Here is a 144,179-nt window from a genome sequence, read left to right as displayed (position 1 = left end):
TATTCTCTGTCTGTGAGTCCATTTCTGTCCTGTATTTATGCTTTGTTTTTGTTTGTTTGTTTGTTTTTGTTTTTGTTTTTTAGATTCCACATATGAGCGATCTCATATGGTATTTTTCTTTCTCTTTCTGGCTTACTTCACTTAGAATGACATTCTCCAGGAGCATCCATGTTGCTGCAAATGGTGTTATGTTGTCAGTTTTTATGGCTGAGTAGTATTCCATTGTATAAATATACCACCTCTTCTTTATCCAGTCACCTGTTGATGGACATTTAGGCTGTTTCCATGTTTTGGCTATTGTAACTAGTGCTGCTATGAACATTGGGGTGCAGGTGTCATCCTGAAGTAGATTTCCTTCTGGATACAAGCCCAGGAGTGGGATTCCTGGGTCATATGGTAAGTCTATTCCTAGTCTTTTGAGGAATCTCCACACTGTTTTCCATAGTGGCTGCACCAAACTGCATTCCCATCAGCAGTGTAGGAGGGTTCCCCTTTCTCCACAGCCTCTCCAGCATTTGTCATTTGTGGATTTTTGAATGACGGCCAATCTGACTGGTGTGAGGTGAAACCTCATTGTAGTTTTGATTTGCATTTCTCTGATAATTAGTGATATTGAGCATTTTTTCATGTGCTTTTTGATCATTTGTATGTCTTCCTTGGAGAATTGCTTGTTTAGGTCTTCTGCCCATTTTTGGATTGGGTTGTTTATTTTTTTGTTATTGAGTCGTATGAGCTGCTTATATATTCTGGAGATCGAGCCTTTGTCGGTTTCACTTGCAAAAATTTTCTCCCATTCCGTAGGTTTTCTTCTTGTTTTATTTCTGGTTTCCTTTGCTGTGCAGAAGCTTGTAAGTTTCATTAGGTCCCATTTGTTTATTCTTGCTTTTACAACTTTTAATTTTTAAAGAGCCTTTATAGACTAGTGATGGCTGACCTCCACTTCCAGCATAGATGGAGTAACAGGGACCAGATTCACTCTCCCACATGAAACGACTAAAAACCGGGACAGATACATGACACAGCAGTTTTCAAGACACTGGACATCAGGACAGTGACCCCCAGGAGACAAGAAACAACAAAGGTAAGCTCTAAAGTTGCCCAGATCACTCTTTTGATAGAGTTTCCAGGCTGCAGCAAGGTGGCGGGAAACCCAGGGGAACCCAGCAGATATCCTGGGTGAAGGAGACAGAGATGGGAGACCAGGAAGACCAAGGAAGCTAGACTTCACAGGGCAGGGGACCTGAGAAAAGAAAGGTACACAGAGGAGCCCAGAGATATGTGGAACTTCCCCCTCAAGTATTCAGCAGAGTACTGATCGGCGTATGTGTTTGAGGAAAGCACCTCTAAGGCGACCCGAAAGGATTCAAGGGAACAGTATCCAGCCTCACAGAGGCAAGTAGTAGCTAGACTGGAAAATTCTCATAATTCATGGAGCACTGGGTGGAGTTATCCAAAGGGTCTTGCCTCCATAGTGATAAATAATGAACCTAGAATAAAGGATGCTTTTGTTCCTCCTAACAAATCTTATAAGTAAGACCAAAAGGATCGAACTGTTTCCAATTACCTGAACTGTCCCTCAAAAGAGTTCACAGGACTATAAAAATATCCAGCACTGAATGAGTTAAAATCTACACTGGCATCTAGTAAAATGGCTAAATATGCAAAGAAGCAGAAAAACATTACCCATGGTGATGAAAAAGAAATCAATCACTCAAAACTGACTCAGAACTGACTACAGATGTACAAATTAGCAGGCACATACATTAAAACAATTATTAGAACTGTATTCTATATGTTCAAAAGCCCGAGGAAAGACAGAGTGTGTTAAGTGGTGATATGGAAGATAATTTTATAAAATCAATATTCTAGAGATGAAAACTAAAATGTCTGAGACAGAAAATACACTGGTTGGGATTAATGGCACATTAAACATTGCAGAAGAAAATATTAGCAACCGTGGAGACGCTACCCAAAATGAAAACTTTAAACCCACCAATCCAAAGCTCAATGACCATCAAGCACAATAAACAAGACTATGGGGGGAAGGTGTAACTCGGGGTAGAGTGCATGCCTAGCATGCATGAGGTCCTGGGTTCAATCCACAATATCTCCATCAAAAAATAAGTAAACAAACTTAATTACCTACCACCCCAACAACAACAAAAAAAAGGTTTTAATTAAAAAGGGATACAACTTTTTAAAAATCAAAAGGAAGCAACAAAAATCATTATGAAAAAGAAAGAAAACTATACCAAGACATATCATAATAAAATTACTTAAGACCAATGGCAAAGAGAAAATCTAAAAAATTAAGAAAATCTCAGCAGACCTGATCCTTCAGTGCGGCACCCAAAGGCATCTGGTTCTCAGCCTGGCAGACTTAAAAAGCTGACTCTGCTTGTGCCTCACGTGCTGGGAACCAGAGAGCATGAATGACATTAGCTAAGCTTCCGTGAGACCTTTACATACTAAATGCTCAGAGCAGAGCATCTTGTGTGGTTCATTCTGAATAAGCATTGATAGATGCATGCTCATTAGGAGCAAGTCTTTAATGTGGGCTGATCTTGAGTTTATATTTTTTCATAATCTAGATCCAGTTTTATATTTAGATACAGGAATGCTTTAGTCACTTTTTAGATAATATTTCTTTCACTTGCAGTTCCTGAAGAGTCACTCGGAAGAGCCAGTGGCAAGGATAGCAAATATGGACTTGATACAGACGTGTGACATGTGTCTCCATCCCTTTAATGTAATAAGCCCCTCCAAAGCCCCTCCTTTCCCCTTTAGGAAGGATGATGGGTTTCAGCAGTATCTGGAGTGGAAGAGTTTTCTTTTCTTCCAGCGATGCCAAAAGAAATACATGGCAGATGCCCCCAGAGGCTCAGGTGTTGCCATAAGAACCTCTCTCCGTGCCCGAGGCAGCAGCTCAATTGACTTTGGCCTGAACATGGGCTCTGGATGTGGGTCAGGGATCCAGGAGAGAGCCCACACCCTCTGGCTGCAAGCAACTTCACCAGGCCCAGAAGAGGCGACCTGCCAGTTCTCTCCTACTGGGGGCCACACTGCTACTCTACCCCTTGCTGAGGCTCTCCTTCCTCAGCCTCCAGCCAAGGTGGAGAAAGGAAAAGAAAAACAAAGAAAGCGGCCCAGAAGGGCCTCCCCAGGAGTAAGAACCACATGAACTCCTGTTCACATGAGTTGGAAAGATGCTCTCCTTTCTCCCTTGTTAACCACAGAGTCCAAGAACAACCTACGAACACATTTACAAATATTTTCCTTTGGCTTCCAGTCTCTCATAGGCTCTGTTGATTTCTGGTTAAGAGTAGAGCCCCAAATCCAACCACTAGCTGCTTCACTTCAATTTTTCATTCATTCAACAAATATTTATTTAGCCCTTAATTTGAGCCAAGAACTCTGTTGGGAATTCAAGGTGTGCAACATCAGGTATGCTCCCTTCCTTCATGGAGCTTATAGTCCAGTGCAGGAGTACACATGAATCAAACTATTGCACAGGATGATGGAAAATGGCAACAGTGATGGGTGCACTGTGAATGTGTGTGACAGCATGAGAAGGGCTGACCAAGCGTGGGTGGGGAGAGGACCAGTTATGTGCTATCATGTGCTTATTACACAGATGAGTACTTTATAATACATGGTTATTTTATTTATGTCAGAATCGTGGCGCATGTGGTTCATCTAAAACCTTGCAGTTTATAGTGATGTGTTAACAGGATAGCATCATAAAAGAGATGTGTAGTTAGAAGGGCTGAGTTTGGGTTCCAGTTCTCTATTAGATGTGCCCACACACAAGCTTGGAGTACCATTTCCCTGTGTATAAAATTGTACACTATCCGTTCCACCTAACTTACAGATTTGTTAAAGAAATTAATAATATGGCATGTGTAAAATCACCTACAAACTCTACCTAGTTACAGAAAGATTCATTTCACCTTTATTCAGGATCCATATATCCCTTGACCCTGTTATTATCTAAAGACAACATGTTGATGTGATAAATTAGGGCTCTACTCTTCCAGTTTATAGGATACCAATACCTGCCCAGCATCTTTTAAAATGAATTTGCTTTTCCTTCATTTGGCCCATAAAATCTGGATCCCTCAGGGAGGACCTGACTGTGATTGGAAACCAAAAGAGGGGGAGGATGGGGCCAAATGCAGCCAAGGGAGCTTTGAGACTCGGTGTCCCTTTGCAGCCTCACCACCTGCCAAGAGGGCAGGTGTGGGGCCCTCTGGGGCCCCAGAGAGCACCTGAGACTCCAGGAGAGGAGGTGCAGGAGTAGAGGGGAACATGAACCTTGGGCAAGTCCCAGCTGGGAAATAAAATGGGTCAAACCAAGACCACTGCTCACTCACAAATTACAAGGAAACTCTCCATGGGCAAGTCACCAGGAGCATGCTGGACGCCTGCCGAAGGGAAAACAGAGAGGCTTATAGACTTCCATGAAAACACATCCCCAGAAGTGAGCAGAGCCGTTTTCCCTGCAGAGAAGATGGGGGTGGGGGCAAGCGCTGCCTTTGTCCACTCAGGAGCATCTCACTCATTCTAGCACATTCTGCAGGGCAACGGTGTCTCCTCACGTACACCTTGAAGCTGCAAGCATAACAACTGTTGTGTGACTTTAATTGAATCAAACTACTCAAGGTCGACCAAGAGAAATCAGTTTATAACTATTTTCTGAGCACACGCTGGGCGCAGTGAGCTCTGCCATGTGTGTACAAGGTGAGACTATAAAGGAGGGAGAATTAAACAGATTTTATTTAATATATTGTTCATTTGATTGATAACTCATTTATAATTTTTAAATATTTACATAGCAAGAAACTTGCCACAATCTAGCAGGCTTACTAATTGCTTCCTTAATTTGTTTCGGTAAATTAAACATTTAGAAGCCAATATTTATGATAGCCTGTAATATCCATGAACAGAGTAGGAATTTATAGAAAATACTTTTTCTTTTAAAATATTTAGATATACGATAAAGGTTTGTTGATCTCCCCATTTAAAAAAAAAGTCTTGGCCTTTGGTGCCAGAAGCGGAGCAGCAGGCAAGTCCTCACCAGGTCATTTAATTCTCTGCCTACTAATTGCCTCTGCTGCCCAGCTTCTAAGCCTCATTTTCTCTCACCTTGCCAGCAGTTGCCTTTCAGCAATGTTCTTTCTCTCTCTCTCTCTCTCTTTATACTGAAGTCTAGTCAGTTTACAATGTTGTGTTGGTTTCTGGTGTACAGCAGTGATTCATTAATACATATGTATGTATATTCCTTTTCATATTGTTTTTCATTATAGGCTATTAAAAGATATTGAATATGGTTCCCTTTGCTATGTAGTAGGACCTTGTTGTTTATCTATTGTATATATAGTACTTCTTTTTTTCTCTCTCTTTTTTGCTTAAATCAGTCAGAGTTAATTTCAGTTGCATGCAACTAAGGACACAAAACAGGAAAAAGACTCTCCAATGGCCTGTGAGTTCGCTGAATGACATGAAACCATCAAATAAAGTAAAGCCCCCTCTTCTGCTGGCAGCTTCTCCTCAGGACCCTCATTCTCAGTTTAGGGAAAGTCTAGCCTTTCCAGCACTCATCTGATCCTAGGAGAGTAATCTGCTCTCTGTAATTAGAGCCACAGTTGGAGGGCCTCTGGGGATCGGAACCTGCACAGCTGTGGGTCTGGGAAATATTGTTCTAACTGTTTCCAGCTAAGGCCTTAAGCCTGAGTCACCTTTGGGACTTATAGTCAAAGGATCACTCTCCAATCACAGGTTCAGGCATCTCATCTCTGGCATGTCTCAAAGGTGAAAAGTTGGAGGGACTGAGATCCAGAAGAAAAAAACAATTTATAAGAGCATACAATGCCTTGGCAGGGCCCACCCCCCACCCCCCCGATTTCAACTAAGGTGTTATGTCTTCCCCATCTTGTGCCATGATCCCCAATAAGTTAGGAATCCGTACCTTGGGCTTTATAAACTATTACAGAACTGTACATAATAAATACACATACATGTTTTATTTATACAGGGGAAAAGCAAAAGCCGTCAGGATATATTCATTGTGATTATTAATTAGTGGTAAGATTTTTTCCCTCTCTGCTTATGTGTATTTCCTACTTTTTCAACAATAAACAGATTGTATTTGTGGAATTAACATTCCATAAGCATGAAAAAGAGAAAAGGGAAACTGGCCGAAAAAAGTTTCTGATTTGTACATGAGCACTGGATTAACACTCATGAGTCCCCTCTGCTGACAAATCTCAGCCAAAATCATATTAGTTTCATTTGTTGAGAAATTCAGAATTATAAGAGACTCATAGTTGCCCTGGAATCACCCCCTTACATATGTGAACATTCCCCTCAAAAACATACTTAATAAGCTTGTCTCTACTTTTGTGCCCATTTTGTTGGCTTGAGTATGTTTCCATTCTGTAGTTTCATGGGGATTCTTGGAACCATTATAAACACACATCACTAGATCTCCCACAGAGAAGCCTTTTCTTCCTTTCTCACTCTCCATTAATCTGAAGACAACTATGAATTACTGATCATGTCACAGAGCAAGCAGCCAGTCCTCACTCGGCCAGTTCTCACCTAAAGGCTGGAAGCTGACTTGAAATTCAGGCCTAAAAGTAAGGCCTAACTTCCTTCCATTCAAACTTTAGAGACATCGTCATAGCTCTCTGAGAGATTCTTTCCCCTTATTTCAAAGAAGTTGTAATCATTTGCCAGAGCTGATATGTTTATGGTGGAAACACAGTATAATATATATATATTATATATTATATAATGATATATTATGTGTGTGTGTGTATATATATACACACACATAGTATATTATAAATTCTCAACTTAAATTTGCATCATTGTTTGCAGGGACAGAAAGTCATGATGCCAGATAAACTGGTGTTCTGCTAAAGGAAAATCTGAAATCAGTCTCTACTATCAGCCTGTAGACTTCTCCACGTGGTAGTCAGAGTCCAGAGTCCAGAAGAATAAGTATCTGCTGAAGGTGAGCACAAGAAAAGGCAAATCATTTTCACAGTTTCTTTTAAACAGCAAAAGCTATGTGGGGGGTATAGGAAAGACTGGTTATAAGCATGCTCTTGGCAATCAAACAGATCTCAATGCAAATCCCAACCCCACCATATATTGGCCTTGAGTAGATCTTGAAGAAACTATTTAATCTCTCTGTGTCCTGATTTCCTCATCTATAAAAAGGGAATTCTAATGGTATCTATTCCATAGGTCTTTTCCTTTTTTCTGTTTGCTTTTACATTTTTTTTATTGACTTACAGTCAGTTTACAATGTTGTGTCAATTTCTGGTTGCTTTTACATTTTTAGTTTGTTCTATTTTATTTTGAAGGACTAATTCAGAAATGCTACATTGGGCACCAAGCACCATGTCCAGAACATAGTTCTCAATAAACATTGGTCTTTCAAAGTCTATCTGGGGGCTACTTCCAGCCATCATGGAGTAACAGGAACCAGGTTTATCCTCCTGCCCAGACAACTTAAAAACCAGACGAAGTCTATGAAGCAAAAAATGTCAAGACATTGGACATAAGGCAACAATGGACAATGATTCCTAGGAGATGAGAAGCAGATGAATGAAGCCCTTTAATTTCCCGAGCTTACTACCTGAAAAGAGTTTCCAGACCACAGAGCGGGCATGGAGAGCCCAGGTACAACCTGGAAATCTCCATGTTAGATTTGAGAGCATAGGGAGGCCAAGGAGTCTAGATTTTCCAGGGCAGAGTACTAGAGATGGGGGCACTACACAGTGAGAACTCTGAAGGTCTGCAATGGGTCCCCCAGGATCCCCAGGTAAATGCTGATTAGGACATGCATGTGAGGAATCTGCCCAGAAAAGAACCACCTGGAAGGATTAGAGTGAACAAAACCCCAAAGGTCACAGCAGACCAGGACTAGCTCTTGATCCCAGCAGCCAGAGTGGAAAACCTCACAATTTACGGGCATTAGGTAGGGTACCAGGAAGAGTTTTGCCTCAATAATGGGGTAAAATTAGCCCTACACTAACACGGCTTTGATATCACCTAATAAAACTTAAATTTAAAGCAAGTCTCAGGAGGACCAAAGTGTTTACCAAGTAACTTAATTAACACATTAATTTTCTAGTGCTGCATTAAAAAATTGCCCCTAAAACTTAGTGGCTTAAACAAAAACAAACGTTATTATCTCACATAGTTTCTACGGGTCAGGAATCCAGGAGCAGCTTAGCTGGGTGGTTCCAGGTCAGGTTTGCTCAAGAAGCTGTAGTCAAGCTGTCAGCTAGGGCTGCCGTATCTGAAGACCTGGATAGACATGGAAGATCCACCTCTAAGATGACTCCTTCATGTGCCTCTTGGCTGGAGGCCTATATTTTTTGCTGGTTGTTAGCAAGAGGACTCAGTTCCTCACTACATGAACCTCTTCATAAGTTTGCTTGAGTGCCCTAGTGACATGAAAAACTTATAGGCAGACTGATCAGGAATACAGAAGAAGACACAGCTTTTCAGTATGAGGAATGAAAGAGGTGACATTACTAAGGATCCTACAGCTACTCAAAGAACAATAAGGAAATACTATGAAAAATACTATGCCAACCAATTCAACAACTTAGATGTAATAGTCAAATTCCTTGGAACAAGCTACTCATGCTCCCCAAAAAGAGACAGATAAACTGAATACTACTGTGTCTATTTAAAAATTTGTCCCAGAGTTCTCTTAAACTATCTTCGTTTCTTTTCATTCTTTTTTCTGTTCTGTGGTAGTGATTTCCACTAATCTGTTCTTCAGCCTCATTTGGTCTATTCTTTGTTCCTCCTAGAGTATTATTCATTTCAGTAATTGTATTCTTCAACCAAGTATGGTAAGCCAGAAAGAGAAAGAAAAATACCATGTGCTATCACTTATATGTGGAATCTAAAGAAAAAAGTACACAAATGAACTTATTTATAAAACAGAGATAGACTCACAGACATAGAAAACAAACTTATGGTTACAGGGGGAGAGGGGAAGAAGTGGGAAAGAACAAATTGGGAGTTTGGGATTTGCAGATACTAACTCCTACATATAAAATAGATAAACAACAAGGACCTACTGTGTAGCACAGGGAACTATATTCAGTATCTTCTAGTTAATTCTAATGAGAAAGAATATGAAAAGGAATGTGTATATATGTATAAGTGAATCACGTTGCTGTACACCAGAAACTAACACAACATTGTAAATCAACTAGTCTTCAATTAAATAAATAAATTTTTAAACAAAGAAATTGAATTTTTAGTTTAAAAAAATCTTTTATGAAGAAAATTCTAGGGCCAGATAATAATTCCACCAAACATTTAAAGAATAAATAATTTCCAATTTCACTATGAAGTAGTTTTTTAAAAAGATACTAGCACTAATAAGTGAATTTTGCATAGTTGTAAGATTCAAGGTCAATACTCAAAAATCAATTGTATATCCATATACTATAGCAAACAATTGGGAATAGGTATTTTAAAAAGCTGTATTTACAGTAGCATCAGTGACTATAAAATGCATACGGATAATTCTGAAAAAATATGTATAAGATCTGTGCATAGAAAACTGTAACATTGCTGAGGTAAATTTAATAAAGATCTGAATAGATGGAGAGATACATCATCTTCACTGAATCAGACGTACATTATTAAGATGTGAATTAACCAACATAACCCCAAATCAACATTCACAGCAGCATTATTTGTAAGAGCCCAAGACTGGAAACAATCCAAACGTCCATCAATAAATAAATGCGTAAATAAATTGTGGTATATTCATATAATGGAACACTACTCAGCAATAAAAAGGAATGTGCTGTTGAAACACCCAATAGATGAATCTCAAAATAATTAACCTGAGTAAATGAAGCTTGACAAGAAGATAGAGAGAGAGAGAGAGAGATGCAGTATAATTCCATTTATATAAAATTCTAGAAATGCACATGATTTTATGACAGAAAGCAGGTAAGTGGTTCCTGGGGACATGGAGAAGGGTGTGATTATAAAGGAGCACAAAGAAACTGTGGGGATTTGCAGACATGTTTATTACCTTGATTGTGATGACAGTCTCATGGGGAGGTACATATGTCAAAAACTCATCAAATGGTACCCTTTAACTATCAGTTTAATAAAAACAGTTATAGTAATGGGTTAATAGATTTACAAAAAAGGGTAACCACAAGCCAAAAATTTACAAGGGAGTCACAAAAATTAAATAAAATCCATAATACAAAGGAAAATTACCAAACCACAAAAGGAAGAAGAAAGGAACAAAGAGGATATACCAATTCAAATTCAAAGGTAAATTCAAAATGGCAATAAACACACATCTATCATTAATTACTGTAAATGTTAATGGACTAAATGCTCCAGTCAAAAGACATAGAGTGGCAGACTGGATAATAAAGCAAGAACCTTCAATATGCTGCATACAAGAGACCCACTTTAGGGAGAAGGACACATATAGATTGAGAGTGAAAGGATGGAAAAGGATATTCCATGCAAATGGAAAAGCCTAAAGAGCAGGTGTGGCAGTACTGATTTCAGACAAAATAGACTTTAAAACAAAGGCCATAAAGAAAGATAAAGAAGGACATTTTATAATGATTAAAGGAGTGATACAAGATGAGGATATTACACTTGTTAATATATATGCACCCAATATAGGAGCACCTAAGTACATACAAGAATTACTAACAGAGATAAAGGGGGATATTGATGGGAATACAATCATAGTTGGAGATTTTAACACTGCATTAACATCACTAGACAGATCTTCCAGACAGAAAATAAACAAGGCAACAGAGAAATTAAATACTACAATAGAAAAACTAGATTTGGTGGATATTTTCAGAGCATTACACCCCCAAAAAATAGGATATACATTCTTTTCAAGTGCACATGGAACATTTTCCAGGATCGATCATGTATTTGGGCACAAAAGAAACCTCAACAATTTTAAGAAGATAGAAATTATCTCAAGCATCTTTACTGACCACAATGCCATGAAACTGGAAATTAACAACAGAGAAACAAAGGAGAAAAAAAGGAAAGCATGGAGATTAAACAATATGTTATTGAAAAAACAATGGGTCAATGAGGAAATCAAAGCTGAAATTAAAAAATACCTTGAGACAAATGAAAGTGAAAGCACAACCACTCAAAACCTATGGGACACAGCAAAGGCAGTGCTAAGAGGGAAGTTTATAGCGATACAGGCCTTCCTCAAAAAAGAAGAACAATCTCAAATAAACAATTTAACCCACCACCTGAATGAATTAGAAAAAGAAGAACAAAAAGCCCCAAAAAGCAGCAGAAGGAAGGAAATAATAAAGATCATAGAGGAATTAAATACAATAGAGATTAACAAGACCATAGAAAAAATCAACCAAACCAAAAGCTGGTTTTTTGAAAAAGTAAATAAAATCGACAAACCTCTGGCCAAACTCACAAAGAAGAAAAAAGAGAGAGCACAAATTAGCAAAATAAGAAAGGAAAATGGAGAAATTACAACAAACAAAATAGAAATACAGAATATCATATGAGAATATTATGAAAAACTATATGGAACCAAACTGGATAACCTAGAGGAGATGGACAAGTTTCTGGAAACATACTGTCCACCAAAACTGAATCAAGAAGAATCTGAACACTTGAACAATCTGATCACTAGAAAGGAAATAGAAATAGCAACTAAAAACCTCCCTACAAATAAAAGTCCAGGACCGGACGGCTTCACCGGGGAATTCTACCAAACATACAAAGAAGAACTCATACCAGTCCTTCTCAAACTCTTCCAGACGATTGAAAAGGAGGGAATACTCCCAAACTCACTCTATGAAGCCACCATCACCCTGATACCAAAACCAGGCAAAGACACTACAAAAAAAGAGAATTATAGGCCAATATCACTGATGAACATAGACACCAAAATCCTCACCAAAATTTTAGCAAATAGAATCCAACAACACATAAAAAAGATTATACATCATGACCAAGTGGGGTTCATCCCAGGGACACAAGGCTGGTTCAACATACGCAAATCAATCAATGTAATACATCACATCAACAAGAGAAAGGACAAAAACCACATGATCATCTCAATCGATGCAGAAAAAGCATTTGATAAAATTCAACACCCATTTATGATAAAAACTCTCGCCAAAGTGGGTATAGAGGGGACATATCTCAACATAATAAAAGCTATATATGACAAACCTACAGCCAGCATAGTACTCAACAGTGAAAAACTCAAAAGCTTCCCACTAAAATCTGGGACAAGACAAGGATGCCCACTATCACCACTCCAATTCAACATAGTCCTGGAAGTCCTAGCCACAGCAGTCAGGCAAGAGAAAGAAATAAAAGGGATTCAAACTGGAAAAGAAGAGGTAAAAGTGTCATTATGATGACATGTTACTATATATAGAAAACCCTAAAAGGTCCACACAAAAACTACTAGAGCTGATTGAAGAATTCAGCAAGGTAGCAGGTTATAAAATTAATGTTCAAAAATCAGTTGCATTTCTTTACACTAACAATAAATCAACAGAAGAAGAAAGTAAAGAAACAATCCCCTTTAAAATAGCACCCAAAGTAATAAAATATCTGGGAATAAATCTAACCAAGGAGGTGAAAGAATTGTACACAGAAAACTATAAACCATTGATGAAGGAAATTAAAGAAGACTTTAAAAAATGGAAAGATATTCCATGCTCTTGGATTGGAAGAATCAATATTGTTAAAATGGTCACACTGCCCAAGGCAATCTACAGATTTAATGCAATCCCTATCCAATTACCCAGGACATATTTCACAGAACTAGAAAAAATCATAATAAAATTCATATGGAACCATCAAAGACCTAGAATTGCCAAAGCATTACTGAAGAGAAAGAAAGAGGCTGGAGGAATAACTCTCCCAGACTTCAGACAATACTATAGAGCTACAGTCATCAAGACAGCATGGTATTGGTACCAAAACAGACATATAGACCAATGGAACAGAAAAGAGAGCCCAGAAATGAACCCACAAACTTTTGGTCAACTCATCTTTGACAAAGGAGGCAAGAATATACATTGGAATAAAGACAGTCTCTTCAGCAAATGGTGTTGGGAAAACTGGACAGCAGCATGTAAAACAATGAAGCTAGAACACTCCCTTACACCATATACAAAAATCAACTCAAAATGGATTAAAGACTTAAACATAAGACAAGATACAATAAACCTCCTAGAGGAAAACATAGGCAAAACATTATCTGACATACATTTAAAAATTTTTCTCCTAGAAGAAATAAAAGCAAGAATAAACAAATGGGACCTAATGAAACTTACAAGCTTCTGCACAGCAAAGGAAACCAGAAATAAAACAAGAAGAAAACCTACGGAATGGGAGAAAATTTTTGCAAGTGAAACCGACAAAGGCTCGATCTCCAGAATATATAAGCAGCTCATACGACTCAATAACAAAAAAATAAACAACCCAATCCAAAAATGGGCAGAAGACCTAAACAAGCAATTCTCCAAGGAAGACATACAAATGATCAAAAAGCACATGAAAAAATGCTCAATATCACTAATTATCAGAGAAATGCAAATCAAAACTACAATGAGGTTTCACCTCACACCAGTCAGAATGGCCGTCATTCAAAAATCCACAAATGACAAATGCTGGAGAGGCTGTGGAGAAAGGGGAACCCTCCTACACTGCTGGTGGGAATGCAGTTTGGTGCAGCCACTATGGAAAACAGTGTGGAGATTCCTCAAAAGACTAGGAATAGACTTACCATATGACCCAGGAATCCCACTCCTGGGCTTGTATCCAGAAGGAAATCTACTTCGGGATGACACCTGCACCCCAATGTTCATAGCAGCACTAGTTACAATAGCCAAAACATGGAAACAGCCTAAATGTCCATCAACAGGTGACTGGATAAAGAAGAGGTGGTATATTTATACAATGGAATACTACTCAGCCATAAAAACTGACAACATAATGCCATTTGCAGCAACATGGATGCTCCTGGAGAATGTCATTCTAAGTGAAGTAAGCCAGAAAGAGAAAGAAAAATACCATATGAGATCGCTCATATGTGGAATCTAAAAAACAAAAACAAAAACAAACAAACAAACAAAAGCAAAGCATAAATACAGGACAGAAATGGACTCACAGACAGAGAATACAGACTTGTGGTTACCAGGCGAGTGGAGGGTGGGAAGGGATAGATTGGGATTTCAAAATTGTAGAATAGATAAACAGGATTACACTGTATAGCACAGGGAAATATACACAAAATGTTATGATAACTCACAGAGAAAAAAATGCGACAATGAGTGTGTATATGTCCATGAATGACTGAAAAATTGTGCTGAACACTGGAATTTGACACAACATTGTAAAATGATTATAAATCAATAAAAAATGTTTAAAAAAAATGGTACCCTTTAAATAACTGTTCATAGTTAAATATAGCTCAATGAAGATGTTTTTAAAAACTCAGGTCAAATCTTTTCTTAGAAGTCTCTTTATGAAATGATGACTGTGCACTTAATTCACTGAGCATTATTTCTAATCGCAGAAAATTGAAAACAATCCATACCATTAATAAAGTTCTGGATAAATGGGCTGTGGTGCATCTATACAATAAAATACATGCAGTTTTTAAAAAAGACTGAAGACCATTTCTATGTACTGATATGGAAAGATCTCCAAGATGCTCTGATAAGGGGAAAAAGGCAAGGTGCAGAATATTCTTCTACAGCTGGGATCTTGAGCAGACATTCGCACTCCTTTCCATGAGGACTAAATGGGGGAGTCTGGAGGCTCTGGGACACTGGGGAACTATATTCAAGTGTTTATTTAAAGATGTCAGTTGATTTGATATCCTGACTTTTGTGTTCTGCAATTTAAATTAAAACTGTATATTTGCATGTGTGTATTTCAATGGTGGAGATAAGAATGTCTCTTCCTTACCAATCTATCCAATATATTATATATGTGCTCATATATACATGAAGACATTCTAGAAGGATTCCAAAAAATGGAAATCATGGAAGAGAAATGGGCAGATGAAAGAAGAAGTTCAGTAGGGAATTTTTAAAAATTAAATTGAAAATCTAAGTCAAAATCTTTCTGAATCTTTTTTAAAAATTGAGATATCTGCATGGGGACTAAAGGAAAGGAAAATTTCTAGTGATAACTCTGAAAAGGTATATTTATTCAGGAATCTGAATTCAGACCTCAGGCTTACTCAACCAAAAGCAAAAAGTAAGTAAAATAACTAACCTTCAAAGATGCAGACTCTTTCTTGAGACTTTTTCCTCTAGTTTCTTAGACCTCTTACTGAATTTCACCAAGCTCATTTCAGTTCCAGTTTTCTGATATATTCTGCTGAATTTTGGGTCTTCTAGTACCTACATAATATGGGTTAAAACTGTTAACAACTTCATAGTGTGTATTAAAATTCTTTTTATTGGTGTATCCTTAACAGATAACGACTCAAATATTCAAGACATGTATCTGGTTTTCTCATTTTCTGTTTTTTTCCCTCTTGCCAGCCCCTGGCCTCTTGTCCTTTAGGTCAAATAGTAAACAGTGAATGTCAAAAGTCACTGGCAGGCAAATCAAGAAATAAAAGAGCGGTTATTTTTTCAAACAATTACTGTTTATTTTTTGAACTAAATCCGTATGAAAATGAGTGGTTAACTGTGCTTAATCTTATTAAATGAAAAAAGAAAGGCTATTGAAAGCCTCATACACACAAAAATAGAGGAATTATTAAAGCTCATTCATACTACAAAGAAATCTACACAACTCATATGAAAAACATTTGCCCAGGGATGGCTGCCTCATTGTCAGCAGATGCGGCCTTCAGAGAATCTTAGACAATGGGTGGAGAGCTTTCCAAATATAATTTAAATATATATATTTACATTTACTCGCTACCCAATGGTCCCATGACATAGATCCACTTTTTAGCTGAGATTCAATTTCTTCTTGATTGCCTTGATCTGTCTAATAAGTTTCAAGTAATTGTGACCTTCACCATATCCCAAAACTGGATGGGTTTGGCAAGAAATTTATAAAACTTTGATTTTTCTCTTCATTCACTCATCACGGTTATTGTTTGCTGTTTGTTTGGTTCTTTATTTCTTTGGCTCAAAATCTGTTTTATTGGAAAGACATGTGTGATGTAGAGAAATTTAAGCCAGGATTATTTCCTGGCACTCAACAACCAAAAGCAGATACTAAATTTGTCAGTTGTTGAAGCTTTAGAGAGTATTTGTGGGGAAAAGCATTTCTTTGTCTTACTTAATCTGCAGAACCCAAAAAGTGGATTCTGGAAAAAATATGTCCTATTGACACTTGTGTTTTTATTTTCTCTGTGACTCAAGTGGAGATTGCTACATTTCAGAGGAGGTGAGTTTTGCAAAGGGAAAATTCTGAGTTTATTTTCTTAAATAGTTTATAGTTCATAAATTGTCCTCCGTTTTCTTTTAACAAAACAAATTTCATTGGTTTTGCCAGATGTAAGAAATTGTATCAATTTGTTTTGTATACGGGTTTTTCCTAAAACCTTCTAGTTTCTATAACGTGTTTCCACAGCCAGCTTCATGGGTGTGTGATCTATCCAATTACTGAGTTAATGCTCTGCTATCAGCATCTCAGAATTCTTAATAATTAGAACAAGGGACCTCAAATTTTTGTTTTGTACCAGGGCCCCCAAATTAGGTAGCAGAGCAGCACAGTTCACGTAAGCAATCATCAAAGCTCTAGTGAAAGAGGACCATGAGGCGTATAGACATAACAGTAGTAGAGAGTATTTATTGAGCATTATGTGCTGTTCTAAGAACTTCATGGGTATTAACTCATTTGAGCCCTAAGAAAACCACTACAAAGTAAGTGTTAGCACTGGCTTCAGTTTACAGATGGAGACATTGAAACATAAAGGTTAATGAAATTAATCACTCAGTAAATTCAGGGACCAGAATGAGATCCCAGACAGCCTGGCTCCACAGCCTGCTCTATTAAAAGGAGTGAGAGCAGTTAAAGATCACTTCAGAATCACGTGGCTTCCATAACACAGTGCTGCCCCTCAGAAACCTATAAAGCCAATCTTGATTTGTGCCTCTATTTCCCATTCCCCGCCCCCCCCCACCCTGGTTTCAGACTTTATCTGGGTAACCGCATACTGTAGATGTTTGATTTGGCACAATTTATAGCTACCCTCCATTGCTTTGATTCATGATGTATCCCACCTGCAAGTACATCACAGACCAAAGGGTCGCATTCTAATTCTTCCGGGCGCATCCATGTTACCATCAAGGCATCTGGTGGCTGTTTAAGGCTAACTTCCTGATTCACATATTCACTAATCCAGAAGACACTCTTACTTTTTACTTCTTATTTAAGATGGACTCAATTCTTTGGCTGAATTAAAAGTTCATTTTGCCCCATAAAACTTGCTTCAGACTTCTGATTAGTTTGCCTTCTGTCAGCAATGGGGAAACCAACTTCTGGACAGTAATATTTTTCAGTAAAGGGTGGTAATAAAATCTGGCAGTCAGCATCTATGAATAAAAACAAAGAAAACAGAAAGGAATTCCCATTTTGTGAGACATGGCAACTCAAGGCCAAAACATCTGTGTGGTAAGTGATTTATTTAAATGTATGTTTAAACAAAGAAAAGAAGGTATAGCATAAACACCTTATTGGAGGCAACATGACTGAAGGTGATAAAAAGGACTGCCAACATATGCCCTGTGAAGACAGTGGGGAAAGTTTAGCCTGGTGGCTGTGAGCACCATAGCCCGAAGACCTGGCCTTAACTCCTGGCTCCACCACCTACTGAAAAGTGAAATCTTAGGCAAAGTTTTCTCATGTGTAAAATGAACAACTACTAAATGCCAAGTGTTGTGCTATATTCCGGATACATAAGAGTGTCAGAAAAAAACAATATGGTGCCTGCCTCTAAGGCACTTGTGATCTAGAGTGATCCTATAGTAGAATCCAGCTATTGCACGCATACACAGTAAGTGGAGAAGACATTGAGTTCCAGCATCACTCAATTGTCCCCCTCTCTGAGGAACTGGTTATAACCCTACCAAGGGCTAACAGAACCATCTGCACTGGGATGTCCATTTCTGGCTTCCAAGACCTTACTTCCAATGACAGATAGAGCTCACTCTTCGCTTAGGCAATCCTCAGGAAGATCTTGTTGTTAATTTCCAATATCCTCTGCAGAATATTGACTATGGCTTTATGATGCTGCAACTCCATGTGCCTCTAACCTGGGTTCCCCCTTAGGGAACATCCTGTAGAAATGGGAAGGTGCATCCTTTGTTGGCAAGAGTCACTTTCCACTGAGAGTCCAAGCTAAAGACAATGCTGCATTGTGAAAACATGTATCACTTTTGGTCAATGCCATAAAACATCTCCCCATATCTACACACTGCCCCTTAGCAACTGTATATTTGATACCCAATATCAGGTAGATGCATACTCCCCAGGAATTTAAGATGCACCATGAGTACACAAAGCCTCAGGAAGACATCTCCCTGAAGCATCAATTCACTCAAAAATCTATAGGGAAATACATATTTGGTATTTTTATATTCTTATGTACACAAATCTGGGTTATCAAAATCTGACATCAAAAGAGTAGAGAAACTACCAGACACCAACCTGATGTTCAGCATTGGTTCTCTTCCATTCAATCCAGTTCCCCCAATTTATAGACTTACATAATATGCACTGATCAGGAGGACAAGTAAGAACTGCTTTGTGCCCCTTAAGATAAACTTGGAGCTCTCAAAGTTTCATGCGTTCGGCTACCTTTCCAGACTGAACAGGCATGATATGTGAGGATAGCATGTGAATTCTTTCTTATGCTCTTAAATGTTTCCATGAAAAATATGAGGAAAACACTGATGCAAGTTACCCTATGCACTTTGGACATTACTGATTCTCACGATACCAAAGAAGTTAAAAGCTAGCATTTTCAATCTGCTGGAAACCTCAGGAACCATCTCATCTGGGGGGTCTTCAAACTGTACTTGAGGGTCACAGCAGAAGGTGAAGTGAGGCCAAGAAGGAGCAGCTCAGCCTCTCCACACCTCAGCCCCTCTGCCCAAACCCTTTTTGCCCATCAGCTGCATCAATAGGATTCATTTTGATCCTATTTCTATTTGTCTAGGATTTTTAAGTAGGATTTCATTTGAGGAAGATATTCTTAGGACAAAAGAGTTGAAAGCAACTGATCTGATTCAAGTATCTTATTATTTATATACATATATATAACCAAAATCACATTATGCCCCAATTCAGTCCCACCCTCCCTAACCTGAAACCATTGAGCACCTACCTACAGGGACCCGGAGCAAGCCCCACTTTGGAGTGGCTGGGTGGGAATCTCTGGTCTCATTTGTCTTTTATATTTATATTTATTTATATGTTTATATTTTATTATGCATTTATTTATTTTATATTTTAGCTGTCACCAGGATTCTTTGACCAAGCATTATGGTTTATCAGCAAACTGAGTGAATTTAAGAAAGTATTACTTCCTGTTTGTTTCAATTGGAGTGTGATTTTCCAGCCTTAAGGGAAAGTAAGTGTGGCCCTTCTCTCCCACAGGCAGCGATCCTTACCCTCTCCCATGCTCCGTCCCCTTTCAGAGCCTTGGCTCACAGAGGATGCAATAAACTTAGTGTTTCCTTAAACTCCAGTCATTCATATACTAGTTTTGCGATTTTCATTATATCTGCCTACCAACCGCCCTTCCATTTGCTTAATGTTTTTCTTTAAATCAGCTCGTGTTTTCACATGAGCCATGCTCTGAGCAATAACATTTGTTAAATCATTAAAAAAAAAAAGTGTCTTTTTACCAATACACATTAAAACGAGCACAAAATCATTAAAATACAAAATCCTGCAACTGGGCCAAATCACCTCATGGAACGCTTTTGGAAAACACTGATCTAATTCAGTCATTCAGCAAGTAGTCACTGAATCCCTGCTCCCTGCCAGATGCTGTGCTAAGTGTTAGAAAACATGTGCCCTTGAGGGAACCCACGGAACCCTTTCTTGAGAATCATTTCATCCAACTGTGTTCCACGGAATACACTTTGGGAAACATTATTCTAGAAACATCCAAGGTTGAAAGACATGGAAAGAGAGAGGCAGCAACTTTGGCACTTTGCCTTGGCCTCTGGCTGGCAGAAAACCTTCCCACAATTGCCTCCTGAGTGTTGGAGAAATAAGACTGCTTTGAGAATTACTGCCTCCCTGGCAGAATTTAAGAGGAGGGATAAGATAAAGAGAGAGGTGTGGGACTGTTCAGCACAACCAGACCCCCTAGGAGATAGGAAGAGCTTCCGTTCATTCAAAGGAGTCTCCCACATCCTGGGGTCAAGAGAGGACAAGACAGAGCACGGCTGTCAGTGACACACTAGGGCAGGGGTAAACTCAACACTTGCCTTCAGCAGTTAATGGTGTTTAGGGTTCTCCCCTTGGTGCATCTGAAGTACTGAGTCAATGAAGATGATTTTAAATATTTTCTTAGGGCTAAGACTATAAATTCAACCACAAAACTGGAAAATGTTCAACTCTATTTCTCCATAATGTGGTGGTTTGGGGGTTTTCTAAAATAGTTTTCCAGTAAATTGCGCACTGCTTGTCCACAGAAGTAAACAACAGCCCAAGGGCAGATGGTGAGCCCCACGGCCCTTGGTGCATAAGTTGTAAGAACATTTCTCCCTCAAATGTCACTGAATTTCTCCAGCCAAGTTAAGCACAGTATAAGCGCCATATTTTTTCCCAGGGCAGCTCTTATGCTTATCCTCCCAGCAAAGGTTATGAGTCATGTTTGGGTGTCTCAGGGCTTCATAAATTGTGGTAAATGGAGTTGAATTTTCTTTTTCCAATGTAACTGAGCAACAAAAATCATTGCTTTTGATAAAAATTAGAGTTGTTGACACACGTTCACGAGGACTGTGACAGGTTTATAGGCCCCTTTCACAACATCTCCCATATTTTAAGGTCCAGATTTTTCCAGTGCAGATTTGGGTAGCAGACATGAGTGATTTTTGTATTCCCTTAGTCTCTCCGCATTAAAATTTTAGGCTCTTGTCAAGTTCAGCTTTCCAATCCAAACCTGCAGATAGGAAAAAGAAAATGTGACAGAGATATAGCCAATTAAATCTGGAAAAAGAATCTTAAGAGCAGGTTGAGGGGTGATAAGAAGAAATCTCCATTATCCTCAGTTTGGTAGATTGTCTGGATAATGAAACAGCTGCATTATCCCTCTTCCTTCTTTGCATCCATGCCCTTTGCAATGCAGTATTGCAGTTCCTACCATCAAGAGATGCAGCCTGAGTCCCCAGTTCTTGGATCTGGGCTGCCCTTGTAACTTGCTCTGGCCAATAGTATGTGGAAGAAGTAACAGCATTCAAGGCATTGCACTCTCCCCTCTCCCTGACCCTTTCCTCCACCACGTGAACAGACCTGAGCAAGCCTGATGGAGAATGAAAGAACACACGGCCCATGGTCAGTTGACCTGATTGTACAAGCTGTGACCCCCACTGGTACCTACGGTACACGTGGTACCTGGTCCAAGGGCCCTGCGTGACAGAGTCTAGCCAAGACGAGCTTGTTGGTCTGCAGCTGATTGCAGAGGGATGAGCAAATCCAGCTGACGTCAGCCAACCCTGGCCCAAGTCCTCAGAACCACACAGCTGCCCCATGGGCTTGTGGCCAATAATACGTAGTTATTGTCTTAAACCATGAAGATTTGCAGTGGCTTGGTCTACAGAAGTAACTGCTTGATACAAGGATAATCACTATAATCATCTTCATCATCAATAACCATCATTCATTTTAACATGTTTTTCCCATCTATCTTCTCATCCCACCCCCAGTTTCCCTTATTATTAACATCTGGCATTAGTGTGACATATTTGTTATAGCTGATGAGATAATATTAATTCATTATTATTATTAAAACCCATAGTTACATTAGGGTTCCCTGTATTGTACATTCTACAAGTTTTGAAAAATGTATGATGATGTGTATTTACCATTATAGTATCATACAGAATAGGTTCACTGCCCTAAAAATCCCCTGTGCTCCACCTATTCATTTCTCCTTCCCTCCGCTAACCTTTTTACAGTCTCCATAGTTTTGTCTTTTCCAGAATGTCATGGAGTTGGAATCATACAGTATGTAGCCTTTTCAGATTAGCTCACTTTAACATTTTCTTTTTGTCCAGCACCATGCTACTTTTCCTAAATGATCTCATTTAACTCCATAGGGTGCTATTATTATGCTTACTTTACAGATGAGAGAACTAACCTCAGAGAAGATAAATGAATTGGCCCAAGGACACACAGCTAATAAGTGCTCCGCCTTGAGAAGCTCCGGCCTTTCTGATGTTAGAGCCCGAACTCTTAATCATCACAGGAGAAGCTGCAAAGTGGTGACCCAGAGGCCGCCTTCAGCTTACGATTTTGTTTCATTTGGCTCACTTGTTGTTTTAAATACCAAAAAATGTCAGCTTTTCTTGTAAAAATTGTAGGGTGTGGCCATTTTAGGCCTGCATTCACAGACTGCAATTGTCTTAGTCAGCTTGGCTGCTGTAACAAAATATTATGGACTGGGTGGTTTAAATAACATTTATTTCTCACATTTCTGGAGGCCGGAAGTCTGAGATCAAGGTGCCAGTGGACTAAGAAGTGAGAGCTCTCTTCCTTGTAGGGAGGATGGTTTAACCAAAGAAATGACAGTTTTCACTCAACCAAACACCTTGATGGATTCTGGTCCTGAAAAAATGGGCCTGAGAGTGCAGGGGGAATAAGGGCTGCAGGAAACTGAGCTAGAGGAGTGTGGAATTTCTAGCAGTAATTCAGGCCATACGTGGGTGAAGGAGAAAGAAAGGAAATTAAGAGAGAAGAAGAGCGAGCAAAGCAGCAAGAGGCCTGGGCAGTGTACGGTGTGGCAGAACTAGGGAGAGATGCTGGTGGTGACAGATGTCTTAAAACAACATCCAAGACCATTTTTGGGTTGGGTTGTTTGGGGGCAGAAGACCTAAACAAGCAATTCTCCAGTGAAGACATACGAATGGCCAATAGGCACATGGGGAAAATACTCAATATCATTAATTATCAGAGAAATGCAAATCAAAACTACAATGAGATACCACCTCACACCAGTCAGAATAGCCATCATTCAAAAAGAATATGAAAATGAATATATGTGTATCCATGTATGACTGAAGCACTGTGCTGTACACCAGAAATGGCACAACATAGTAAACTGACTACATCTCAATTAAAAAAAAAAAAAAAAAGAAAACCAACATCCAAGACCAAGTGTTGGCAAGGATGTGGAGAAACTGAAACCCTTGTACACTTTAGTGGGAACACAGAATGATGCAGTCACTATGGGAAACAATATGGAAGCTCTCAAAAATGTAAAAAATAGAACTACCACATGACCCAGCAATTCCACTTCTGGGTACATATCCAAAGGAACTGAAATCAAGAACTCAAAGAAATATCTATACCCCCATGTTCATTGTGGCATGACTGACAATAACCAAGACTAGGTTGGAGACAACCCAAATGGACAGATGAATGGATAAAGAAAATGTGGTATATGCATAGAGTGGAATATTATTCAGCCTTTAAAAAGGAAATCCCACCATTTGTGACAACATGGATGAAACTAGAGGATATTATGCCAAGTGAAATAAGCCAATCAATCACAGGACAAATGTGCATGATACTACCTGTATGAGGTATCTAAAAATAGTCAAACTCATAGAAGCTAAGAATAGAATGGTATCTGCCGGAGGCTGGGGGAGAGGGGGATGCAGAATTGTTTTTCAACAGGTGTAAAGTTTCTGTTCTGCAAGATGAATAAATTCTAGAGATCTGCTGTACAATCCAGTACCTATATCTAACAACATGGCACTGTGCACTTTGAAATATGTTAATAGGATAGATCTCAATTGTTCTTACAAGAAAAAATAAAATGCAAGAGAACACAGGAAATTTTTAGAGGTGATGCCTAGGTTTTGTACGTTGGTTGTGGTGATGATATCACAGATGTATGCATATGTCCAAACTCTTCAAGATATATACATTACATGTGTGCAATTTTTTCTGTATCAGTTATACCTCAATAAAGTCTAAAAAGAATAAAACTATTTAATATGTAATTTTACACTGATTACTGTGCAGTGTGGTGTTGTGAAGCTTCCTCATAATCCATGGACCTTTAGTAAAAGTTCTACTATAATCCAGAGCTGTGTATTCACAATTGTTTTGGGGACAGAGATCAGGAGGAAAATTCTAAATTTGGAGTAGTATGGGGCAGAGAAAACTGAAACAGCACTGATACAGAATGTAAAACAAGACTTCAGAGGACACAGGAAATCAGAGCCAGGAGTAACAATGAATTTCAGAATCTTGGGTGGACTTTGAACTTCATTTGAGATCTTTATCTGGGGGGTTAGGCCACTCCTGTCTAGATCACAAGGGCGCAGGAGACCTCAGATGATATCTGAGTTACACAACCATTGTATTTAATCAAGAATTTCCCACTGAAATCTCCCAGCTGGTTGCACTTGCCCTGCCCCAGGCAAATGCAAACCACAGGTATTTGAGCCCAGTTGGAGAACAGGGTGTCCAGACAGAATGAACGTGTAGGCCATGAGATGTGTATTTTCCCAGCAACCTCTGCCATGAAAGACGTTTGTAATTCAAGGTTTGAAAAAGTATGAGAGAAAATGGAATCTGTTTGAAGTTGCCATGTGACATCTCAATAACATAAATCCTTAAATTGTACAGAGATTTTTATTTTTAAAAGTATATCTTCAGAGTACAGGACACTTTGCCATCTTGATCTGGTGGAAATTTTGATCTCAAGCTCTTGATACTAAGGACTATTTCTCTATATGTTTCAATCAGAATTGAATGATATAAATATTGATGAATTTCCAAAAACCATCTTTCAGAAAACATAATAAAGCCAACATGTCAGCTAGAAATTATATTCAGCTGTGTGTAAACTGAGACCTGGAAAAAAATAATATATTGATCACACAAGAATGTACTCTCTTGTGTGAAAGAAGTCTGGAGACAGGCCCTCCAAGGGTGATATTGTGATTCCATGAAGTCACTAGGACCCATGCCTCTCTGATTCTCCCATTCCTCTCTCCTCAGCCTGTGGTTTTCACCTCTAAGGGCCCCATTCTGGTCTGAAGACTGCTGGAAATCAGTTACAACAGAAGGAAAAAGGAAGAGGAAAGGTTCATTTCCTCTTCTTAAAAAGCCTTTTCAGAAATCCCACCCACCAGATCTCCTTACACGTCATTGGCCAGAACACAGGCACGTGGCTACACTTAACAACAAGGAATGCTGGGGGATGTAGTTTTCAGCAGGTACCTTGCCCAGGACGCTGCTGAGAAAGTGGGGAAAACGGATATGGAAGGCAGTCTACAACCTAACAAGCCACTCTAATTTCTCGGTTAATTTTCTACTTGGTAATTTTCTATTTAAAAGCTTCCTCCCCCACCTCTGTTTTTCATTTTACTAAAATTGTGTAATTAGTATTGATTCCTTTTTATTTCAAACTTACAATGGAGATTTGATTTATTCCTACATTTTATTTCATACCAAATTTTACCAGCATCTAGTTTACGGCACCAAGATTTCTTCTGTGCCCATCATTTCTACCAAAGTTAAATATTCTAAGATTAAATATTGCATCTTTAAGTTATCTCAAGAAAGTTGTATTCCACCCTTTTTGATATTACAGAAAGAGTAAAAATAATACTTCACATGATTTGGAAATTCAAACATCCCAGAGTGTATAAAATTAAAACAAAAATGCTCACCCCTGTTGGCTTTCCTCAGAGGTAACTGCTATTAAACATTTCTTGTGTGTCCTTCCATAAAAAACTTAATGGCTATTATATGTATTTCTTCCCTAATTTGGGAGAAAATAGAGAATAATTTGGTAAAAAAGAGAGCCTTAAAAAGCAGAGAGAAAACTGCAGGAGACCCACAGAAGGAGTTTGATGCAGGAAACCCAAGTAGACAGGAGGGTGGGTAAAAAAGAAGCCTGCCCCATCAGCCTAGAAGGATAACGAAGTGAGGCAGAGGCAGAGATGGGATCTGTGCCCAGCTCCCTACTCCTGAGTGGGAAGAAGGCTCAGCGGCTTAGTTAGGAGGATCTCCTGCCCTGCAGGCTGCTGGGGACCAGCTGGAGACCGCTGGGCAGGAGAACCCTGAACTGACAGTGTCTTGGAATGTGACAGAGAGCATTCAGCTTGCCCTCCTGGGGCCCCCAGTCTCCTGTGTTTCATGAATGCTGGGTTGAAACCAGCGACCTGCATGGTGCCCACTTTGAGTGAAACAAGCACCCCCGAAGCCTCTACTGCCAGCTAGACAGCCTGGACCAGGAGTTGTATGGACCCATGGCAGGGCCTTCCAAAAGAGGTGGGAGTCAGGGGACAGGGAAGAGCAACTAGATCCTGACCTGCCTGAGAAAGACCAGACCACACATGTAGAACCTGCTGCATCAGCAGAGATGCCAGCAGAACGTTAAAGGGTGGGACCGGGCCAGCCGTCGTTCAGGGGGACACACGCTGTGCATGTGGAAAGTCCAGCACTACGTCCCAAGACCCCTTTCCTACAAGACTGTGGAAACCCATCTCCTGCACGCTTGGGCACCATCTCGGAAAAGAGTAGGGGAAAGAAGGAAGAAATCTGAAACACTGGGAACTATATTCCCCGAGACACTGGATTAAACATGAAAAAATTCATTTTTTTCTTTTTCAATACTGATTTTAATTTTTACGTAAAAAATCAAAGGTACACATTGGGAGTTAAACTACCATTTTTTCCATCTATCTACAGGGGTGACATACAAAACATGAATAACTTTAAATCATGGAATCAGACCAAGTTTTAAACCAGGTCGTACTAAATCGGTTCCCACTCCTCTAAGGAATTAAGATAAGAGGAGTTCTTGAGGCAGTTTATCCCTTACATATAAACACAGTTCTCTTTTCATATCCGATTCAGGAGAAGCCATTGTGACTTCACCAGAACTGCTAGACACTTTAATAATCTGCTTCCTTCCATAACTGTTGTCTCACACAAGTCTCACGAGGTAGGTCTAGAGACATTATCGCCTTTCTTGCACAAATAGTGAAAGATAAAAGATGTGAGTCATAAACCAGGAAGTGGCAGAGCAGGAGAAGGGATTCAATTTCTCCAGCTAGCTCTCTTTCCGTGGAGCAAATGAGGATGGAAAACTCCAGATTTGCCACCAAAGACTGGTAAGGTTTTCTGGGACAATGGACACATCACAGGCACTGAGGTTTCTCACTTCAACCAGAGTAAGTCTTTGGGCAGAGAAGACCCCACACCCCAAGCAAAGCCTGGGAGAAACAAGCCAGCTGTCCTCTGTCTCAGGGTTCTGTTCTCCCTAAGTATCCACAAAACCCTGTAACAGCTCCAGACCCCAATTCTCATTTCATTTTGTGCCAAGGACAATGTATTTGCAGTTTTCTCAACTCCCACAAGGCCTCCTTGTGGCTCTGTTGATCTGCTTTAATTAAATCAAGTCTTCAAGAAAAAAAACCTCATACACAAGACTTGACCTATAACAATATTCATTGGTTTTTTTTGCTAATTTGCAAGGGGAAAAAAAAACCCTACATAAACCCGTTGATCCCAACAGATGGCAGATCCAACTATATGATCATCCAAAAAATTATTTCTCACTTCCGAAATTAGGTCTACAACCAAGTTCAGGTTCACAGGAAGCCCTGGGATCACATGCAATTTTTCCGGGGTCCAAGATTTGAGCTGTTGTTCCCTTTAAGAGAGACTGGAAACCTAGCATGGAAATGACGTTTCCAAATCAGATTCTCTCAGTCTGTGGGCTCCAGCAGCTCAGATTTCATGAGGATGACTTCTAGGGGCCTTCAGATCTTATTTCACATCAAGCGAAGTCTGGTCTTGATTAAAGTTGCAGTGAGGGAAGCACATGGCAGTCAGAGACGCAGCGGCTGGGTAATCAGCCCCTGCAGGTTCACACTGAAGAAAGTAAGAGCCCATAAACTGCCGTTCATTGAAGCTGGGCTCCAAATGAAACACGAGCTTACACGTTCCCTGTGTTTATATATTGGAATTAATTGGGTTTTTAATTATTAAAAGTGAGTCCAACCAGGCAAGGGATTTGGTGAGCTCAAGATTAAAATAACACATCGCCGAGGCAAATTTTCTCCGACTCCAACATGATGAGTGTGGAGACTCCTTGCTGTCATATATTTTAATAGGAAGGGAGGGGTTGGAGTTGAGACCACTGGCGTGTTACGAAGCTCTTGCATCTGCAGAGCAGAAGGGATAATGCCTTTAGCCGTTGAATTCCATTAGGACCAGACAAAACACAGCTTCTAGGAAACACTTCTACTGGCTACAAGAGCTAGTCATACAGAGAGGAAATGGAGCCTCTCTTCCTGTCATCAGAGCTCCAGGCCAGACCAGACCAGACCAGAAATCACACTGGTTACTTCTACAGACACAGCATAGGGAGAGTCTTTGCAGAGAAGTCTCATTACAAAAGGAATTGGTTCCCAGGTTTTGTCCCAAACGCTCAGAGTTCTTTATGCTGTAGGACATACGCTTTAGCAGTGAAGTTCCCCAGCTTCATGAGTGGTTTGCTTTTTTATTACAGTGGTGTTGAATATTTCAGAATAATTATGGTAGTAATGCAGCGGGGTGCCCCTGGTATTTAAGATGTCTGCTTCCCTTCCTATTAAAACAATGTGTTATTCAGTCCTCTCTCTTCTGCACAATCCTTAACTACTACTTCTCAAAAATATTTATTCTTTCTCAAGAAATAGCAGTGATGTGTTTTCACCAAAGCCCTTGGGACAACCAGGTTGGATCTGGCAACCTGTACACCCTACAGCAGGTTTTCCTTGGCTAACATAGCATCCTGCCTTCACTGGCAACTTCTCACGAGTCAAATTGCAGGATTTCTAGAAGTGCCCACGCCGGCCCCTGCCTGGGAACTGAAAACCAGAAAATTGAGAGCCTGGGAATCAGGGAAAGGAACCACAGCACTAGGGGAACAGGGGTGGGACTGGAGCGGGTATGCAGAGAAATGAGATGCTAAGTTTGTTGAGCAAGAGACAGTTTAACTATTCTGGCTGCTTCTTTGATGTTCTGTGGAGACCTGGGTCCTCAGCTCAGCTCTCTAGTGCCTGTTCTGCCTTGTTTCAAGTTCAGTTCTCAAAAATATCTCATGTTATCCAAGGAGAAAGTGAGTCTCTAGGAGGTTAAGTGAATTGCTCACATTCACGGGGGAAACCACAGGTAGAGGAGAGATGTGCCCCCACAGTGCTGAAGCCAAGGCCTGGGCACCAGTCCCACAGGCCAAGCAGCCTGATACTGCTGCCCAGAGGCTACAGGGGTCGGTTCTCATTGACTGATGGAGCTGCACAGGGCTGGGCAGTTCTGGGGGCAGGGGGTGGGGAGGAGACAAGAGGGAGGGGACAGCTTGGTGCCACCTCAGAGGGGAAGCAAACGGTGAGACCCCCAGGCCTATCCAGCTATCTGCCCCCTCCTCTTAGCTACGATTTTCACTCCTACCAATTGTCTCTCTCTCTCTCTCTCTGTCCCCTTTCAAAAACATCTTTTTCATTCACCGAATCACTCTCTCCCTCCTCCTGGTGCCCAAAGGGCACTAACTCCCAGCTCTGACAGGAAAGCCTTGTCACAGGGATTCTTCTTGGGTCAGGTAAAATCCCGAGACAGAGAGAGAAAGGGAGAAGGAAGAGCACAGAAGATAAGGAACCCAGACTGACACCATATTTCTTCAGGAAGGTGCCCCAACAGCGGCCTGCCATCAGGAGGTCACCTCCCGTCTTCCTTCTGCACCCGCTTGTTCCTGACATGCATCCTGCCGAGGCCTCACGCTCCTCTATAGAAACCAGGCCCTGCAGACTCTGTGCTAGTGATCATCCTCCAGCCCGGACACACACGGGGCAGCCGTCCAGTGGGGGAGGCTCCTGCTCTCACCCAGGGACACTCCCTGTGGGGCAACGGTGGAAGCTCTCATCCACTGAATAACTCAGGGGTGAAGACTCAAGGCCTTGGGGTGACGTCTCCCACATTTCTGAGATGGGGGTCAGCCTGAGACCTGTCAGAAACCTCCCAAGCTCTACACAGGGCTGCCTGAGCACAAAATGGCCCCGAGCAAACTTGTCCTTGCAGGGGCGGGAGGCCCAGTGCCACTGCTTGCATCAGCCTGGGAGGCAGAGAACCACCAAGTCAGCCCTCAGAAAGCTGGAACACCCCCAAACACTTCATGTGACTTCAATGGGGGAAAAACCCCTGGGAAGATTTTTTTTCCCTCACAGGACTCATTGCACTCCGTTTCTGAAGTTTCTGGACTGAGAATTAGTTATTTTAAAATTGGCATCAACTTAATTCTCATGCTACTCTAAGTCAGGCAAATATTTTACTTCATGGGGCATGAGTGATTTTTTTGTTTATTTGTTTTGGTGGGGTTTTTTATTTTGGCAGGGGTGGTAATTAGGTTTACTTACATATTTATTTTTAATGGAGGTACTGGGGATTGAACCCACTTAGCTGTACCCTCCCGCTCCGTGAGTGACTTTTTTTCAAACACTGGGTAGAATCTCCCTGGACTCGTCCTCTCTGAGGCAGGGTCCTGGCAAACAGACTTTACATATTTAGGAATAAAATTGCCCACAGCTGGTTCTCGAGCCTTCATCAGCACATCTTTGGATGCAGTACAGAATGTGTGTCCACAGGCTTGTATGCAGTTGACAGACTCGCTCACTCCAGCTGGTCTGGAAGTTCTGTCCATTGGTCATAAACCAGAAGGGGAAGCAGCACAGGGAAAAAGTTGTGTCCTCGTTGTCAGCCATACCTGCCAACCTCCCTCGATAACGCTGGCCCTGCGTTTCACACAGAGCATCAGCAGTCCACTGCGCACGAAGCTGAGCCAGAGGAAAAGTGATGAAGTAGATAACCCAGCTCTCTTCTCTCAATAAAACCTAGAGAAGTATTCTATTCATGGAAACAATACCACGCTGTTCCCTGTTCGTTGCCACATTGGTTGGCGTGGCTTCCTTGTGGCTCTGAGACACCATGTGCAAATCTACCTCTGTGGCTGGAATTCCCTCATCAGACAAATGCCGTGAAGCTGGGGCCCGTACTGAAGTTAGGACACTGCTGGGGGTACTGTGGACAGGGCTTCCACGGGCAGCCTTAACCCATCATCATGAGGGCAATAAGAACAGGAGCAAAGGGAATTCTCTAGACACCAGGGACCTCTTTTCTAGTCAGATTCTGGTCAGCAGTCCCCCGCCCCGTGGGAAATTGTGAAGGGAGGCGAGCACAGACCTCTGGGGACCATGGAGGCTGACTGTCTTCTCTGAAAGCCTCAGGTGACAGACTGGCTTCATGTTTTGCCCCTGTTATTTGCATGAGTTATTTTGTCCTCAAAGACCTTAAACTTTGAAGAAATTATGATGCCTCCCCTCCACCCCCACTTATAATTCAACTTTTTGTCACAGTTGAAAACTGAAGGAAGCCCTACAAAGTTCTGATTATTTCCTAAAGCTACTTATAGTACTTTTTTGAAAATAACAAACACTAGAATTGTTTTATTGGCTGGGGTGACCTGGCTTTGCTGATACCCATGTTAATTCTGACCAGCAGCAGCCGCAAATTGTCCTGGTCCTCTCTCCCTAAGTTCAAAGTCAAAACATTTGGGTCATTTTTTTAGATTCCACATATAAGTGATATCGTATGATATTTTTCTTTCTCTTTCTGGCTTACTTCACTTAGTGTGACTATACACACTTCAATAAAAAAAAAATCAAAACAGAGCATTGTTGCTGGTCCTCTGGGTTATAAACCTACATAGATCTGCAAGTTCATGGAAAGACAGGGAAAAAGATAAGCTTTCATTTGATTCCTCTATTACCACAACTAAGAATATTTAGAAATTAACAAGTTCATTTAAATGTATTTGTGGCTCTTGGGAAAGGGGTGTTCCAAGAGAGGAGGTATAGTGGACATCAGTATTATCTCCAAATGGAATGACTTTCTGAAGTTTCTTTATAGAGTTCTCACTGTTCTCCAAAACAGAGATCAATCAAGTGTCGGTTTTCACTGCACCATCCTGCAGTTGCTGGAAAGCTAACTCTTCCTAAGGCAACTCTCCAATACACAGAGACTAAAGCCAAACAAGACATGTTTCAGAAAGTCCCATCAAAGAATGAACAATGGAATCGCATCCAGTAATTAATAAACCCCTTATCTTAGGCTTTCCCAAGGAAATGTCTCTCTTCCTGATGCAAGATGTTTTCTTCCAGTGTGAATGTCAGAGATCATATTTTGCTCAAATAAAACAGTTCCTGTGTTGCTGAATCTCTTTAAACGTTTATCCACTGTACCCTGGATTAGAAATGCCCTTTAGGTCCACCAGTACAGGTGTCCACACATCAGACTGGCACTTCCCTCCCATAGTCCAGGTTGGTCTGAAACACTCCTAGGAATTAAAAGGAGGTGTATTGATCAGACCTGTGCAACACAGTTCGTGTGATCAGAAACTGAAATTGGGCAAGTCCTCATTGCTTCTTGGATCAAGCATTTTTCATTTTTGTGGCTACAGAGAAAAGTTGCTGATAAGTGCAGTTTCATCTGATACAAGAAACTTGCTACATTTGGTCTTTTTTTTTTTTTTTTTCCAATCTGATTTACTGTAAAGATACAGGTCACAATGAGATTCTCTCATCAAAGCCCAGTGATACTAGGCATATTGGGCTAATTTGCAGACAATTCAGAGCATGCATTCAGATTCTGAAAGAACGTATTCTCAGTATAATCCTCTCTTTATTTAAAATGCAGACACTTTGTTCATCATGGATTTTTTTCATTAACTTTGACTTTTAAAAATATTGCATTAAAATATTAGTTTATTACTGAGTTTTTTGTTTTTTGTTTTTATCCAATGCAACTGCATTACCTGCCTCACCTTGGTACAGATCCTGGTGCATACTTGATTTCTGAAAGAATCTCAGAAGAAAGGCAGGAGTCCTGTTTGTAGGGTTTATATCCCCTCAGTGGGGGAACAGCAGAAATGGTTCTGATGATCTCTTCTTACATGAGACCTTCCAAGAACTTTAAAGAAGCCACTTAACCAACAGTAAAGCCACCTTCTCTTATGCAAGTTTATTGCATAAAGTTCACTGTTGGGCAAAGCACAATTCTAAGGGACACTGTTCTCATCATAGTCTAATCTGAGCTACTCAGGACTACAGTCAGTCCACAGGCTATTGATTTTAGGTCCACCATTAAATTAGGAGCTTGCATCAAAATTTAAATCTACTGTGTCCCTAAGCATGCTGTTTAGTGCAGCCTTTTTTTTTTTTTTTTTTTTCCATAGCAAGATTTTCTCAGTGAAGGAAGCAGTGCATTGATTTGCATTCTCGTCCCAATTCCTTGTTGACTAGCACTGTAAGTAGCAGTGACCCAAATGAGAGGTGCTCCCTGGGGTTGTGAAAAGCAAAATCTACACAACTGAATGTGGACATCCAGTTTTCCCCTCTCCTTGCCTTGCTGATAGACAGCTCCAGCAGCAAACAGCCCACCTTCAAAGTCTTCTTTAATCCTCGCCTCTTTTCCTTACATCTTTAATCAAAACTTTTTCCTTTCCCAGTTTGACTCTGAGGCAAATGTTCTATTACACTATTCTTGTTTAAGAGAGAGATACCTACCCACAATGACTTCTGTCTTCCTGAGACCTCGCACAATGTCTATTTATTGAAAATAAATACAAAGTAGGTAGACGCTCTATTTGTTTAAACTACATACAAATAAGCTCTAGGCTAGTTGAGGGTTTGTAACGTCAGTTAACAGTGTCCTTGTTATTGATAATAAACCCACACCAAGGAAGTTTCCTTTCCTTCAGCCATCAGCGACAATACCCTAAAACTGTTATGTCTCTGATGATGCCATAAAAATTGAGAATTGAGCCCCTTCTCCATAAGTCTGACCCAGATGATGCAGAGCATAAAGACCTGGGTTAAAGTTTCAGTGATGGAGTGGGGAGTAGAAAAGTCTTTTGTAAAATTTTATTTGGAAACTATCATTTTAACTTAGGCTTAGGTGTGCGGTCATTGGCAGAAGGAATATTTAACTGATAAATTCACTGACTGTAATGGCATAAATTTTAAGATCAATGTTCTCTGAGAAACTATGTTTAAAAATAAAATGATAAAAAATACCAGTGCAGGTGTAGAGAAGCCAAAATGGAAATCTACATTTTTGACAAGACACATTTCTGCTTCTGCATAGATATATTTTTTTTAGATAAATAGTTTTTAACTAATGCTATAAATTTTTTCCTTTCATTTATGACTTTTCAAACACTCCAGCAGTATTATTCTAGTGAGCCCCTATGATTTCTTAGGGAGTTTTTTGACAATATTATTCCACTTTTCAGGTGAACTCTGAAATATTTGGTTAGAATAACCCTAAGCGTTTCTGAAACTGACCTCCCTGCCCAGGACAGACCTGGGGAGTTTGACCATGGGAAACGGTAACAATTTGAAAAATCATAGAAATATTAAAGGATCATTAAGGAAACCACCAGTTTCTCCTATTCCATGCTTAAGAGCAAAGCTCTATATTCAAAATATTTATTAACAAATTGAATTATGTCTCAATAAGAACTCCAAGTTAACAAGATGGTGGTGTTAGGTTGCATAAGGAAATTTAAAAATTAGCACACAGAAAGCTTCATTCTAGCAGAGAAATTGCTTCCTGAGTCTTGGGGATCAAATGCATAAATCCTTTATTAGGTATAAAGATAGTTATTTAACACTTCATATTTTCTATCACACTCTTTGTATTTTATTTCTGGCCATCTTCCATCAATTTAAGTTATTCTCCAAATTTATGGAGAGCAGTAAAACTAGTAATTAAGTTACAGAACTGACTTAAGGAATTGTTATTTCCCAGTTTGAGTCAGTACTGACGCTTCGTGGCCTCTTATTTCTTACACAACATTGCCATCTCATGGCCAAGTCCACAAATTTCCTAGCCAAACTCCAGGCCTAAATGAACTAGAGACCTCAACAGCGCCAGACTGGAAGTGATTTATATCCCAGAATTTCCTTTCATTGTGGATCAAATTGGTTAAGGAGGAAGGGGTCACCCCCCTCCAAAAACTTTACAACTTTGATTTCCAATAATCAAGGTGGTTTTCTCTTGCATGGCCACTTTTGGCTATTCAAGGAAGAAAAGCTAAATCAAACAAGGAAAACACTGAGAAAAAAAAATCTTATGATTTCCACCAAAGCACCATGTATTTCAAATACTGGCACATTCAATTTGAAGTTACATTTGGCCTCTCTGCAACAATATTTCTTCCCTAGAATTTTATAGAACATACTTTTCAACACTAAGACACCGTAGGGATGAGAGATTACATTGGGCTCTGGAAAAAAAAAGAAAAGAAAAAAAACTTCCATTTCCATGAATAGAAATTGAAACAGGTTCATTTCTAATCTTCTCTTTGGGACATTTGGTGAATAAACAGAAAAAGTCAAATTTCTCTCCTCTAGTCAATGTTTGGGAAAATTCCAGTGGAGGTGGGCCACCTGTGAGGTCTAATATTTGGATGTCAGTTTCAGTCTATTTTTGATGTTCTCTGGAGACTCATATGAATAATCGTAAAGCTGTTCCTAAGTCTGAATTGCCCAGGTGACTAGCTCCATTTGGCGGACAACCACGGCCAGTCAGACAGTGGTCGACGGGAACTCATTATCTTCACTGTGACTCTGGCTCTGAATAACACATAGTAAACATGGGATGGAAGGAATGACCTATGAAATACATATTCTGACAGCTCGACAAAGAAGCTATCCAAATATGAAACGCAAGAAAAGACATTTTTACGTTCTGGGGAAGAAAACTAAAATTTCTATTTTTTTGTCCTTTTATTGAAAAAGCTAATGGAATAGCAACATCTTTATATGTATGGATACAGATCAAGAATACTAAATTTTCAGTAATTTACCTATTACTGGAGTATGGCAAATAATTTAATATTCTCAGAGGCTTTTAAATTAATATGTTATTGTCCATTTAGAAAGTTAGGAAGACAGCATATTACATGCAATAAATCCTTTCTGCAATATTCTGCTTGTGAGTCATTAAAGCCAGATCCAGGCCAGTGGTTTTCAAACTGGAAGGCTGATGTTAAAAATACAGATGCCCCTGGAGATTCTGATTCAGTGTGCTTGGAGTGGAGTCCAAGAATCTGTCTCTAATAAGCATGCCAAGTGATTTTCCTCATCAAATCAGTTTGGCAAATATTAGTCAACATTTTTATCACAGTGACTTAAGATGTAAGTATACTCACAACTCAGACCTACTGGAAGTATAATTTAAGAATTGTCATTTTTAATAACCCAAATATTCAAACATTTGGAAAATAATTATTTAAAAATTGCATAAAATGCATGCATTGTATGAATCAGGATACAAATTCATTTCCATATGGAGTGCTATTCAGTGTGTTCTAATTTTGAATAATAGACATTTGTCTCTTCCATTGATTCATAATTACATTAAAATTTAAGTGCCTGTTCTTAAGAAGTGTAAACGGATTTGCGATCGAGAGATTAACTAGGAAAACAAAACTCTGACAAAGGAAGTAGAAGAGAAAACAGAAGTGAACGTGCAAAAATATAACCTGTAAGGGGCTGAAGGGAAAACATGAATGCTGCGAAAGCAGCACTGACATCAACACTGGGCTCAAGGGAACTTTATTTTATGATACAATTGATAGAAGGGTGAAGAAAATAAGACAAAAGGAAAAGATAATAGAAGTATAAAGAATAGAGATAAATATGAGATTTCCATTTGGAGCCTTTTATTCTGTAATGATTTTACTGGGTGAAAATTGTTTATCAGGTGATAGGGTCAGAACTCTTCCCTTATAAAAGCTGATAAAACTTAACTCCCAATGCTCATGAACATCTGTAATTCTAAAGAACAAATAAAGTCTTAGGAAGCACTTCCTGAAAAAGTTCTTTTAGAACAGTCCCTCTACAAGAACTCCATGGAAAAAAAGTGTTCCATGGTGAAATAAATTTGGAAAGTCTGCACAAAAACTTCTCCCTGAAGTTCCCCACAAACAGTAGGTTAAAGGCTCTGAAGAGTCCTGCAGAGAAGACTTGTTCAAATCACTTTTAAGTCATTATTTTCCCAACTTAATTGACCACAGGACATTTTTTTTTCAATCCATATCTTATTAAACTTCTGTAGTATCAGTGGGAAGAGGGTAGGGCTCAACTTCAGAAAACCAGGGCTTGAACTTATGCTCCAACGTGTACCTGCTTCACGACCTGGGTCAGGTTACTTAATAATGCCTTACCCTCAGTTTCTCCATCTGTAAAATGGGTTTAATAATGTAAAGCACTTAGCACAATGTCTGGCATGTAATAATGTTGAATTAAGTACTAGTTATTTGTATTTACAGAAGCTATTCTGGGAAACATAGGGTCATCTTAAGCTTTCTGCCAAATTATCCGTAGGAAGTATACATATTAAATTATGTCATCACTCTTCTTAACATCCAGAAGAAATTTATTTTTCCAAAGTAAATCTGAATGTTTTTCTTTGATTTTCCCTCGAGGCCTCCATCCCCGGCCCTTTTTATTTTCAGTTGGGCAGTTTCAAATCAAACCAAGAAAGGTCAGAAGTCAGTCACATCACATCCAGGCCAGTGATTTGCAGCAGAAAGCTGTCATAAACAACAGAATATAACATGGCTACAAATGGGTCTTGGAGCAAAGATAACCATTATCTTAGTCTGTTCAGGCTGCCATAACGTAAACAGCATACAGTGGGAGCTTAGCCAACAAACATTTATTTCTCACAGTTCTGGAGCCTGGATGGATGAAGTCAAGGTGCCAGCCACTTTGATGTCTAGTGAGAACCTACTTCGGGGTTCGCAGATGGCCATCTTCTTGCCGAGTCCTGACGTGGCAGAAGGGCTGCGGGAGCTCGCTGGGATCTCTTTTATAAGGATGCTAATCATATGCATGGGTGGGCGCTCCACCCTCATGACCTGATCACCTCCCAAAGGCCCCATCTCCAAATACCATCACATAGGGGTTTAGGTTCCAATATGTGAATTTTGGAGGGACACAACTATCCAGTCCATAGTGACCATTTCTAAGGTGAAGCTGCCTTTTGGGAAGACAGAACTCTCACTAGCTAGTAAAATCATGCTGGTGCCAAACACAACAGTGGAATAGGTGAAACCTGGTTTTCATGCCTTTGACCATCCCATTCAAAGGGGAAAAACTTTTCCATTATATATCCTGCCAAACCTAATCACATATTAAGGGCCCTAATAATCCTTCATCTCCCTCTCCAACCAAATGACTTTCTGGAAATACTACAAAACCTCCTTCGTACCTTGAGATTACTGCTCCAAATTATTTGCATTTGCTTTCTAACATCCTTCCAAGTCTCAAGTCTGAGTAAAACACTATATGTGAAATGTCAAGAATTTGCTAATGAAGTGTGGGAGGGGAGACCTTCCAGGGAGGGAAATTGCTTCTGTGGAAAGTGGATTCTCCAAACTTGATGATGTGTCTTCTCTTGTTTTAATTAATGCCTCCCTTCTAAGGTTGAGTACAAAGTCCTTTGTGGCTTACTCGCCTGTTCCCAGCACATTGTCATTATTAGGCCACACTTGTTTCTTCTTAGATCATTCTCATCACAAGTTACAGTAAGCTGGGAAACTTCCCTGAATGAGTTATCACAAAGTCAAGGTTTCCAGATGACAGTACCACGGAAGACACTGATTCAACCCACTATCAACATCATGGATTTAAGATACAAGAGATTCCTTACCTATAACCAGTCAGTGCAGCATCTTTCAGAGATCAGAACTCACCCTGTAAGTACACACTGCCCAGGACTGCTGAATGCATTCTCCTCACAACTGAAAGTCTTGTTCACCTTTGCGTCCCAGGGCCTGATGCAATGCCTAGAGCATCATTCAACAAGCATCGACAGACAAATGCTTCTTAAATGAATCAATGATGAATGAACAAATAACTACTTCCATTCTCATTTCAACTTTGTGACCCCCAGAGCCAGGCCAATTCCGAAATCTGTTTTTCTGAAGACACCGCCCTGAAATTTGTTCCCTCTTCTAAGAAGTAAGTAGAAGGGGAATATAATGCCCTGTCAGCAGCATCCCAACACCAGAAATCAACTGCAAAAGTGTCCAATGCATCAAACGGCATTCTGACAATTGTCCAGTTACTAACGACCTTTTCCAAAATACATTTCACATCATATTTCAAGATACTGTTTTGGTTGTATCACTTAAATTATGACTTAAACTGTATTGAAATAAAGCCATAACATACCATTTGTCATATTTTTTGTTGCTCACCCACTAGGAAAGAGAGTTAGCTGCCTGGTTTTGATATACTAATTGCCAATAATACTATGGAAAGTATGATGTTCACGCTGGCACCCAGGGGGGCAATTTTTAGTTGTGAAATTATCCCATCATATTCCATTTAAAATAAGAAAATTAGTTCTTGCTTCATTTTCAAGGCCCCTATTCACTCACTGCCTTAAGACCAAGAAGCTTCACCACTTTGGTATTTAAATGGCATATACTGAATGTCATTTACCCATATGGTTCCTGGGCTCACATTCCAATGACCTAATGCAGTTTGTAATACTGGTTTCTTAAAAATCTCCATAACACATTACTCATAATTATAGGTATGATATTATTCAACGGCATGCTACTGAGAAGTCTTCCACTGAACCCAAATTTATAGAACTCTCCTGGCAGCAGTCTGCCTAGTGAAGGATTTGCAGGGTGCCTGAAAGTGAAGTTTAATGGCCTACAACTCGCCCTGTTACTTAGGAACACAGTAGGTGGGGCACACAGCTGTCATGGGACATATTAGAATGGATCTAGACTCAATTCTAAAAAAAAGAAAAAGAAAAACTGTATAGCACAGGGAACTATATTCAATATCTTGTAGTCACCTATAATGAAAAAGAATATGAAAACGAATATATGTATGTATATGCATGAAACATTATGCTGTACACCAGAAACTGACACATTGTAAACTGACTATACTTCAATTAAAAAAAAGAAAGAAAGAAAGAGAAAAAAACAGACAAAAAAGAATGAATTAGAGCTCATCTCCCTGCACTCATTTTATTGTCAATAATGATCCTAGGATCCCAGTTTCAGTAGATACTCGTTAAAAGACTGAGCAGTGCACCTGGGGATGACATCACTGAGTAACATTCGCTTGTGGAGTTCACCACACTTCTCCCACTGTCACGCACAACTTTCTTATGTATAGGTATTGACCCTCAAAATTAATTCAATTGAGGTGTGGCATTCTCTCTTTTAAATTTGCAGTATTGACTTTTTTTTCTTTCTTCCTTCCTATACACTCTCTTTGACAGGAAAAACACGAAGGAATGAAACTGGACAGGACATTAAGCTCCAGAAGAACCAGGACCTTGTCCATCACTGTGTCCCTAGCAGTACGTACTGTATCCAGCACATAGCGGGTACTCATTGAACTCATGAGTGTACAAATGAATGAATGAACAAGTGAGTGAATAAACAAACCAATAAGCAGAAGAACGAACTCTATAGGCCATAGAGGAACAAAAGACAACTGGATAGAATGTTATTTTGAAATAAAAAGCCTCGGAAGAAGACTACACGATGTACTGGATGAACAGGTTCCTTACTTATTGCACTGAAGACACCTGGATTCCTTGTGGGGAGCATGGGAAATAATGTACAAACAGTATTGAACTCCTCAGAGAGAATGTCTTGAATGTAATGACTATGAATTGTGAATAAAATAAGCTGAAGCTGATAATTAAGCTTCAGCACGGAATCCCAGCATCACGGGCTCAAACCCCAGAGCAAAGGTGGCATTGATATTTATTGAAGGAATTTGTGGCCCTGATTCAGGCTTCCCAGAACGGAGGTGGGTGAAGGGAATCTGCAAGGAAAGCATTTCCTTGCAAAGAACATACAGGTAACAGAAGCACACTTTTTCTTGATTTTATTATTAGATGTTAAACCGATAGGACAAAAACTAACATTTACCAGATTACAAAGAAAGAGTTTATCATTTTTCAAAGTCACCAAGGTTAAGATGCATGCCCAGTGAAATGAGTATAGGTCAGCCTCCTTTGGTTTTGCAGATTTTTCTAGACTGCCATGCCCTGTGTGGTTACAGTTCAAGTCAGAGACTTGAGAAATGGCAAGGGGACGGAGCAAATAAACCAAGTACAGTGTGACCTTTTTCCCAGTCAGGGTGCATTCCCACATTTGACTTCCCCCAGAAAAAGTCTGATATATAGGCATTCTCATTATTTAGTGAGATTTTAGAAAAGACATTTTAACATATAACACAAAATAATTGTTTGGGATTTTTGTTTGTTTGTTTACATTGCAGGTCCTGGGGTTTGAACCCAGGACTTCATGCATGCAAAGCATGTACTTTACCACTGAGCTGTACCCACACCTGCCATATGGTTTTAATATACAGGAAAATTTCCAGGAATGCACTTACTATGTAAATCAAGGCACAAATGTAAGTTTTTGTTCAAAACTTTACCAAGGGTTGTTCACCATTTCAGAAATCATATCCCATGACAACAATGTTTGTGATGTTGCCAGTACAATGCACACTGATCTGCATCTGTAGCTGGTAATTCTATATCCAAGCATCTGATGACTTAATTTTATCTTCTAGAATAGTTATAACCAAGCTTTTTTGTTGAAAATACATTCTATTTTATTAAAAACTGCCTTCCCTTTTTTCTGCTTGATATTACAGTTTGAGTACTATACTCTTTGTTTACAGGAATATATGCCAGTAGATCATATTAACTTTGAATTTCATTTCAGAATAGCCAAAATAAAATGTTAGTTATAAAGGGGGGCACTGAGTCTGGGAGGGTTGAGAGAACTACTGATCTCAGCCACCCTCCTCACTCTGCAGTGAAACTGAGTGAGACTCAGAGAGGTGAAGCAGTTTGCTAAGGCCACACAGCAAGCTGATGCCCAAGTTGGCACTGGAGCTGCCTGGGCACTGAGTTCTCCTTCCAGCATGCTGCTGCCCTGCCTCAAAGTGAAGACTACACAGACGCAGAGGGAGAACAATTTAGAATGAGTTGGTGACCATTAGACCTGGGGCAGAGACTGGGGAGGTCTCTCCCTGGTGTCTATGTCCCAGCACGAGAGACAAGATGCTTCAGAGAAGGGGTTTTTTTTTGGGGGGGGGGTTGTTTGTTTGTTTTTCTGTTTATTTTCTCCTAAAAAGTCCCAGGTGCTGGTTCTCACACTGAGCTTACACAAACTGAGCTGTAAAAGGCACACTGCAAAAGCTGTCACTTGTGAAGCTGGTGTTTAAAGCCAGTATTAAAGTGGGGGAAAAAAAGTAGAAAGAGCATTATTTATCCTGAGAAAGCAACATTCCATTATAATCTTGAACTTGAACGTTTTCAACAGTACTTCACAGTGAAGAAATCAAGGTTAGACACTCAATTTAAAATCCATGAATGGTGACCCTAGCTTCTAACCTCGAGTTTAAGTATTTTTGTTTTCAGTCAGACAGAGTTCTTAGGAGGAGGTCTGAGTTTGTAAACAGCTAGGTGGAACAGGTAAAGGATGTGGCCTAGGTAGCTTTTATATTTAACACGTACATTAAAACTGTCTGAAACATTCCCAGGAGGCAAGCACAAGGTAATTAACATTATGTCAAAGCCGGCTTCTATCCAAATCACTGCTCCGCATTTAAGAAGCAAGAGAATTCTCTCAAGGAAGTAGCCTCAACAAACAGTGCTCAACTAAACCAACCTAACTGGGCACTTCAAAGTAGGAAAACAGAAGCCAGCCAATAGTCTCAAAGCATCATCACCTACATTTAGCCTGAAGTCGCAGTGAGTTCCCCAACCTGAGACTGGGGCTGTCTTCCGAACCCTAAAAGAAAGTTTAAACATCCAAGATTGTTTTCAGGTTAAAGCTAGTACCAGCAATCATATTTACGATCAGTTTGTAAGCTGAAATGACTCCTCGGGTCTTTTGGACTCAGCACGGTAAAGACTTTCCACTTTAGTTCGTGCGGCTGCCATCAAAGAGCCTCGTAGTTCAGGCTGACTCCTGAGCCCGTGGGATGGGCTTTGCTTCGAATGAATATGATCCTAAACACCTATGCAATCATTTTTATCAAATTAATGGAATCTGTATCTATAAAATAAAATGCAGTATATCTGAAATTACAGATGCGCTAAGCCAAAACATTTAACTGTCTGTGCGAAGTGATACACAGCATTGCCCTTCCACATTATCTTAAGTGAGGTCTGAGGCAGACAGCAGGCAGTAGGGCACTGGGGCAGTTGGCAGCAGCAGGTGTTCTGTGGCGGAGGAGCATGGCTGGTGGTTTTAAAACCCTGGGAAGAAAAATGAACAGTCCATGATTACGGCTGATTTCTTAGAATTTCTTTTGGGGAGACCTACATGAAAGGTGGCTGGGTAATCTAAGTTCACGTCAATAAAACCTCTCAGTGAGAGGCTCCTCCTTTGTCACCTGTGGGATCTGCTGTGGTCTTATCCAAGAGAAGACCCAGAAATGAAAGGTGTGAGATGTTCCCCAGGGAGCAAAACATTCATTTTGCTGCAGGCTGCTGAGTCCTAAGAAGAGCATTAGAAAGCAGAAAACTTGTCCCATCTAAACCATCCCACTTACTTGGTAATCCACATCTTATTGGAGAAGGACTCCGGCTTCGAGATATCTAGAAAATATGAAAGTGTAGTGTGAATCACACAGTAGGTGGGGCTCAAAGAATGAATCCTACTGATGGTTTTCCTAAAACCAGTTCGAATGTTGCTCTGAAGCAATGTAGAACTATGACTTTTTTCCCCCGAGGCTGAGCACTGTGATTCCTTTTACACTTTCTGAAGTAAATGAGTACCCAATTTAATTTATATTATGAACTAAAAACTGGGCTCAGTGGCTGAGTTTTTTGTTGTTTGTTGTTGTTGTTGTTTCAGTGTTGCTAAACACTTTGAGATTGGATGTACACTGGCCATTCTGAATTCTATGCTTTCCAGAAAATATTAATTATTATTACAATAATTAATAATTAAAGCTAAAGTGATCAAATACTTTCTGGCACATCCTTTATATGAATTATCTCAGTCCAAAATGCTGCCTTATTAAGAAGGGTCACTGGGCAGCCAGAAAACAACCATTTTTCAAACCTCACCTTTGCTCTCATTGAGCAAAAGCCACCCCCTGTACCTACAAACCTGTTACAGCTCAGAAATAACTGGTTACAAGCATCATTCTTGCTCTGAGCTTTCAAACACTTTAGATAAATAGACGCTAACAAAGATGGAAGCTGCCCTGGATGTGAGACTCCAAACAAGTCAAAAAACTAGACTAACCAAAAATATTTGCACCAGTCTTGTCATAAGGAGATGATAGTGGAAAGGGACAGAATTTTAGCAGCAGTTTCACCCTTGAGAATCTATTTTATTCTTATCAAAAGTTTAAAATTTGTTCTCCCTGGGCACAAAGTGGAGAAGGCAGAGGAGGTGGTTCAAACATGTCTAGGAGCTTATTACAGAAGGATGCTCCCCAAGGTAAGCCTTCCAGGGAGAGTCTGGAGCGGAAATTTGCTGTGACCGTGAGCACCGCAGGTGTCTAATATTGTGCATTCTTCTCATGTAACACTCCCTCTTGGAATAAGAACTGTGAATCTCCAGTATAAGACTCCTAAGATGTCCTGTTTATCAGTCCATGAAATGTACTATCCTTTTGCTTGTACCTACTGTGAATACTTATTCGAAAATAAGGATAATGAAGTTACATTAAAATCTCCAATAGTGAAAGAACTGTGTCAGACACATGACTTTCCATTCTCAGGCCATTTCTTTCAACTGGAGAGTCCTCCCCAATTTCCCAGGCCATCACAATTCTGCCATATCAGATTCCAACTCCCCCATGAACCAAATCCAGAAGGAATCTCTACCTCCGCTGACAACTCTAGCCCTTTGTGCCTCTTTTATGGACTGTATCATATACCACGTTCAGTTACTTTGCTGAAATCGTACTGATCTTCCTATACTGAAATCCATTCAAGGAAGAGACCAGGTTTTAGTCATTTGTGTCACCCCTCCCCCAATCTAGCATCCATCAGATACAGAATGAAAGTTTGATAAGGACATCATCAAACATAATGAAGTGGGCAGAGTAACGGTAAATGTTCACTAAACTCAGTAAGAAAGTGGGGTCTTGTTAACTTCCAGTAAGAGGAGGGGTGTGATTTTGTTTTTGTTTTTGTTTTTGTTTTTGTTTTTGTTTTTGTTTTTGTTTTGCTGAGGTAGGGGGTGAAAGTTTTGGGTTAGAGTTGCATTCCTAAGGATAATTTCAGAGAAGTGGAGACTTGCCAGATCTAATTCTCCTTCTCCACCACTCTCCCTAAAACAAGGCTGAACAAATATTTAAAGAAGTTTTATTTGAACAAAGAGCACACTGTTAGTCTATCCAGTATCCACTTGTCTTGGTCCAGACCTACATTCCAAAGCCATTGACTAACTACCCGCTGAGTGGATGAACAGTGGTGCCTCACAATAACATTAGTTTGGGGGGATGTTATCTTTCTAGTTTTCAGAGATGTTTTTGCCACTTTTTTTCTTTGACAGATGTATTAGTAATGCTAAGAACGAACAGGCAAAGAGGCTGATCTTATTCTTCTTACTTTGAAGTTTGGAGGAAGATTAATACTTGCAATGCCCTTTATACAGTATTGAAATCCAGACAGTTTGAGCAATTTCTCCAAACTCACGCAATGAGTTCTGCAGGAACCAGGAACTGATGTGTGCAGAGATCAGCAGACTAAGATGTCCCATTCTCTGTTCAGGAGACTAACTAGTATCTAGCTCATTTTCATTTAAAGATACAAATAGATGTGAAATTATTGAAGTCTCCTATTCTTTCAACTAATTAAGCAAAAAACTACCTCTACTTCGTTCTTTCTAGAATGAGAAATGCCTTAGCCTGAGATAGTATAAAAATCAGTCCGGGGCTATTGCAGCAGGTTCTCTTTCTACTCACAGACTTATAATCGCCTCTTTTACAGGTGACTGTTGATGAAAAAAAATGTCAACCATAGGATGGTTTTGTGCACAAGTGATTGGACAGATACGTACCGTGCTTAAACCAATACGGCTACGGGGGCAGATGGGACTTAAACTCCTGCTTCGACATCGACTTACAGATCGCACTGAATTCCACTAAAGAAAAGAGAAAAAGAAAAATAGTTCGTGAAAGCTCAGGTGGTTTAAAACAATACTCAAATCCCATAGAACGAACGAGAGGTACTCAGGTGTAATTACACCTGGCTGTTACTGGACATCAGCATGTGGCACACTCATTTACCTGCCCAATATTTGGCAATAACTCTATGGTGTTTCTCAAATAAAACCCATTCCAGTGAACTTTGGGCTATTCATATTCTTTCTGCTAGTGGAACTCTATTTCGATGAGTAAGCGATTAGAAATTGCATTTAAGTTTGCAAGTGTTGGAGACTGTAAGCCCCACGTGGGGAGGAATTTGTGTCTGTTTTGTTCACTGCTGAATCCCCAGCACCTAATCACAGTGCTTGGGTCATAAATAACTATTGAATAAATACGTATCATTGAATGAAATGAATGAATGAGTGAGGGAGTGAACCATGACTGTCGCCCATCTACTCTCTAACTAATGAACAAAGAGAAAACTCTATTTCCTCGAATGAGATTTTACTAATCAAGGTCTGCTTATCAGTTCCCTTCCTCCAACCCTTTCTTCTTCCCAGGTCTTGCCTTTAGGGTATTTTCATTCTGTTTTAGGGGTTTAAGTTTGGGTAAATGTTGGTGATATACTTGAGGGGAGAGAAGAAGAAAGTTAAAAGGCAAATGCTACTTGATGTAAAACAGACGAATAGTGGCTATGTCCTCTCGACCCCCCCCCCTTTCAAAGTGCACTGCAGACAGTCTACAATAAAAATCTCTTAATAGATGGTGATTGTTGTAGAGGCGAGAAGAACATTTTATGAGCCCATTCATTGCAGAGTGATTGTCAGATCAACACAACCCAGTTTCTATGGGCTCAAATTTCACAGCACAGAATAATTTATTGAGATACTATTTGCTACAGTGGGATGTTTAAGCTACATAAACCCTTTTCTTAAGTTCTTTTAAAATACACTAATGACTCTGCTTCTTCACTCTACGTGTGAAAATCTCCCATGAAGCACTTCCCCTATTCTCCAGTTCAGAGAACAGGAACTGAGACCACCCGGATGGTGGCTTTGCTCTGATCCAGGAGGGTCTCTCCAGGATTCACTAAACTCTTTCTAGGAAGGGTGGGGTAAAACACCATAATGGGAACCATACAGAATATCCAGCACCCACAGCCACTAGTTCCAACACCCAATCCCCAGCTCAACACACACAGACACACACACACACACACACACACACACACACATTTGCATACCTAAGGCTCCATTCTGAAGGCTGTCCAATTATTTAGCATATTCAAAACATTCTACAGCCAATATATAGAGGAAGTAACCTTCAAAAACTGACTGACTCCTCTCTCCCTACCTCCTCTGCCCTCTTTTTCTCCATCCCTCCCCTCCCTACACTTCATACTAAGGAGAGAAAAACAGGGCACATTCATCATATCCCAAAATGGAGAACCATCAGTAAAAATTTGGCTCTTTCCTGAAAGTTAATTGCTTACTTTTAAATGCTTAGACTTATAGAGGGCCTCCAATAAGGTGAGCTCAAAGGGCTTTGCCCTTATAATAGCATAATATTTCCAAGATGAAGGAGGCAAATATGACTAGCTCTATCTTATAAATGAAGCAAAAAAGAAATGACTGCCAGGAAATTAGGAAGACTCATGGAGAATGGAAGAAAAGAATCTATTCCTTCACAGCCAGTCCCTTTCCTCTCCTTTGTATGAAATCTTATCAAACAGCTCTCTATGAGCTTCTTTTATGGAATCTCAGGGTTTATAAATGTTCTCGAACTTGTGAATCAAACACTTGGGATGAATTGTCACTATGCAAGGCCACCGTACAAAAGCCCCTCTCCTGGTGACAGCTTCTCCCTTCATAATGACACAGTCATTCTCCATGAGAGCAGGCCACACGTGGTAGAAGACCAAGGGAGCCGTGAAATCAGAGTCGTAGCTGCGGCGGTACCTGTGTTAAACACACAGAAGAACAAGAAAGAGAAGTTAAGCAGTTGTGTGACCTACCTGGCAGAAGAGGGGACATCCATGTAAATGTTCATCTTATATTATGCTCAGATCTAGATCAATTCGCATCCTGACTCTGTTGTTAGGGAGATGGTTATGGGCTCCTGGAATAGGAACCAGTGATAACGAGGACCCGACATGGACTTGCTAACAAGTCATGTGAGACTAACCTTGTCCCCTCTCTTCTCAGGACTACAAGAGTTGTAATTCAGGGAAATGCTAGAGACAGAGACCATCTGAAGTCTCATTGGAGACCTTCAAGATTTCTTGTGCTATCTTTGTGGAAAAAATAAGAGGAATGGGGTGGGTGATTAATTTAAGTGGGTGGATTAGAAATGGTTCAATGATCATATCCAAAGTGGGCAGTGGATGAGGATGAAGGTGCAGAAGGCTCTCTCTCATTCCTGGGGTAACTCAGCATGTTCATCAGTGACTTCCACAAAATATAGAAAAAATGCTCAAAGGTAGGAAATGGGTAGGAAAAAAAAAACAGAATACAGTATCAAAACATAGCTCAAGAGGCTGGAACTATAACGAGCTAAATCTAATAAGATATACTGCAAGGTGGACACACATGAGGTCCTGCAACTGAGTCTAAAAAGCATTTAACTGCACAGATAGAGGCGATCATTGGTTTAATCACAGCACAGGTAGAAAGAACAACTTTTAGGTGAGCTCAAAATCAGTCAACAGTTTTACCTGGCTAGAAAAAAAGAAAAGCTACTACAAATTAGCTGAATTAATAGAGAATGAAAATAGAAAGGGTGTTGGTCCCTCTGGGCTGGTTAGTTCAAACTAGGGGATTAACGTTCAGCGTAGACACTTTTTTTTTTTAAAGGAGTATCCAGACAAACACAGAGCACAGGCCAAGGAAACCAATCAATTTGTTAAGAAGTCTCAAACCCCCCTTAATATGGAGCCAGAAGGAGGAGGATTTGAGTAATTGTTTACAAATGTGTGAAAGGCTGCTTTAAAAAAAAAAAAAAAAAAGAGGATTAGACTTGATCTGTAAAATTCTCAAGTAGAAACAAATAAATGTAATCATTATTAGGAATACCAATTTGACCTCACAGCCATCCAGGAGGACAAGCCACAGTGCCCCAGGGGCGGCATGTTCCCTCTGATAAAAGGCATGTAAACAGGAGGCCTGCCAGAAGCCCTATATATATATAAAGGAATACTCTTTAGCCATAAAAAGAATGAAATCTTGCCATTTGGGACAACATGGATAGACTTTGATGGCATTATGAAATAAATCAGATGTAGAAAGACAAATACCATATATCGCATTCATATGTGGAATTTAAAACAAACAAACAAACAAACAAAACCAAGCTCATAGATTCAGAGAACAGATTGGCGGTTGCCAGAGGTCGGGGTGGGTAAAACGGGTTAAGGAGGTCAAAAGGTACAAACTTCCAGTTAGAAAATATGTAAGTCATGGGGATGAAAGGCACAGCATGGTGACTATAATTAATTGCATTGCATATTTGAAAATTGCTAAGAGGATAGATCTTAAAATTTCTCAGCAAGAAAAAAATATTTTGTTAACTAGACTTTTGTGGTGATCATTTTGCAATATATACAAATATAGAATCATTATGCTGTACACCTAAAGCTAATATAATGTTATATGTCAATTATACCTCTAAAAATTTTTTAAATAATAAAATACACATTTGTATCTATATAGCACCTTCTTTTGAAGTATTCCAAACAGACTCCAGGTCCTCATTAGTTCCCACTAAGACTAATATGTTTAATGGAAATCATAACATCACCTCTGAATCGCATTTGACTAAGAAGGAAAATGACCCCATGAAAGGACCCTGCTCTGTAACAGAGAAGTATATGGCAGGGACTGGATATCAGGTAATGTCCGTTGATTTCCCCACCCAGAGTTCTTTTCCCTAAATTGCTCCCAGGGAATAAAGACAGGAGTATTTATAAAGAATCCCTTAGCTTCTGCTCCTATGTCTCTTACTTGCAATCATTAAAAATTTCTCCATCAGCCCCAAAGGCAATATCTAGGGGTGGCTCTAAAGTTTGCATTGCAAAGGCAATGCAACATATCTCCTGGATGAAGTTACTGAGAAGGCAAAAGTCAACTTCAGGAGGGAAGGAAATCTTGGGATTGACATTCATGGCTCGGATCACATCCTGAAAAACAAAAAGATGGCATCACCTTGTTACCAGCCTGCGACAAGGCACACTGACATTCCTAAGGGCATTATATGACTGATGGGAGGTGAGAAAAGAGTTTGTGAGTGAAAATAAGTTAAACTAGAAAAGGAGTGTGTGTGTTAAAAGGAGGGAGACTCATCAACGGAAGGAGGAAAGATGACTGAGTATAAATGATATACTAAAAGCCAAGAGAGACTCCAAAAAAAAAAAAAATTAAGAAAAAAGTCTTAGTGACTTTTATTTATTATTTCCTTATTTTTCTATTTTGGGCAAGTTATATGATTACCAACACAAAACTCTGACTTGTTTGTAATCTATAATAATAATGATTATAATAGCTTGCTTTTATTTCGAGTTTACTTCATGCCAACTCTTGTGCTGAACAAATTATCTGCTTCTCCTTTCATTTAATCCTCTCAAGAACTTTCTGGGGTCATGACCATTGTTGCTCCCATTTAAATATTAGAAAACTAAAGCACAGAGAGGTTAAGTAAATGGTCAAGGTCACACAGCTAGTAAGTGGCAGAGCTTGGATGCAAATCCACACTCATCTTTCCCGAAATCATTGCTCTTAAGCACTATGGCATTCTATCTTCCAATCTTAAGGGCCTGTCTAAAGAATAGAACTCTGAAGCTCAAAATATTTTTCCCCATAAAATGCCTAAGAAAGAAACAGCCAAGAATGACTGTTTCTACAAAGAACATTGGCTGCTTCTCTTTTCTGCTCTTCCATTATGGAGGAGCAATACTAAGTACTGGATGGAGTTCTGAGTTATTCGTACCCGGTGCAGACAGTAGCAGTAGTAACAAACCAGTTCCAATAAAAGACCTAACACTTACATTAACACTGCTTTGGGAATCATACAGATCAAGATGACAAATGATATAATCCGAGACGGCATCCTCAAAGTCATTCAACCCCGCATAAGACGGTGTCAACGATTTCCTCACCCGGATCTTGAAATGTCTGAATGCCATTTTAGCTACGTGAAATGCCTCCTGCACATAAAAATACAGCAAATTTACTTGGTGGGAAGAGGGCAGGTAGAGAAGTCCACAGCAAGGAATGAAGAAAAAATGCCCATCAAAAACTTAACATCATATTGGTCTTCTGATAACTAAACCCAGGGGTCAAAACTATTTCTAATCTGGGAGAAAAATCTAAATTTTGGAAAGTACATAAATACATAAATGACTACTCACGTTCACTAATTTCAAGACAGTTGACCATTGCTCTGGTAATTCTGATTGCAAGAAGCAGGACGGTGCATGCATTTAAGGAAATAAATCACGTGGTTATGTAACTACTTGAGGCAGTTTGATTGATGCCTTGACCCCACAGCAATACTATGATATTTACAGGTCAAGAAATAAGAGAAAACCATCAATCTAATGTTCTTGTCATACATAGATGCATATCAAGTGTCCAACATGTTCCCAGCGTTTATCAATTCAGCAAATATTTATTAAGTGCCTTTATTAATAGTAAGCATGGGGAAAACTCAGTTATGCATGAAAGATATGGCCTCTATAATTACAGAACTGTAACCAACTCGGTAAAAGTGATTCTTAATTATATAAACCAAAGGTTGGCAAACTTTTTTCTGTAAAAAGCCAGATAGTAAATATTTTACCCTTTGCAGGCCATGTAACTGTCTCTGTCACTTTTTAAAAATATGTCTACTGTGTGCACATATGTCCATATTAGAAGATTCAGGGTTTTTTAAAAATCACCCTTTAAAGTGCAAAGTCATTCTTATATTTTAGCTCTTAGGTGGTATTTCTCTCAGTGTCACAGGCCGGGCCAGACATGGCCCAGGGATCGTAGTTTGCTGACTCCTGATATAAATAAATAAATATAAGATTATAAAGTCCAGTAGATTCTGATAATTCTGCTCTCACACCAATGTTTTGTCTTGTTTTTTTAACATTTAACAGTTCTCATTACATACTCCCAGTATCTCAATATGGTACCCATAGAACAAATGCATTTGCTTTAGGAACTGAAGATTACATACAGGCACTTTTTAATCTGCCATACTCAAGCAGCTGATATGTTAACAGTTTTAGTGACTACTCTTAATTAAGTAAACAGAAGAGTTAACATAATCATAGCCTTTTGATTTTTCTAAGAATGGAAAGTAACCAATCAAATGATAGCCCTTAGCAACAATACATCTACCGTGTGCACATATGCCCATATTAGAAGACTCAGTGCAAATCAACTTAGTATACAGCCATTTGAGATAGTCCTACATTTATGAATACTTCAACAAATACCTGGTCAATAGAATTATTAAGATATGTGAATAGTTACTGAGTGTGAAAAATGATTCATCCCAAATGTCTGTAACGAAAGGAAAGGAGAAAGGGAGGGAGGGAGGGGACAGATGGAAAACCCACCCTCCTTCAGCGACCTCAGGCTCTACCAGTTTTGTTAAACTGTCCCGTTCAGTTTCCCAAAATGCCGCCTCCCCGCCGCGCCGGGGACCGCCGAGGTGCGGCGCACGTACCACGGTGGCGATGTAGATGATCCGCTGCACCGTCTCGGCTTTGTCGATGCAGCGCCGCAGCAGGCACTGCGCATCCAGGCGGGCCTGGGAATAGGCATCGCTGAAGCGGGACAGCAGGGCAGCCTTGCGCGCCACGTTGGACAGCTTGGCGCGATTCGGGGACGGGCTCCTGACCTTCGCGACTGCGGTGGAGGGGCTGGCGGACCGGCTGCGGCTGCGGCTGCGGCTGTGGCTGCGGCTGCGGCTGTGGATCTGGCTGCGGCCGCGGCTCTGGCTGCGGCTGCGAGGGGCAGGGCTAGGAGACCGGCTCCTGGCGGACCTGTGGGTGAGCAAGAATCAGGCAGGAAGATCTCTGATTCCCTTCTCTCTCCCGTTCTTGGACTTTTCGATACTTCGCCCCTCATAAGCCAGAAGCCATGGGAGCAAGGAGAGTACGCCTCCTTGGTCTTCACAAGGTCTCAGATAGGATCGCAAACAAGAAACAATACTCTGCATTCGCCTGGTGCATTAGAATTTATAACACACTTTCATTCACTCAGCACATCAACGTATCCTTCAAGCAACCCTCTAAGGTGAGCATTGATTGTTGGCCATTTTACAGATGAGAAACTTGAGGCTCAGAAGAGTTAAGGGGGCCACCCTAGAGTAACACAGCTAGCAAGAGCCAGAGGTACAGAAGTCAGATTTTCAGTATTTCTTACCCTAACTTTGGGCTACTAACACATCACTGAGCTTTATGGTATAAAATGAGATAAATGCTGCTTGAACAATGAGAAAGAAAATCTGTGCTCTCCTTCCAGAGCAGTGGGACCATTTGCAATCATTTCTCCTCTCCAGATACCCCATTTTCACCTACATAATGTTTGCCCGATTTCAGGATAGTAGTGAAAGGTCAAGTGAGCTAATATATGTGGAAGTACTTAGTGAATCACAAAGCACTGTGTCAGTGAAACGTATACTCCTACCACGTACAAAGGGAATTGTCAGACTAGCTAGCCCAGAAGGAAGGGGCTGTCAAAACGGGGAGTTTCATAGAAGAAACTATGGGGCAAAAGGTAGTGCAAATCAGACTCTCTGAAGGTGGGAGGGGAAAAAAAAAAAACCCTCATATACAGCGTTTGCCAATTTCCATGGTGCAACAAATACTCCCAACATAGCCAATTTCAAACTACCAATGTGGTATCACTGAACTCAGAGTTAGGTAGAAATGCCCAGAATCAGTTCTCAGAAGCCAGTACAAGCTGGCACCAGCACAACACTGATGGGGTTATTTCCAAAAATGAAAGACTTAGGTGACATTTAGGGGATTGGAGGCCAGGAGGAGTAGGAGTGGTTTTGATAGCCTGAATCGGGGCACACTGTGGGGCTGGGAGGGTAGGGGAAGAGGGAAGGTGTTAGAAAGAACCAGGAAAATGCAGAGACTCCAAAGAGAAACATCCTGCTTTGTCCTCACTTAACACTGAATGAATGACCTGTCTTAACATTCTGTCCATCAATAGAAGGGAATTTCACAAGAACACTTACCTACACTATCAAACAAAGTGAGATTTTTAAAAAGGGAAATATCCTACAGTAAAATGACAGTTGATCATCCCTGGAGAGAGGACTCCTAGGCCTCAGAGAACAGGACCCTCATATGATGGAACAGTCTTTCAACATGGGTACCACCTTTTGCATCATAAAGTGCTCAAATCTAGTATCAAGCCAAAGAACTTTCCTTTGCATGTCTCAGTTTCATTCCTTAAACTTCAATATCAACCTGAAATTAACTAGTGCCCAAGTATTGTCAATCTAGGCAGTGTTTTCTCTCTGGAAAGGTGCAGTTAAAGAAAACAATCCCTTTACAATTCAAAGCTTCCCTAATGTTGGGGTTTGGGTTCAGGAAGTCATTTTACTTTTTTTCCCAAGCCAAGTTTTTATCACTAACTCAGCAAAAGGGGCTTAAATGAAGAGATCTGTGAGAATTTGTCAGACCTTCCTTGGAGTATAGATTTTTCAGCAGACAGAACAGCTATCTCGTCCTTCAGCGTTCGGAGCTGTTTCTCATAATTGTTTATCGTTTCTGCGTTGCGCTGGTCTACATTCCGTCTGTCGGCGCCCATCGGCTCCGAGTCCCGCAGCTCCACTCTCTTACGCTCGGAGCCCCGCTTCCCTGAGCTCCTATGCTCTGAGTGTCTGTGGCGGGAGTCCTCCTGGGCTTGAAGAGATTTAAGCCTGAACAACAACAACAAAAAAAATGTTTGAAAGAAAAGAGAGGGAGGGAGGGAGGGAGGGAGGAACAGTAACAAACCTCAATTGGCATACTTAACGAGTCTACTCTACTTAGCCTGCCATTCCTGCACTGCAGCTCGATGGAAATGCATAGAAACCAACACAAATTGAGAAAGAGCAGAATTGTCAGGGTCAGGATGCCACTTCATGTCTGCAGTTACATGGGAAAAGCCTCCTGAAGAAAAGGCAGGAGTGCAAATCCTCTAGCCAAAGCAGAGCGGGCAGAGTCAAAGCAGAGTCATCCTATTCTGTATTGGACTGCTTCACTGTGCAAGACTTCTGAAAGCATGTGACCTCCAAAATCTAGTCCAGAAGCTGGTCAAAGATATAACCTATTCTCACACACTCAGATTCGCTGAACCAGTGGGATATTGGGGCGGGGGACCTACAATGGAAACTGAATTACATCCACAATAATAGGCAGACATGTGGACTTACAAAAATAAGGTACTACGGAAACAAGCAAAGCTTTATAAACAAAATTGGCATCCTCATTAATACAAAGAGACATAGCCATGGTAAAAGGGAGCAAAAGCCATAAGAGAACATGCTGTGATGAAAATGACAATGGTGTAAGAAGACAAGGGAAGGGGTAAGATTAAGAAGGATGTAGAAAAGCTAAAAATGCAATAGCAGAATTAAAAGCTGCGCTAGAAATAGTGAAGAACAGAATTGGTGCTATAGGGAATTGCTGAGTAATATGATTAAAGAATTTGAAGTGCTATATCAAACAGGAGATAAGAGGGTAAAATGATGATGAGAGGGGAGTTAGAAGTGGAAAGCAGAACATCACTCCAAGCTAAAATTTATGGGTGTTCTGGAAGAAATCAGAATACTTAGAACATGTATAAAGGCAATAGAAAGGTATTTTCTATTAAATATATATGTATGTATTTTATTACAACTCCCATTTGCTCTTTTTTAAGGGAAAGATAAAAGTTAAGATTAAGAAAAGTATAACCTTAAAGGATCAGTATTTTTTTCCCTTCCAGAAATTTATCTTTAAAGAATAATCTGAAATTTAAACTAAGATTTGCCACAAAAATTATCACAATGTTATTTCCAATGTTGAAAATTGGCATCAAAGTAACTATTCAGTGTTAGAGAAATACCCAAATGCGGAAATATGATGTACCTATTTAAAAATCAAGCTCTGCTTTATTCTTGTTTAAATAGTGTTAAATGAAAAAAAGAGTCTAAAATTTATACTCATATTTTGTTGTCTTAACTTTAACGTTAAGACATTAATTTTTAGTGTACAAATTAGAAGAAATATCAAATGGTGACAGTAACTGACTCTGAAATTATGAGGGGTTTTAGGTTTCTTTCTACTATGTTGGGCTTTGAAGATTTTCTGTAGTAGATAGGTATTGTTTTTGTAGTAAGAAAAATATATAAAACACTAATAAAAATATTGCTGTCTTTCTTCTTTGATTGTGAACAGCTTCTTTCATATTGTAATGGAGCACCCAAAAAAGCTAAATTCAAAGATTAATCAGCAGGCTGCAATAATCCTGTCATTTTTTTTTCTTACTGCTTTCTTAGCTGATTTATTTCCTCCTCTGCAGCCAAAAGGGATATGGCCGATCTGTTCTTGGTTTCTTCAAGAGTCTTTTCAGTTTCAGCCAGACTGTAAGAGAAATCAGTAACTAAAGACAGATTTTCCAAAATTGGCAGACCTTCTAAATCAAAGCATAGGTTCTCTCGGGAGCTTTTGCCATATGATATAAATTCAACATAAACAAGATCAAATTATAAGACATCTGCATACAATCAGATGATATTACAAATATTATGGAGCACTGGTATGCAAAAACATGCTAGCATCTTGCATCTTTTCTTGATGTCAAACACAAAGAAAACAGAGCTACTATCCCTAAAAGGCTATGTAATAATTATTGATATTAGAAAGTAAAGGACAAAGAAACTTGTTCAGTTTCTTCTTTCTCACCCTTCTACTTCATCTGCTGTAATCACATAAAATCCCCAGGTTGTCTCTCTATATAAAATTTCCATTTTTCTGTAATAAACTAATAATCTATTCTTATTACTATGCACTGTAGAACTGCATTTGACTTAATTTTCCCAGACTTACTGAATATAAAAAAATTATTTTCCTGCCTATAAAGTCATCCACTCCTACACTTGACTACCAAGTATTTCGCATCTTTCTGCCTCTAACTTCCACAACTAATTGAGCACAATTTTCCTCAGTTTTCAACCTAGTTTGGTCACTGTTAGTTTCAAGGACTCTCTTCATTATAGGCAAATCATAATAAACCATACTATTTCTTTAGGTTTCTCTAAATTAGAAAAAAAAAATGAGGTGATGGATGATAATGAATGAAGACCAATAGTTCTCAAGGAAGTTATCCTAGTATGGTGACAGATCATGGGTTGGTAAAGGTTTCTTGACTTCTCTGACCCTACATCCTTGAGGGAACACCCAGGCACAGTAGTTCTGAGGCTAAAAGATAATGGCTGCTATCCAAACTCACACCAGTCGTCCTCCTTACACTGGGATGGAAAAAGGGCAGGTTGAACACTGGTCTCCCCTACAGAGTGAGGCAGATTGAGAAATAATGGACTAGCAGGATCTCTATCAAATCCCCACAGATCCCAGCCAATCAGACAATACAAGAGATAGTGTGAGTTTCCCAAATTCCATCTCATCCTCTTCTCCTCCTCTAACAAATGCCCACTCATCCAATGAGTGCCTCTCCAAAGGCCACACAAAGCTTGCCTCCCCTTCTGAGCTCCTCCAACACGTGTTCATATTTACAATCTCATTACACACACACTGTGAACTACTTGAAGGCAAAGACTTTACTTTATTCATCTCTTTATCCCCAGCACCTAAAACAATGCTTATCATATAGTTTTTTTTAACCTGAAAAATGAATGCATGAATGAATGAAATGTCTCAAGTCTAAAAGAAAACCAAAGTAGCAATAACTTCATGATAGGGCTACTGGAGGTTGAAGGGAAATTGCTGTGATTTAATTGCAATGTGAATATGTTATAGTTTTTTAAAGTGTATATTGGAAAATGAGCATTTTTATCAAGAAAATTGTGGAAAATTAAAAGAAGAAAATAGATCAGGAAAATAAGAAGAGAATGAATAGTAATCTTTTTTTTTCTCTCAAAGCATGGCATACGTGTGTGAGCACATATACATACAAGCAAACATCTATGCTAATTTGGCCCCCTTGGGTGACAGAGAGAAAGGGGGTATATTCATGTGACAAGCATTGTTTTTAGCAGGCTAACATATTTTATTTATTTTTTATTATGGATTTATTCATCCATTGAACAAATTATTGAGAATTCACTAGGTGCCAGGCATGATGCTGGGGGCTGGAGATAACAACAGTGTCAGGACAGCATCCCAGAACGGTAATCCTTCAGAGCTTCCGGTCTAGTGGGTCATAAATAGGCAAATTTTTCAAGGTTCCAAATTGTTGTAAATGCAGTTCTTAAATTATAGTGAAAGAAATTAAAGGAAGGGAAGAGGAAAGATCGTTCAACGTATAGTGGTCACAGACTCTGAGGAAGTCACGCTAAACGGAGACCTGAAGGACCAGAAAAAGGCAGCCATGCCAAGAGCCGGCGGAAGGCTTCCGTTTTTCTGAAAGCGCATGCGCAAGGGCCTCAAGGTGAGGAAGTAGACGGTCAACTGGGTGAGGGTAGCTGGGCCGGGGATGAGGGTGGAGGGCGCGGTAGGACCAGGTAACGCAGGGCTGGGAGAATCCTGGGAAAGAATTTAGAAATTTTGTCTAAGTATAGAAGGAAGCTCCTAACAGCTTTTAAGCCAGGGGATGACTTGACACGGCACAAAGATATCTATATTTGCAATGTAGAAAGTGGATTGTACTAGAGCAAAAACTGAAACAGGGAAGCCAGCTGGAAAATTGGTTAAGACAAGAGGTAACAGAGGCTTGACCAAGGGCAATGGTGGGAGAATAGAAAGTAAGGAATGTGTGTGGGAGACGTTTAGGAGGTAGATTCCATTGGATGTTCTTATAGATCAGATATAGGAAATGAAGACAAGTGAGATTTCTAACCAGGTCCAGACACAAAATCCAGTGGTCTACCCTTGTCTAGGGTTTGTCCCACCTACACAGACCTGTCCCCATTCAGCACTCTACCGAAATCTGCATCTTTGGAACTGAGTCACAGCCAAACTGGTCTCCACGAGGTTAGACATGGGAACCTCCTTGGGTGGGCAACTCATTCTACAGTAGGTAGCACCCTGGCTTTAGAGACAGGTAGGCTGAGTAGGAGAAGGAGGAGAGATCTGGCCACTATAGAACATGGGGAATAGCCTCCATCACTTCTGATGCCTTAAAAAATAGAAAATGAACCACACATGGGTTAAAAGCAACCCAAAACCAAAGTAGGAAATTCAAGGAAAAGCAACAAGTAACTTCCTGTGTGCAACTTTCAAATGATGGGTGGTTTAAAAAAAAAAAAAGCATGCAGTCATAGTTTTGGGTCCATGATGCCCCTGGTGGGTAACTACAGAGCCACAGTGACAGGAGAGGAAGGTAGGAATTCCTGGCTCCTGTGGGTGCTGATTGAAGTCAAGAACCAGCAAGGTCTCGAAGCTTTGCCTGACAAGCAGAGGCAAATGGAGACAGCAGCAGGGGTCACTGAATGTCCCCAGGAAACTCAACCAGACAAGCTACAACTCAGCACCCATCAGCACAAGACGTTAGTGCTCAGGTGGAACGGAGGCAGCAAGAACCCAGAGGGCAGCACCAGACCAAGAGTCCCTCTCCTCCAGCACCCGGAGAGCGTGCAAGCATTCTCCACCAATAGATGCCAGTCTATGGAAGGAGAAGGGCAATGAAGCCCCTTGGGAGGGCAAACACAGCCTCTAACAGAAGTTTGAGCTTGGAATTAATGGAATATATACACAAAAGGAACTCTGCTAGACCCAAAAAGAAGTGGCAGATTTAAAGATCCTCCTTAGCCCTCTCCAAATCAGGTGACATTCATTGAAATAAGTCATAGAACTTCAGAGGAATTATGCTTTTTGCACATCACATTTATAAATCTTGACTGCTGCTGCTATTAAACCACCCATTGACCATGGCTCCAATTGGAAAAATGAATGAGGGTGTGTAGAAGTAACTCTGTGTGTGTGTGCGTGTACACATGCTCCCACACACAAGGAAAAATGTCTGGAGTAAAATACGCCAAAATGTTAACAGGCATGAGATAATGGATGATTTTCATCTTTATGCTTTTATTTGTTATATGCATTTTGAGAAGGAAATGTGCACTACTTTTATAATAAATCAATCCATTAAGATGTTTTCCTTAGAAGGAAATCTCTTCAGAGAACAAGGCCAAATGCCACACCCTCTTCCATCACAAGCCGTGACTAGTTAAAAAAGAAGCCCTGGCTGTCCTCTCCACGTCAGCGTTGGGGCAGAGCCGTGGCAGGAGAAACATCTTGCTGACGGACTTTTGTGACATATGTTGAAAGCAGTTGTATCACATTTGTCTATCTGCCTCAAGTCCAAACCCAAAGTTTGCAATTTTCTTTGCAGTGATTCCTGGAGCTTGCTGCCCTGTCTTTGCATGTAGCATACATCTGACATCCATGCCTGGTATTGCTTAACTGTTTTGAAATATATTTTTTTTATATCTAACAGTTATTCCAAAATTTTGATTTGTTCTTGATCAGGCGTATCTACCCCCATCAGAGACAATCGATGGAGAGATGCAGCCTGCTTCGTCTTACTTTTGCTGTATTTCTCTTAGTTTTCCTCTTTACCTGATCTTTCACCCTCTTTAACACTCCCCCTTCTGCATCTTTTCCTTTTTCCTCCCTCAAGATAGCTTATCGATGCAACGATCTTTCTCTTTTATAAATATGGGCTGATAGTGGGTATGGAGAAGAAATGGCCGCAGAAATGGAGCCAAGGGAACCAGGGTCTTAGGGATCATCATATAATATAGAAATCCTGTTCCCAAATTCAAAGACACTGACTCCCAACACACACACATACACACACACACACACATCATATTACTTATTTACAAACGTCTACATTTTCCATGAGCCACTATTCTCCTTTCAAACTTAACAATTAAGTTAAGAACAAGCAATTCTTTTGGGAAGAAGATAACTTGCATTCCTCTTACTCGTCTTGAACCTGGTTGAGTTGACTACGTGTTGAGTTCAAGTCAGAGTCTAATTGTTGTAAGTCCCGATCCCGAAAACCAGACTCTTTGTGTCTCTCCTTATCAAACGTGTCCTGGAAAGACACACAAATCAAAAGGTAGTCTCAACACATGAAACCATGTGGACAGATTGCAAAAACATCATGCTGGGCAAAAGAAGTCAAGCCCCAAAGAGCACATAATGTATAGTTCCATTTACATGAAGTTTGGTGCAGGCAAAATTAACCGAGAGTGATAAAAATCAGGAGTGGTTGACCTGCGGGTGGAGGGAGGGGACTGGGAAGTGGCACAAGAGGATGCTCCAAAGAGATGCAAACACTTCTCATCTTCGTAGAGGTGTGTTACATGGATATATCCATTTGTAAAAATTCATCAATCTATGGTTTTCACTGAAAGTAAATTATACCTCAGATTTTTTTTAAAAGACATTGAAATATCTTACATCTTTATACTCAGAATAACACCTACAGGGGGTAAAAATCTAAGAAGTATATGAAAATTCTTATGTCAAAAAGTTGGTTTAATAACGACTTACGTCTATGGAACACTTACCTCATGTAAATTGTTTCCCATGTTTATCATATTTAACTGTCACAATGACCCTGTTAGTTCAGCAGAAGCATTGTCCCCACTTAGCAGATGAGGAAACTGAGACCTAACAGGTTAGACAAACTACCCCCGGACCATAGAGGGTGGATTAGCATTCTTCGCAGTGATCTCTAACCAGGAATCCTTCAGCCACTGCCTTCATAAGGCTCTCTTGCTTAGAACAGCTTGCTCTAAATGCTTCAATTTTTGGAGGGATTTATGTAAATCCATCCAAACACTGATGCCATGCCATAACCATAATGATGCCAGTGCCTTAACCAAAGTACGTTTTCTCTTTCCAGCCTGGTCCTCAACTGTTAAAACACTGCCACTGTCCCCTGGAAATCATCAATATCAACCACAAATTATGACCCTCTTTATCAGTCTACCAGAATTGAGTTTTCTTCTTATCTTAGAAGTTTCCTATTAGTTTTATTTTTTTAAACTCTTTCAGAATACAGAGCTTTCCTCCATCTAACAATCTCTTTCTCTTCTGACCTCTCCGTGGTACCCCATCTGGATGACTAACTTGTCATTTCAAAGTTACTTTTTAACCTCTAGAGTGGGCCCAGCAATGTCCCAGATGCAGACTACCACCAGGCCCTTTTCACAGCTGAGGAAGCAGAGGCTCACTGAGTTGCCTAAAGTCATACCACCAATAAGCAAGGAAGGCTGAGATGTTAATACCGATCAGTCTTAAGAGAAAACTCAATCCATTATGCCATCTACTACTGTATGTATAGAGACTCATATTTTATACCTGGGTCCCAATTCCCTGACTAGAGTTGAGCCCCTTACTAAGTTAAAAACCATGTATTACATATGTTTGATTTCCCAGAGCCTGATTAGATGCTGACAACCTAGGATGCCTTTAGCATCCCTACCTGTAGAGAGGGGACCTTGCTGTCGACAGGTTTTCCCAGGGAAGCAGCAGTAAAGGAGGCCTCCAGCCAAGGCAAAAGGCGTGATTTGATTGTTTCCACACCATCATAATGTCCTCCTAGAAGAATCCATAAATCAGGTCAGTGAGAGAAATCCAACCACACCAGTCCAGTCAGAGAGCACAGAGAAGGGACAAAGGAAAGGAAGGGGAGGGGAGGAGAGGGGAAGGGGACACACCAGCCATTCTCACCTTCTTGGGCTGTTGTGGTGAGGATCCCAAAGAGTTGTCCCTGCACTTTGGCAACTTGTTCAATGAGTTCGAGGCAGTGATTTAGATTTTGATCACATGAGTTCGTCTGCAAAGCCAGAACAGTAGATGTCAGTGCAATTCCCTAATTCTGGGACCCACTGTGGGTGGGCAGGCACCTCGCTTTACACAAGTGCCACCTGGCTCTGGTACAGTCCCAGGGCAGAGACTGCTGTGTGCTCACCAAAACACATTCCCTCTCCTCCTGGCACACAGCTAGACTGCTTCCCCCAGCTTCCCTGGCAGTTGGTGTGGTCATGAAACCGAGTTCCAATCCATGGGATTGGAAGTGATGTGTGTCTGTCCTGAGAGATGGTCTTCTCTCTCTTTCTCCCCATCTACTAGCCAAATGCAGAGGACCCAATAGAGGACTCCAAAGGCATAAGGGATAATGGAGCCACAAGCCTTAGAAGGCTCCTAACTGAACACTTGAACTATTACATAACCAAGAAAGTTTTTTTGTGGGTACTAAGTCACTGAAATTTGGGGACTGTTTTTATAGCAATAACCCTGTCTCCACACTCAATGGAACCCTGCAAAAAATTCTTTTATAAAGGGACTCTTCCTTTTGTAACACAATACAAATCACTGTCTCCTAATTTACCCACTTCATTGGTTCTTATCCTCTACCTAAGTTCAATAGATACAAAAGAGCACTACTTGTTAACAATAAGAAGGTATTGCTGGGTTGAAGATACAGTGGAGAGTAAGACAAAAAAAGATGGCCCAGGCCATATGGCGATACAGACTCGTGGAGGAGAGGCGAGAGCAGTGACCCTGCAGTGGAATAATAAGTCATACTATGGGGATGAGCACAAGGTTACCAAAGAGCCCGTTGTCTTAGAAAGTTAGGGAAGGCTTTGGAGAGGAAGTGCAATCTAGGCGAGAAGAAATTGGGGAGGTTTGGGGAAAGAATTGGTTGGTTCAAGTGGTTATGGAAAATTCTAAGCAATTTGAACAGAACAGAAGAAGCCGGGAAGTAGACTTTTCAGCTATTTTTCTAGTTTTGTCATCTCGTTGGTAACCTTTTACCATTTCCTTCGTTAGCCAAATCTTTAATTAATTCTAACTCTAAAGGAACAAACACAACTACAAGTAACAAATCGTGTGGGTGTAAAAACACATAGATTCATGTGTCACATGAAGCCATAATGAGGCACTAGGAAGCCCAAGACAGGAAGTGGGGGATAGAAACTAGAACGAAGAAGAAAAGTTTAGATGACCTCTAGGCAAAAGTCTATAAGTAAAATGCAGATCTGTGTCAGCAAGAGAAATGGTTCAGACTGAGCAGTAAGCTCTTGTGGACAGCGGCTGTGCCTGGTCCGTTCATTGTTGCATTCCCAGCTCTGCATCCTAGCATCTCTTCTATTCAAACTCAACACATATTGGAAGGATGAATGAAAATTAGATGATTCACCCACTTTGGCTTTATTACATAGCCTCTAAGTGCCAGGCACTGTTAATGCTTTATGTACATAAACTCAGTTAATCCCCGCAATATTACTCTAGGGGACAGGAGTATCATTGTCGTCATCCCCATTTTCAGAAGAGAAAACTGAGACCCAGAGAGGTTAAATAATGTGCCCAAGGTTATTTAGCTAGTAAAAAGTCAGAACTGAGACCTGCTTCCAGAGCCCACACTCTTAACTACTAAACTGTACTGGCTTTTAGATCGTGATTAGCTCTAATCTGAAGACTTAATGATGTGACAAAGAAATGAATGAGGGTGGCAGTCAGGGAGGCCTTTCTGAGGAGGAGACATTGGAGGTAAGTCCCGGATGCAAAGCACTAGAGAAAGAGCATGTGGGGCTGCGGGAACAGCAAGGGCAAAAGCCGATGGCCCAAACAAGTTTGGCAACCTTGCGACATGAAGCAGGTGCACGGGGCAGCAGGTAGGTGGTCAGAGAGGTTGGCAGGACAGATCCTGGAGGGCCCTACAGGCATGGTAAGCAGTCTGGATGGGCTGAACTTACTGTAGCAGAGGGGGAGCTGCTGGTTTATTTTCCATTCCTGGGAAACAGTACCTGGTGACTAGCTCTGTTGTAGCACTGATTTCTGTTGCTGCCATTTCTTTCTTTGTCTCATCCTCTTATCTTTTTCTCTTAAAAAGACTTTAAAAGAGTTTTGTTATAAATGGCTTTGCCTTTCTCATGTTTGTACTAGTTGTCGGGCCACTAGTATCCATGGCAAACTGAAGGGTCCAATGATATCTGATGAGTGATGAGTGATGTTGCTGACGTGATCAGAACATCGGAACCCACAGCCTGAACAGCTACCTCCATTCCTTCCTCGCTGAACAAGCAGCTCCTGGTCCATTGCTGTTTCACTCCTGCCCTTACCACAGTGAACTTCAGTTCCCCGCTTTACAGCCTTTTACTCTGGCTAGATCATGTCGTGTGCTAAGTGGGCAGAGAATGGGCTCGGGAGTCAAGCAGACCTGAGTATCTCAGCTCTGCCCCTTACCACAGAGCTGTGTGATCCTGCAGAGGTTCTTTAACCTCTCTGAGCCCATTTTCTCTCCAGGAAAAAGAGAATAATGGCCTGTAGAGTGTTAAGAGAATTAAATCAAAATAATTCGAGTTCCACACCCTAAAGGTAAAAAGATGTTCAACAGTTAGTACCTGCGAGGTGGTACACAGAACTGAATGGAGCAGTGGACTGAGTGGGCAGACTGTGGTTCAAATATGGTTCTCCACTTATTAGCTGCCTTTCCTTAGAAAAGACCTTTTAAATATGAGCCTCCATTTACTCATGTTTAGAAGGTGATCTCACGAGCTAACTTAGGTGTAGAGTAGAGGAGGTATTTAATAATTAGTATTATTGTAGTGTTATTACTGTATGCTCCTATGCCTTGCCCAGTGTCTGCTACAAAGTTGGGGTCCAATGTTTGTCAACTGAGTGTGTAACACAACTTAAATACTATATCAGATGGTTCCTGTTCCCAAAACGTGTCACAACATGCTGCAGCAGTCTAACACAAAGCATTGCACAAGACACTCAAGTTGCAATAGAGTGACATTATTCTACCAATTGCTCCCACAAGATAAATAAAACAAAAATATGAGCTAAAACTATACTATCTTCTAATTCCAAAGTTCATCCATTTACAAATCACTGAGTGCCTTTAATTTGTAAGCCTTGGGCTGTCATCTCAGGAAACAAAACTCCATTAAAAAATAAAAAGTTGCCTGCTGTCAATGAGCTCACCAGCTGGGGAAGTAGGATGGAGAATAGGAAACCCAGAAAGAATGAATAATTCCCTTAGAGTTTATTAAATGCTCTAGGAAGATAGTGAATTGTACAAGGAGCAAAACGCACTCTGGTGAGGGGTAAGCCGTTGGAGCAGGGACCAAGGCAAGAAGCAGCAAGGATGCCAGGGTCCAGAGACCAAATAATGAAGGACTTGATTTGCCACATGAAGAGCTCTGGGCTTTGTCCCATCACTGAAAGATTTAATAGGGCAAGTGGAGGATTTGTTTTGCACTTCACAAGAATTAGTCTGGCAGGAGTGGACCAGATAGTTAGGATTGGAGAGCGAGTCTGGTGAGGAGATAGGAAGGTGTAACGTCTGGCTGAGGGATGCTACGAGCTGTGGAGATGACAAGGGTCCCCTAAAAATCCTCCACAGCCCCCAAATCACATCTGTGTCAGCCAAGGTCCCCTGGATTCTAGCATTATCTGCGGAGAAAGTTAGGAGGTTTGGAAACAGGAAAGAGGTGTAAGAGGTGGGATACTGTTTTCAGATAGTTTAAGGGGTTCAAAGGACCTCCAGATAAAGACGTCCAGTGATAGTTCCCTAACCATTATTGAACATGTACTCTATCCCAGCCAGGCACTGTGCTAACAGTTTTAAATACATGTTTAAACGTTTCATTTAATCATCAAAACAGCCCTCCAAACTGGATACCATCCATCATCTTGAATTCACCAGCGAGGAAAAAATATCTTAAGTAATTTGGAAGAGATAATGGTCAGGCTGGAAACTCAAACCATTCCCGTTGCTTCTGGCACTGGAGCCAAACTCTCAAACATGCTTTTTTACCGAAAGTAGTTGGAAAGTAACCTGGATCTCAGAAGAGAGATGGGGATTGGGGATGCAGCTTTGGAAGCCTCCAGTAGAGGGAGCGTGGAAGCCAGGTGCACAGATGAGCGGCGAGGGGACTAAGGGCAGGACAGAGGGTAATTTTGCTATTTCAGAAGTGGGCTGAGGAAGAAGGGCCAGTGAACAAAAAACAAAACAAGAATAGTGAGCAACAAGAGGGACAGCCAAGAAGAAAGATGAATTACCAAGAAGCCAAAGAAGGAGATGAGTTATTCTCTGCTTTACCTGTGTATCTATGCTCTCAGCAAATCTTTATGGAGGGAGCTACTGGGTGCTGGATGCTGGGATGCAAGACAGTCTCTTGCCTTGAGGAATTTTTATTTATTTTTTTAATTGAAGTATAGTTGATTTACAATGTTGTGTTAGTTTCTGGTGTGCAGCAGAGTGATTCAGTTATACATTTATATATATTCTTTTTCATTATAGGTTATTACAAAATATTGAATACAGTTCCCTGCACTATATTGTAGAACACTGTTGTTTATTTATTTAAATACAGTAGTTAATATCTGCAAATCCAAAACTCCTAACTTATCCCTCCCCCACCTTCCCACTTTGGTAATCATAAGAGTTTTTTTCCATCTGTGAATCTGTTTCTGTTTTGTAAATAAGTCCGTTTGTGTCATTTTTTTAGATTCCACATATACGTCCTATCATATGGTATTTGTCTTTCTCTGACTTCACTTGCCCCCAAGGAATTTATAATCTAAGATAAACATGTAAATGAATGCAAAACCAAGTATCACTTGCTATAAGAAAGGTAGTTCCAGAATTCAGAGGTGAGGCTCAAAGGAGGAAGTGGTAGGAAACCAAGAAGATTCAGGAAAGCCTTCGCCTGAGGGGTGTGTGGGCTCTCACTCTTAGAAATTCTAATTGCTCTATTGTGGGGTCTGGACATTAAAAAGCTTTCTAGATGATTTGTTACGTGTAACTAAGATCAAGAACCACAGCACTGATGGACAGTAAGATCAATTTAGTGAGTCTCACCCACCTACCCCTAAAAAAAAAAAAAGAATGAAAAAGAAAATAGTACATCACAATTATGAAAGATAAGAATTATTTGTGAAAACTTTGTTTCAGTTATCTAAGTATAAGGGCATATATGTGCTATGTTGTGAAGTAAAATGCATTAACTTCTGTGGGTAAGTTTCAGAAACACTGTCTCAGAGGCTTTGCCCGGGTTGAGAATCACTGGTGTGAGCAGTGAGGAGCCACAGAAATGGTCCCACAAACAGCTGTACAAAAATTGGATCAGAGTGGGGCGTGGAGGAAGGCAGGAAGTCAATAGTAATACGCCACGTTGCAGGTGTGGAACTTCAACAAGCAAACTTCAAACTCATTCTAGTGGCTTCATGTAGATTAGAAAAGTAGAGGTAACAGAAGAAAGTAGAATATTCCAGCCTATAACCACCAGCATTATTAACAGTAAAAAAAAAAAAAAGTATTCTTTTGAAGCTGCCAACCCCTATGCAAGAGATGGGCTACCAGCCTCCTTTTGTAACCGCGATGGCTGTGAAAATCCTGTGAGTTGTTAGGGACAGAATTCTTGCACAGCCTGCAGCTGCTGCACCTGGACCTCTTCTCCCTGCAGCTGCAGACATCACTGCAACAAAGTTCACTTGAGATCTGCCCTAAACATATGCCAGAAGCAGGTTTTCCCACATATGCAAGAAATGATTGGCTTTTGTATAAGAGCAATAGCAGCTAAAGGGGAAAGGTGGGAGAGAGTTGACAGATCTTTAAAAGGTAGAATCCTCAGGGCTTGATGAACTCATTTTCAAGGTGTGATGGATAGGAAGGGCGCCCAGGGTTCCCAACTTGGGCCACAGGGGAGATTGTGATGTCATTGCCCAGTTAGAGGTCACAAGAGGAGGACCAGCAAGACTGGAAGCAGGATAACTAGTCCTGTCTGGTTTGTGTTGGGTCAGAGGATGTGGACATTCACATGGAGCTGTCTGGAGCTAATAGGTGGCCATCCAGGTCAGAAGCACTGGAGAAATGCCCAAGCTGGAGATAGATTTGGGAGTCACCAGCATCTGGGAAGTAGCTAAAGCCATCAAATTGGATAAGATGTGTCAAATGCTGCAGAGAAATCAAGGAGATAAGGACTATGAAAACAAAAGATTGGATTTGACTGACCACCAGGTGGCCTCTAGTGACCACTGTGAGAGCAGTTATAGCAGAATGATGTGGGGGCGGGGCGAGGGGTGTGGTACTTGATGTTGTTCCAAATTGTTCAGGTTGAGGAACAAACAAGAGTTAAAGACACAGATGTGGGGGAGGGTATAGCTCAAATGGTTGAGCACATGCTTAACATGCACGAGGCCCTGGGTTCAATCCCCAGTACCTCCATTTAAAAAAAAAAAAATAGTAATAATAATTAAATAAATAAACCTAATTACCTCCCCATCCCCTGCAAAAAAAAAAAAAAAAAAAAAAATGCAAAGGTAATGAACCCAAACCAAGGTTCCTAATTTCCAAGGTCCTTCACAATGTACCTCCCCACAACTTATGCAGCCTTCCTTCCTCCTTCCTTCCTCCAGCAGCTCTCTCCATGCCAGCCATCTTTGTCATTGCACGTTACGTGTACGCCAGTTCAACCACCAATCTGCCGATCCCTTCCACTTCCTTTACTTCTGAGCAACCCCTTGACCTTATTAACATCTCCTCTCATGAGAGCCTGATCATCCCAATGGTTCTCTCCTACCTACTGTTCTATTCCTAACTTGAATCACCCCTACAACATGAAAAGGAGAGAAAGAATTTTTCATCACAAAATTAATAAAGCTTACCACTAAATATTTTTAATCAACTTGCCAACTTCACTTTGAAAAGCTATTCAGATCTATCAATTTCAGTACAAAATAGTTATTTCCACTTTAAGAAACTTTGATCTTTTACACACAAAATATGCTTCATCTAATCTAGATAAGAATTAAATCGTGCAAAAGGATTTACCACAATATGCCTTTAAAATATGAACACTGCTGCCACATTAAATGATTTGCCTGGCATTTTTATTTTTTAATACTTTTCTTTTTTAAAAAGACTCATTTTACATACAACAAGAATACCATTTCCAAATCTGTCAAGTAAATGAGCAAGAAGAAGAGATGATCAACAGGAAATATGTGGAGTCGAGTCTGAGGGGAAGCATTTGCAAGTCCTTACAGCTGATCATGGAAAGTCACACGTGGAAAACAAAGCCCTAATTTCTACCTACTTTCCTCCCTACCCTGCTATCCAGGGTGTGTATCTGGCAGGGTTGGGGAAGGATGGCCGGAAATGGACACTGCAAATAAATGGAATTTCCTTACACCTTCCCTTCCTCTGTAGGGAATAAGAGACAGGACTTGACAAGCAAAAGACCTTGTTTCAAATCCAAGTTCCACTTTTTCTTTTCTTTTTCGTATATATACATTTTTTATTGAAGTATAGTCAGTTTACAATGTTGTGTCAATTTCTGGCGTACAGCACAATGCTTCAGTCATACATGAACATACATATATTCGTTTTCATATTCTTTTTCACCGTAAGGTACTACAGTGACAATGAGTGTGTATATGTCCATGAATGACTGAAAAATTGTGCTGAACACTGGAATTTGACACAACATTGTAAAATGATTATAAATCAATAAAAAATGTTAAAAAAAAAATAAGGTACTACAAGATATTGAATATAGTTCCCTGTGCTATACAGTATGAACTTATTGTTTATTTATTATATACATATTAGTTAGTATCTGCAAATCTCAAACTCCCAATTTATCCCTTCCCTCCCCCTTCCCCAAAGTTCTACCTTTTCTAGTGTAGTGACTTTAGGCAGGCAAGCTGCACTCCTGGGATTTGGTTTTCTCATCTATAAAATGTAGAAAATAAAACCATAGGTTCTTATAGAGTTTAAAGGCAATAATGCATGAAGAATGCTTTGAAGGCTTTCAAGGGCTGTTTAAACACTGTTATAGGGGATAAAGTAATACAAACTACTATGTATAAAATAAATAAGCTACAAGGCTATATTGTACAGCACAGGGAGTATAGCTTTTTATAGCCATAGTATTTTATAGCTATAAATGGAGTGCAATCTTTAAAAATTGTGAATCACTATGTTGTACACTTGAAACTTACACAATAATGTACATCAACCATACCTCAAAATGTTTTTAAATAAAGTACTCTGCAACGTAAAAAAAAATAAAATAAAATAAGTGGTGGTTAGAACAGGCTACAACTGCTCCCCTAGGGAAGTGCAGTCCCCTATGTGGGCAGCCTTTCAGGCAGCATTGTTCCCGAAATCAACCCTCTGTTCCACATCATCACCTTGCCACACACCACTGCCTCCACAACAAGTTTTTAAACTGAAATCCTGAATTTTAGATACAAGAAAAATTAGGCTTATATATATCTCCACAATTTAGGAAAAGCTCCTATTTAAGTTTCTCCATTGGATTTGAGTGTCTTGAACCATAGTTAACATCCCTATTGGACTTCTTTTGATACTTCTTGAATATCAAACAATGATGACGTTTACATGAACCAGTTAGTCCAAGACGAAAATAAGGAAAAATCAAATTTAAAGTTGATCGCCTCTCTGTTAAAAAGAAAATAATATTCCTTAACCATCTGTCAACTTTTTTTTGTAACCATGGATTCATCATTATTAACAGTGGCAGAGTAGTAGCATGAATTAAATATTCCATGTGCTTTTCTACATTTCTCAGACTCCCTTACAATTAGATGGGAGCCACTAATTCTGACCAAGGGACGATGAGTGCCAGGGATGTGTGTTATGTAAGAGCAGGGCAAGTTCTTTGCTCCCTCTCTTCTGCAGAATCCTTGAGGTCCTGCTGCATCTGACGGGATGCCTGACACTGAGCCAGTGATGGGCGGGAACTGCCATCAGACTTTGCCCAAATGAGAAATAAACCTCTGTTATGTTGAGACACTAAGGTTTGGCATTTATTCATTACTGGCTAATAAAGAGATAAAGGTCCTAAAGGGAATAAAAATATTCTCTATAAGTTCACTAATTAAACCGATTCCCCAAGAATACAGAAGAGGGAGGAGTGAAGGAGAGCAGAGTCTGTTTGAAGTCACTGTAGCAATGGCAACAGCATTTTGTACACCTTGACATAAAGGTAGCCTCTATTTCTACCACAAAGCTTATTCTAAAACAGAGGGGACAACTCTTTAAAAGCTCCTTTTATGTGCTGATATTTAATATGCTGTTTTCACTCGTTAGTACCGATTTCTATAGCGCGAGAGGAGAGTAATTCAAGAGGCAGCATTACCAGCCTGCCCTGCCATCCCCACTCATATATCAAATAATTAGAAATTTCCAGAGTGTAATGTCTTGATGTCTATTATCTTACTTTAAGAAATGTGGTTTGTCTTATCTTAGGGATGGGGTTATTGAGGATATAGTAAGCTCTTACCCTTTGTACACAGAATACATTTTTTAAAGTAATAAGTCTTGGAGCATCTGACCAAAATCAAGTCCCCAGTGCCCAGAAGTCTGAGTAGAAACAAAAGCATGTCAGAGAGAGGACAGTTTCAGCCCAGAGTTGGCCTTCTTCAGGTACTGCTAACATCTTAAGGAGGTTAATTTCTCTTCTCATCTTGGCATCTCTCCAGAGTAATTAGATTCTGCATAGGTGGTTATTTGGCTCTTTGACAGAATTGATCAATAAAACCACACTGATGTTACTTGATAAATTGGGGGCATTTGGAGTAGCATACTCTTACATAAACCTTAAGGACCATCCTGGGACCGCTCGACCTTGTTTACTCAAAGCCTCAGAGTAGTTTACAAGATGCCGATCTGTATTATCTCTTGCCTAAAGTATCCCCCAGCCCTCTCTGTTCTGCTAGGGTTTCCAACTTCCCCATCATGCAACAGCTAGAGCAAACTTTCCTGAATACAATCCAAACCTATTTTCTCCCTGCATAATGCTTTTAGCTTCTCCCCATTGCCTCAGGGTAAAGTCTAAACTCCTTAACACACCAGCCAAGCCCCCCATCCTCTGGTCCCCACCACCCTACCTCCTTGGCCTCATCTCACATCCACTCCCTGCCTGGAAGTAGTCACAGGCTCCCCAAATATGCTAGCTTTTTCCTCCTCCTTGCTTTTTGCACATGCTGTTTCCTCCATCCTTCATCCTCCTCTCTAACTGGAAGTCCATCATTAAGATGCAGCTCCATCATTAAGATGCAGCTGGCAGGGGAAGGGTACAGCTCATGTTTAGCATGTTTAGCATGCAGGAGGTCCTGGGTTCAATCCCCAGTACTTCCATTAAGACATAAGTAAATAAATAAATAAACAAACAAACAAACCTAATTACCTCTCCCCCTGCCTCAAATAAGGGGTGAGGGCAGGAGATTACAACTGTAAACAGAACACTGTCTCCTGAGAAGGTGACACTGAAGCAAAGACTTGAAGGAGGTAAAGAAGCAAGGATGTCGATATCTTGCTGAAATATCAGTGCATGAAAAGCTTTCCAGGCAAAGGGAACAGCAAGAACAAAATGTCCTGAAGCTAGAGCATGGCTGGTGTGTTCTAGAACTGCTCCAGCCAATACAGTCACCACTGGCCATATGTGACTATTTGAATTTAGATTAGACTTAGATGAAGTTAAAAACTCAGTTCCTCAGTTTGCGCTTGCCACATTTCAAGTGCCGAATAGCCACCATATTGGACAGTGCAAATATAGCATACAGATATACAGATAGAACATGTTAGTCACCATGGAAAGTTCCATTGGACAGCTTTGCTCTAGAAGGAACAAGGTGGCCAGTATTGCTGAAGTGGTTGAGCAAGGGAGAAAATAATAGCTGAGGTCACATAGTTTAAAGGAGAACAATTGTGTTTGATGGCCATTGTAGGAACGTTTATTCTGAGAGAGGAAGTTTGGAGAGTTTTGCCAGAGTAACTCAATCTGACTTGACATTCAGAAGAATCACTTTGGGTTATCATTTTTTAAATAATCCAAATGAAAGATGACCAAAGGTGGACAGTATGGCAGCAGTGGGGGTGGTGAAAAGTGCTCAGGTTTAGCATGAATTTAGAAGCTGGTATCAACAGATTATGCTGGTGAGAAGGAGGTAGAATATGTCATGATAAAGACTACTTAGTCTTGGGGCATGGGAGAGGGTAAGGTTGGTTTTAGACTGATCTGACTTTGAGATGACAATAGCACAACTGAAAATATCCTGGCAACTGCAGAAGTGAGCACTCAGATGAGAACAGGACCTGATTATAGATATGAAATTCATCAGCATAGGAGTAAGAGATGAAGCAGGCATGAAGGTGGAAGAGATTTCTAAAGTCTGGCTCTTGAAGAATAGCTACAAGTGGTGGGTGGGGAGAGTGGGAAGGCAAGGAGACGAATTATTAGAGCCTTAGAAGAACAGGGATGTCAAAAGTCAAATGCCAGAGTCAAAGAGAAATGATGGTGCCCAGGGAATGGCCACAGACTCTGGAACGGCATTGGTCTCTAAGCGTGCAGTCTCTATTATGCGCACGTGTCTGTGTGTATGTGTGTATGTGAGTGAAGAATCTAGATTGAAATGGTTCAGTGGGATGCACCATTGTTAGTGAGATGGGAAAGTACAATAAACTTTGGCATTTCTTAGGACTTACTGGTAGTTTCTAAAACAATCATTTAATTTGGTCCAGCCGCTGTTAGTGTCATTTGTGTTAAATGTTGTCTTCTGACAAACTGAATATACTTTGTAACATTTCAAGTGTATTTAGGCCACAGGGCAAGAAAAAACAAATTTTTTTGGTAAGAAGTAGTTTTAAGAAGGCTAAATACATGTATTAGGATTTGTTATCCTCAACCTTCTGGGACTAAGTAACAAGCAGGCACTTCTGAAGGTGGGGACGGGGAACCCAAGGCTTTGTGCTAGAGGTGAATTTTAATTTTTCTGCAATCTCGATGGAGAAGAAATAGTCAGTGCTGGTTCTTTAAACGTGGGGAAAGGGGGTAAACACAAGGAAGTAAGGCTAAGTAGAAAACTCTAGCTGTGTTTTGAGCTCCCCTTCTTCCAGGATCCCTGATTAGAAGGGTAATGGGAAAGCCCAGGGACTCATAACAGAAGCCAGCTGCATTTTTCCTGGTAGTATTTCAGAAACAAGCTTATCTAGACTGAAAAAAAAAAAAAAAAACAAAAAACCTGACATCCAAAAAGGAACTTTACATATCATCTAATTCCAGCCTCTCCCATTTAGTAGAGGAGGTACTGAAACTCAGAGAGGTTAATAAATTGCCCAAAATGATTCAGCTTGCTTCTGTGCAGAGCCAGGCCTGGAAGTTAGCGGGGCTGTCTCCGGTTCCCAGCTCTTTCTGCCTCCCTGTTCTGCTTGCTGTATAACAATAGGACTCTCCTTTTTAAGATGGGCCAACCAACCGAACGTAAAGCAAATTCAGCACTGGAGTTCTACCTTCTGGGTGGGGGAGATTAAGAGGAACGGAAGTAGGGGTGGAGATTAGTGAGATTCGAAGAACGCTTCTGGGTTTGATGACAGAATATTGGTTTACGAGTGCCTGGGCAACAGGCCTTCTGCAGTCTGCCCGGGTACTGAAGCTGCTCTTTACCTGCCGTGCTGACCAGCACGCAAATGAGACCCTGCAGCGTTGACAAGTGTCCATTTCATTGACTTCTGGGTAATATAACTCCTGAGTGTATTTTTATAAAACTCCAGTCTGATATAACCACTAGTTATCCTCAGAGTAGAAGACTCGTGGAAAGGCAGTAGGAAGGGTGTAGTTTAAAAAAAAAAAATTCGAGTCAGGGGAATGGCGGTGAATTGTGCTGGCGGAGGGGATTGGAAGGGAGACAGGCTGGCTTGACCAGACCCGGGCGGCTCGCTGGGTTTCCCGTTGCCAGGGCGGCCAGCGTCCTTGGCTACCGATGGATGGAAGGCGCTGTCGGTTCCTCGACTCCCAGACCCCAGCTCCGCCCGCCGCGCCACCCCGGAGCCGCCTCTGGCCTCCCGGGTGAAAGGGGAGCCCGCCCGCAGGCGTCCTTCCTTCCTTCCCCGCGACCCCGGCCCGAGGCTGAGTACCAGTCAGGAATCACAACCAAGGGACTCTGCAGAGGGGTCACCCCGAGAGCGGCCCTAAGAACCCCCTTCGAGGGCTGTGCCAGGAACTAGACGGAGGGCGAGCCCCGGGGGTCTCCCACCCTGACTCACATTGTACTCCCTCAGCCAGCATTCCAGCTTGTCCTGCAGGGATCGTAACGATTCGTTGGAGACCAGTTTCCTCAGGTTATCCGCCATCGCTCGCTTTTCCGCTCCGCCCGGCTCTGGGAGATGGACTCGTGGAGGGGACAAAGGGGTGGCCTCCGCAGGACCGCGGGGCGATGTGGCGGGAAAGGTGTTATCTTCCTGAGGGGCTCAGAGCGTCGCTGGTGTTTCCATCCTCCCCCTGGGGTCGGACGGGGCAGGGTTCGGGAAGCCGGGGGGGAGGTGCCCTGGGCCACAGCGGCCACGCCTCATCCGCTGCCCCGCGCGGTCTCCGGGCTCCCCCGGGGCCGCCCCCAGCCCCCGCCATAAATACCCGGGCGATTATTAAACAAACTTTGACGTGAGCGGGCGGCTGCTAGGGACGCGCGCGGCCCGCATCCTGGCAACGACGGCGTAGCCGCCCAGCCCTCGCTGCGCCCTCCTCTCGCCTCCCGCCCAGCCGCCCTCCAGCCCTCCTGCTATCCCCGGGGTCCCCGGCACCTGCCAGCGCGCGCGATGCCGCCGTTCCTCCTGCTGCTGCTGTTCTTCGTCCTGCTGCTGCTCGTGCTGCTGCTGGTGGCGGAAAGCGAGGGTGCCCAACGCTGCTGAGACCACGGGCTGAGCCGGGGCTGGAACACGCTACCACCACAGATGGTGGCTCCCGGATCCTCTGATGGACTGAGACCCGCTGGCAGTGTGGAATGGGGGGCAGCCGGAGATTTCTTGTCTAGAAGAGCGGAGGGCGTTTCTCCCTGGAAGCTTTTGGTTAGGCTCTGAAGAAAGCACCTGTTTGGCTCCTTGATTCTCTCACTTCTCAAGCCTTGAATTCTTCATTTGTAACACCCAAGGTTTGGGGAGAGGGGGGTGCCCAGGTAAATAGACTTTAGTTCCAGGATGTTCACAAATTAAATCTCTCCGGGTTAAACACCATTTGGTCTATTTTTAGAATCATTAAGCACTCTAAAGTTTCGTTTAATTATGAATTCTCTAATTGAGACTTTGTGCAAGTTCAGACCTGGTTTGGCGCTATTTCAAAAGGGTGTATTGAGCCACAGTGAGAGTTTGAACTACTTAAGAAATGAAATCATTTTAACCATCATTAAGCACTTTAGAATCCTTATGCTGATTGCAAATCATCTTTATCTAGTCATTAAAACAGTAGGGGTGGAGCAGGGCCTCAGCTAGCTAGTCAGCTGGCTAGTTCAATTCAGTTCCATTTTTTTCAGGTATTTGAGAATGTGAACATTGCACATGTCCAACTACGGTAAAATTCAGAATTTTCACCGCCTTTTTTTCCCCTCTTAATTACAGTGGTTCTGTTGCCCTCTAATAAAAATGAAAGGCTTGTTTCTGGAGCCTATATTCCTAGTATTTTCTGTAGACTACAAAATAAGGACTATGAAAGTTCTCAACACAAGGAAAAAAAACTTGTTAACTATGTGTGGTGAGGGATGTTAATTACACCTATTGCGGGGATCATTTCACAGTATATAGAAATAGTGAATCATGTACATAATATTATGTTAATTATATCTTAACAAAAAATAAGTACTATAAAGAGGATATAACATATTATTTCATCATAGTACAGTAACAATGACTAAAGTTAAAAAAACACTAAATATTCATTAGAGACAGTTTTAAAAGAAAATATAAAGAAGAAGGAAGGGAATGGAAAAGAATCTCATAGATTTTTTAATTTGGAACTAATATTGCACATTTTAATAGGCAATTGAAATCTTTGAACAGTTCTATTATTCATAAAAACAAGTCAGAATATTTGCTTATGTCAGATTAAGGATTAAATTCTCTTTATTGCTGTGGGCATTTTAATTGACCTGTAATCCTTGTTTACATCATCTGTAAACAAGGGACAATAGTTCTTCACAGGATTATTAAGAGATTAAATAAGATCATTTATGTGAAGTACTTAGCACAGTACTTGGCATGTATTATAGTTAGGACTTCCTAAATGCTATAATCCCTATTACTACGAATGTAAATCACAGTATTATATTTACTAGAGAAAATGAGGTTGGAAACAATGTAAATCAACAATAGGGTAATGATTGAGCAAATCATTCAATGAAATGTTTCACAATAGAAATCTTGTTATTAAAGAATATCTAGTATCTAGAAATTCTTATTATATAACGTTAAGTGAAAAAAGCAGGACACTGAATTATATATATTGTGTTATGTTATACAATGTGAACCCAAGGCATGATTATGGATGATTTTAATTTGCTCCTTTATACTTTTCTGATTTTCCAAATTTCTACCATGAACACAAACTGCTTTTATGAAAACTCATTTAGAGACAAAATTAACCAAAAACTTTACTGCATTCAAAAAATGTTAGTCAAAATATCAATTTTTAAGCCAACTTAAAATAGAATACACTTTGACCAAATGTTCATATTACTAATTTAATAGACTTATAGGGTCTTAGGGTACAATGGGTCTTCAAAATCACTTTTTTTTTTGAAGAAACTTGTTTTTTAATCTATTTTTATATATACTGGCTAACATTTGCAAATCTCAAACTCCCAGATTTATCCCTTCCCACCCCCTTTCCCCAGTAACCATAAGGTTGTTCACTATGTCTGTGAGTCTATTTCTGTTTTGTAGATGACAAAATCACTTTAGAATATGCTACCAGATGTTATTTATCTCTGTGATATTCCAGCCCCACAACTAGATTTAAGACCCTTCAGGCCTGCAGTCATTTCATGCACCTCTTGGTTTCTGTAGAACTCTGGACCACAGTTGTCCATAGCAGGAACTGGGTATTTACTAATAACAAAGAAGCATAGCCCCCAAGGACTCAAAACAAAGGAAGTGTTTTACAAATGTATTCATTATTTATCCTCCCAAAGTTTCCAAAACGATCTGAGTTCACTTACAGTAAAAGATTTATAGAAAATATCATTGGTAGATTTAGAAAAAATTTTAATGGAAAAAGCAAATATGCCCCCAATTTAAACCTATGTACTAAGATTGAGCCTTACTTTACATTTATTTCTGGGTTTTGTGGCAGTCAAGGCAAAAAGGAAAAGTGATATGATTATTATTGATTTTAAAACTATATATACCAATTCTTAGAATAAAAATGCATTTTTCTGGTAACAATTCTAAAATATGTTCATCCTTTTCCAGAGAGTATAGAACAACACATCTGAAAGTGTCCTTAATAACACCTCCCCCCTTTTTTAGAAAATATAGAAACAATCTTGATGTGATTGTTCTTGCAGTCATCTTTGATCAATGCCAAGGGGGTAACACTAGAACATATGCCATCAAAGAGAGGGCCAAGCAACTGACACTTCATTTCTTAGCTCTCTGGTAGTGCAACTTGATATAAGCTAAGAACTTCCACACCTGTAGGAATAAGTGGGCATCCTCATAAGTGCCGTTTAATGACGATCTCCTCCTCAGAGCTTCTGATGAGTGCTGGGTAACAATCAGTTTAAGAGAGATCTAGACATTATTTACAATAGTCAAGACATGGAAGCAACCTAAATGTCCATCAACAGATGATTGGATAAAGAAGTTATGGTATGTGTATATATATTATATATGTATATATAAAATACACATATTTTGTATATATCATATATGTCACATATATATAATGGAATACTATCCAGCCATAAAAAAGAATGAAATAATGCCACTTGCAGCAACATGCATGGACATAGAGATTATCATACTAAGTGAAGTAAGCCAGAAAGAGAAAGATAAATACCACATATCAGTTATATGTAGAATATAAAAAAATGACACAAATGAATTTATTTACAAAATGGAAAAAGACTCACAGACACAAAAAATAAACTATGGTTACCAGGGGGAAAAAGAAAGGGGAAGGATAAATTGAGAGTTTGGGATTTGCAGATACTACTATATATAAAATAGATAAACAACAAGGTCCTACTGTCTAGCACAGGGAACTATATTTAATATCTTGTAGTCACTTATAATGAAAAAGAATACATATGTGTGTATAACTGAATACATGTGTGTGTATAACTGAAAGGAATACATACGCGCATGTGTATAACTGACTCACTATGTATGAACACAGCATTGTACATTGACTATACTTCACTTTAAAAAAAGAGACAGAACTAGAGCCTGTAGGGCCCACAGTCAATGCTGCTGATTAAAGAAGAATCCATATGCTTCAAATTACAAGCAGGTGTTCAACAAGGTTGGGATTCTACTTTAAAAGTATATATATATACACACGTGACAGTATCAAAGAAGTAAAGGTTCTATTTGGAGAATAGTAAGATGCGCTCATTTTTTTTCTATTCAATTACTCTAGGATATGATCAAGTAGGCAATTATTTGGGGAAAAATAAAGATTCGATCTTTCTTTCCGGCACACTATCAGGTGTCCCGGAGAAGCTGAAAGAATAAACTTGGAACTCTGATACTCTTGCTTTATTACACACTCTGCAAATTAGTGTTTTCCCATGAGTTTACATAAGTCCCTAATCGTTCTGAGCCACATTTTTTTCTATCTATATCATGAAAAACATGGACTAGATGAGCTCTAAGATTTCTTGCAGTTCTAATATTCTTTAATGCTGTTTTGCCTTTTTTTTTTTTTCTTAAAACATATTGGTTACGGTTCAGATTGAGCAAATCTTGCCCATTGTTTCATTCTTTTGGCTCAGTTCAATTCAGGTCGAGCCTTGATTCTGAGAGCGTTAGCCAATCAGCAAAGCTGAACATCTTTTTGGCATACAGTTTATTCTGCAGGCTGGCTGGAATAACTAATACACCTAACCTCCAGGAAACAGACAAGGGGATTCTCTACAGTTGCACTTTTAATACATTTAAACCCAGCTCAAATGGACAGAATCTTCCTGCCTGCCTCAGCCCCTCAGAGCTCATCACTCTCTTCTCTCTCTAACTTTAGGCACATGGCTCATGTTGCAATTGTCATACTGTGTTACACTTACTTGTGCACCTCCTATGTAAGCTTCTTAAAGAAAAGGGCAGAGATTTATTTAGCTTTATATCCTCAACACAGCAACTGGCACATTCTAGGCCCTCTGTAAAAGTTTGTTAAACTGAACTGTTAACAGAAAGAGAAAGAAGTGAAAGGAAGGAAAAAAAGGTAGGAAGGAAGCAAGGAAGGAAAGAAGGAAGGAGATGACTGGCTGCTTGGTGTCTGATGTCATAATCCCACTGAGGTAGAAGTAAGCAAATTTATTAGCCCATTGGTTGTTCTTAGGGCATCATAATTCAACCACCCAGCCAGGAGCCATTTGTTCTAGAGAAGTGTAATGTATCAAATGTCTGGATAGAATAGACTTTCTGAAAGTCCCTAATTTTGTCCGCTCTGAATTTTACCTACATCAGTCACCTGGAGAGATTTTTAATTTGGGATTTTAAGAAGCCAACAAAAGATGAACCAAATCCACTCAGAGTGAGAGCAGTGTGTGTAGTTTCACACTACACTGAACATAAATATATGCAAGAAGCCACAAGGATGAACAGTGGAATCCTATGTGGAATTCTATGATAATTTCCAGTGCTTGCTCACTAGGGACAGTTGCAGGCTCTTAGCCAGTGTGGCCAAAGGCATAATCTGTTCTGTTCTGGCCAGGAGGCTTTTTCAGGCGCCCTGATCCTCTTGGGTGTGTGCCATGCTATTCTCGTCCTACAGCTGTCTACATTAGAACCTTACTCCTTTCGTTTAGGGCCTGTATTACTATTTGAAGAAAATTGTTTAGCCTTCGCTGACCCACCTGCATGAAGCTTACTCTAAATCTCATTTTTATTGGTGGTGTTGCCAAGGCACTTTGTCTCCACTCATAGGTAGAAAACACTAATTTGTCCATTTACTCAGTGTTCTGTACCCTGAGTGCTGGTTTTCATTTTATCAGCTTCATTTGGCCCTTTGTCTTCTCTGCCACACTGGAAAGGAAAAGGTTTTTTTAATCATCCGTTGGAGAACTAATTGGTAGGGACCTGAGCTGATGACAGTTCCCCCCAATGGACAGAAGCAGAGATGCTGTATTCTATGCGATACCAATAAGAGTTCCCTGCTCAGTGCGACAGTTTAGAATTTTTCTGTAAATTTATTTCATGCCCACAATTGATTAACGTACAAAAATAAGAGGAAAATTTTAATATATCATAACTATCACATTATCATGTAAATAAACTACTATAGAACATTGGTAGCAAATACAGATTAGAAGGGGGGGGGGAATGTAGACTTAGTGTGACTTTTGAGGGCTACCAGATACTCCTTCTATCTCAACTCAGGTTTCCATCATTATAGTTAGTTCAAAAAAGAAGGCACCTTGACCTCAATCTTTTCAGCTTTGCTCGCTAGACACATGGTAAATACTTGGCTCTGTGAAAATGGTCATTGAAGGGGTGAGTTTAGGACACATTAAGTTGATGCAAGGTTGCAGTGGGTATGATCTACATTGTAAGATACCGGTAAACACCCCCAGGAGAGGGATATGAGCATGAGAACATCTTCTAGGATGAAGGATGTTGAAATAGATCTTTTCAGCACATCTGATAAACATTTACTGAATTTCTAGTGTGACAGAAACATCTGCCTTAATCATAAGTCAAAATTAGACTCAGTCCGTTCTCCCTAGCATCTCACAATTTTCCAGAGAGAGAGACACAGCTGTAGTTCAATATGACAAGTTAAACGGGGTAAATATAAAATTTTACGGTAACCCTGATCCTTCCTCTACCTCATCCTTGACACCCCTGAAGAAAGGATCGGGGAAGCTATAGAAGAAAGTGACATTTAAAGCCAGTTCTGGAAGGATGGAGAGGATATCTCCAGGAAGAGAAGCGGTAATATTTTTTCAGACAGCCAGAAGGACATAACTGTTATCAGGTATCTCACCACCTAAATGGGAGAGAGGCTGGCAAGATCAAGACAGGTCTACTGGTCTTAGAAGCTGGGCAGATTTCTAAGACATTAAGTGCCATTACTGTGTTAGGCATTGGAGATAAAAGGATGAGTAAGATGTGGGCCTTCCAGATAGAGTTCCCCATTTTTTAGATGAAGTCAGGCAGGAAAACAAAATAAAATACAATGCAATCTGAAGTGCATGCAAGAAAAGACCGGGAGCAGAGATAAGGGACGGATCAGCTAAAACTGCTTATACACCTGGGAAGGATTTAAAGAGAATGTGACATTTGAATGGATTTTTGGAGGGTGAATAAAAGCATGCTTGCCAGAGAAAAAGAGAAGGATTTTCCAAGCAGAGGGGAAAGAGGCAAAGTCTGGGGAGTAAGAACTACAAGACAAGAACTGGAGACAGGAACTAAGCATCAGTCAAAAGCCCGGTTATCTGAATGGATAATTGGGACCACAGCCAGACTATTAACAGAGACTTATACTGACTCCCAAAGCATCGGGCTATAACTCACAGTCTTCCCAGCTAAGATGAGATTTGTCCTGAAGACCCAGGCAGGAGTGAGACTAGAGATGGGAGTCAAGTTGTTTCAGCATTGGGAAAGAGGATATGCAGAGACTGATGACCAGCAAGGTTCTGACATTAGCTAAAATCAGAGGAGAGAAGAGAAAAGATTGTGAGCGCCTTACCACATGAGAGTGTCTAACTTAAACTTCACGACAGTCCTCTGATGTAAAGTAGGCAGGGCAGAGAAATAACGGCTCCAGTCATCAGAATAGCAAAACTGATCTGGTTCCCAGAGAAAGGAAAATTTGGCCAGCAAGTCTCTTTGATGGTTCCTGCTGAGTTGGGCAGCCCAGAGCCCAGAGGTGCTTAGAAGTGGTTTCAGCTACCTGAGAAACAGCTCTTGTACCCTTGTTGCCGCGGCGTTCACAGCATTTTTTTTTTAAACTAAGGATTATTGGATTCTATTGAGGGCAGGGAAAGAGGAATGTGTACTCTAGTTACCTGTATATCTGAGTGGCTTCCAGATGTGCAGTAAATATCTGTTAAAGCAGGTTCCCCAGGAGATAAAGCCACACTATTTCCAATAAAAAATGAAAAACCCACCCCAATACCACAGAAAAAGCATCCGACTTCATAGTCCCTGTAAAGATAAGAAGCATACCTTAAGTGACTGTATGTCCTCCTTAAGGAGGCTCGGTTTTCAAGATTTTAGCTGCCTAAAATCAAAAACTTGTTAACTTCTGTCCACATTGTCACCACCTCCCTCCTCGTCCACGTGTACTCTCTAAAACACCCCCTTCCCACCCTAGCCAGGGAGACCCCGGCACGTGAAGCAACGAGGACTCGGGACGGCACCAGCCCCTCGTGGCGGGGAGTGGAGGAGGGGACGGAGAGGCGTCCTCCGTATTTTAAGGGCGCCCTTTTCGAAGAATCTAGAGGCGGCCCGAGGTCGTGTGGAATCCCAGGGCGCAGAGGGCAGCGGAGCGGGCACCGGCGGCGCGCGGGCTCGGACCCTCCCCGCCAGGGGCTGGGCTGTGCGGGGTGCGGCGCGGCGAGCCGCGGGCCCCGCTCCCGCCCCTCCAGGGCGCAGGCGCAGGCGCGCGGGGTGCGGCCGCGGCGGGGAGGGCGGTGGCGGCGGCGGCGGCGGGCGCGGGAAGATGGCGGCAGCGGCGGCGGCGGCGGCGGCTGCGGCGGCCGAGCAGGTCTGTGAGCCCCACTGCGGCCGGGCACTGGAGGGTCGGGGAGGACGGGGTCCTGCCGGTGGGGCCCGCCGTACGGCCGGCGGGCGGGGACCGGGGCGCGAGGGCGGGCCGGGGCCGAGCTCCGCGGGGCGTGGCGGGGCGGGAGGAGCTGTCCGCCGCCCGGGATGCTGGCAAAGGCCGGGCGGGACCCCGGGCAGGGGCTTTGGGGAGGGGGAGGGGGAGCGGGCCGCGGCCCTCGGTCTGGCCTGGCTGTCCCTCGGCGGGTGAGGAGGGGTCGCTGTCCTGCGGGACCGGGAGGCGGCGGTGGCAGCCCGGAGCCTGCGTCAGAACGTGCCGGGGACATGCCCTGCTCCGTGGCCAGCGAAGATGCGAGTAAAAATAACCTCAACCCCGGAGCCGCGAGCCTCCCCTGACATGGGCCAAGAAATTGTCAGCTGTTGCCTGGGTGTCAGCTTGCGGCCACTTCTTGTTTCTGCCATCCCCAAATGCAGACATCCAGGTTTCTCCTCCTGCTTTGGCTTTTGGAGACTTAGTCACCAAGACTAAGACTATATAACTGTCTCCTATCCAGTTGGTTTAAAATCATTTTTTTTAAATGCTTTATCAAGTATTTCCTGATCTGCATTGGAAACTTGTAACTTAGAATAGTTTAAAAGGCTGTTTTCTTCCAAAAAGCAAGCCATATATATATATGCATACATATACTTTACACACACATATATATACCTATAGTTACTAGAGTGATTTGTTATAATAAAAATTATTTTAATAGTCACTTTCTCTTAACTGTTATTCCCCCCCCCAAAAAAAAGAAAAAACGTGGTGTAACAGTTTCTTTGAAAAAGTCTCATTCTTCAGCATTGTTGAAAAAGTAAATAAGAGTTAAGCTGCCAACATTCTGTTTCCAGAAAATCTTTTCTGGAACGATTTCCTTAAGTAAATAACTGCTTTTAGAGACCTAGTAGATAGATATCACTGGAATAGTCATTCTAAGGGATGTAAGAAATAGAAGGCATGACATCTGCCTTCAAAGCTTAAAGTCAAACTGCCACATGCAGACAAATCAGCTAAAGACAGTAGGCATGCTGCAGATCCTAACAATAAAATAAAATCTAAAGGGAGGAGTGAAATTGAAAGGAGACAATGTTTCTTGCAGTTGTTGAGATTAAAATTGTCCATTGTTTTTTTTTTTTTTCATCTCCATCACCTATTGATTCTCTTGAGGTTCCACTGAGCTATTCTTGCTTTATACATAGACTGGGTAATCTGATCCATCCCTCAATCTCCACTTCAGAGTTAGGCATTTATGTCCCCAGCCTGAACTTAACTAAATTTTCCACAAGCATCCCAAACTCAGAAATGTTCAAAACCGGATTGCGTCATATTCACCATTAAAAGGGCTACAACCATCCATTCACTTGGTTAACCTCACCACAAATTTAGGAGTAGGGCCAGCTTAAGGGAGCTCAGAAGGGACATGCGTTTCGTTTAATGCTCTGTTGTACCAGACCTGATATTTGAACAAAGAGCCCCACATTTTCTTTTTTGCTACAGATCCCACGAAGTATGTAGCAGGTCCTACTTGGGAGTCATCTTAGATCCCCCTGTGTCACACTCACCTCCAGTCAATCACGAGGTCCTGTCAGTTCAACCACTTAAGGCCTCTCCCCGATCTTCATCTGCACTCCAAAGCTCAGTCAAGCCCTCATTTGGACTGTTAGGATCACCTGCTGTTGATATCTTCATCTCTAAACTCTTCTAGTCCTTTTCATCTCTTTATGGTTTGACTTTGCTATAATGCAAATCTGATTGTATCACTAACCTATTTTAAATCTTCAGTAGTTCTCCATTGCCTTCAGCATAAAGTCCATCCTTCTTGACGTAGTCCTTATGTCCACTCATTTACTGGCCCCTAACCACATTTCTCACTTCAGTTTTTGCCCCATTTCTATACTCATCCTCCTCACCATCCACATAAAACTACCAAAATTAGTCCACACAGAGATGACTTGTGCTCAGAGTTAACATGCCATTCCCTCTGCCTGGAATGCCTTTCTCTGCACTTTACTTGGCTAATTCCTACTTATCCCTCAAGATTCAACTGAAACCTCAACTTTTCTTAAAAACCTTCATCTGGTGCCTCTGCTGACTGAGTAGAGTGGCATTCCTCTTAGGCACTCTTTCATTACTGTATGCATTGTTCTACTACAGCACTTAGCATGTCGAACTGCAGTTGTTAGTGACCCTGTCTTCCTGCTCTCCTGGCCTGTAAGTAAGTTCGTTGAGGGTAGGTGCTATGTCGTGCTCATCTTGGTAGTCTGCGGTATTTGGCATTTAGTATTGCCTCAATAAATGATAACTGCATCAAGTTAAATATAGTCATGTACATGAATTGGCAGGCAAGAGTAGAATTCGTCTGAGGTCTCTTTTATGTAGGCTTACATGTGAACTTTGGGTTAAGACTTTTAAAATGCCTATCTGTAAGCACTGTCATAAGCACATAGTGTGTCTAAAAATTAAAGCACACTTCCTTTAAGGTATTTTACTGCCTTTGGCCAAAAAACTATCAAAGAGTTGCATATTCAACTCTAACATATCTGCAGTGTCAATGCACCCTCTTAGATTTGTGCCTCATGCAGATACACAACTTGCACAGCTGTATTCAGTAACCTGTTTTGTGATAAAAATCTGTTGAGTAGGTTGAATTATCTTCTATGGAGCCTTTCTTACTGCCTTCTGGAGTTTAAACATTTTTATCTGCCAACCTACTCACAATTACTCCTATCTTTTTCCATTTTCCGTAAGCCCTCAACCAGCCTGTCATCCCTGCAACCATGATAAGATTCCAATTCCCCTCTGCACTCATTCTTGGCAGATGACCTTGCCTTTTACATCCCCAGCAAAAAGAATGTTTTCTCTTCTTGATGTGAACTGTTTCAGTGAAGACTGTTCACTTTAAGACTATCTTTTCTCCTGTACCTTGTATCACTCTCTTTCCTGCCTCTTAAAGGGCCTTGTTTCCCTCATTATCCTGCCCAACCCTGAGATATTGATCTTTGCCCCCCTTGGCATCTTTCCTCTGCCATAAAACATCCAAGTCTTTCCCCGGTTTGGTGGGGACAGGGGGAAAGGAGAGAGAATTACTAACAACAACAACAAAACGCACAGTTTTCCTCTGACAGTACGTCATTCTCTAGCTACAGTCATCTCTCTTTCCAATTTTCTCCTTCTGGACTCAAAAATAAATATATACATGCTGGCATCTTTAGGGGACTATTTCCTTACCAATTTGCTACTCAGCTCATCTTTGAAAGTCACAGAGGCACTTCTTGACAAATCAAGTTCAGCAACACTGCACATTCTTAGTTTTCTTGCGTCATTCATTGTATTTCTAATTTTCCACTGTTTCTGCACATTTAAAGTTTTCCAGGACTGCATCTTTGGCTCTTTGTTCTCTTCCCTCTATACTGATTTTCACAGTAAACTGTGAACTGTCAAATCTGTGTCTCTAGTCCTGACTGATGTAATATCCCAGCCCATCCTTCCTGTTGCCTTTGAGGCACGTGGTTGTTTCTCATTCAGCTCAAATGCAGCATGTGTAAAATCTTCTCCCTGCATCAGTCCCCGTGTTTGTGTAGTCACCATTCAGTAAACATGAGGGATTTTTTTGAACCTGGCTACAAATTCAGTTAACTCTTTTCTTGAAGTGTATTTTTAATCTCTCCTTTTTCATCCCACCTTAGTTTAAGCCCTCATTACCTCAAATCTCTGTTACTACGATATCCCCAACAGCCTGCTGGCTGGTGTTCTTCTTTCCCGTGTCTTCTACAAATGCCCACACATCAAGCATCCTGGAACATCTGTCATCCACGTTCAGAGACCTCTAGTGACTCCCAAATAAACAGATAAAAAGACTAGAATTGGCACCCAGCTATCCAAAAACTTTCACTGCTTTTCCAACTTGATTCTCCTACATTGCCAGATCTGACCCACCTACTCCTTTTGGTTTCCCCAACAACTCCAAGCCATACTGTCTCTTCTTCCATGAACTACAGAATATTGCATTGCTAATTATTTCATGTGCCCAAATCACATTTGTAATACCTAGAGGATAAGGATCTTTTCCTCTATTTCTTTTTCATTCCTATTTATAGTGTTAGTGTTTAAGCATAAAGTGCTGAATAAATGCCTATTTAATAGGAATTTCCTCAGAGCTCTAAAAAATATGGACGTTGGGCAGTATCCACTTCTACCCATTCCTTTTGTGTTCAAGATGTGCCATATTATTACCTAAAATGTCGCTCAACCATAGTCTAAATAGGAGGTTCTCAAACTTTTTGATCTCAGGTTCTCTTTGTACTCTTAAAAATTTCTGAGGATCCCAAAGAGTTTTTGTTTATGTGGGTTATATCCATTGATATTTACCATGTTAGGAGTTAAAACTGAGAAATTTTTTAAACATGGGAATACACAAGCACACATTCTATTAGCTGTTAGAACAGTGATGTTATCACATATAGTCCTGTAGCCTCTGGAAGCTCCACTGTATAGTTGACTCTTGAATAGCCCCAGGGTTAGAGGTGCCGAACCACCATGCAGTCGAAAATCCACATATAACTTTTAACTACTGATAGCCTGCTGTCAACCGGAAGCCTTACCACATATTTTAGACAATATATGTGTTATATACTGTATTCTTACAATAAAGTAAACTAGAGAAAAGAAGATGTTACTAAGAAAATCATAAGGAAAAGTACTGCATTGTATTACGTAAGTTTACTTTGTTTACAAGATGAATTGTCTGTTAGTACCTACATCAATATTGTCTTATACAAGACACAGTAGATGTTATATATGTTACTAACACTAGTCATCAAAAATGAAAAGATAATAGGAAAAAGAAGTTCATATTTAATTACAGGTATTCATGCATTGATAACAGAGAAGCAGCAATAGGATTGCTTTATGGTAGCCTAGTGTAATCAATACCATTGCTTCCCAGTAGCCTAGCCTATACACTAGTGAATGAATCATTACAAAAACTTCATTACAGTCATGTTCATGATACAGTATTGGAAACGCTGCATTTTTTAAAATCACTTGCCAGTGATGATAGGCTGACATGTAGTTTCTCCAGTTACCAGAGAGAGGCATACTGTACGGTAATGTGTCTCTGTGAAAGCAAAGTTATAAAACAGTAAGAAAATGAACATATTACTAATTTTATATTAAATGTCACTCACCTTATGCCTATGTAAGGATAGCTAATACCTGCATATATTTTATGCATTCATATCATACCTAAGTTTTTCTTAATTTTTTCAATATTTCTAGGCTATGCAGATCATCTGCAAGTTTTTTCAAATTGCATATCTCCCAGAAGTTTTCCAATCTATTTATTGGGAAAAACCCAAGTAAAAGTGGACCTGCACAGTTCAAACCTGTATTGTAAAAGGGTCAATTGTACATTCATGAAATGAGAATAAAAAAGGAAAGTAACATTTTAGTGTTATTTTGAAAATAGTTTTCATCCTCCAGACACCTGAAAGGGTTTGAGAACCCCTCCAGGGCTCCCCAGCCCGTACGTTGAAAACTGCTGGTCTAGGATAACATTAGCTTTAGTCAATTGGAGTGATGAATAACAAAATGTGTCAGCCTTTCTGAATTCTTTTCATGTAATGAGAAAGTATGTGTAATTAAACAAATCACTAGTAAAAACAAGATGACCTACTGTAGAATGTTTGTGTCAACTCTTCCTCCAAATGAGCTAGCTGTTCACTTCACTGACAGTAAGACTGTTCAAAGCAGACAGTGGAAATAGGTTATCAAATAGTCATACTGAAGGTTCTTCTCCACCACCCTTCTCAGCACAGTAATGTCCTTACTCGGAGGCTGCAGCTCATCGTGACTTGACCTAAGGTTTATTAGTGGAAATATATCACTAACCAATTTAGCTCTCTTTGGTTATCAATTTGTAATTAATAAGTAAATCCATCAAAAAGAGAGGGTGTGGCTCTTCCATTGTGTTGTATTTTGTTTTTAGCAAAGTTCCAATGGTCCTGTAAAGAAGTCCATGCGTGAGAAGGCTGTTGAGAGAAGGAACGTCAATAAAGAGCACAATAGTAACTTTAAAGCTGGATATATTCCAATTGATGAGGATCGCCTGCATAAAACCGGACTGAGAGGGAGAAAGGGCAATTTAGCCATCTGTGTAATTATCCTTCTGTTTATCCTGGCTGTCATCAATTTAATTGTGAGTATATAGTACAGAATATTCTTTTCTTAATTACCATGGGGAATTTTTCATCTTTTTTTTTAGTGAAATCATGGACTCTGTTTCTATAATTTCTTTTGGGACCCTGTTTATGCTTTTCTATGCAGACAAACCTTGTTTTATTGCACTTAGCTTTATTACATTCTGCAGATACTGCTTTTTCTTTCTTTTTTTTTTTTTTTACAAATTGAAGGTCTGTGGCAACCCTGCTGCATTGAGCAAGTCTGTTGGCGCCATTTTTCCAACAGCATTTGCTCACTTTGGTCTCCATGTTACAGTTTGGTAATTCTCACAATATTTCAAATTTTTTCATTATTGTTATATTTGTTATTGTGATCTTGGATCAGTGATCTTGACTGTTACTATTGTAATTGTTTTTGGTTGCCACTAACCACGCCCATATGAGATGAGCAAACTTGATGGATAAATGTATGTTCTGACTGCTCCACCAACTGGCCATTCCCATTACTTTCCCTCTCCTTGGGCCTCCCTATTCCCTGAGACACGACAATACTGAAATTAGACCAGTTAATAACCCTGCAATGGCCTCTGCGTGTTCGAGTGAAAGGAGGAGTTGCAGGTGTCTCACTTTAAATCAAAAACTAAAAACGATTAAGCTTAGTGAGGAAGGCATGTGAAAGGTGACAGGCTGAAACCCAGGCCTCTTACACCAAACGTTTAGCTAAGCTGTGAATGCAAAGGCAACATTCTTAATGGAAGTTAAAAGTACTACTCAAGGGAATAAATGAATGACAGGAAAGCAAATCAGCCTTATTGCTGGTATGGAGAAAGTTTTAGTGGTCTGGGTAGATCAAACCAGCTACAACAATCCCTTAAGTCAAAACCTGATCCAGAGCAAGGCCCTTCCTCTCTTTAATTCTATGAAGGCTGAGAGAGATGGGGAAGCTGCAGAAATTTGAAGCTAACAGAGGTTGGTTCCTGAGGTTTAAGAAAAAAAAAAAGGACCATCACCATAACATAAAAGTGCCAGGAGAAGCAGCACATGCTGATGTAGAAGCTGCAGCAAGTTATCCAGACCTAGCTGAGATCATCAGTAAGGTGTCTTCACTAAACTACAGATTTTCAGTGCAGCCAAAACAGCTTTATATTAGAAGAAGATGCCATCTAGGACTTTCATAGGTAGAGAGGAGAAGTCAATGCCTGGCTTCAAAGCTTCAGAGGACAGGTGGACTCTTGTTAGGGGCAAGTGCAGTTGGTGACTTTAAGTTGAATCCAGTGCCCATTTACCGTTTAGAAAATCCTAAGGCCCTTAAGAATTATGCTAAGTCTACTCTGTCTGTGCTGTCTATAAATATACCAGCAAAGTCTGGATGATAGCATTTCTGTTTACAACATTGTTTATTTTAAACCTACTACTCAGAAAAAAAAATTTCTTTCAAAATATTATTGCTCATTGACAATGCATTGGTGACCCAAGAGCTCTGATGGAGATGTACAGTGAGATTAGTGTTTTCATGCGTGCTCACACAACATCATTCTGCAGCCCGTAGATCAAGGAATCATTTCAACTTTCGGGTCTTATTAGTTAAGAAATACATTGTGTAAGGCTACAGCTGCTAGAGATAGTGGATCTGGGATAGTGGATCTGATGGATCTGAGCAATCGAAAACCTTCTGGAAAGGATTCTCCATTCTGGATGCCATGAAGAACATGTGTGACTCATGGGAAGAGGTCAATATATCAATATTAACAAGAGTTTGAAAGGTTGATTGCAACCCTCAGATGACTTTGAGGGGTTCAAGACTTCAGTGGAGGAAGTAACGGCAGATGTGGGGGAAATAGCAAGAGAGGTAGAATTAGAAATTGAGCCTGAAGATGTGGCTAAAGTGCATCAATTTCATGATAAAACTTTAAAGGGTAAGGAGTTGCTTCTTACAGATGAGCAAAGAAAGTGATTTCTTGAGATGGAATCTACTCCTGGTGGAGATGCTGGGAAGACTATTGAAATGACAACAAAGGATTTAGACTATTATGTAAACTTAGTTAATAAAAAAGGATTTGAGAGAATTGATTCCAGTTTTAAAAGAAGTTCTACCATGGGTAAAATGCTATCAAACAGCATTGCATGCCACAGAGAAATTGTTCATGAAAAGAAGAGTCACTCGATGCTGCAAACTTCATTGTTTTATGTCTTACTGAATTTTAATGAACATTTTCCATATGAAAACCTAGTATGCTAATATTGCCATGTATTAGTTTTATTTAGAAAAATTGTTCACAGATTCTTTCCTCTAAAAGACTTAACTTTTAAAAGGGTAGAGTCACTCAATAGAAGAGACCTTTTTGCCAAGATGATTTTATTGCCTTCACCTCTCCTAAAAATATAATCCTTCCTGATTTCATTCAACTTTTCCCAAATTTACTCTTGACTCCTCCGCTCAACTTTAAAACTGTAAACCTTGGATGGCGGTAAAGGGTTATATATTGTAGTCTTAAATCTGTTGTCAAAGAGTGAAAGGATCTGGGGTAGACTGGTTTACACTAAGGTGCGAGGGCCTGGTGGGCTGCCTTTTCCAAAGACACTTGATTTCTTAAAGAAGAAGACATTTAATCCAAGGTTGTAACTACTGAGGGTTAAATCTGAGCCAGTCTGGCACTGTGGGTAGGTATTTTCAGAGAGTGACTATTGGTGTACCTAAGACTGAGTGTGAATGTGGATACAGCAATTCTAAAGTGATTCCACTTACTGTATTTTTTACTTCTAATACTCTCAAACCAGTCCTTTGAATTTTATGTACATCCAAAACATTTGTGTCTAATTCACTTAAATCAAAAAGAGCTGATATTGCAGATAACTTTACTAGGAGCCATGTTCTGAATTTATTTTATCGGAAAGTTATGGTTAAGATGGCAAAACGAAGACATTTTCATCCCCCTCCTCTCTAAAAACTCATCCTAAGGTGACAATGTCAAGAAACAGAAATATCTTGGAAGAAAGTTGGAGGCAACCAAAATCCTACACCATAATATATGCAGACAAAAAGGAGGAGGAGGAATGGCAAATAACTTACCAGGGAAGAGGAACTGCGTGTTGGGGAGGGGTTTGCAGGGTGCGTTGGTGGAAATGCCTTGCAGAATCCTGAAAAGCCTCAGGAACTGGAAGTACAAGTCCCTTGAAAAGCAGGAGTGAGTTGGGAACTGAGAACAGAGAGCTTGTTTGAAAAATCCGTGGAAGGAGCCTGAGATCCTCAGCCTCCCTCCCCTTCCAGCCAGCAGTCAGGCAGCTGGTAACCCCACACCAAACCAGAGGAAACTCCTTCTGGCTGAGGACGTTGCCCAGAGAGGTAGGGATGGGTTTCCACACTGAAAGCAGGAAGTCTGAATTCTGAATCCTGAACATTGAGGCCCCATTAGCCTCATCCTCCACCTCCAGCTCCCTGGCACCAGTCTTGTATCTTCTGGGCAAGAGATAAAATAGCCTTCTCGGCAGAAACTGAAGAACACAAAGACAAGACCTGAAGATATTGACAATTGACAGGTCCCCGTGAAAAAGCCACCTAATCTCCCCACTGTGAAGGCTGTCAGTCATAAGCCCCATTCCACACAGAACTTTCTATGGATTTTTTTATAACCACTCTGTTAAATATGAACATGGAGCCTCCAGGGATTAATAGATTTTTATGGAAAGCTCCCAGAATTGGGAAATGACTGAGACCAAAAATACCCAAACCATGGGGAAAGTGGGATTCAGGGAAATGGAGAAAACGCAGCAAATGACAGGAAACTTTAAAACAAACAAACACACACCAAAGTCAGTATCTTCAGAGAAGGAAGAGGATATTGCAGCCATTAAACAAGGATAGCATGCCATTAAAGAGGAACAATTAAAGAATATGGAAGAACTCATAGAAATACACACACATGGATGGATGGATGCATAGATACATAGATATTGGAAGATAAAACCACTATGTTCAACAAAATTAAAGAATCAATCCTGGAACTGTAACATTCTGTTAATAGGAGTTTTAGAAAGAGAACACACTGGGGGAAAAGTTATCAAATAAATAAATCAAGAAAGCTTCCTAGAACAGGTTGAAAACTACCACTCTGGGTCCAGCGTATGCGTAAGAAAGACTCATACCAAGGCTATCACTGTGAAACTTAAAAGACAGGAATAAAGAGAAGATTCTAAAGTCTTCCAGAAACGAAAAAACAGGCTATGTATAAAGAATATAAAATCAGAGTGGCATCAGACCTCTCAAAAACAGTGCTGGAAACTAGACGGCAAGAAAGCCAGGGCCTTCAAAATTCAGAGAGAAAATAACTTCAAATCTAGAAATGTGTACTAAACTATCAGTCAAATGTGAGGGACTATAGAGACATTTTTTTTAGCCATGCACACTCTCAAAAATATTTACTTCACATACATTCTTTCTAAGGAAGCCATGGAAAGTACTAAACCAAGAAAGTTGAAGCCAAGGATACAGGAAACTGAGTATCCAGCACAGGAGATAGACAAAAGGAAGTTCCAGCCTGAAAGTGAAGGGAAAGTTCATGATCACAGCTGTGCAGCGGACCCAGGGGTGAGAGCCCAGATAGGAGCAAGAAGATGGGGTTTCCAGAGAGACTTCCTAGAAAGAAAAGTAGAACTAATAAATTTTCTGGGAGGTTTGGGCTTTTAGAACATTTTATTGAGAGACATTTTACAGAAATGTTGGAGATTTTGAGAAGATTTAGTCTGATTTTCAAAGAAACTATGCAAATGAAAGAAAAGTAAACATTAAACTCAGAAAGACACAAAGTACAAGAAAGGAATTGCCATCGTAGTACAGTATTTGACTTCGAAGTGAACAGTATTTATATCGTCATAATGCTGAAAATGGATTTAACCAGAACTTGAGATTGGAGTTGGGGAAGAAGAAATATAAATGAGCTAAAATTCTCTTTTGCTAAAACAGGAAGGTAATAGATAGAACCTAAAATTGGTCAGTGAAGGAATACTATACACATACTATTTAGTAATATGAAGATAAATTCTAGACAAAATAGCCAAAATTGTTGAAAGTGGTTGTTCCTGGACGAGATATAGAAGAGGTAGAAGAAATAGAAACTGCTCTTTTTAAATTACAGACCCTTTAGCACTGTTTTACTCTTAGCTATTTGCGAGTAAAACCATGATAAAAGTGAAATTGGTTTTGTTTATAAGTGGAAAACCAGTTGTTGTGTTCATCTCACTGATGAAACATTTTGGGGAGTTTAATCCTTTGACAATTATCTTTTCTGTTTGTTTTCCAATTATGTTAAATGTGTGCTTGATTTCTTTTTAGATAACACTTGTCATCTGGGCTGTGATTCGCATTGGACCAAATGGCTGTGACAGCATGGAGTTTCATGACAGTGGTCTGCTTCGGTTTAAGCAAGTGTCTGACATGGGAGTTATACATCCTCTTTATAAGAGCACAGTAGGAGGAAGGCGAAACGAAAATCTGGTCATCACTGGCAACAACCAGCCTGTAAGTGACCAGGCTGTAAGAGAAAAAGTCTTTGTAAAAATCTAGCGTTGATTATTGGAAGTGGATATTTTCCTTTAGAGAAAATTCATAAATATATTTGATAATGTTGTTGGTCTTCTAATCTATTAGTGTTAGATATTTTCTTAACATTCTAGATTTTGTTCCATGGTAGCATTTTCTGTGATAGATATAATTACTGTAAGAATACATGATTTACTCTTTTCTGAGTAAACTTCTGAGTTTCTAATGGAGGAAACCTTCCCAGGTTAGAATACCCTCTGCTTTCTGGGATTCTGGAAGAGAATACGCCAGTCTAGTCAGTGACAGCCCCCGCCATGTGGCTACTGTAACATCGGTTTTCAACTGACCAGAACCTCAAGGAGGCATCCTCACCACTCCTGCCCACTTTAGGCCTGGTCCCTGTGCTCTGCGACCGTCTAGTTCTGCTGAGCACCATAGCAAATAAGTACGTAAGCCCTCGTTTTAAAGAACTCTTCTCCCAAGAGAATGGAGACTGTCAGAGAGAGGTAGTTAAAATTATTTGAAGTTAGTCTGTTTTTATAGAACTTTTTAAATAATGTTCTTGGTAAATTTTGGATACAGTCTTCTTCAAAAACATATTCATGATAAAGTGTCTTTCTGAAGATTGTTTTTCAGCAAGGGACAACAAAGCTCAGTGTAGAAAAGAACAAGACTTCTATTACAAGCGACATTGGTATGCAGTTTTTCGACCCAAGGACTCAAAATATCTTATTCAGCACAGACTATGAAACTCATGAGTTTCACTTGCCAAGTGGAGTGAAAAGTTTGAATGTTCAGAAAGCATCTACTGAAAGGGTATGATCTATTTTGTTTGTTTTATTAATGAAAGAGGACAATTGTCTAAAGTTACAAAGTATAGGGGGGTAGTTTTACTAATATAATGCTGTGAAAGAAAGAACTCCAGAACTGTGGAAGGGATTAGTTCTAGATTTGTCACTAACTACTATATGTGATCATTACCAAATCACCTCTATTTCAACATCTATAAAACATGAATGAAAACACTTGCCTCTCATATGTTGTGGTTGAAACTCCTGTTCCTCTATCTCTATAGTAATTATCACTTTAACTTAGAAACTCTTCATCACTACTTTTTTTTCAATTTTCAGATTACCAGCAATGCTACTAGTGATTTAAACATAAAAGTTGATGGCCGTGCTATTGTGCGAGGAAATGAAGGAGTATTCATTATGGGCAAAACCATTGAATTTCACATGGGTGGTAATGTGGAGTTAAAGGCTGTGAGTATTTTTAAGAGTTTAAGAGAATTATTAATTTATTGGGTACATAAATCTGTATGTGGAAAGTATACAATTATGAAAAATGATAATGTATATTTTTTGAGATGGACTGATGTTCAGAATGGATTATGACATGAAAGAAAGTTATAAAACAATCTGTGATATATCTCATTTTTATTTTTCAGATTATATGTATGTTTGTAAAAACCTGGAAGGGTATGCCAAAATGTCATCAATGATTCGTTATGGGTAGCAGGGTAACAGATGATTTTCATTTTATTTCTGTTTGCCTGTTGTTTTCTAAACTTTCCTGGGTTGTTGTTTTTTTTTTTTTTTTTGGCATAATGATGCCTGTATTATTTTAAGAGGCAAAAAAATAAACAAAAAACAAACAAAAAGCTTCCAAGGGAGAATTCTGGGAGATCAGTGTGAGTATCCATGCCCTGCAGTTGATGGATTTTTTCAGTTAAAGATTTTTCATATCTTCTTGGGTTTTATATTCAGTGATATGAAAATCAATTAGCAAATATGTAAAATTATTTTTATTTGTACATCTATTATTGGTTATAAAGGAAAAAGATTTTGCCTTTATTATACTTGTTGAAAAGTGAATTTTTCTTTGTGCTTCACAGATTATATCTGAACTCTAAGAAGTAACATATTTAGTATAAGGGAGCCAAAAGTCCAAAAACATTTTATCCTGCTCAAAATTCTGGTCAAAGCATAGTTATTCAAAATGTCTTTGGGCACCTGCTATGTGTTACCTAACTATAGCTAACTAAATTTGTTTTACCAAGCATTACAGACAAAAGTAAACTTAAACCTAAGGACTTAAAACATAATCCTTTCCTTTTAAAAATTTTCATCATACTTTTCGGGGGGGAAAATTTTTTTTTAATTAACTTTTCTCACTTTCATAAATATCTTTTCTTCCTGAAGAATGTGTTCCAATCTCTAAATAATAAATATGAACATAAAATGTGATTCCTACTGGAATCTCAATCACAATGCTGAGTATTTTCTGCATATATTATAGAAGGAAGACATTCCTCTGAGAGAGTAATACTGTTGAGGAATCGTCTCCATGGCACTGTTGTTCTTGGCACCATAAACTCAAAGAAGCAAGAAATGTGACTGATTTCTTTATAGCCATTAGCGAGTTACCTAAGTCTTTTAGTTTTTTTCTACCTGAAAATTCTACCTGTTATTAATATGACAATGTTAAAATACTTTGAAATAGGGGAAGGGTATAGCTCAACTGGTAGGGCACATGCTTAGCATATACAAGGTCCTGGGTTCAATCCCCCAGTACCTCCCCTAAAAATAAATAACTAAGTAAACCTAATTACCTCTCCCCCCAAAAAACAAATTTAAAAAATTAAATTAAATACTTTGAAATACACAGACACATACCAGTTTCTCTACAGTTAAAGAAAAAGAAGCCAGTATCGAAAAGATAATTAGCTTTATAATTCAGTTAATATCGGAGTTTGTTTTTTAATTGTATAGTTAATCATTAGAAAGAATTTTATTAAACTTCTTTTTAAAATGCTAAGACAAGTGTTATATATCACTTATATGTGGAATCTAAAAAATAATACAAATGAATCTATTTACAAAACAGAAACAGACTCACAGACATAGAAAACAAACTTATGGTTATCATAGGGGAAAGAGGGGAAGGATAAATTAGACGTTTGGGATTAACAGATATTACTATGTATAAAATAGATAAGCAACAAGGATTTACTGTATAGCACGGAGAACTATGTGCAATATCTCGTAATAACCTATAATGGAAAATAATCTGAAATATATATATATAATTGAATCACTTTGCTGTGCACCTGAAACTAACACAATATTGTAAATTAGCTATAATTCAATTTTTTTAGAAAAACTGCATTAGCAATTTAAAGAAAATAAAATTAAATGACCACAAGATGGCAGCATCAGAATGAAATTTGAAAATTCCATATACTATCGCTAGTCAATTAGACCTTTCCATTACTTCCTAACCAACTTTCTCTCATTGCTTTAAATACCCTCTATAAGCTGATGACTCTCGAATTTGGAACTCCTGCTTTAATCTCTCCTCTGAGCTAAGGGTCACATATCCAACTGCCTTGTTACTTTCGCTACTTCAGTATCTAATAGGCATCTCTAACCTAACAAGTCTGAAGTCTTCATATCCCCCCCCCCAAATGTGCACTTCTTTCCAGTGCTCCCGTCTTGTTAAGCGGTACCCATTAGTCCATCAGCAGAGCCCTCAGGCTCTACCTTCAGAAGACGTTTAGTCTGGCTGATTCTCATCACCTCCACCACCACTGCCATGGTGTAAACCAGGGTCATCTCCTGCCTGCACTGCCAGAATCGCCTCCTAAGTGGCCTTCCTGCTTCCTCTTTCACCCCTGTGTTCAGCTCTCTATACAGGAGCCAGAGTGATCCTTTATAAAAGATCATGTCCCTTCCCTATTCAGAACCCTCCAGATGGTTTCCAAAGTCCATTCCCTGGCCTTACACGTCTGGCCCCTAGTTATTTCTTTGACTCATTGCCCACAAGTTGACTCTCTCAGTCTCTTTTTCAGCCACACTGGCCTCCTATCTGTTCCTGGAACCCCAGTCACGTCTTCACCTTGGGGCCTTTGCACATGTTTCCTCTGCCCAATTACCCACATGCCTGACTCCTTCACGTCATCCAGTTACCATCGGACTGACCTTATCAGAGAAGCCTTCCTCGACCATCCTCTGTAAAGTAGAACCCCTCCCTGGTCACTCTCTCTACCTACCCTGACTTGCTTTTCTCAGATAATGTCCTGCTTGTTTTGCTTGTTCAGGTGTGTATTATCTGCCCCTCTCCAGTAAAATAACAAGGACTTGGACCTTACCTGTCTGTTGACTGCTGTATCCTCAGCACCTTGAATAGTATCTAACACAGAGGAGACATTTAATGATTATTTGCTGAATGAATAAAGAGAAGAAAAGGACAGAAGAGAGAGAGAGGTTTAGGAGTTCCAAAAAAGAAAGGATCTGCAATACGAGAGTGTTCCTAGGAAAGTGGCCTTGAAGATGAGAACCTCCAGGCAGTTTTCTTTGAGTGCCTAGTCTTTAAAATTATATGGCTTAAATCTTCATTTACAGTGTTGCAAAAAAACATTGGAAGTTAAAATTTTCTGTCAGAGGATAACAGTCTTGTGAGAAACTGTTCAGTCAGTAACTTTGTTAAAACTCTCTTAGGAAGTAACAAGTGAATATCATCTGAGACTCTATCAGCATCAGGCTTATTATGCACTTAGAAATTTTGATATAATTTTTAACTAATTGAGAAATAAATTGTGTTAACAAGTGTATTGATAGACATTATGAACAATTACTAAGAGGTCACTAGTTGAATCTTGATTGGTTTTGTTTTCTTTGTTGTTTTGGTCATGACTGTATAACGTCTTAGTGCCTTCTGTTCTTGCTAATATTCTCGAAAGTTTTGTTTATTAATTTTTTCTGTCCCTACATGTGGATGTAAATAAACCATATGCTTATTCGCTTAACAGGAAAACAGCATCATCCTAAATGGCACTGTGATGGTCAGCCCAGCCCGCCTCCCTAGCTCCTCCAGCGGAGACCCGCCGGCCGGAGGGGACTGGGTGCGCTACAAGCTCTGCGTGTGCGCTGACGGAACCCTCTTCAAAGTGCAGGTGACAGGCCAGAACATGGGGTGCCAAACTGCAGACAGCCCCTGCGGAGACACTCGTTAGAAGACCCCGAGAGGTCTCAGTACCCTCACATTTTGACTTGACTTTTTTTTAAGGGTGGGCATGCAAATCATGTTTTTACAGAGTTTGTGATAACTTGTAATTATTTTGTCTGCAGAGCACTGCTGTATGTATTGTGTAATCTCCATGTTTAAAATATTCTCAGAGAGCCTAAATCTAATACATTTCATTAAGTTGCACTGATCTTCATTTTGCAGTTCTCTAAAATAATTGAGAAGGAACACAATCAAAACTGATCTTTAAAGCAGTGTTTTTAAAATTCCACTATTCCTTGTCTAAAGGTTAAAGGGCTGAAGCAACTGTTTAGACTCACTCTGAGTAAGCTTTGGTAACTAATGGGGATAGACCCACTCCGGATGTTTAAAGGTACACCGTCAATAAACGTTACATGCTCTGTCTTTTGGCTTCTAAGAGGAAAGAGATTTTTAGTGCATTAACTTTCAGCCATATTCTCGCATGCAAGTGAAGTCATTAAAGAACTTCACATCTGGGAGGTGGTAAGAAACTACGGTTCCTTAGTTTTGCACCAAGAAGAAAATACTCTAATAGAATGTTTACTCGTTAAATATTGATGAATATTGTGTTCATAATGTGGTAGAAATTTAAGCAGCATCTCAGCTTTAGCTGTTAAATAATGATGAGAGCCGTCATTGGTTGAGCATCCCACACTGCCCAGCATTGTCCTAGGCATTGCACATGCAGTGTCTCTAATCTCACCACAACTCTGTAAGCAGGTCTTACTGTCCCAGTTTTACCCATTAGGAAACTGAGGATCAGGGAAGTTAAGAAACTTGCCTAATGTCACAGAGGAAAGAGCAAAGTTAGGATTGGAATTCAGGTATGGTTCAAACCTAGATGTACCTATTTCTAAATACTGCATCTTTTTCTCTGTCTGCACTGAAGTTTTAATCATTTAAAACTCTAGAAAGATGAATAAAGACTAATTCAAACTTACCTAAGCAGATAAGGCTCAAACAAAACAGGTATGCTTACTTTAGTTAAGAGAAAATAAATCAATCTCTTGTCAAAAAAATGACCAATCACTGTCAGGTTTTAAACTATCTCCAGCCAGTTCCAAAATAATATAGAGAGGTCAAATTGGCCTAGTTGTGGGTTACCTGCTTTTCCCAACTGGGGTACCTGAATGGGTAAAAGGGTTGCCAAGATATGTGTACCCTCCACCCTCAGGAAAGTACAGTGGGGAGTTGGGGAGGCCATGCTCCGGGCAAGTCCTGCTGGCCGGGAATGACTGGTGCGTTTCCCCTAGCTTGCCATATAGATAATACCCTTTTCTATCTATGCCATACCTTGAAAAAAGTCAGGAAGCACTGGACTAAATGGTGCTAATGCAGGAAATAATATAAGGAATTTTATGTAAGTATGAGAATTAATCTCTGCTCCTAACATCACCACCCATTGTAATGATTTACAACCTCAAGCCAGTTGATTTGCAATGTATTTTATATCTGACTTGAAAGGAACTCTTTGGTATTATTAAGACATACACAGCATCAGGAATAGAGACCTCAAAGTAGTGTGGTGTAAAGTAGGCAATAGTGATAAATCATAGGCCCCAGTCTGCATTCAAGTGTAACAATATTCTGTCCTGGTCACTTTGAACCATGTAGATAAAAAATCAATACAAAAAACAATTTGCATTCAATATTGCCACAGTTCTCTCTGATAGAAAAACCAAATACCTTAGAGATTATGAATAGTCATGAAACTATCCTAAAGTAGAGGTTGACTAACTTCCAATACTGAGTGCAGTTTTTAAGTCAAGAAAAAAGAGAGAGTGAAATTTGTGACTTCTGGTTGTTATTAGTTGTAGTGATGTTCAGAACCACTTAATATCTGAATGATACTCAGAGAAAATCCATTGGAATTTTCATTCAGATACTCAGTGTATTTGTAAATTTTACACTCATTACTTGTCTGCTCTATTTAGATTTGTTTTGAAAGTTTGTTTAGATAAAATATTTTTACAAAAACCACAGAATACTGTGTTACAAAGTATTATTTATTGAATGTGATTCACGAAATAATCTATTTTTGCTCCTCTGAGAAACTTGCTTTTGATACATCTCCATTAAGTGCTTTTGACATGAGAGGATATTTTAATGTTTTTAAAGAACTGATTGTTAAGGTAACAGGTATAGTATTTTAGGACACTTTACAGGTAGCCTTTGCTTTTTCACTGAAACAGAACAAGAACAAACAAGTCCATTTCACCTGTGACCTATTTTGCATTACAGTAAAGCCTCAGCTGTTCATTTTCACCATCAGATGGTATTTTTCTCTAAACTGAAATGTTAACTTTTCCTCTTTCTGCTGATTCCTCCCCTGCATCGAGTGCTGACATGGCAGGCAGCAGACCGGGAGGAGGTGGAGGACAAAGACAGGCACCCAGGAGAGCAGGGCAGACACGTGCTTGTTTGAGTGACTACCACACTTTGGAGGTAGATTGCGATAATAAGGGGGACAAGTGAAATAAAAGCAAGGTATTTTAGAGGCTGTCTAATGGGCAGATGGGAAAAATGCAAAACAACACACAGGACTGTCTATGTATGGTCTGTAATATTTGAAAATATACTTTTTGTATTCTTTTTGCATTATGAAAAAACAAAATAAATTGTGTGTGATAGTTTTGAATGAAAGATAGAAGCTCTACCTAGTTTTGAGGGGTTTTTTTTAAGAGAGTGAGAATGTTGTGGTGCTAAATTTGACAGAAAACGGAGACCATTAAAATGCTGATAATTTTAGTAATCTTTTTTAAAGTGTTGAGGGGGTGAAGATTACAAATTATGCTGTACAAAAATAAACCTATAAATTTGTTTCAAGTTACTGATTTGACTTTCAGTTAATTCAGTTTGTAGTAACTATTAATGACCTCTGTTAACAATAAAGATTCTGTAAATTGTTTGCTGTTAATTTTTTAATTGTTAAAATATTCCAGGTTTCTGCTTAATCATATAAACGTGCTGAATGTAAATTTAGCTTGAGAATTTGGACACTACCAGAATTTATGTAATGTCTCTGGAATCCTAGAGCTCGGAATTAGAAGCTGTGCAGTCCCAGTCTGGAAAGTCTTGCCCTCCGTGCACTGCAGGATGCCTCTCTCCGGCGGCTTTCCCCCTAGTATGCCCAGAATTGTATACCACACTCTGTGTCACTGTCACTGCTGTCACCAGGGCAAGAGGCCAGAGTCTGGAGATGAAGGGGTTGAAGTTTTATTACAGGGCAGGCTCCAGGGCGGATGGGTGGAGCCTCAAAGGCTCAGGTCTAAAATCCCCACCTGGCTGATTCAGAGAGAGACCCATTTGAAAACTCCTGGAGGACCAAAGGTATGCCTTAGGAACAGTGTTCCTATTGTGTTCTTTCTACATCTTAGCAAAACTAGCCTCTTTGGGTTTTTGACTTCTAATTGTTTTAACTTCTCTTTGTTTTATGTAAGAATGGACTTTCATTTCCTTTCTACTTTCTGTTTTTGATACTGCCTTCTCCCTGTCTCGCTGTCTGACACACACACGCCCAGTGTTCCTAACTGCTTCCTCATACTTCAGCTCGAATATATCTATTTAAAGATTTAACATTTCACCTAATTATCTCCAGTTTCCTCAGAAGATTTTTCTGAAGTTCTCGGGTGTTCCTTACCTAATACATATGTTTGTGTGTAGTGTGTATATATATTTTTTTTCTTTACAAATTAATACTTTTCACTTTAAGATATGAGTATCCTTATCTAGTTGTTTTGAACTCACATCTATTAATTATAGATAAATCTCTTCATAGAAAGAATCAGGTCAATGAAAATCTTTAACTTAAGTCTCCTTAAGAAGTATTTTTCAACCACATGTTTCTGTTCAATTTTGAAATATGCCTGTGGATGATAACTGTTTTGTTGCTGATGTTCCATTAGCTTGCTATATAATTGTATGTATATATAATGACTGCAGCTTTGAATATAATAACAAATATCTTTCTGACTATACAAATTAATTCAATTTCTGATATTGCATGAAAGGCACACTTTAAAGATAAGTCACTCCTCCATGGTGTAGGGCACCTTTGCAGTTCATGATCACACGTACCTGAATTTAGATGCCCTTCAAAACATGGGAGAATTGACCTTGTATGAAACCAAAGTTTTAAAAGTTACATGGTAAATTTCATTCACTCCATCATTCATTTATCCAAGCAGAGTGTAGCCTGATGACAGACTGCAGACTATTGAAAACAGAAAACATGGGGGAAAATACATAGATGAGATGAGATGAGAGAGAGAGAGAGAGAGAGAGGTGATGGAGCCATATATATATAATGACAGACTGAGGACTATTAAAAATATAAAACATGGGGGGAAATTTTATCTATCTATACATGGCTCTTACCCTCTGGGAGCTTAGTCTTTTGAGGTGTTTAAAAAAGACACAAAGCAAAGCAATAACAATGTGGGATAGTATTAATGTTCTGTCAAACTGAATGTTACAAACATGCATTCATTCATTCATTTAATAAATATTCACTGAAAGATTTCTGAAGACATAAGGTGCAAATAGAGGCCAAAGCAGGAAAAAGGGTCTTCAGGCCATAGGGTCTGTGATGGATCTGGAAGGATATATGTAGGATTTGGACTGAGGGGAGGAAAAGGCATTGGGCTTGGAATTGGAGTGAACTAAAAGCTCATTTTTGCATGAGATCTACATATATATATACTGAGGTACAGAAGCCGCATCTTGTATTTGCTCCACATGTACTTTTAAAACTAGTTCATAAAGTTAGGTAAGTAATGCAAACCTGGAGTGCCAGCCTGAGGGATTTGGACTACAGGAGCCCTAGGAGAATTTTAAATGGGGGGATGATGTGAGGAGAAGAGTACTGTGGGGAAGTAACCCTTTGAAACCTGGATGAATCAAGAAGGAAAGTCAAGAGGCAGTGGCTGGAAAATAGACCATCCTAGTACTGCAGAGTAGTGATGAGGACCAGAGTGGTGCCATTAGAACAGAAAGCAAGGGACGGTTTATTGTAAACCTACATGCTGAATAATGTGGTTATTTGTATGCACATTGGTTTTTTTAATGGAACTTGGTTTAATTAAAACACATCACAAAAGTTATCCTTTCGATTTTCTTTTTAAATTACTTTTTGTGCTTTATAGATACTTGTTTTAAAGCTTTTAAGTGCTTCTCAAGGATCTTTGGTGAAAAAAGTTACTTGAGTTTCTGTATCTTATTATATCTTCATGGGTCCTAGGCAGAGCATCCTTTTTATAATCCATTTTTTAATGTTGCATATGTCTAAATGATTTCAAAAGGATTTGAAAAGTCACAAAAGCCACAAAGACAAAGCTTGTAGTTCTAGTCATTAAAAAAAAATCAAGAGTCTCTTCTCGTGAGTTGAACTTTCCACCCATACAGTTCCACAGTTTAGCGTAACTGGATGACTTGTTACTCACATGGTAAATCACACGGCTGACTGCAGTGCTGTAAGATAAGCTAATAGACTTTGCTCAGTACTAATGACTAGCAAGGAAGCAGAGAAGTCTTTAATCTTGGTAGGTTTCCCTCACTCCTAAGCAGACGGCAGGGTGAATGATCCTGGAAGAGCAGACAGAGGTGAGGCCCAAGTGAATTTGTATTTTCTGACAAATCAGGGGAGCTCTTTCTTTAAAAATGTGTCATAAATGTAATTTTATACTATAGCTGTATACCATTTTGCAAGCTACACTTTGCCCCAGTTTGTAAGAAATTAAACATTCACTTAAATGGGCAATCAAGGAAGAATAATGTTCCTAAATCTTAAATTGAAAATTAAATTTTCTGCTTATTTGCTGTTAGTTTTTACATAAGCTATTTTGAAAAAGTCAATTAATTTTCCTCTCTCCAGGCATTATGAAAAACCTATGTTTGAGAGTCATTACCATGGTGATAGGTCTTTATTTTACTGGCACAATGACAAACCCATCTAGAAAAAGTAGTATTTTATTCAATTCCAAGTGCCAGTGGAATGGATATCTTCTGACAAATTGTTCTTTTGCTGGAAAGCATGAGATACCTGTGGACATGTCACAGATAGCAGCCACGGTGGATGCTGTAAGTTCCAATTTCTTCAAGGTTCTCTTACAAACTCACATGAAAAAAGAAGAATGGACTATAAGACATCTGGACCTCAGTAACAATCTCATATCAAAAGTAACCTTGAGCTCTTTCGCGCATTTTCATGCTCTGGAAATATTAAACCTCAGCAACAACGCCATCCACTCCGTGTCATTGGATCTGCCCAGTCTTAAGTCCTCGTGGGTGAAACGCCACAGAAGCAGCTTGAGAAATGGGCTTCCATTTCTAAAGTTGCTCATTCTTCAAAGAAATAAACTCAGTCATATACCCAAGGGTAAGTACAATTTTAAAAAATAGACTTGGGGGGAGGGTATAGCTCAAGGGGTAGAGTGCATGCTTAGCATGCATAAGGCCCTGGGTTCGATCCCGAGTACCTCCTCCAAAAACAAGTAAACCTAGTTACCTACCCCCTGCCCCTGCCAAGATAAAAAAATTATTAAATAATACAATAATAAATAAAATATTTAATTAATTAATGTTAGAAAGATGGACTAGACCAAGAAACAATGAGTATGTGGAGAGTTAATGTTTTATGTCAGTAAGAATCCCAGGTTGGTTTTCAGTTTCAAGGAAACAGCTGAATGTAAAGTAATTTGATCAGAGCAAATAAAAGGAGTTTCTTGTGGAATTTGAAGTTATAATATGTGGAACTTATAGTCAATGCAATTTAATCTCCTATTACTATAACTTACATTAATGTTATGGATTTGTCAAGAGATACTAGGAAGTGTCTAAGTTCTAAATAATAATGTGTGGTTTTAAATTACCTGCTTTGATTATTATACATTTTTTTCTAAATATAAAAAAGCACTAAGAAATCACTAGTTCAGATTCTGTTCGTGTGTAACACAATTCGAATTAAATGTGTTCCCCTATTTATAATTTTTGTTTTTATAGAATATATTTTACATCTACTTATCTGGTTGTCCTCCAAATGTAGACTACAATTATGCTAGTATTATATATAAACTTTCTTATTATCAAATCAAAATCAGAATTCCTTATCAGAACTCCACATATCCTTCTGTTATAAAAAATTCTCATCCATTCTGACACTGAATAATCTCCATGTTGGTGTTCCTTAACTAATACACCCATGTTTTATTTAGAAAATGTATCAGCTTCATAAGCCAGAGCTTTTTTCTATTCAGGAGCTCCAAACACTTTCCTTTCCCTATTTGTTTTCAGTCTTGGTCACTATTTGCTAAGTACTTACTTTATATAAGACCCGATGCTAACAAAGAAAGTGTAAGGATGTCATTTTTCTCCATCTCAAATTATTCATATTTAGTTTTTCTAATTTTTCAGGTCTTTCATTTCATTTTTTAGAATTTATTTGTTTACTCTTCACTCTTTCTCCAGTTCCTGATCTTGTTTTAAGCATAATTTTGATGAGAATAGCCCAGCAGGTGAAGGGATGACTACTCCAGTCCCCCTTCCAGCAGAATTGTGTGAGAAGGGTAGGAGCCTTCTCTCCCTGACTTTTTCCATAAAAGCAGTGTGTAGCACATTCAGTGCAAAGTATAAACTAATTTAATTTTATGATTTTCATCATATTGTTCTTATTATAAAAGGAATGCCTGTTATTTGTAGAACATTAGAAATTAAAGAAAAACTTGAAGGAAAACATTAAAGTCCCTCCTGTAATGTATCTTCTTCAAGTTTATTCTTTATGTATACATATATATTTTCCTCTCAAAATTGGATCATACTGTCGATAGTATTTTATAACAATATCATATCACATAATATTTTGAACACCTTTACCTAATTAAGCAGTCTCATAAATAATATTTTAAATAATTGAATAATGTTCATACATACATATATTATAATGGTTCATCAAACAACATTTAGATTATTTCTATTTTGTTTGCTTAACTCTTTGATGAACATCATTAAAAGCTACATGTATCCACACGATATGTTTTCTAGCTAGCATGGTAGATGTAAATCTCAACCCATGAATTCCAGTGTCCCCGAGAGAGAACCTTCTACTTTTTTATAACTCTGCAGAACTTCTGATTCTAAGCCCCTATTCTGCTAGTATCCGTTGGGGTGGGACGTAGGGATACTTACATTTAACATCAGCCCTTCATGGGCTTTCCTTTGTCTTTTCTTAGGTTTATACCACAGCTCTAGAATTTTATACCCTGACAAACCATCAAAGTTTGTGTGTGTGTGTGTGTGTGTGTCCATGTCCCTCACCCCCTCTAACCATAGAACATCTCTTTTCAGTCTTTCAGTTTGGAGAAATTCTTCCCTGCTTTCGTTTCTTCAAAACCCTTTATCTAGATCTAGAAATTCCTTTCTTCTGAAGGTTTAGGCCTTTGGAAAACAAAAGCAAAAAAAGACTCGTAGACACCTCTATTTTCTGCCTTGTGATGTGTCTCCCCTGGAACAATTAATACTGATCCTACTTTCTGCTTGAATGGAGAGAAAGGAAACAGGGAAATAGAGAGAGGTAAAAGATTAATATGTCAAAATATTATCCCAGCACAACAGTAACTAGAGAAGTGCGGAACATCCCTCCTTAAGGCAGATGAATTCCCCAGAGCTAAGTGGAGGTTTGGGCGAATGCATTTCATTTAAGGACCAAATATCTCTATGAAATGCAGATAGAGCCCCATCGTCCTTTCCCAAGTTAAACCTCTGCCTCCCAAAACATCAGGAAATATGTTAAACTTGCAAAGGAGAGAGAAAAAAGATATAAAATGAGCAAATCTTGTATCTGAAATTCTAATAGACTTCTAGCAAACAAAACCATAGACAGGTTAATGAAACAGACCGATGATCAAAGTCCAGTGTAAGCCCTGCACCTACTTACATGTAACTGAGAGTTCTTTTATCCACAGCATTGTGTGATTTGAAGTATTTTTCCATAATCATCATACTTTCCGTTTTTACCAGATTGAGTCCCCTCTAATGTCCCTTCACATTTCACTGTTCTGTGACTGTGACTGGGTAACTCTGACTTTGAAATCCCATTTTGAAGGGGAAAAGCTGATAAATGAGAGGTGCTTCCTGGAGAGCCAACCTTTTCCCAACCTTTGTTCTTTTTTGATTCCTTTATCCTAAGCTAACATCTGGATAATGTAATATTTACTCAGAATTGTGAGGATTGAAGGAAAGATGTATCTCAAGAACTGGACACAGTATTTGGCATAATAAACAGTAGCTCTTAAAATATATGAGAAGTACTTCATAAACTTGTAAAATACTTTGCAAATACTAGTTACTATTACTCTCGGCACAAATCAAGAATAACGATCTATTTAGAAACAAATGATAAATTTGTTTTTGTCTAAATCTCAGCTTATCTTTTAAAATGCTTAACAATTATTGCAGCAGCTGTGACTCCCAGCCCACTATAATTCAGCAGAGAATCATTTGTATCTAACTATTTACAAGCTGTTTGCACTCATCTAAGATAATGATTAATTAGAGATATCTCTGAAAGCAGCAATCAAGCAATTGGCCTGTAGCACATGGGTACCTTTATAAATCATGTTTCACATGACTTAGAATGGTGACAATTTATAAAGCCAGGATAAGTTGCTATTACTCTGTAAAGTCCACTTTTGTAAGAATGAAAGATCCCATCGACTAACCCAGTATCAGCTGATTTCCTGGGTTGATGCTGATCAGCTGTGATGTTACCAATACGCTTCATGTTGGGAAAGCACCCAGAGAAGGTACTGGCCGATGCAGTTTACCAAACAGAAGCCAGCTATGAACTTAACCTTAATGATCATTCCACCTTCCTCCCATATTTTTGGAGCACAGCATTAATAATGGAAAAATCAGTTTTAAAAAACTGAAAACAAGGGGACTGGTCTCCAGTTAAACTATCCCAACTTTCATTAAGCAGTATTTTTAGAGTGCCCACAAAGTACCTGAAAATGTATGAGGACCAACATCTTACTGGGTTTCCAGTTAAGCTGAAACCCGACCAGGTGTGACAGCCTGATATTAACACACTAAATTCCGGAATCCAAGAGATAAATATGTTATCAATGAGATGAAATAATACCAGACTTTTGAAACTGGTAGAGGAGGAAAAAACATAACCAGTATATTGTTAAAAAAAAAAAAAAAAGTATGCTGTATTCTTTTCATTTGTAGAGAATTAAACCTTTCATCCTGATTGCTATTTGGATTATGGAAATACCAATAACCAGTGTTCTCAAAACCAACTCAGGGTCTAAAGTAACAAAATGAATGTATGTCATTAAGCTTTGGCTCACCTATATAAATTTGACCACATTCAGGCTAATTTTACGAATCAAATATCTTATCCAGAACTATTCCGGACTCTATTCCAATTCTTAGTACTCTTTGAACTTGAAGCCATAACTCTTGAATATCATTATTTTATGTTAGATTATCATATCTGGGAGAGCATTTAAGAAGTTCATAGTCCAAAGAAGATTTCTAAGATGGTACACTCTCTGGGCATATCCTCCGTGGCCTTTTTTCTAATAAACGCTGACATAATTTCTTGGAAGTAATAAAACTACTTCTGGCCATTTAAATGCAAAGGCTAATCAAATTCCTGCCTCCCGTGGCCTATGCAATCATCAGTAGTTCAATAAATAATTCTACCTCCACAAAAGGGCCTCCATATTTCTCTCCCAACATTCAACTCTCTTAAAACATGTAATGTATTCTCTGATGTCCAAGCCCCAGCCATGAGTGCACCTCACAACCTCTTTCACTCACCCTCAACATTGATTCACCTTTTGCAAAATGTGTAAAAGAACAAGATTCCTCTTATTGAGAAACATAGCCAACTGTCATGGTAGCGTTTACCCGAATTACCCAACTTCATCTTGAGAGACCCGAAACAAGGTCATTTGTAGGACCCCACAAGTTCTCTTAACTAAAATTAAATCTTAATTCTCTAAAATTGGAAGTAAAGGGAAAATCTTCATGTGGGAGGAGTAACTGAATTTCAGTCTTAATTCCCATCTGCAGAAGACGTTCTCCTTCTTCTTGGGGATCTTAACTTGATGTTACGAAAGGAGTCGAATAAGAAGTTACCTTTATAACTCTTTGCATTCATGCTTGGGCGTGCACTCTATGCTTGGGCGTGTATTGATCTCACTTCTCTTATTTACTCTTTTATTTCATCTCTTATACTTTTATACTTCTCGTATTACTCTATTGTTTATTGACCTTAAGTCACTTAACATATAAAATCCTCCTGATCCTTGTCTTTAACAGAAGGTAGTGTGGTTTAGAGAGATAGCGTTTGTAAAAGCTGTAACACAGAGTGATGATACATGTAAAACATCTCTCATTGCACCTGATACACAACAGGTGCTCAAAAAATCTTAGTTCTCCTTTAGGGCCATTTAATCATCCTGAGTGTCTAATTCTGTTTGCCATCTCAGTCTTTGCTGTAATAGTCACTTCCTTGATTTCTAGTACAATGGGTAACTAAAGGTGATTTTCATTCTCTTGCTACGAAAGTTCAGAGTTTATATGAAGTCCAGAGTATTCACCAGTAATCCTGCTGGAACTGCTCATGCTTCTGTAGGTCTGTATAATGTTGGAGGCCCCTGCTCCTCTGTGTTCTGAATGCTCTGTTCCGTCCTCTCTGAACCACACTGACCCGTGAGACCATCACCACTATCAAGATAGTGAACTATTCATCACCCCCAAAAGTCTCCTCGTGCCTCTTGGCAGTCTATCTTTCCCACCCATCATCTCTCCCCTGCCCAGGTAACCACTGGTCTCCTTTCTGTCACTATAGATTTGTTTGCATTTCTATAATTTTATATAAATGCAATCCTTCAATACAGTCTTTTATTTTTGGTGCAGCTTCTTTCATTCAGTGTAATTATTTTGAGATTCCTCCATGTTGTTCTAGGTATTAAAAGTTCATTCATTTTTATTTCTGAGGACAATTTCATTGTATGGATACTCATTTACTTTGTTGACAGACACTCAGATTGTCTTTTTTGGCTATTACAAACAAAGCTGCTAGCTAAAGGGATGCAGAAAGATAAACCATTAGATAAACTCTAATCTAAAGAAAGGTGGGAGAGCTATATTAATTTGAGACAAAGGAGACTTCAGAATAACAAAAATTACCAGGGATAAAGAAGGCATTACTGAATGATAAAGGGGTCAATTCTTGTACAATCATTCTAAATGTGGATATGCCTAACAACAGATCATCAAAATATGTGAGGGGAAAACTGACAGAACCGTAAAGAGAAACAGACAGATCTATTCGCCAGCCTACCCTGGGTCTGCTGGCCCCAGCTGCAGCAAAGCCGACTAATGACACCAGTGGTGGTGAGGAAGAGTACAGACAGCATTCATTGCAGGGCACTAAGTAAGGAGAACGGGCAGCTCACGCTCAAATGACCCAAACTCCCTGGTGGCTTTTAGAGAAGGGTTTTTAAAGACAGGGTGAGGGAGAGGGTCACTGGGTGTGTGATCAGCTCATTCACAGTTCTCTCATTGGTTGATGGCGAGGTAACAGGGTGATGTTTGGGGACGCTCAGTCATCAACCTTCTGATTCCAATGGTCTGGGTCTATGTCCTTGTGGTCAGCATGCAGTTAACTTCCTCCACCTGGTGGGGGTTTTCATGTGGGCAAAACAACTCAAGGACATGGCCCAGGATATTATCTACAGCTCCTGAGGAGAAACTAAAGATCCTTGACTTTGTTTTATGACTAAACTATTATTACTTTGTCTTGCTTGACTGTTTTCCTTTGTTTCTGCATTTTCTCACTTCTCTGATTAAATCTACTCTTTAGAACTCATAGAAGGCCTAAGAGACTAAAGCTTTTTCTACAGACAAGAGGCGAGGGACACAGAGGTCTGTCCCTGACAAGGCCCCGCAGGGTCCAGCTCACTTTCAAATCCACTGTTATAGTTGGAGATTTCCACACCCCCCTATTAATTGATAGACCAACCTCCCTTCCCACTGAACTCCTGGGGTACTTATTGAATTCAATTAAGCACTAGAAATGGGAGCAACCATGAGCTCACATCCCTATACAGGCCAGGCAATTATCATGAAAATGTTAAGAAACTATGGCTTCTTTCATATCAGGTCCTTTGTTGCATTTTTTCTTAAGACCCATATGTCTGCATATTAAATCATGTAGGTATATTCTTCGCAAAGAAACATTTTCTCCAGAGGTTATATTCAAAATACTTAACTAGTGGCCATTGGCCTGGGTTCCCAAGCTGGATGCCTCCTGTCTGTAGTGATGCAGCAGAGTCCTGTTGGGGGTAGGAGGTGGACGGGGGATGGACCAAAGTGCCCAGGGCAGCAGGGCGACACACGGAGGCTTGGCAATGGCTATTTATGAACCGGTATGGAAGTGTTTCTTACCAGCGTAGGCCAGCTGAATATTAGCCTTGGTTCTCACTCATTTTTTTAAATGTGCGGGCTTCCTGGCCTATCCTTTGTTTTCCTATTTTTGATGGGGTCATCGTTTTCTTCTACAAGGCACACCCCATCTAAGACAGGCAGACCTCCTTTAACTTTAGTCAAAAGTCTTGTGCCAGTTGCCACTTCCAATTATTTAAGAGAAGCTAGAAATGTACATGTTTGTATTGAATTTTTAATGTTGGCTCAACAATTTTGAAATCTCTATGCAGGTCCAGCACTGTGCCCTCTGGCCTATTGACTGTCTCTTGTATACCTGGCATTATAAGAATTCACAAGGATGAGAATTCTTCCCTGAACGGATTAATCATCTGATGGATAGGCTGACAGATAAACAATAATTAATTTTATAGTCGAAGGTGGGGGTGTAACTGCTTTGTATAACTAATGACTTTTTCTTGTGTTTATGTCTCATCACTCAGCCCGACACAAGGTCTTCATGCTGTCTGTGTCCTCAGCACCAGGTGCCTTGCTCATAATGTTTTGACTGAGTTGTCATCCTTATGATCTCTGGCTCAGTCTGTACAGCTGAAGTGAACACATGAGAACATAGATGTGCAGCCATTTTCAAAACAGTCATCATCTCTCTGCATAGTCAGTCTTACACAATAAGTGCTCTGCAGATAGTGGGCAAGGAGTTAACACTTGGGGAATTGAACCAGCCTGATCTGCTATGCAGTAGTTAGTTAAAGACACAGATGACGTGTGAGAACAGAGCAGAAGGAAATGTAAAAATGCAGGGATTCCTTGTGAGACTCATATGGGAAATCAGATTTGGAAGATTGCTATGGCTGGCACCTCATTCTCAACCTTTATCTTCAGTGCCAAATGGGCCTCCTGGTTGCTTCTGGAATCAAGTGAAACACAAAGGCAGAGACCAAAACTCAATTAGATTATTTTGCCACAAAATAAAACATCTATCAACATACTACTTTTGGAAAATATAAGAATTCCTAGAAAATTATTGTAATATCAGCAATAATTTATAAAAGGACATAGCTACAAATTAGAATAAGAACATCTTAAAAGGGGAAGAATTCATCCATGTAAATAAAACATCATCCATGTAAATAAAACTTTTTCCTCTATAACTATTGCAAGATTGTCCAGTTTTGCCCATAGTTGAATCAAATAAGCAAATATCTGCTTGTCATCTCATTCAGTCAAGGTTAGATTTTGGACTGATGCTCTTATTGTAAAATTAGCACATGTTAAAGTGTATAAAAATAAAAGCAAAGTTTCACCTCCCTCCCCTACCTGACTCCTAAGCGTGACTACCATCCGTAGCCTAGTTCATCTCTTGCCAGGCCTTCCTCTCTGCTCTCTCAAAACATATGTATAAGTTTGCATATGGCTCTCTTTTTCCCAAGAACATTGGGATTATACTTTATACTTTCCTGCAACTTAACTTTTCCTTCCTGTTCAGTCAGTTCATATTGACCTACCCCATGTTCTCTTTTCGGACTACACAGCATTTTGTAGTATTGATAACATCATCCTTTGTTTAGCCATTTCTCTGTTGAGAACCATTTAGGTTATGTCCTAGTTTCTACCTTACAAACAATACTGAACAATTTATATTTTAACTTGCTTGTTCATTTTAACAGGGCTATGGAAACTGAAGTCATTACAGAGTTTGGATCTGTCCTTCAATGGGATATCACAAATTGGTCTGTCTGATTTTCATAACTGCCTGCAACTGGAAAACCTCCATTTAAAGAGCAACAAGATATTCAGAATTCATCCAGAAGCCTTCAAGGACCTGAAAAAATTACAGGTTAGGAAGTAATGTTTATAATTCAAATATCAGACCTATGGGCAATTATATTAGAAGAGTATTTCCATTGAAGAGCTTCTTCATGACCAGTAGTACTGGCCACTAATCAAAAAATATAAGTCTATTTTAAGACTCCCCTAAAAGAGCTGAAGTCTCTCTCTTGCCTCAAAGATCCAAAGCCTCAGCAGTGGACATGAATTTTATTTGAACATTAATACTCAGCAGCAATAACTGGCACATTATTTTTCCTAAATCAAATTAAAACCAACTCCAAGTTTCCACTTACCAGTTGGCAAGAAATTAAATCTTGGTTATTAGGAAGGCTGCCTCCCTGAACTACAAGGTCAGTGAAAGGTCCCTGGGGTTTTATGCAATTTGGGACTATATGAGCCTTTGAAGGCCAGCAAACCTGGTGCTTCCGCTCCAAAATCGGGCACAGAATAATACCGACAATAATGATATCAACCCATACTTGCATTGCACTTACCACGTGCCACGTGTGGTTCTAAACATCAGACCTATGTTGAGGGGGTAGGCATCACATTTTAGAGCTGTGTTGCCTGTCTCTCGGGCCCCTTTCAGTGAATCTCACTGAGGTCTTGACAGCTGTGAGTGCGAGGAACCCCCAGAGCCCTAGTTTTGGCAGCTTCAGCCCTTTCTCCTCCAAGTCCCTTCCTCCCCCCTCCTCCTCTTTGAGGGGGATACAGTAAAATCTCCACTCAATGCTCCTTTAGAAACACCAGGGTGGCCCCCAGAGATGGCTTAGGAGAAGCTTGAGTCCCCTGTCCCCGCAACCTGCATCACACACCCCCATTCTCTATATAGGCCAGTTATGACCCCTGAAAACATAATGTGGGCCACATATGCAATTTTATATTGCTTTAGTAACTTAATATAAGAAGTAAAAATAAGCAGGTGAATTTAATTTTAGTAATACATCTTTAAACCCAATATACCCAAATACTATCTTTTACACATGTAATCAATATTATTAATAAGATAACATACATTCTCTTTTTCATACTAAGTCTTCAAAACCCTGTGTGTACAGCTGACCCTTGATGTCCAATGGGATTGGTTCCAGGACCCCTGTGAATCCAAAATCTGCGGATGCTTGAGTCCTTTATATAAACTGGCATAGTATTTGCATATAACCTATGCACACCCTCCCATATACTGTAAATCATCTCTGGGTTACTTATAATAATACAATGTAAATGCTGTGTAAATACAATATAAGTGCTGTCTATGAAAATATTTGCCTGCACTAGGCAAATTCAAGTTTTGCTTTTGGGAACTTTTGAAATTTTTTTTCTTCCTTCCTTCCTTCCTTCCTTCCTTCCTTCCTTCCTTTCTTTCTTTCTTTGTTTCTTTCTTTCTTTCTTCCTTTCTTTCTTTCTTTCTTTCTTTCTTTCTTTCTTTCTTTCTTTCTTTCTTTCTTTCTTTCTTTCTTTCTTTCTTTCTTTACTTTCTTCTTTTTAACTACTTCAGTCCATGGGTTCAAAACCCACAGACATGGAGAGCAGACTATATTCACACTTAACTGCACATCCCAATTTGGACTAGCCACATTTTAATGATCAGTGACCGCATGTGGCTAATGGCTGTCATATTAGACTGCACCCACATAGAAATGGACACTTTCCCAGTTTTACATGTAAAGTGCTCTTCAAGCAAGGCTGCAGGACAAATCTCCAACTTCCGCCCTTCAGCCAGAATGGTCCCCCAAGTTCCTCCTCTATGGAAGGGAAACTGGTGAAGCAGCGGTGAGGGGGTGGCCTGTGGAGCCAGCTGCCTGGGTTTACACCTAGGCTCTGCTGCTTGCTAATCACACAATCTTGGGTGAGTTACCAGATCTCTCTGTGCTTCAGTTTTCTCATCTGTAAAATGGAGATAACAATTCCTTTTTCATAGGTTTTGTGAGAACTAAATGTTTTAATACATACAAAGTGCTTTGAACCACATTTGGAATACAGTAAGCCCTTTATAACTGGAGACTACATATTGAAATTCTACTCTTTTAACATACAAATCTGATTGTATGCTTTCACAACAAGGGCCTGACCCCTCTTTACCTCTCCAGCCTCATTTCAAGCCACCCATCCCTTGCTCACTGCTTTCCAGCCTGGTTTTCACCTCAGGGCCTCCCCGCTTGCTGATCCTTTTGCCCAGAAGAGTTAGCCCTTCCTAATCCTTCCAACGTCACTTCCTCAAGGAAGCCTTCCCTGGGCCTCCAGATTGAATTAGTTGTCCTTTTTACACACTTACAATAGGCTATACTTTTCCATCACTGTATTTATCAAAACTGAAATTATTTCATTTTAGGTATGGTTAGCTGCTAATGCCTGTGTCCCCATAACCCTTCTACCAGACGGTGAGCTCTTTGAGGAAGTGTATCATACATACTTTGTTTTCTGGTGCTTGACATATGTCTAATACATACCACATATTTAAAGAAACTTGTAGAATAAACAAAGGAATCGATGGATGATGAGTGTGGTTAGGTGTACTAGTTATCTTTTGGTGTGTAACAAATTACTGCCAACTTAGCAGTATTATCTCAAACACATATATTATCTCACAACTTCTTTGGTTCAGCAATCCAGGCAAGACTTAGCTGAGTCTTCTGCTAAAGGCGTCTCAAGAGGCTGCAGTCAAGGTGTTGGCCAGGGCTGGAGTCTCACCTGAAGGCCCAGCTGAAGAAGCATCCACTTCCAAGCTCATGTGATTGTTGGCAGGATTCAGTTCCACCTGGGCTGTTGGGCAGAGGGCTCAGTTCCTTACTGGCTATCAGCCTGAGCCTGCCCTCACCTCTGTACCACGTGGGCTTTCCCACAGGGCAGTTCACAGCATTGCAGCTTGCTTCAGAGCCCGAAGGAGCTAGCATGCTAGCGAGAACATTACAGTCTTTTGCAATGTTGTCATGGAAGTGAGGTCCCATTGCTTTTGCCATTCTCACTGCTGAGAAGCAAGGCGCAGGTCTTGTCTACACTCAAGGGGAGGAGATTACTCAAAGAGCTCGAATACCAGGAGGCAGCTGTACTGTGGTCCTGTCTGCTACAGTGGTTATCAGAGCAGATACGAATGTCCACTTAACTTGGCAGCACTCCCCAATTCACCACAAACGTGTTGTCAGATTGCCTGGGAGCCTTATTTAGTATGTTATATTCTGATTATATTTGTATGTGTAATTGCCCTATGCTTGCTTATTGTGCTTCATAAGTCTTCTGCAGCTCACAGGTGATAGATGCTGCAGGCAAACTAAAAAGTAAGCCCAAGAATGTTTTAAATCATCTGTAATTCTCAATTCACCTGAACTGCCTGGAATCATACAATTTCTTCTTCCCTGTTATCCCTTCCAATTGTTTGGCAATAACTGAAAACTTGTTTGGGAAGATGATGAGAATATTTGGTTCCAGAGAGATGAGTATTAAAATCGATGTTGTTGTTGGGTTGTTTTTTTTTTCTTTTTCACAAGATGTATTTAATACCTGCACTATATTATGTGTTTTCCTACATGGAAATCTTTTCAGAAACCAAATAGATTTTTTTTCAAGGCATAAATTCATCATCATGTTTAGACAGAATAAAATAAGTTTCATTGGCATTTCAAATTAGCATTCCTTTTCTTAATCTTACCCCATTCTTCTTAGATGTGGTGATTTGTGTAGCAACATTATATGCTTCTCCCAATCTTTCTATAATGTACACTCCTCTCAGATGAGACCAGATGTGTTCAGGATGCTGTGGCTGTAGACAGTACACTCCTTCCAAGTGTTGGTTGATGGGCTTTTCTTTAGCCAGATTGGACTGTGTTGTTTTCATCTTTTCTAAGAAATTATTCCTCCTGAATCATTTTATTAGTTTTCTATACTCTCTCAGTTTTGCTTTCAGTGTCATGATTTGTAATACAATAACATAACAGGATGAAAACCATGCAGGCATGCACTGAGAAAATACCCTCTTCAGACTTAGAACATTTCACTCTATTGTTGAGAGGGTAATACATAAGAAAGCTAATGCTCCCAGGCAAGGCCAGGCCAAAGCAAGAGTTTTGTTTTTTTTTTTTTTTTTCCTCCCCAATCCCAATTTCCTACTTCTTATATTTTGCAACCTTCCTCTGGGAGTCAAGAGTGCTTGATTACTCAACACTGGAAAGGCCCCCCTCACCACTAAGTTCAAGGAGAATTCTGATTCTTCATGCCATGGTCTTGGTCATGGCGCTGTCTGAGTCTTTGTTTGAGTCAGCTCTTCTTTGGAATTTATATAAGCCAAGTTGTCAGTGCTGCTTTCCCCCTGATGTTTATTAAACAGTTGGCCTGGATTACATTCAGTGTCTCTGATTTTTATCTGTGGCCCTCTTTTTATTTTTCAGCAAGGCTTGTATTTTCTCTTTTATGATTTTCTCCCACTCTGGTCCTTACACTCCAGGCCTCCTCCGCCCAGCCCTTCACTCCAGTGCAGTGGGAACTCGGGCTCCGAGAGGCTGTGCTGTGGAGTGGAAGGCACACAGCTATGAAGCCAGATCAGATCCCAGCTCTGCCATTCATTCATTCATTCATTCCTCTATTATTTTCTTAGCATCTGGGTACCAGGCCCTAGGACTAGAAACTATGTGGTATAATGCTGCAACCTAGCCCAGTTTCCTCCTCTGTAAAAAAGGGGAAATGAGAAAGTTGCTGGGAGGATTAGAGATAATGTATGTGAAGCACCCAGCAGAATTCATGGTACCCAGCGATGCTCTGCAAACGGTAGCTAGAGTACACCTAATTATGCCTTCCCTGCTGCATCACACCACCGCCATAGCCAACTGCAGCAGACCCTGCTCCGTGTTTCTAGAGCCACTGAGTCCTTTTGTTTCCCCTTTATTTCTGATTAGACTAGGAAAATTAGTCATTCTGTGTATACTGAGTAGCCCTGGATGCAGAGAAATGTACTACTACCTTTAAGATAATACTTGATGCAAAAGACCTCTCTTTGCTACTTCTGGTCAACCGCAGTTCTAGGCTGTATATCCTCATCATCCAGTACCTTCTGCCACTTTCAAGATCGCAGTACTTCTAGACATTCTAGACCCGGTGTCTAATTCTAGACCTCAGTAACCAGAAATCTAGGTTTTATCTAACAGTACAAATCCCAACTTACAGGACAGAAGGAGGGGAAGATGATTTGGGATCTAGTATAAGCACCATATTTAAAGTTTTCACATACATTTAATCCTCAGAACCACCCTGGGAGGTAGGCTCATCAAGAGTCAGCAAGTTGCTGAGGCTCACAGAGTTCTCATGGGCAGAAGAGAGGTTTAAACCTACTCCCCTCTGACTCTGAAATAAGTGCAAAATTCATATTGCTTCCATAGGGATACAGACAATATCTGTGACTCATTTATTTTGTCTCCAGTTGTCTTTCTTCGCAGACTGTCCTAAATTTGTTTCTTCTCGAGCAGGTGGTAGACCTCAGCAACAATGCGCTGACCGCCGTCCTGCCAGTGATGATCATTGCTCTAGAACTTCCCCACCTGGAGGCTGACTTGGCTGATAACCAATGGCAGTGTGACTACAGCGTGGCAGTCTTCCACAAGTTTATTTCTGAATCCTGGAGGGAAAAGTGGAATGTAATTTGCAACAAGTCTATAGGTAAGTCAGTAGTGCCTCTTCTCTCAGAAATACTTCCATTTAAACTGAAAAAAAAAAGCACAAGAATAATTGAGACTCATTTGAAAGAATGACAGTCCCCCTGAAAGCAAGAGCACTGATCCACGGCATTAGTCATCCTTGGGCTGTGTCACAGAACCATCCTCCGTACCTGACTGTTTTCCTCAGTTCATGAATGATTTTCTTCACATGGTCAGAGAAACCTAGTTCAGCTAGCTCAGAAACCACTGGATTTGGTCAAAAACAAATTTCACGAGGAGAGAATTTTTCCCTAAAGCCCCCAAATGTCATATTTTTATCCCAAATGTTAATAAAATAATCAATCAAAGAAAGAACTTCTAAAACTTGAAACATAATTATTAAAATGCTTGGTAACCCTCTGAAAGCATAATCCTATACATACACAAAACACACATATTTCAAAAGTAGATTTTTCTTTGATTTGTTCCCTGCCACTCTCCCAAACTGCTAGAATATGTTACTGGAGTTGAATATTCTGGAAGCTCTTTTTTTCCCTATTATTAAATATCTTGGCTATATCTCAAACTCCTAACTGGGGGGGAAAAAAGGCAGATTTTTTTTTTCTAATGAGTCCTGACTTCTGTTCAGGACTGCTGTTAGAGACATGGCCATGCATACCAGGTTTAAGAGAAATCCATGAAGATGAGAGAAGGGAGAAGTCTTAAATGTCAGGCACACCTGTTTCATCACTCTGTACAAGTCACACTGGCATCTGAGTGTGGAGGGCAGAATGTCAGGAGCCAGCAGAGAAACTTGAGTGTCTTTGCTGTTTGGCGGCACTGAGGAATGGTGAGGCAATGATACAGCAGTCACAGGTGGAGCCGGGACAGATTTTGCAGGGAGCTGATGGAAAGTTCTCAAAAAATGTGCGGTCAGTAGGTGAGGACATGGAGGAAGGAGAAGCAATGTGGCCGTCCCTCCGTCCGGCTTCTCCCTCCCGTGGGCAGCAGTCAGGGAGGAAGCCTGAGAAGCACACAGCCTCCTGGGCCTGGGAGAGGCAGCCCTGCACCTGAGAGCCACGTGCAGACACGCACACAGCCCTGCACGTGCTGTCGGCACCAGACAACCAGTCAGTCAGTCAAGCTGCTCACCGTGTAATACACACTATAAATCTAGCTGGATGAGGACTGGGGACTCACAGACCCTTCTGAACCACTGGAATCTTATTTCCACGTCCACTCAATGTGTACTTCCCCCCCACTCTCAGGGAAGGAGGAGGCATACTGGTGGACCACCAAAAGAGTTTCCAGAGAGACCCAGCTTCATCCCACGAACCTGAATCCTATGAAGAGCCTCCTGAGGAGCACAGGTGAGAGGCCCGGGGAAGCGCGCTTTTCTACTCCGGGGAAGAAGGACCCTGTGGGCTCTGATGCCAGGGAGAGGCCGAGACGGCTGCCAAGGTGGGTGAAGAGTGCCGGGGAGGAGCAGACAGCTGGCAGGATGGGACGCACTCCCCAGGACCTCACCCTGGCCGTCTGCCTGGCCGTGTTCATCACGTTCTTCGTGGCTTTCTGCCTGGGCGCTTTTGCAAGGCCTTATGTGGACAGACTGTGGCAACAGAGATGCCGGAAAAAAAGTCCAGGCTCAGGTAACTTGTACTCAAACCCGGGCTTCTACGATGAGATCGAAGCTGCAGGAGTCAGACAGCAGCCAAGGATGGATCTGCACCAAACTTCCCATGATCAAAACCTCCATGAGAACCAAAACTCTTTCTGGGTGACAGAGGCCAGCCCATACGCTGCTGTCAATCCTGAGAGAACACTGGCACCCAGCAGAAAGGAGCCTGGTGGCCGGCAGGGCCGGGAACACTTCGCAGACCACACTAGGGACAAAGGACAGCACGCTTCCATATCACGGTGGGGCCGGGCCCCTTCTCCACCAACACTCAAATGCCCGTGATCCCCAACCACTGTTGGCGGGACAGGACCACATCTACAGGAATGAAATCCCTGGAGAAGTAAATTATGACACTGTGGCCCAGGAAGGTGCCCTCAGTGAGCGTTCCATGGGTCGCCCTGCAGCACCTGCCAGATCACAAAGTGACCTCAGCTCAGTCTCTAAGGATTCCGACGAGTTAGGTCCCCCTCCCCCAAGAGAAATGACAGCTCCCCTCTCTCAGATGCTAGTGCACACAGAAGCGCTGAGGACTGGAGAGAATGAGGGAAGAGGGGGCACTGAACTCTCACTTCCGGAGTTTTCTAAGGAGAGGCAAGTGAGGGCTTATGTCAACTCACTGAGTGCACAGCAGCAGAGGATCAGGGGCCTCCGTGCCGCGGGAGAGCTTCCCACCCACTACAGTGGGGCCACACTCACTGACCCCGGAGACACGGACTGGTCCCCACCGGCCTCCCCTCCAGGGCGGGGCCCTGACCTGCCTGTCACTCCCAGTAACAAGGAACCAGTGCAGAAGCACCCTCCTGACTGTCAGTACGAGTCAGACACCAACTCTGATTCTGATGAAGGGTCTTTATTTACTCTAAGTTCAACAAGTTCTGAGGACACAAGACATGTGTCTGAAAAAGAGGCACATGGCGAGGGGAGCTGTAGGGCCAGCAAGACCCTGGAGGACGAGGACTCAGGAGAGAGGACAGACAACGTCACTTACCAAAATATTCTGGGGAAAGAAGATTCCTGTGAGAATCAGGAAGATCGTTTTGAAAAAACTCTCACTTCCGGTCCAGACTCTGGTTTGTGGGAGACCCGTCTGGAAAGTGCCTCTACCACCAGTAGATCTGAGGATCCACTGACTTTGCCTGGGTCCCTGAGCAGTAGCCCTTGTAGTGATGAGATCCCAGGCGTGTCTGTTTATGATTACATCGCAGCTCTTCAGTCCGAGCCGGTGGAATGGCACTGTTCACTCAGAGACTTAGAGTTTTCAAATGGGGATATTGTACCACAGACACCACCACATTCTGCCGAAGTTTCCTCGGATTCTGATGAGAGTTCCTGTCCTGACGGGGACGCCGACATTTGTAAATAAGAACCTCACGTGCCAAGAAACTCAAAACAATATTCCTTCCAAGATAACTACAGGGAAAACTTCAGACCCTCACAACAAGATTCAGAATGGACACTGATGTAAATGAGAAGTTTGTACGTCCTGAGGACGGTGGTTTGGGAAAGGTTCTAAGCCAAATGTGTTACACTCCTGTGGTGAGGAACTGGCTCTTCAGTGTAAAAGGAGGGTGGTGGGTGGGGGCTATTTTGAAAACAGTTGCAAGAGCCAGGTACCACTACTACAAGAGCTTCCAAATAAAACTAGTTCACTAAGAGCACGGGAGCACTTCAGTGAAAGAGACGGGGGTCAGCATTCAGAGGGGAACCTGCTGCACTTAGAAGAAATCATTCTAACTTTTATACGCAAGTGCAGACCCAGAGAAACCTGAGGGGAGTTGGCTCTCCATGAGAGGACCAGCTCTACTATGACAAAGACAAGGACGTTCAACTTGAAAATCAAAGAGAAATTCCAGGAACATCTTCAGTGCCTACTGATGCACTTAGACAGGACTGCTGGACAGATTTTAATGAATTCTGCACAAAGAACCACACAGCTTTTTGGGTTGATTAGGGAACTGTAAAACTGGAGAAATCCAGAGCAATTCTCAATATTTGTTAAAAAGTAATGTTAAAGGAGGCACCATTTTGTAGAGCACAATGTAAATTAAAAATCACTTTTCAAGAAGAGAAGTGATGTCTTATGTAAAAGATAAAGGCACTCCATTATTACTCTTGATTAGTCCTTGAAGTGACTCTCCAATCAGGGATCTCAGGAGCTGTGTTCTTGTGTTTATCCCCCTACTTCTCTGACTTTTTCCCGTTCTCCTTCCTGACACTTCTCCTCTGCTTTGCCTTCTTTTTTGTTTTGTTTTGCTTGGCGGACAGGGGTGGTAATTAGGTTTGTTTGTTTGTTTGTTTGTTTGTTTATTTTATTGGAGGCACTGGGGGGTGAACCCAGGACCTCATGCTTGCTAGGCATGCGCTCTACACTGAGCTCTACCCGCCCTCCATGCTTTGCCCTCTTGAAGAGCACCCCTCAAGGGTCTGTTCCCAGTCTTTCTCTGCCACTCTCCTTGGAACCCACAGCTTCACAGCCACCTCTGTAAAGGTGACACCCAGGTCTGTATGACAAGGCCCACCCTTCCTGCCAAGCTCCAGGCTCCCACTCTCCACCCTAGCTGCCCAAATCTACACAGATCCTCCTGGGACCAAAATTTATCATGTTCCTTCACGCATGTGACCTCCCACATTCTCCTTCTTGGTCGATAGCATCATGACTCTCACCCAGTAAAGCCAGTTAAAATCTGTCTTCTCTCCAACTCCTTCTCTTTCACTTCCTAAATCTGAGTAGCTTCCAAACTCTATGCAGTGAGAATTCCTGAATGTCTATATAAGGAGACATTTAGGCATGAAAATCCGAATGGGCGCTAGGCAATGTATGTTGAACCAGCGTTTGTGTGGGAAGCACCCTGTTTTTATTTACTTAGAGTGAATATTTAGGGTGGACTATGATGGAAGGTGATGGAGTCTGGGGGAATGGCCCTACGGACCTCCCAATCCAACTGTGGTATCACCACTAGTCTCATAGGACCTAGCTCCTCAGTAACTCTTAACTTTGTGATCTCTACTCTCCACCCCCGAATAAGGCACATCCCTTATCTATCACCTAGACTATTTTAAGGCCTCTTTGTGACCTTTAGTACCTCTCCTTGACTCCTCTCACCCCCAAATACTCTTATATCCTATTCATCTCTCCACCACACAGAAACCTTTGACAGCTCTCTATCGTCTAGAAAAAGACCAAATCTAGACACATCCTACATTTCCAGCTTCATCTCATGACATTATCACTCCATCACACATCCTGTATTCTGGTTTCTAGCACTTTCTGTCAATAATTTATTCATTTATGTCAGCAAACTTTTGAGGCCTTCACTGGTCCCTGATCAATTTCTCCCTCCATGTTTATAGCTACCATTTTGAAATTTCCCTGTCCTTGAATTTTCACTGAGAAAATTTAGGCTATCAGGAAGAAACTCCATCACTCCCCTATCCCACACAGTGAACATTGTCTACACACATGCCTTTCCTCCAATCTAAGTCATCAGCATCCTTTTGGTCAATGTTAATCCCTCCCATCTGCTCTTGCTGCAGTCTTGGGTGTGGATTCGGTCATATTTCCCCTTCCTGCATGTCCAAGCTCTTTCCCTGTCCACTGGCTCCTTCCCACAGGCAATAAGCATTCTCAGATCCCTTCAACATTCGAATTAAAGAATGAAAACACCACCCTGCCATTACCTCAAAATACCACCTCCTTCTTTCCTTCATAGCTAAATTCCTCCAAGGAGTGGTCAGTGACCGTCCATTGTCTTGTCAGTGCACCATGGTCAGGCTTCAGCTGACTGTTCCTTTAACTCAGTGGCAATAGCGGTCACCAATCTCCAACTGGACATGCCATGGACTCTTCAGTCTCATCAAGTCAAAATTCCACAGCATTGGACACCGTTGGCCACTCTCAACTTGACATTCTTTCTCTGTGGCTTTGTGATACAACTCTGTAAAGGTGAGGATCCCAGCAGGACCCAGATGGCAAGAAACAGGGTAGGCTGGAGAGAGTTTAATGAAGGAATCCTTTGGAAAGATCTGGACAGGATGCAGGAAATTAGCAAGGGAAGGGAAATAACCTAAGGCCTAGGACTAAAAGGAAGAAAGCCTTTCCCACGCTCAGCCCTGAGGAGACAAGGAGAATTGCAGCTACAAGAGGAGCTGTGGCCCTTAGTAGAGGAACGTGGCCAACAACCATCCACAGCCCAGCAGGACGAAGCCAGGAGAATAATCACCCAGCCTCTCTTCTCACACTCCAGTCTCCCAGGGGCTGACCTCTGGAAGCCAGAGGGCAAGACAGCTGGTCCATGCAGGCCACAGAGGGCAGCCTTCCCAGCCACAGAGTGGGACAGAGGAGGGGAGAAAGCGGATCTGGAGAACAGATTCGGGCAAAGGGAGGCTGTGCTGCACACACTTCACTCTTTCTCGGGCTCCTTTTCTACCCCCTCTTCCTATGTTCTCCTCATAAATATCTGTTTCCTAGGGTCCCAGACCCTCTGGTCTTCTCGCTCATTTCCCTTTCCCCATGTCACTTGCTATGGCTTCCACCACCGCCTACTGCTGCTGTTTCTCACTTCTGTAACTCCAACTCTGAGATCTTTCTGGGACTTTACACTCACATCTAGCTGCCTGTTGAATATCTCCATCAGCACTTCAAGCAAAGTGTGTCCAAAATGACTCAGTAGCAGCCCCTCATCCTCGCCACCCACCCAGTCTCACCCTGTGTTCCATTTCACCATCCACCCCACTGCTCCATCCAGAAACCCAAGAGTCTCCCTCTCCTCACTTCCCACATCTAATCCATTGGTCATTAAACAGCCCCTTCTAGCCCCTCAGCACACAAGTCCATCCTGTCTTCTCTGTCCACACACAGCTTCAGCTGTCACTTGACACTCCCACTGGATCTGTGACAACAGCACACCAACTGGTTTCTTTACCTCCCAGCCTGCATGCCCTTATTATCCCCACACTACAGCCAGGGGGTGGTTCCTAAAACCCAGGTATGATGACGTGGCTTCCCTGAGTAGAGTCTGGGTTAGGCTGCAGGCTTTTCTGTTTCTTTAATAAATCTCCACCTAACTCTGTCTCCAGGCCTTTACCTGAAATGCTCTTTCCAACCCCACCCACAACCCCACCCAATCAAGCCCTTCTCAAGCTCAGGAGACCCAACTTGGGTCTCGACTTGACTGTCACTTCTTCAGGGGAGCCTTCTTGGACACCTCCCTGCCCCCAAGACTGAGTTAGATTTTCCTGTTGCAAACTCTCCCATTACACACACATTGTCCTTCACAGAGGAGAACTTACCACAGGTAAAGTTAAAAATTTACTTGTGCAATTATTGATTTAACGTCTGTCTGCCCCTTCTATACTATTACCTCCATGAGAACAACAACAAAAAATGTGTCTTGTCTCCTAAAGTCCTGGCATTTAGTTAGGTTGTCAACATATGGATTTATTAAATAAATGAATGAAAACAAACTCTTTAGTATGATGTACAAGGATGTCCGGGATCCGGCCAGGCTTTCCATCTAACTTCCCATATAGTATTGATCCCGTCGTGCCCTATCTCATTCCTGAAATCCACAGTTACAGACACACCAGACTACACCACTCGCCCGTGCCTCCCCACCCTGCTGCCCACCTTTGGCTGCACATCTGGCCCCTCCGTTAAGCTGCCTGGCGATATCTGTGCTTTTTTTCAAGACGCTGTTTAAGTGTCACCTCCTCCACGAGCCTTTCTCAGTTCATTCCACCCAAGTAGAATGGACCACTTTCTTCCTCCCTTGGGCCCCCACTGTACCCCTGTGTGTGATGGGGAAAACAAGGTTTCACCTGGCTTGACTGAGATCTATGAGACACTTTTCTATTGGCCGACCTCCAACTGCTGGGTAAAATTCAGTTCCAGCCTAGAGTCTATGAAGCTGAAAATCATCTCAGAGTTGGCAGTTACTTTATAAAGTGAAAAATTACCTTCTATTCCAGCAGCACAGAGGAAAAACTGTATATAGTTTTGACGATTTTTGTTTTTGTTCACACTTCCGGAAAAAAAAAAAAACATGGCAATGTGGCATAAACATCACAGGCATTGCAGTTAAGCAGCTCTGGGTCTCGGCAAGCACTCATAAAAATGAATTTGCAAAACCCCTCTCCACGTGCCTGCTGTACGCTTGGCTGATGCGTACTGCCTGATGTGAGTGGCATCTGAAGCCTGCTCCTCCCAGATTTCCAAAATGTCTCAACTTTGAGGTCTGCCTCCAATTCACCTCAAACTTTAAGCTTCCTAATTTGCATCCATCTCCTTTGCCCCAATTTTCCCCTCTGTTTTAGTTTCACTTATTTCACTTGTCTCTAGTTCTATTATTACATAAATGACCTTTTAAAATCTCTTTTCATTAAGGTAAGTCTTTTTGCATATCTTTAGCACAGTAATTCAGTTTTTTTATCAGCCTAACAATTCCATAATAGCATATTTTCATCTAAGAAACATTTGAAATACCTGGCCTAACTTACCTTTATACGTTTCTAAAACTAAAACTATTAAACACATGTTGGACTAAAGGCTGCAAACACAACATGTGAAACATTGAAACTTTTTTTTTTTTTTTGAGGAAGCAACTAGTTCCATATTTAATTGTCTTTCTAATGTTACCTTCTACCCTTCAGGGTCAATAAAGTCGTTTTGGTTTAGGTCAACAAAAATTTCCTGTAACCCTCTAGAGTGGTTCAAGAGGTAGGTACCCCAGGCCTCTCCCTCCCTCCCTCCCTCCCGGGAAGGGTTCGTCCAGTTCTCTGCAGGGCAAGGGAGGAAAATCAAAGGAGTAACCGGGAGTCACCAGGAGTAACCGGGAGAACCACCAGGCAGCAAATAAATGCAAGCAAAGAGATATCGCCGCATTTCCAGTATGTTCGAAAGACAAAATCCATTCAACTCAAGGCTACAAGTCTTCTCTGAAGGACCGTTCAGACCCAAGGGAGACAGAGGTGAGAAGGGGAGAAGGGGTTCCCCTGGCTTATGAATTTCACTAGTGCTTTCTACTAGATTACTGTGTCATCAGATAGCGTGAGTGGCCGGCCACAGACTGGCAGCAGCAGGTCTCACGAGCCTGTCCACTAATAAGTAAGGGGGGAGAGTGCTGTCTTTCTGTTGCCTGAAAATGTTAATTTATGAGAACTTCAGGACAAGAGCTGTGGCCCTCTGAACACTGTTTCTACACAAACATCAGCCAGTTTATATTTTTCAGATACTCACGTTAATGTCCTACAACTATCTGTAAATTCTAGGTGATGTGGGCAATGACAGTATTAGTGAATTTTAAGGCTCTTTACATTCTTCATAACTTAGCATATAACGAACGTACTTCAGTCACCATCATGTCCCAAACCTGGACGTGAAATCTTTCCAGTCTTTTGCTGGCATATATTTAGTCTGCCTTTGTGTGTATATGTAGCTGCAATACTGAAGCAAGTTGTACGGTTAGACATGAGCAACACCTTTGCTCATTTGAATAAATGCGCCCCAAATATAACACTTGCTTTTTGAAAAGAAAATTCTCATTATTATTTTTTGAGTATCATTATTGACCCTGGCTTTTCATGACTTAATATATTTTAATTAATCATAATTTTTTGGTGTATTTTTTTGATACTCAAATTGCTGAAATTTGGCCAGTGGATCCCCCCTTTTAAGCTGGTTTCTGTGTCTTTCTCCAGAATTTCTAAGGCATCATGGCTTTCTGACATAAATGTTCCAAGTCTAGAATATTACCCCCAGAATGGAATCAGCTTCTCTCCAAGGAGATCTGCTTTCATTTAGAGGAGAATAAATAGTTCTGGTTTGTCTGCTATAATGTGAAATGTGCGTAACTGAAAAATCTCACATTCTTACAAAATCACACATTAAAAGTCATGGAGTTTATGGGGTAAATAAAGTTAGGGAGACCACTCAAAAGACAGGCAAACTTGCAACCAAAGCACTAAGAAAAACAATCACTGGTACCTTGGCAATCACCTTGGACGACCCAGGCAGGCAGCTAGACATGGCTAGAGGCTACACTGGAAGACATTAAAAACTCACACAAACATCGAGTGGAAATGCTGGCCACAGTTTGGTTAGAGCAGAGCTGGGGGCTGCTGGGTCAACCCAGACTGAACCATCTCTGAGCCAGGAACTTCCCAGGCACAGGAGCCAAATGTGGCTCAAGGCTGGGTGCACTGTCTGGGCCTCCCCAGAAAGCCTGGTGCAGGTGCTCATTTTCAATTTTTGCAAAACTCAGCTAAAGGAACCCTACTCCCAGTGCAGCACTGAGCTGTGGGATTGTTTTCTTTCCTGCTGAAGGTTGTAATTCTACTCCTACTCTTCTGCTTCCCCTCGCCTAGAGAAAGTCTGATATGATCAAACTTGACTTCTAAGTTAGACTGAGACCATTGTCTAACCACACATGAACTAATTCGTGTGGTAGAAGCATGCTTTGTGAAACCACCAGTTTCTTCCCTGTTCGTTACCTGCAGGGCACATTGAGAGGAGGAGGCTATTCCCCCGCCTCCTCAAATCTGAGCTGACTTACGACAGCTTTATCCAACAGAGTACAGCAGAGCTAACCCTGCAGGACTCCCAAGACTGTCATTAGAACTTCTGCAGCTCCCCGCAGGTGCCTTGGAATGCTCGCTCAGGACGAAGCCAGCCACCATGCAAGAAGTCCAGTTACCTAGGCCACCATACTGTGAGGAAGCCCAAGCTAACCATTTGCAGATGCCGCATGGAGAGAGAGATGCCCAACCAGCTCCCCGTTATTCCAGACTTCCCATCCCGGATGCCAGACATTTAAAGATGACGACGTCAGCCACAGCCATCACCTGGCTGCAACCCTGTAAGACCCAAACAAGAACAGCTCAGCTGAACCAATCAACCTCCAGAACTGTGAGAGATAATAGTAGGTTGTTGTTTCAAGCCTTTAAGTTTTAGGGTGCTCTGTTATGCACAGTTAACCAGAACTTAGAGGAATATACTGTATTAGTACATAAAAATTAGGCAAAGGGATAAAGAATAGATTACCTGTCTTCAGTGTAGTGTTGGGGTAACTGTAACTGGGCTACTTAGAGTCAGAGCTAGAAAAGATCCCTTTTGTATACATGAGTTCACACATAAACACTTTTAAGGTTTTACATTTGGTCTGTGGCATACCCACTATGTCACCTCCTATTCCAAACTTTAACTTCTTTTCTTTCATAATCTGCTGAACCATAGAATTATTTATAAGTTAAAATAAAATAATTAACTACGCATTTGTTTTATCCTTCCACACAAAATGAGCCCACAGTAAAAATGTTAATATTAACACAGATAATAAGACCAATGGATGGTTAATAAGATTTAACACTGCGGTGGTTTGGCAGCCGTATATGGAGATAAGCCATTATTAATTGCTGCTCGGATTCGTTTGTTTTGATTTATTGGGGTTGAAACGTAAAACTTCCTGCTGTGTTTAGGTTTTGAGATTGTTAAAAGCCTTATTTTCACCATGCTACTCTTCCAAATACCAGAAATCATAATGTATTTTCTAAAGTATTAGTAGAACCAGAAACAGCTTTTAGTAGAGAAAGAGAAAACACAACTTGTTTTATTTACATTTGCAGTCATTAAAAAATACTATTTTCATCTATTACTACCTCTTACCTGCATTTTGTGACGTTTTAAAACGTCTCTAAAATCTGTTTCATGATTTTTGACATCCAAACAAACAACAGAGGTTTACATTTCACGTGGGTGAAAAGAAACATTTATCATGAAACACTTTGATAACAAGAGTTCTGATGGCTTTACACCGCATGGCTGGGAAACACAGCCAAAAAGAATCACCGCCGGAGATAGGCAGTCTCACCTGAGACCTTGTCTCACCCGCTTTATTTAGCAAATATGCACTGGTGGCAGCATCTCCTCTTTTCAACAAAGAGGTATTATTTGCATATAATGCTCAATTAAACAAATGTATAGACATTTAGGAGCAAGAAAGATTGCTTACAGTTCCTTTTAATTAAAAAGTTTTCCTTTCTTAAAGAGACTTAAATTTTTTGCATCCTACGTTTCTCAGAAATGGGTTTGTATTACTCTGGGGTGTATAATCTTCTATTTGTCTTCCTTGCCATGTGATTTCACCACGTCTTGTCATTTTTGTCTGTGAACTCTGTTCCACGGAGCCCTCTTCCATGGAGATCCATGCACCTGCCCTTCACCCTGTAGATGGCCTGTGGAATTTACTGATTCCAGGTCATGTTTACATTAGTTTTACAGGTTGTGGAAAAGGTATGAGACTGAAGTGGGGGGCGGAAATGAAAACATCAACTGGAGAGACATAAGGGTAGGATCCACGGCGTTGATTCACTAACCCGGTGCCTGTCACACAGTGAGTGCCAAATAAGTATTTGTCAAATACATGAATGGGGGAATGGAGGGGGGGCGTTGGAGAAGAAGGGAGGGAAGGCAGAGAATTCTGCTAACAGGAGGTGCAGTTAGATCTTTTTAAATCTAGATTAATCTTCGCTTCTCCACCACCTCTTTCTTTCCATGCCACTGACTTGCTAAAGACACAGGGTAAATTGGATTTGGCTCATTACTTGCTCCTAGCATCATTTTATTTCATCTAGTATTTGGAGTTCTTGCTGCTCCTGAGTGCAGAGGTCATGTTTCCGCAGTACTTGCCTGTGAATGTCCCACCCACCCTTGAGAACCCTGCTCAAAAAGCTGCTCCTCTCTTTAAAGATGAAGCCTCTCCTGACTGTTCCAGAATCAACCCTCCTCATTCCTCTCTCTGTGCTCCACAAGCGCATACCCTGTCATTCTCTGCAGCCTTTATTTCACCCTGCCTTGCACTACGTATTTTCTGACCTGTGTCCTGGTAGGGGACCCTGGATAGTCTCCTTCAGGAGCTTCCCTGAAACACCACATTACAACAAGACTTCAGACATCCATTCTTTCGTAATCAGGTGGTCCTCCAAATGTACTGAGACAAAAAGCTGACTAATGAAACTTGATTGCTCAATAGCAGCTTAAATTTAGGCCCCAATACTATGTGTGAAGTGTAAGCGTGGGATTTTTTGCCATATATTTTTATAGGATTAGTGGGCTGCTGTGGCAGCATAGCCCATGCCCTGAAAACTACGTCAGTGACCCCAGTAAAGAGAGGGCCTACTGACTTTCTCCACGGGGTAGCCCAAGGCAACAGAGTGTGCCCTGGGTGGTACACTGGGTACCACTTGGAGACTGCAGGCTGTCAGAACAAGTCCTTCTTCCTTCTCTTCTCTGACAACAGGCTATGCTCACCCAGAAGGGCTGGAGATGGCACCGAAGCTCACCAGGGTTTTACCCATATCTCGTGGGGCTGAATTAAGATCCACTCCTTTAGAGAAAAAAGAACCTGCTTCCAATTCCATCCCGGGAACTAAAACATCAGTCCTGATGCAGCCTGTGTCCTACAGCACCTGGACTGTAAGTACGCTGCGAGCAAGGATCATGCTTTGTGCATAACTCCCATCCCTGCATTCCAGCATCAAACACTGAATGAGAACTTAGGGGAAAGGCAGATTCCAAATAATCCTTACTTGGTGAATTATTTCATCAAAGTAAATTAAGCACAGAGTTGACGTTTCAGTTCGAATGAAAAGTAGTCAGGTGTAGCCCATCAGCAAGGGGCACTAGCACAGCCTTGACCAGTTCTGGGTGGGGCTTTGCAACCCGCTCAGTAGCAGCTGGAGCTAGAAGGCACTGAACCCATGGGTTCCTGCAGTTTTTGCCTAGGGTGTGGTGTAGAAATTAGAAACAGCCTTTCAAATCAAATGTAAAGTTCCAAAATGAACAAAAGCGAAAAATAATTCCTCACTGTCTATTTTTGGAAATGAGAACATTTTATTAATACTAGATATTTCCCATAAATTCTTTGTGAATGCAAAGTCAGGTCTTTCTCTAGTGTAAAAATGCTGCAGTCATTTCTTACCTCATTGATTTTAAAAGCTCATTTTCCATTCAGATGCAATGCTTTCACTGTTTAAATAGCAGTTACCTGAATACACCTGTGAAAACCCTAGTTACATACACCTTCATTGACTATTTTTAGATTCACTAATCACTTACATTTTGCTTTTTTCCTCATGTGTATGAACACACACACACTCTCTCTCTCTCTATATATATATATGTATATTCCAGTAACATAGGTGAATGTACTTAATGTTGTCACAAATATCTTCAATCTGAAAAAAAGTTAGAGTATCATCTATGATTCCAGACTCCACAGTCACCTTGCAGACACCAAAATTGCTATTGATACAGTTGTTCTGCCTCAGCATCAGTTTATTAATGTTGGTCTCATTCCCCGAAAGCCATCCACACACACCCTTCAGCAAGGGGAGTGAACATCTGATGCTGGATGAGAAATAATGTTGATAATTATGCAGGAAATAAATTCCCTTCCCCTCTTTTTTTTTTCCTTCTTCCATATTTGTCATTCTGTTCTTTCTCATCGACAGTGTAGTTAGCTGAACTGACTTGGAGGAAGCATTGTTCCCATTTGGAGCAGTTTCCAGATAAATAAGGAGATCAGAGCTGGCAGAGCCCACCATTTATTACAACTTCATTCTGTAGAGGAGGAAACTGAAGTAAATTGATGTGCCCAGGGTCACCCAGCTAGTCCCTGTTATCAACTAGAATTCACTTTGGATGTCCCCCACCAGTGAGGGCAATCCATACCCTTGCCTCTCCTACTCGCTGCCAACTTGCTTGACAGGGATGCCTTGTCACCCAGCAGATTTGGAAAACCTTTCCAGGATGTCACACCATCTTCCAGACCCTCCTTCCCAAGAAGATGGGCCTTCTGCTGCAGCAAATGCCACACCTGGTGTCCTCACTGCTCCACGCACAGGGACAGAGGGTGGTACCTGGCGTCTGGGAGTAGCCCTGTGCTTCTCACAGCTCCAGCCCTAACTTCACCTTCCTGCCATCTGTGATGGGCTCCACGGACCCATCTTCAGGGACTAGGGTTCCCCGTTCTCGCTCTCCATCCCTCCCTGCGCTGCTTCCTCCTCGCAGGCAGCAGGGCCCCCTATACCCGAAAGAGTGTTAAAAGCTAAAACGGCCGTCGACTGCTCCCCATACCCCCGCTTTTTGTTTGTTTGGTTTCTTTTAATTCAAGCAGCTGGAGTGTGTTTGTTCTGGAGTTCCTGCCACAGGCAGCCCCTACCCAGCTGCAGAGGCTGTTTGCTGTAAGGACAGCCTCCCCACCTCCTCCTAGCCCCACGTCGCGGCTGCAAACTGCGGGCCTCACTCCCCTCACTCCGAGACACTGGGCACAGCAGGAGACCTGGAAGCCAAGAGAACTGCTCCATTCGCCGTCTTCCGTTTACTGAGGGAGGGAGGGTATCAGCCCGCAGAGCTGGCTGCCGCTGTGATTCTAATCAGGGCTGCCAGGTTTAGCAAAGGAAAATACAGGATGCCCAGCTGAGTTTGCCTTTCAGGTAAACAAACACTCTTAGTTTGTAGGTATTTCTCAATGCAATATTAGGGACTTATTTATACTAAGATATTATTTGTTGTTCAGATCCGACTGGGTGACCTGTGTTTACCTGGCAACCCTATTTTAATATGCAAATAAAAGGAGCTGAAAAATCTTCCACGCAAGATCCTGAAAGGGTCTGCATTTCCAGCAAGGCTGCGGGACAGCGAACATTGCTGACCTACGTTTGCCGCCTCCAGGAAGGAATTAGATGTCTGGTAAGTCCTGCATGAGGCATTAAGCACATGCCACACATGCCTGTAAAGCCTAGACAATGATTTACAAGCAGTAAAAATGGAAATTAACTCACACCCAAATCCAGAGGAGGAGAAATCCCAGAACATCAAGTCCTGCCTGCAGTTGCCAAGGGGAAAGCAAAACACTCTGTGACAAAACCAAATTGTTGCAAAAGCGTTTCCTTGCACAGAAAGAGTTACTTATAAGGAGAGTGGATTATATAAAAGCTTTGGACTTTGATAGAAAAAGCTCCTGAGAGCTTCCCATTCTGTAAATCCTGCCACTAGCTGGCACACAGCGCACACCCACTCTACCTACTACTCATGGCTTTCGAAACACATCAGGTTTTACTTGGCTGACTCAGCAGCCTGGAATGAATTACTTCCTTTAACTCGGTGGCACATCTAAAAATCCCCTAAGTATTTATGGTATTTATGGCAGGCCATGTTTGTCTTGCTAAATTGTACAGGCATACACACGGAAACGCTCTTGGATTTACCACTCAGTTCAACAGAAAGCCACTCATGTGCAAAATGCTGTGAGGAACACTGGGTGAGGATGGGGTACATGGTGTAAGGGAAGATGGGGCCAGCGCTGGACCCACACTGACGCCATTCTGCCCTCAGAGCACTTAGAATCCAGAGGGAAAGTTTCTGGAAGACAAGCTTCCTCCTCCAGCAGTACAACAGGTGCTGCCAATGCTGTGTTTGGGAAGGGAGATGGGGAGGCGAGGGGTGGGAATGCGAAGCTGGGCAGGGGGAAGGATGCATATTCAGTCTATTTGTTAAGTGATCTATGGATGTATGTGGAAAGAATGTCAATGTATTGTTTGGAACACATATCTAAGTAATAGATGCTCAACTGAATTCAAAAGTGCTAAATGTAATGGGCTCCAGCCCTACATGGTCAGTAGAGGAAAAATCAATTTACAGATTCACCAAGATTTGATTTCCACTTGGTTATGAAGTCCCAACTGTGTAACAGCCTAAACCTGCAGATGGCAACATAGAATTTTGTCTTTGAACGTGTGATGTTATCGACTGCAATATGTGAGCAAAACTCAGCCCGGAGGAGATGTGCTCCTACTCGGTTCCCCCTTTTCGAAGAAGGTCACCACTAAACCGCGTGATGAGGTTATTTTAAAAACCTGAATCCTGACCCAAAAGTGAAGGTATACGGATTGCTCTTTTGTTCTTCTCCATTAAAACCTAGCTGGGATTTGCACTGTTTCCACGGCGTGGCCAGATCACGTCACTGTCCTGTAAAAAACCTGCCAAGTGGGCTCCCTCCTTGGCTCACAGCAAAACCTGCCACCCACTCTGCCACCTCCTGGCCACCCTTGCCGTTACCCCAAGAGGAGAAGGGAAAAGACCCCAGTTCTTGTCTTACTGGAAAGATAAGAATGCAGACAAGAGATGGTGCATTGTACAGCAAGGTTTTAAAGGATTTATTTAGGGAAGGAAAAGTGCACCTCCAAGAATGGGAGGTGGGCGGATCCAAGGGAGGGGAGCAGTGGTCTTTGTTTGCCCCTCCTCTTACACCCTCACTTAGAGGTGGTCTTTTGATTGATTGATGGCTCTTCTCCCTGGAGTGCTTAGTTAAGTCTGTCCTCTTTGCGCATGTCCTTCCCCGTGGTGTACAAAGAAAAACCCCTGCGGGGCCTACACAGCAATGCTAATTATATCACAATGAGCACTGGGTCCTTTCCGGTTAGGTCCTTCTCGCTACTGCACAGCTGCAGCTATCAGGTTCTAACTGATTTCTTGCTGGCACTCATTTAGAGGAAATAAAGCCCCTTTATGTTGGAGGCGGGCATAATACCATCTTCCAGACCATCCTCCCTCTCCTTCCTCTCCTCCCTCTCCTCCACCTAACTACCTAATATTACCACCTGCTACTCTCCTTCTTTCACTGCTTCAGCCACACTGGCCTCTCCGCTCCCTGCACACACCGAGCCTGGTCCCACTGCAGGAGTGTGCTGTCTCCTGCTCCTCCATGTGGAGTGTACTGTGTTCACACCAGGGTTTCTTACTGTCATAAAGATCTCAGCTGAAATCTCAGCTCCACAGACAGGCCTTCCCATCTTATCCTGTCTGAAGTAGCACACCCCACCCAATGCACTCTTTATCGCATTCATACCTCGTAAAATTATCTACAAAAGCCTTGTTTATTTAAGTGTTTCTTGTGTTACTGTCTGTCTTCCCTATAATAAGGGCACAGTCTTAATTATCTTGGTCATGAGAGCATCCCCTGGGCTGGGGACAATGTCCCCACACAGAGTAGGTGCTCAGTAAACATTTTTGATTGAACAAGTAAATTTCAGCTGCAGCCAGAAACAGGGTTTTTCAACATACTTCTACTAGAAAGGACACATGTCAGTGATGGGAAGGAGGTCCCAGACTCTTCCCTTTTCAGAAATCACTAAGGAAGAATGCAGTCAATCTCCTTTGAAAAATAACTTTATGTAATTTCTTGGAAAGCAATCTCCTGCTGTAGTAAATTTAAAAATTAGGAGAGGAATGTTAACTAGTCTTGACTTTTAGTCTAACTTTCTCTTAAGACATTTTCATAGAATTTCAATACATAGGGTGACCGATTTCTGACTCTCTGACAATTTTCACCACTGGAAGATGGCTGCTTTGACCCAACTTTTATATGCTTTGGTTAATGGAAACCCACTCGTAAGTGTAATTGAAAAAGGGGTTGAGTAGATACTCATGAGATTTCGAGGTCCCCTGCGGCATCTACCATTGCCTTTTTGTCTCTTGAGCCTGACGTCCCTTCCTCGGCCTCTTTCAGTGCTTTAACCAAAGTCCTGCACTTGCTCTGACTTTCCACCCATACTGGGACCCCGCCTTGATTTCCACATGACCCGAGTGCCTAACACAGTCATGCATCCGTGGGAGTCTTTTATTATAGTCTCCATCAGTCCCATCAGTGGGTATGTGTTGAGTTCCTCCTTCAGGACAAGGAGCAGGTTTCTATAATCTTCCATGGGCCTCAGCTCCTCAGTCTGCAAAACCGGGACAGCGAGTACAATCAGCCACCGAGGACCTCCCTGCCCCTAGTTGTGAGATCTCTCTTCTGTCACCTTACCTTGGAAAATCTTCTCAAAGAAGTGTGTACAACCCTGGCATAAAAAATTATCTTAAAAACTTTAATAGTAAGGGCATTTAATAACTCATCTCCCTCCCACTACTCTGTTGGAGCTCATATCAAATCACACATCATATTATCTGGAGCCAGGAAGCCAATAAATCGCTGGTTGTTTCTGGAAACACTTAGCCCCCTGGCTCTGTACACGTTCAGACTCAGTGATTCACACTGCCTACAATGAGAAAAGAGGTAGATACTCAAGTCAGTCCCCCTCCAAATCCTTCACTGGTGCTCACCAGGGGTTCACAGAAAGCCTGGGGACAGGGTGGGGAGCATGGTTTGTGTCCTGGCCAAGGAACACTGAGTTTAGGGAGTCACCTCTTTGTAGCAAGCCTGCTCTTTGTCTTTGGGGAGATGCTACCTCATCCCTCAGGCTGCCCCCTGCACACACAACCCTGAGAAGTGGCCCAGGAAGGGTGAGAGCTCGCACTCTCAGCACACCCAGGGACCCACATGGCAGATCACCTCTCCCAGCAAGGTCAAGAACCAGTCTCAGATGACCTGGTCCAGAGCCTTTCCACTGAATAGGAAGAGCCCTTTCCTGCCCACCAGGTCTAGACCACGGGCTGCTCGCTGAGCACAGGAGGATGTGAGACAGTGGAAGTAAAAGGTCAGACCTGCCCCTCTGGCCTTGAGGGATTGTAGGAGGTGAAGAGAGAGGAAGCAGGAGGGAGAGAGATGAGGAGGGAGGGCCTGGGTGAGAGGAGACCAGGAGAATGCTGAGGGCGTCAGGCGGGACTCTGGGAGGGGGTCGCCTCAGACGATATCCCCCTGCACCGACCTGGGGCCACCAGAGCCAAGCTGCTCAGCCTCAGCAAGGCCAGGAGATGGGCGCTGGAAGTTAGCTTCCCAGAGCTGCTCTCTCTCCCATTGTGGTCCTGGGCAACCCCGAAATGACACAGAAGCGGGTGCACTGGACCTAACTTAGGTGCCTCCGGGGATTCCTTTGGCCCTGTGCTCCTGGGCCCCGTCCTGGGGCTGCTGCCAGCCCGGCTGGACCCTTCCCATCCTCTGCCACAGGCAGCAGCACAGCACTGTCTGAAAGCCTTGGTTTCTTCATTCATGAAGTAGGGCTGAGAACTGCACCTATCCCACAGGCTTATAGAACCAAACTGCACCTCAGTTTCCTCGTCTGCAAAATGAAGGTAATAATATTATCTATTTCAAATGATCGATGTAAGAATTAAATGACTCGGCATACTTAGAGCACTTAAAACAGGGTCTGGTACTAATTAGCACTGTACAAATGTTTACTGTTCTATTCTACTTCCAAGTGAGATTTGCTTCATCAAAGTTTCTGCATGAAGATAGCACTTTGGAAATGAGAATATTTAAGGGTCACAGAATCATAGCCTTTCAGAGCTGGAATGGATTTTTAAAAATTAATCAAGCCCAACACTTTTGTGTTTCAAATGACAAAAACAGGCTCAAAGTTGCCTACCCAAGATCAGCCAGCCCACAGCGGCAGGGCTGGGACTAGAATCAGTTCAGAGCTCTTTCCAACATGCCACACTCTGCTCCATTCTTACCACGTAAAGCACCACATGCCCGTGGCCCTGATCAAGCCAGAGCCTTTGCTGCAGTCAAGCTTGGATCCCGAAGTCAACACAGAACACAAAGAAAGAATTTTGAAATTCCCAACCTGCACCTAATTGTGAGATCACCACCACCACCATCCCACTGTCTTGGCTCTGAGATACCTCTGAAAACCTGATTCCCTAGCCCAGAACCTCCAGGGCTATTACAGAGCTCCCCCTCTGTCCTCCACCCACCACAGGTTTCAGTGGATTCTAGAGATTAAACAAGAAAGTTCTTCCAGTTCTTCCCCAGCCAGCTCTGTTTATGCTCCCTCTTAATTCTCCCTAAGAAGTCTCTTGCCCAAGTAGAGTTTATGTAACTTTCGGCTAAGGTCAAAGCACTGTTCTCTTTCAGCAGCTGGATATTAATTGGTCATTGATCTTTGAACTATGCTTTTTCAGACTGCTGGACTGAGAAAAGTGAATAACATTTGTCTTTTGGAGTGCTTTCTGCAAAAATCTCTCTCAGCCATCCTTTCCTCCCCTTTGCCACTGCCACCTCCCCAAGGTGGGCCCTTTCTACATTCTAGGTGATTTATCACGAGGTGCTGTATTGCATTGATGACAGGAAGTGCTTTGGAGGAAGTTGCTTAACTCCTCTAAGCAGAGATGGCCGGAGTGGGCACACAGGAGCAAATTGTGTGCATCTCTTCCCAGCTGTGCTCAGTGATATGGTGTTGGCAGCCCACCCACTCCCATTCCCAGTGTGGGAGGATTCACAGGTTTAAATTGTGATGGTCAAGCTTCTCCAGTTAAAGGTACTGCCTGCTCGGTCCTCAGGGATGCTCTCCAGACCCTGTGCTACCTTTCCTATTTCCTGTTTGGCTTTCAGCTTTTCTTGTCTGTCAATATCATCACCTCCCAATGGAAAAACAAAAAAG

The 144,179-nt window shown here is 40.9% G+C and overlaps 3 protein-coding genes across 9 annotated transcripts; 2 read left to right on the top strand and 1 right to left on the bottom strand.

Moving 5' to 3' along the window:
- Positions 1-41,228: 41,228 nt before the first annotated feature.
- Positions 41,229-85,295, bottom strand: SPATA18 (spermatogenesis associated 18). 7 transcript variants are annotated; one of them, XM_032497281.1, is made up of 15 exons: positions 84,697-85,295; positions 84,203-84,334; positions 76,745-77,605; positions 63,388-63,493; positions 63,140-63,255; positions 61,629-61,741; positions 57,007-57,102; positions 55,176-55,415; positions 53,202-53,520; positions 51,529-51,687; positions 50,489-50,664; positions 48,325-48,448; positions 46,403-46,486; positions 43,935-43,980; positions 41,229-43,638 (listed from the first exon to the last, which is right to left on the bottom strand). In XM_032497281.1, exons 3-15 carry the CDS (start codon positions 76,829-76,831, stop codon positions 43,631-43,633), a joined length of 1,674 nt encoding a protein of 557 aa, XP_032353172.1. In that variant the 5' UTR covers positions 76,832-77,605; positions 84,203-84,334; positions 84,697-85,295; the 3' UTR covers positions 41,229-43,630. The 7 variants fall into 7 exon arrangements, 6 of the variants coding, with proteins under 6 accessions (XP_032353172.1, XP_032353180.1, XP_032353184.1 ...); XM_032497289.1 differs by lacking the exon at positions 84,203-84,334; XM_032497293.1 differs by lacking the exon at positions 84,203-84,334 and having other exon boundaries at positions 76,745-77,504.
- Positions 85,296-85,316: 21 nt separating this feature from the next.
- SGCB (sarcoglycan beta) lies at positions 85,317-105,123 on the top strand. The gene is made up of 6 exons (XM_032497323.1): positions 85,317-85,397; positions 91,441-91,650; positions 96,963-97,148; positions 97,794-97,985; positions 98,300-98,431; positions 101,980-105,123. Exons 1-6 carry the CDS (start codon positions 85,353-85,355, stop codon positions 102,181-102,183), a joined length of 969 nt encoding a protein of 322 aa, XP_032353214.1. The 5' UTR covers positions 85,317-85,352; the 3' UTR covers positions 102,184-105,123.
- A 2,672-nt stretch (positions 105,124-107,795) lies between these two features.
- LRRC66 (leucine rich repeat containing 66) lies at positions 107,796-126,918 on the top strand. The gene is given in 6 exon segments (XM_006185967.3): positions 107,796-107,816; positions 108,088-108,591; positions 117,341-117,510; positions 122,957-123,146; positions 124,393-124,993; positions 124,995-126,918. Coding segments are annotated over 5 exon segments (2,631 nt in total). The 5' UTR covers positions 107,796-107,816; positions 108,088-108,092; the 3' UTR covers positions 126,166-126,918.
- Positions 126,919-144,179: the final 17,261 nt, after the last annotated feature.

Source organism: Camelus ferus, chromosome 2 (assembly GCF_009834535.1).
Source record: "Camelus ferus isolate YT-003-E chromosome 2, BCGSAC_Cfer_1.0, whole genome shotgun sequence".
NCBI lineage: Eukaryota > Metazoa > Chordata > Mammalia > Artiodactyla > Camelidae > Camelus > Camelus ferus.
This window is presented reverse-complemented; position numbering and strand designations above follow the sequence as displayed.

Excerpts from the sequence above, each read along its gene's own strand:
- SGCB (XM_032497323.1), top strand. The coding sequence starts at position 85,353 with ATGGCGGCAGCGGCGGCGGCGGCGGCGGCTGCGGCGGCCGAGCAG. Across the intron at positions 85,398-91,440 it reads CGGCTGCGGCGGCCGAGCAG|CAAAGTTCCAATGGTCCTGT; the intron begins GTCTGTGAGCCC and ends TTTTGTTTTTAG. Across the intron at positions 98,432-101,979 it reads GTAATGTGGAGTTAAAGGCT|GAAAACAGCATCATCCTAAA; the intron begins GTGAGTATTTTT and ends TTCGCTTAACAG.
- SPATA18 (XM_032497281.1), bottom strand. The coding sequence starts at position 76,831 with ATGGCGGATAACCTGAGGAAACTGGTCTCCAACGAATCGTTACGATCC. Across the intron at positions 55,416-57,006 it reads ATAAATCAGCTAAGAAAGCA|GCTTAAATCTCTTCAAGCCC; the intron begins GTAAGAAAAAAA and ends GTTGTTGTTCAG. Across the intron at positions 51,688-53,201 it reads TCATCTACATCGCCACCGTG|GAGGCATTTCACGTAGCTAA; the intron begins GTACGTGCGCCG and ends TTTTATGTGCAG.